General features: G+C 31.9%; 5 protein-coding genes across 6 annotated transcripts; 3 read left to right on the top strand and 2 right to left on the bottom strand.

Annotated features, from left to right (window-relative positions):
* Positions 1 to 2259: 2259 nt before the first annotated feature.
* Positions 2260 to 7901, top strand: LOC127250221 (malate dehydrogenase, cytoplasmic-like). Its single transcript, XM_051273382.1, has 7 exons — positions 2260 to 2484; positions 3547 to 3705; positions 5361 to 5536; positions 6141 to 6418; positions 6902 to 7037; positions 7259 to 7370; positions 7686 to 7901. Exons 1-7 carry the CDS (start codon positions 2325 to 2327, stop codon positions 7778 to 7780), a joined length of 1116 nt encoding a protein of 371 aa, XP_051129339.1. The 5' UTR covers positions 2260 to 2324; the 3' UTR covers positions 7781 to 7901.
* A 41746-nt stretch (positions 7902 to 49647) lies between these two features.
* Positions 49648 to 58658, bottom strand: LOC127250458 (uncharacterized). The gene is made up of 6 exons (XM_051273759.1): positions 58549 to 58658; positions 53503 to 54192; positions 52496 to 53253; positions 51342 to 51953; positions 51088 to 51242; positions 49648 to 50817 (listed from the first exon to the last, which is right to left on the bottom strand). The coding sequence occupies exons 1-6, from the start codon at positions 58656 to 58658 to the stop codon at positions 49648 to 49650; spliced, it is 3495 nt and encodes a 1164-aa protein (XP_051129716.1).
* A 35158-nt stretch (positions 58659 to 93816) lies between these two features.
* On the top strand, positions 93817 to 95194 carry LOC127250575 (squamosa promoter-binding-like protein 8). The gene is made up of 3 exons (XM_051273932.1): positions 93817 to 94457; positions 94749 to 94900; positions 94984 to 95194. Exons 1-3 carry the CDS (start codon positions 93889 to 93891, stop codon positions 95136 to 95138), a joined length of 876 nt encoding a protein of 291 aa, XP_051129889.1. The 5' UTR covers positions 93817 to 93888; the 3' UTR covers positions 95139 to 95194.
* Positions 95195 to 110321: 15127 nt separating this feature from the next.
* Positions 110322 to 118269, top strand: LOC127250596 (T-complex protein 1 subunit alpha). The gene is made up of 17 exons (XM_051273958.1): positions 110322 to 110560; positions 110686 to 110750; positions 111392 to 111481; positions 111572 to 111658; positions 111746 to 111805; positions 111879 to 111929; positions 112229 to 112324; positions 112462 to 112527; positions 113273 to 113490; positions 113718 to 113814; positions 114219 to 114305; positions 114957 to 115091; positions 115745 to 115849; positions 116616 to 116744; positions 116839 to 116942; positions 117669 to 117759; positions 117859 to 118269. Exons 1-17 carry the CDS (start codon positions 110488 to 110490, stop codon positions 117940 to 117942), a joined length of 1638 nt encoding a protein of 545 aa, XP_051129915.1. The 5' UTR covers positions 110322 to 110487; the 3' UTR covers positions 117943 to 118269.
* A 3432-nt stretch (positions 118270 to 121701) lies between these two features.
* Positions 121702 to 124624, bottom strand: LOC127250657 (F-box protein At5g51370-like). Of its 2 annotated transcripts, XM_051274039.1 has the most exons (3): positions 123264 to 124624; positions 121964 to 122270; positions 121702 to 121843 (listed from the first exon to the last, which is right to left on the bottom strand). In XM_051274039.1, the coding sequence occupies exons 1-2, from the start codon at positions 124511 to 124513 to the stop codon at positions 122003 to 122005; spliced, it is 1518 nt and encodes a 505-aa protein (XP_051129996.1). In that variant the 5' UTR covers positions 124514 to 124624; the 3' UTR covers positions 121702 to 121843; positions 121964 to 122002. The 2 variants fall into 2 exon arrangements, with proteins under 2 accessions (XP_051129996.1, XP_051129995.1); XM_051274038.1 differs by having other exon boundaries at positions 121702 to 122270.
* Positions 124625 to 144179: the final 19555 nt, after the last annotated feature.

Here is a 144179-nt window from a genome sequence, read left to right as displayed (position 1 = left end):
ATTTCGTAAAAGAATTTTTTTTTTAATTGAAAATTTCTCAAAAATCAGAATGAAAATTTTTTCAAACCCAGGATCGAATTTTAATTAAGAAAATATGGCAAGAAGAAAATTCAAAGCAAGGCCGAGGCAGAATCGCTCTAATACCAAATGTTAGAAATAATTATTAAATCAAATATGTTAGTGGAAGCGAATACGAAAATTAAACAAGCCTCTAGTCATTCCTAAAATTAAATATATCGTTCAGATCTTAAAAGTAATTAATAGGTTGGAACCCTATGAAATGTTGCCAAACTTGGGAACCCTAAAAAGATGTTACCAAACCCTTGCTCCCAAATAGCAATGGTGTATTCTAATTTTTTAAGAGTAAGTTTAGTAATTCGTATGTGAGAGTATTTATAATTAAAAAGAAAAACCGTCCATCGCGATTATTTTAGTAAGTTTAGTAAATCGTATGTGAGAGTATTTATAATTAAAAAGAAAAATCGTCCATCGCAATTTTTTTGTCACTTCTCACGTATATTTCAATATGATGAACTTAATGGAAGAAAAATGTTGGTACAATTTATGGTTAGTTTAATTAGATAAGATAATCCAAAATAATCAAATTAATATATATCGGATTAAATTTCAAAATTAAATATGATTAATTAATTAATTAATTAAACTAACAGAATAGTTTAAACGGATTAAATCCTTCAATCTTAGCTCGATCCGTTTATTACAGTGTCGGATTCGTGTTGACCTGTATACATAATTGAGTCAAAATTCTTAATTCAAATCCGATTATTTTTTGTTCGATTTTTGTGTTATATTAATTTTTATTTGTTCTAGTGTAATATGCACAATGAATCACGATAAATTATTTAAAATTGTGTGTAGGTTAAATATCAAATTAGAATTATTGTATATATAATAAATATATTAATTAATATTAATAAATTATAATCGGATTGTAGGGTGTCAGATTCGAGTTGAAAGTCTCAATTATAACTCGATCCATTTATTATCGTGTCGAGTGCATGTCAATTCAGATATATAATCGAATTGAAATTATTGACTAATCCAATTATTTCGTATGGAATTCATATTGAATTATCGTATCATGTCAGTTTTTGTCACTCTTATAGAAATACTAAAATATAAAAAATACCAAAATTATATATCATTGTCGTATCAAATAAATTTAATATAGTATCAGGCCTTATCAAATTTTCATTGTTTTCAATACAATATTTATATGACGTACACAATATTTCAATATTTCGTTTTTCCCACCCTTCACAACCCAAACAATATTGTGTGTATGTTTAAATGACTTTACCATATTTATATTATTTATAAAAAAAATAAAAAATATCATAAAAAATACTCAATTTTAATTTATTATATTATATTAAAAATAAATTTAAAATTTAAAATCGTCACATCAACTCATATTTATATAATATTAAACAATTATTTAAATTTAAATTTATATTTTACTACTTTATCTGTCCAATAAGAAAAGTATCATTTTCTATTTTTCTTTATTCTAAAACAAGGATGTAGTTTCATAATTTAATAATTGTACTACTTATCTAATATAATAAATATCTTTACAATTTATAATATATTATACAATACTATTATTATTTTTATATTACACAATATTAATATAATATTTTTTATTTTTTTTATTACAAACTAATATAATATTAATATTCTAAAATCTACGTATTAAAAATAAATCATATTTTTTTTCAGAACGAAAATAATACTCATCCCATAACAAATATCTATTTTTTTTATTTTAATCCGTCTCATTACAAATTATCGATTTTTTATTTTTTTTTAGTAATTGTACTATCTATCTAATTTTACAAATACTCTTACAACTTACAATATATTACACAAATATCATAACTTTTATATCACACAGTACTAATAAAGTTATTTTAGTCATTTCTATTTTATTCTTACTATATCCTAATATAATATTAATATTTTTAAAATTTCGTGTAAAAAACAAATGAATACATAATTATGGGAGGAGGGAGTATTCAAAATTGAAATCCAAAATCTAAAACAAACACACAAGATTCGAGAGAGAATATTCGTTTCTTGGGAAGATAACAGTGATATACCATCCCATGTCTTGCATACCATGCCTTCATTATTTATCACGTGCCTTCACGTGACAGCAAACTATGTCCTAATTAATTAATTTATTTAATGATTGATGAGATTTTCATACCCATATATATATACACACAATAATTTTCTAGCAGAATTATTGCATAGAGATATCCTCAAAATTAAAATTGCAAGAAAAAATAGAATATATAATGGACAGTAATAATAATAATAATGATCTGATTTCAATAGGAAAAGCCATAGGTGTTTTGGGAGCTTTGATGTTGTCATGGAAGATTGTGAAGCACATGAGGAGCTTATTGCTGCATTTTGACAAGGAACCTCTCACTGTTCTTGTCACAGGGGCTGCAGGCATGTCTATATATATATATATATATATATAATTCATCATTTTACTTTTTTTCTTTTTTTTTTTTTTTTTTTCGGATACCTATTTTATTTATTAAATTTGTTAAAATTATTTTGTTTGATTGTGGTTTGAAATTAATTTTAAATAAAATGTTGATTTAGTTTTTAATTTAAATAGTATTTTGACGTAATGATTTATAAAAAAATAATAATAATATATTTTTATTAAAAATTATATTGAATAAATAGTATTTATTTGAATTTAAAATAGTAAAAAAAAAATCCTTATATATAGATATATTTTAATATGTTTTGAAATTTTAAAATTTTGCAAAATAAAATAGAATGAAATCTAGACATTCGAAGTGATATAAATAGATCTTTTATATAATATTTTGTTTAGAATATATAAAAATTATTGATAAAAATTGTTAAATAAATATTAATAGTACTAAAAAGTTTATGTAATATATTAATTAATAAGGGAGCGTGTTGGTTAACTCCCGTATATAGATAAATTAATTATACATATTCCTACGAGCTTAAATTTTTAAGTAAGACGATCCTCTAACAGTCATAGATGTAATAACTTGTATGAATATATAAAAATATTTTTATGAGAATTATATGTTTGTATAATTAAAAAAAAATGATTAAAAGATAACAAAGTCAGAATTTCTCAAAAATTTATAGAAGTAAACACAACTTAATAAGAAAAAGATAAAATTGATAATAAAATACTCCTTCCATCGAGAGTAAACTTTTCATTTTACTATTTTAGTTTGTACAAATCAAAACTTCTCATTTCTATTTTGTTTATAAAAATAATTCTCAACTAAATACCAAAATACCTTTATTTTTTTACTTTTCATATTACTTTTACTTTAATATCAAGGTAAAATAGACATTATATTATTTTATTTCACTATATATCTATACAATATTGATTTACTTTAATCTACGTGTAAAAGTCAAATGAAAAGCTTACTGGTGGACAAATAGAGTATAAGATTAAAATACATCTCTTGATTGACTTGAGGTTTATGGTTTATTTTGAATATATAGGTCAAATAGGATATTCCATCATTCCGATGATAGCAAGAGGAGAAATGCTTGGATTCGACCAACCTGTCGTCATCCACATGCTTGATATCGAGCCCGCCTCCGAGGCTCTCAATGCTCTCAAGATGGAACTCATCGATTCTGCTTTTCCTCTTCTTACAAGTAAAATTTTATGCGCATACGCGAAATTTTGATTATGTGTATAGAATCATATTTTTAGCGTAAACTTATAACACATTGTTGCGATATGTTTTTACCATGAGATAGCTAAGAGTTATTAGAAAATTAAATGGCGTGAAAGTGAATGATCCATTGGTAGCTAGTTAAACACAAAAATTACAATTTGAAATAAAATTTGAAATCAACTTGTTGATTGTTCAAAATTTGAAGATGAAACTGTAATGATGGTTAGTGATTAACTAGGGATACGCTGGTAGAAAAATATAACGATGTATATTTAGTTGTGCTTTGATATTTCGACTTTTTGGTTGTTTAAAAAATAATAAAAATTTTAATCGAAGATATAAACTTTGTTCATCCAAATAATTTTTTTGTTGATATGATTTTTTATGTATATATATAATATTATACTCTCTCCTAAAAAGTAAAAATTCAATATAAAATATTATATTTTATATTAATCAGACAATTTTCTTACCTCACATAAAATATAATTTAAATTTTAAAACACTAAAGAAAAGACATCCATATTTTATATATAGTATTTTTTTTTAAAAAAAATACTTTTTAAACGAAATATCACTAATGTTAAATATGCGTTCATTGTATTTACTTTATGTTTTTTATGAACGTGTTTTTACGATAGATATAAAAATTAATATTGGTAATATAAAAAAAATTAATAATTATTGACTTTTTGTGAGTTGATAGAGTATATATATTATATTAATGTATATATATTGTAATTTGAGTAACATTCATATAAAAAAAAAAAAAAAAATATTCGTGCAATCCAAAAAGATAAAATATTTTTTTTATGTTAATGTTAATATTTATTGTAAGAAAAGAATGAAATAGATTCACTAATTTATATGATATATATTCGACTAAAAAAAGAATACATGTGTCTGTATATATTGTGAGATTATAGAAAATTAAATGAATCATTTTAGATAATTAATTTTTATTCAAAAAACATAACAAAGATAAAATATGTTGTACTAATTATTTTTGTTAAAAATATTAGGATATACTTATTATATGTTTTGAATTTAAAATTTCTTTTTATTTATATATTAGGTACGAGAAAGTCTAATCGTTAATTGATATAAAAAATAATATTTTATTTTACATTTTTACTTGTATTTTTAATTGATAAAGTATATATAATATATTGTTTTAACATATGTATACATTGTATTTTTATAATATTTATAGATAAATATGTCAAAAAAACATAAAAAAAAAACACAAAAGGAGTCGCAAACCAAACACACACAAATTCAAATGAAAAAAACTTCTTCTCTTTTCTTTTTTTAAAAATATCCTTTTGAAAATATATTCATTCTACCATTATTAATAAATCCGACATTTTTTCTCCCGACAAGCTTAATAGAATGATCAAACTTAAGCAAAAAGTTAAATAAGACATTTTTTTTTTTTTTTTTGTGTGTGGATATAAAACGTTGACATAGGAAGAAACTAACAAGATAAAATTGATTAAGATAAAAAAAATAGTAAAAAAAAAAAAGATAAACAATATCAACCATTATTTTTAACTAAAAAGTATATAATTATGCAAAAAAGAACGAAGAAAAATATATTACACAAACTAATCATATTGTTATGGTCATTAGGCATTGTGGCTACGACGGATGTTGCCGAAGCTTGTAGTGGTGTAGATATCGCGATTATGTTGGGAGGATTCCCCCGAAAGGAAGGGATGGAGAGGAAGGACGTCATGTCGAAGAATGTTGCTATTTTTAAGAATCAAGCATCGGCTCTAGAGAAGTATGCTTCCTCGGACTGTAAAGTAAGACTTTGTTTATATACATATTTTTTTATAAATTTTTTTAGTATTCTCTCTATTCATTACTAAATTTTTCGTTTTTTATTTTAGTTTGTTCAAATTAAAAATTTTGATTTTTTTTTTTTTTAGAAAAAATAGCTATCAACTAAATATCAAAATACTTTACTTTTTACTTTTTACTTTTTACATTACTTTTCAAAGGTAAAATGGATATTACATTACTTTATTACATTGCATATCTATAAAATACTAATTTACCTTAATCCGCGTGAAAAATCAAACAAAAATTTTACCACCAGACATAGGGAATATTATTTATCAATAATATATTTTTTTTTTAAAAAAAATATTCTGTGAAATACTTATTTTTTCTCACCATATATCTTATTAAATATCCAACTTTTTATTATTCCCAAAATTTTCTAAAACTTCAAGTTTTCGTATCTAAATGAAGCCTAAGTTTCTATGTACGCCAATGTTTATGTTTCAGTTAACTTATCCATTCTTGTTTTCTACGCAAATTTTTATCTAATTACGAGAATTCAATGGAGACCTTGATATAGTAAATTCGGTTTGGCAAGTTATGAGCATCCATGTCCAATTGTAGGTCTTGGTGGTTGCCAATCCGGCCAACACCAATGCCCTAATTTTGAAAGAGTTTGCTCCTTCGATTCCAGAGAAGAATATCACTTGCCTCACGCGGCTCGATCATAATAGAGCCTTAGGACAAATATCCGAGAGGCTAAATGTTCATGTAAGTGATGTTAAGAACGTAATCGTATGGGGGAACCATTCCTCGACTCAATATCCTGACGTGAATCATGCAACGGTCAAAACGTGCAATGGCCCAAAACCCGTAAGAGAACTTATTGGGGATGACAAATGGTGAGTATTTTTAACTCATATTTTAAATTATACGAGAGAATTATGCTTTTATTTTGTAAATTATAGAAGTATAATATATTTTACTTTTTATATTTTTATACTCCCTCCGTCCCACATAATTTGTCCATATTTTCTATTTTCGTCTATTCCACATAATTTGTCCTTTTTTTTTTGAAAAATGATTATATACTTTAATTATATTTAAAATTTTAAGTTTTATAATTTTTTTAATCTTATTTAAACTATTTTAGTTATTTTAATCTTAATCTATAACTATTTTTACTATACAATAATTATTTTTACTAATACAATTTTTAATTACTTACTAATTATACTTTACCTAAATTCATGTATATACAGTAACACGCTCATATTAAACGGAGGAAGTAGTATTTTAAAATTCTAAAAGAAAAAATTCTTTAAATTTTATTTTATCGCATCACAAGAAAATGTTATCATTCGATCCATATAAATATATATTAGGTTAAATACGGAATTCATAACGACCGTGCAACAAAGGGGTGCGGCAATAATCAAAGCAAGGAAGCTCTCGAGTGCATTATCGGCCGCAAGCGCCGCATGTGACCATATGCGCGATTGGATCCTCGGAACACCAAAGGTTCGTAAATCTCTCTCTCTCTCTCTCTATATAAACTTATATACGTGGGTGTTTTTTGTTCAAGAATTTTAACCAAATTTTACTATTTATTAATATTTTTTTAAAAAACATCAAATTAAATATCTAATTTTATTTTTTTATATTATACTAAAAAATTAATTTTATATTTAAAATATCACAATACCTATATATATTATGAATGACATTGTGTGTTTAATTAGGGAAGTTGGGTGTCAATGGGAGTGTGTTCTGATGGATCATATGGGATTCAACCTGGCCTCATTTACTCATTTCCAGTTACATGCGACAAGGGAACATGGTCCATTGTGCAAGGTTAATAATTTAACTTCTGTTTACATATATATATATATATATATATATATTTACAATTTTGATATAATTTATCAATAATAATTTTTTTTAAATAAAAAAAGAAAGAAAATCATATCATATGCATAAATTTCAATTAAAATGTCACATTCAATATATATATTTAGAATCGTATTAAATAATTGATTTTTTTATTGTACTAAAAAATTTTCAAATATCTAAAATTTTCAAAATGCATATCTAAACCGAGCTTCATTTATATGTACTCTTCTTAATTTAAACTCATTTATTTAATTAGACATTAATTAAATCGAATAGGGCTGAAGATTGACGAGTTTTCCAGAGAAAAAATGGATGCAAGTGCCTCGGAGTTGAAGGACGAAAAAGCCCTTGCTTATTCGTGCCTTCATTAGAAACAGATAATTGGAGCTGAGAGTTCTCCGCTCCAAAAAAAAATAATAATAAGGGTCGAGGATCCGAACACATGTTTACGTAATTTTATATCAATATTAATTAACTTATCAAAATAATAAATTATAATTGTGTTTGTTTCCGTTTTCTCCAATTCTCAATAACCATTTTCACTCATAGTTCAAAAAATATATATATACATATATGTTACAAAAAATTGGCATGGAATCACTATTAGACAAACTCAAGCCAATTTTACAGGAACAAACCAAGCAAATTAAATATAATCTAAAAAAAGCATTTTAATATTATGCAAATAAAGAAGAACTAGCTATAATATTGTACTAAAGCCCAATAAGTAATGGGCCAGTCCATTTTTAAGCTTAATTATTGGATTTTGCAATAATTATATTAATATCAAATACCCTCTCCATTTGATAACTTTTCTTAATTTTATTTAGGATTATTTTAGTAAATTTATTTACTTAAATATATCTAACAAATATAAATTAATTTAATTAAATTTTTAACATCTTACGCATAAAATTCAGTCAAAACACTTTTATTTATATATCTTTTCGATAAATAAGTACTTTTATCTAAAATTATTACTCTCTATTTTTTTAATAAAAATATTTTAAGTTAATTATAAATAAATATATACTCCTACATTTTTTTAATTTATTTGTATTATATAGAGTTATTATTTATAAAATAATATTCATATTGTATACTTCATCATATCTATTTTAAAGGTCATTTGGAGTTTTGTATTAGATTAAAAAAATAATAGTAGTATTTTATTGATTTTGACATTTTTGTCATTTAACTTTACGTATAAAGTAATTGTATGTTTGTAATTTAAGTAAAAGCTAAGAGTATTTTAGTATTATTGTCCGATATTTTTTTATAAAATTTAAAAGGGATATTTTGAAGTGGGACGGACAAAAAATGGTAAAAATGATACTTTGAAATGAGACAGAGAGTGTATATTTTATTGACATATAATGCTAAAAATAGAGTAAAAATCATTTTTGATCTCATTCAATATCATAATTATCATTTTTGGTCTCATTGAAATCTTTTATCAATTTTGATCTCACTCAATGATTTTTAATGAAACCAAAATTGATAATTATGACATTGAATGAGACCAAAATAATTTTTACTCCTAAAAATATGTAAACACATTCTAAAAGTTTTTTACTCATAAATATTAATTCATGTTGGCCCTGAAAAATGATTAACTCAAGCACAAACACAAAAATTTCTTAGCACAGACTGGTTGTTCGTTGGACGATCGAACTGCGAGTGAACATACTGATGATGAAGAACAATAAATACACAACGAAATGATAACCTAGTTCGACTGCACTAGCCTACATCGGGGGTTCCAACCTAGTGGAAACTCACTATAGAAGCACAGGATGTGTGGATACAATCGAGCTACACATTCAAGAATTCTATCTACTCATTTCTTGATGATTTTCCGTACTCAACTTGTCCCGCTAACTCCCCACCTTCAATATTTGATTTTTCTCACTTCATTCTCTACTAGAAACTCCATAATGTTCCCTTAACAATATAATTTGCCCAACTATCAAATTAGTTGGTTACAACAAATTTAGATTCTCTCTAATGACGCTTCATCAATCTGTTACATGTCTCGATTTTGGGTTCACAATCATCACAAATAGACTTATGGGGCAATAACAATGTGAGTCTTAATAAACTTTAGGTTCAGATCGTATAGGCCCAATTTTTTGCTGCAGCCTATTCAATGTCTAGATAGCTCTCAAACATCAACCAAAATCCAATAAATAAAAACTAATAACTGACAAATCATATTATTAAAATAACAACAATAACATTTATATAAAAATAATAAAATAATATTATAATACACAATATATATAATATTCATCAGTTTTTTAAATAAGTATTCATTTACTTTTTACGTATTGAATTTTTTTATATTAATATTATATTCATGGTTAAACTGTTTTTTTAGTCCCGTAACTGGAACTCCTTATCATTTTAGTCCCGTAAGTGGAGCCTGTCGCAAACTAGTCCCATAAGTGGAAAATTTTCTTTGTTTTAGTCCTCCGGCGCCGGAGATGCTCGCGTGGCTCGCCAGAAGCCATGTGTCCACCATGTGTCCCGCCAGGTCAGCGACACTTGGCGGACACGTGGATTTTATTTTATTTTTTTCATTTTTTTTAATTTTTTTAATTTTTTTTTCATTTTTTTTAATTGGACGAAATAAATAAAATTAAAAAAATAAAAAATAATAAAAAATAAAATCCACGTGTCCGCCAGGTGTTGCTGACCTGGCGGACACGTGGCCTCCGGCGAGCCACGCGGGCGTCTCCGGCGCTGGAGGACCAAAACAATGAAAAATTTTCACTTATGGGACTAGTTTGCGACATGTTCCACTTACGGAACTAAAATGATAAAAAGGAGATAAAAAAAAATGTATTGGTGTTGGTATAATAAAAATGTAATAATATTTGTATAAAATATTATATAAATATAAATGTATTTTCAATATTAAGTATAATGACGTAAAAAATAAATAAATAGAGATAGTATATATTTTATTCACTCACACAATATAAGCAATTTAAAACAAAATATTATTTTTTATATTATCCATTTAATTTTTTATATTAATATAAAATATATATTCATCCAAAAAATTCCCTTCGTTTTACAATAACGTGCCCAATTTATCTTTCCCTATTATTGTTGTAACCATCAATTATTGCCCCTTAAACTATTGTCTTTCCACATTTCATATTATTATTATTATTATTATTATTATTATTATTATTATTATTATGTAAATGTTGTTTTATTTTTATTGCTAAAATTTTGAATTTCTAATGTATTTAGTTAGTGATTTTGAGTTTGTTTGCACGATATTCTTTTTTACACAATTGTTAATATATTTATTTTCGTCCGGCTCTAAGAGTCTAATTTACTTTTTGCGTATTGATCTTTAAATATTAATTATTATATGAAAACGTAATACAAATTAAGAAAAAATAAGGACAAAAATATTTTTATCAGTGTTTTATAATGCTATTACAATGATATTTGTGCAAAAAATTATACAAATATAATAATACTATTTTTAATGTTAAGTACAATGACGCAAAAGATAAATAAAACCGACGGATGAAATATATTTTATCTTTTTAAAAAAATTAAATTTTTTAATAAAAAACATTGTTTTTTATATAATCAAAACAATCCTCTATATTTTATAATAAAAAAATAAATAAAAAAAATAAACAAACAAATTCTTGTTTATTTATTTATTATTTTTAATAGTAGTGGTTACCTAATATTATATAAAATATATATTTTTTAAAAAGTAAAATTTTCTCTCGTTCATCTACTAACAAACTCATATACACTCTTGTTTATCATTTTTTGTCAGTCTTAAAATAATAGTTTTATTTTCATAAATAACCATATCACTATAAATTACTATTACTTTTTTATTATTATTACACAATTATCACTACTTTTTACACTAATACACTCACAAGGGCAAAAAAGTCTTTTACCCGGACTTTTTATCCACTACCGATATAATATCAATATTCTATAAATTCCGTGCCGAACACAACCCAAACTATAATTTTGGGAAGAAGAAAGTAGTATTTTCTTTAAATAAAAAATAATCTTATTCATCTTACATTATTTTTTACAAAAATTTACTATTTTGTTTTACAAAATATTATATCAAAATATTGTTTAATTAAAATTTTAAATAAATACATAATTTCAAATCAAAATTAAACGAACAAATATCATCTTTGGTAAATAAAGTACTACTATTAGTTATCAAGACATCATTTTGGTAGAAATGACTCATTATATTAGTAAAAGTTCTTGAATTTGGATTTTGAAAATAAATAAATATATATTGTAACTATTTTTCTTTTGTATTTAAAAGGAAGGATATTTTTATTACTCGCTCTGTCATATAAAATACTCATTTTTTTTTATTTATATGTCATAAATCGATATATTTATTTTTTAAAGTAAAAAATCATACTTCCTCCGTCATATAAATTTATTTAATAATTTTTTATTTTTTATTATAAAAGGCGAAAAATATACATTATATTAAAATTTATATCCAAATCAAATAAATATATTTTACATGATCGGGGAAGTATTATTTTACATTAATATATTTAAAATTGATTCATTGTACAAAATTATAAACATAAATAGTTAACAAAGCAATAGGCAAACAGACAACAATATTTAGTTGATAATAGTTTTTGAATTTTTTAATTTTGTTTAAGTTATAAATTACATGCTCCCAAAATCCTAGGTAATTTGGCAACAGAGTTTTAGGTATTATGTACTTAGTAAACAATAAAAAAGTGTATTAGTAAATATAATTATAAATTAAAATTAAAATTAAAATGACTAAATAGTTTAAATAAAATTATAAATTATGAATTTTAAAATATGATTAAAGTATACAATTATATTTTCAAAAAAAAAGAACAAATTATGTAAGATAAACCGAAATAGTAAGAGTAGACAAATTATGTGGATGGAGAGAATATAATACTTCCTCGGTCTTATACTAGTTGATATATTAATTTTTAATAAATTTATTAATTTTAAATATATTTAACAAATATATATATTTAATTAAATTTTTTACTACATGTTTTTACTATTCAAATTCTTTTTTTTCAAAATATCATATCAAATAGTTACTTTTTTTATATTATACTACAAATTTATTTTACATTTAAAACATCACATCAACCTCTATCTTTTATCACATCAACCTCTATCTTTTATCATATCAAACAACTATTTAAATTCAACTTTTTTACTATTAAAAATGTATAATTATTACTCCCTCCGTCCCAGAAAATATGGGACTATTACCGTAGATATGAGAATTTAAGTAAAGTATAATTAGTAAATAATTAAGAAGTGTATTAGTAAAAATAAGTATTATTTAGTAAAAATAATTATAGATTAAGATTAAGATAAGTAAATAGTTTAATTAAAGTTAAGAAAATTATAAAATTTAAAATTTAAAATGCGATTAAAGTGCATAATTATATTTCCAAAAATAGAAAGGCCAAGTTAGAAAATAGGGATAAATTATGTGGGACGGAGGGAGTAATAATTAAAAAATATATTAGTAAAAATAATTATAAATTAAAATTAAGATAATTAAATAGTTTAATTAAGATTAAAAAAATTAAATTTTAAATTTTAAAATATAATTAAAGTTGTTACGTATAAAATTTAGAATTAGGTTAAAAAGCCCAAAGTAAAAAGAAAAAATGGGCCTAACAATTGAGATGATCGAACTGGTCGAGGGGCATTGCGGGGAACTCAGGTAAAGTAGATGTATTTCTAAGGAAATAGCGGGTCGGAAGGTCCGCAGGTCGAAAGGTCTCCAGGTCGGAAGGTCCGCAGGTCGGAAAGTCCGTAGGTCGGAAGGTCTGCAAGTCGGAAAGTCCGCAGGTCGGAAGGTCCGCAGGTCGGAAAGTCCGCAGGTCGGAAGGTCCGTGAGTCGGACGATGTGTAAGTCGGATGGTCTGTAAGTCGGGAGGTTTGCGGCTGGACGAGCAAGTCAGATGGTCTGTAAGTCGGGAGGTTTGCGGCTGGACCAACAAGTCGGATGATCTGTAAGTCGGGAGGTTCGCGGCTGGACCAAACAAGTCGGGTGGTCTGCAAGTCGGGAAGTTTGCAGTCGGACCAACAAGGCGTAAGGTCTACGGTCAGTCCAAAAAGGCGGAAGGTTTGCAGTCGGGCCAATAAGGCGTGAGGACTGCAGTCGGTCCAAAAAGTACGGAAGATTTGCGGTCGGACCAACAGTGCGGAAGAGTTGCGTTCGGGCCAAAAGGGCGGAAAGTCTGCAGTTGGTCCAAAGAGTTGGATACTGTTGAGAGTGAGTGAGAATGATAATTCGATCGGCTAAGGGCATGTGTCAGCAGGAGAAGGGTTAGCAGACGGTTGAAAAAGAGGCGTTGTAACTGTTCAGGCGACGGTTTCCAATACCATTTCTGAAGAGTATTTAAGGATTAAAATTTGCAACTGATAGGGTATCTTCAATCAACTTCAAACGACGACAAAGTCAGTGATTCGGGGATCATCATTTAAATTTTCAGCATTTTAATTTCCAGTTAATTTTCTGTACCGTAAAGTGTTTAGAGATTTCTAATCTCAGATGCTAAATATATCAAGTTCGAGAATAATTTCCTATTTTCGGATTTTACTTTTTGTTTGTTGAAAAAATACATCAAAAAAAGTGTATAATCAATTTTTCAAAAAAAAAAAGACAAATTATGTGAGACATACAAAAATAGAAAATAATGACAATTTATGTGGGACGGAAGGAGTATTATTCTCCCGTAATTCAAATATATGTTTATTTTCCTTTTATCCGATCAAATAAGCATATATTTGCATGATGAAAAAAATATTATTTTTTAGTTTATTACTCTTTTTGTCTCAGCTAATTTGTCTCTGTCGACTTAGGCACAGAGTTTTAGGTACGGTATAATTAGTAAGTAATTAATAAGTGTATTATTAAAAATAATTATAATTTAATAAAAAAATTATAAATTAAGATTAATATAACTAAATAGTTTAATTTAAATAAAAAAACTATAATTATAAATTTTAAAATATAATTAAAGTATATAATAATATTTTAAAAATAAGACAAATTATGTATGACAAATAAAAATAAAAATAATTGACAAATTAAATAAGACAAAAGAAATACTATAAAATTTCAAAATAAGTACTCCCACCGTCCCACCAAATTAGTCTACTTTTTTTTTTCTTTAACTGTCCCACCAAATTAGTCTACTTTCACATTATAGTAATAATTAATAACTAATACTTATAATTAAAAAACTTAATCATATTCTATTAATTACTACTTCATACCTTTAGTTTTATTATTTATTTAGTTGTAAATTTAAAAATTAGACTAGAATTTTAAATAATAAAAATAAAATAAATATTTAATATAATATAAATAGATAAACATGAATTGTTTAAAATTTTTAATGTAATATAAAAAAAATAAAATTGATGTTTAATTTAAAATTTTATAATTGGAAAATTAATTAAAAAGAAATTTGATTTTTAATTATTTTCTTTGTTCATGTAATTATTTGATTTTTAATTTTAAATTTTTCTATTGGGCCGCTAAGCATTATATTCTAATATTCTATATATGCAATTCACTTATAGATGATTTGACAGTATACAAAAAAATATGGAATTATATTGTATACCATATTAATTTTTTTAATTTATTAAAAAAATATCGTTATTGTATCGAATATTCGGTATATACAAACTTATCGAAAAGAAATTATTTTCTATATATACTGAAAATATTTAACTATATATCATTATCATACAAAAAAATGTCATATCGTACTGAAAATTTGAAATTTTTTCGATAGTTTTTTTGTATGAGTAAACACATTATTTCCATAATTTGGTATTTTTTTATCCATAAATTTAATATACCAAAATATTTGTACGGTATCGATACGGTAAAATATCATATCAAAAATTTTGGTACCGTATATGATGTGGTATTAAATTTGGTATGTCACAACAAACTATTTTTAATCCACAACAAAATTCTGAAAAAATTATGCATTGTTTATATAAACATTTTATTATTATACTTTTTTTTATTGTATTAATTATATTTAAATAATTAATTTTTTTTATCTAATTGTATATATTGATTTTATTATTATTATTTAAATAATTTTGCTAAATAAAAAATTCAATATTTAAAAATAAAAAAAAATATATTTTAACTTTTAATTTAATATTTTTATGAAATAAGAATATTTAAAATAATATTTCATTACATCAATTAATTAAATAAACTAATTATATAACATAATATTTTTTAAATAACGTGCCTAAAAAAAGGTAAACTAATTCCACGAGGCCGAGGGAACAGTATGCTACTCCCTTCGTCCCATGTAATATGGGTGTATTACTGTAGAGACGAGAATTTAGGTAAAATATAATTAGTAAGTAATTAAAAAGTGTATTAGTAAAAATAATTATTATTTAGTAAAAATAATTATAGATTAAGATTAAGATAAGTAAATAGTTTAATTAAAATTAAGAAAATTATAAAATTTAAAATTTAAATGTGATTAAAGTGTATAATTATATTTCCAAAAATAGAAATGACAAGTTATGTGGGACGGACGAAAATAGAAAATAGGGACAAATTATGTGGGATGGAGGGAATAGAATAAGACGAAAGTAGTAAAAAAAAGGGTAAATTGTTTTTTTAGTCCCGTAACTGGACCCCTTTATCATTTTAGTCCCGTAAGTGGAGCCTGTCGCAAACTAGTACCATAAGTGAAAAATTTTCGTTGTTTTAGTCCTCCGGCGCCAGAGATGTCTGCGTGGCTCGCCGGAGGTGACGTGTCCGCCAGGTGTCACTGACGTGGCGGACACGTGAATTTCTTTTTTTTTTTTTCATTTTTTTTAAAGCGTATTTTTAATTTATTTTAAATTTTATTTGTATTTTTTTATTTTTTTATTTTATCCAATTAAAAAAATAAAAAAATTTAAAAAAATAAAAAAATAAATATATCCACGCGTCCGCCATGTATCGCTGACCTGGCGGACATGTCACCTCCAGCGAGTCATGCGGGCGTCTCCGGCGTAGGACTAAAACAACGAAAATTTTTCACTTATGAGACTAGTTTGCGACAGGCTCTACTTATAGGACTAAAATAATAAAGAAGTCCAGTTACGGAACTAAAAAAACAGTTTACCCTTAAAAAAAATATATATATATATATATATAATGAGCACAATCAAATTCGATTTACATCAAATCAAATGATGATAACGATGCATGAATGGCTCCTATTTAGAGGCAGTGAGTAAAATAATTGAAACTAATCACGAGAGTAGGGCCCACTCTGCTTACCTATAAATGTCCAATTTGTTTTATTTATGATTTCTTTTATCACGCATGTCTTTTATTTTATTTTATTTATTTATTCTCTCTACTCAAATTAATCACGCCCACGTATTCATTATCCCCGTAACTTCTTATTGCTTATCAGGGGCATTATATGTAATTGGTTTAAATAATTATATAACACACCTAATTGTATTTTAATAAAAATGTACAAAATATTATATATTTTATTTATTTTGTAAAAATTTTTTAAGTTAATGTAAAATTTACATAAAATATTCTCTTTGTCTAGAATTAATATTTAATTCTAAATAAATACTTAAATTACTTAAATTTTAAAAAATTAAAATATCTCAAATAACTTTTTGAATAAATAAATAATTGGTCAAACATTTATTTTTATAATCTTTTATAAAAATCAGATAATAATTGTATAAAAAAAATTATAAAATGAAGGATTAATTAATTTATTTTATTCAAATAAATTATTTAAGATATTTAACAATTTTTATTTGTATAAAAATGACGTAATTTAAGTTTTTATTTAGAATCAAATATCAGTTTTAAGGTGTTTCGTGCAAATTATACATTAACACAATGGGGCTTCACGCAATAAATAAAACACAGGGTCTTTTGTGCATTTTTACTAAAATACAATGGGGTGTTACATAATTTACCCTGTGTAATTTGAGGATGTTTGTTTGGTTTATTTCTCAAATTCCTGTTGGTATAATGTTTCCAATTTTTTTTTTCAATTATTGGGAATTTTATTTTACTATTTTAAACCAAAATCAATACTATTCACTTAGTACAATCTTTAATAAAAATATACTCTTTCAACCTCACTTAATTTGTCTATTTTTTCTATTATCTGTTCCACAAATTATACAATTTAATCACATTTTAAAATTCATAATTTGTATTTTTTAATTTTAATTAAACTATTTAATCTATAATTATTTTTATTAAAATATAATTATTTTACACTTTTTAATTTATTACTAATTAAACAATATCTAAAACTCTGTGTCTAAACTAAACTAGCCAAATTAAAGAGATAGAAGGAGCATTATTTTTTTCAAAAAAATATTATATCAAAATATATATTTAAACAAAAATTCAAATATAATACTTCATTTCCCCTCAAATTCAAATTACAATCAAACAAATTCGTGACATCTATGAGATTCAATCAAAATAATTATTTTTATATTTTTTTAATAAATAAATATATTTATATGTATTTTTAACTTCATATAAAATTGATTTATTTTAGGATATTGCTAAAGAAGAAGAATCTGTCCCGACCGAAAGTAATAATTTATTACTCTAGAGATCTTTACATTTATCTTTTACCTCATTGTATTTTAATATTAAAAATATCCTTATATTTGTATAGTATAAATATTCTTCTATTAGTATTATAAAATATTAATGAAAGTATTTTTTGCAATTTTTTTTTAATTTGTACAATATTTTGATATAATAATTAATATTCAAATATCAACACACATAAAATAAATAAGACCTTTAGAGCCGAACGCTGGTAGTATATATATATATATATTAATATTAGTAATTAGTACTCCCTTCGTCCCGGCTATCGTATCCTGTTTACTGTAAACACAAGAATTTATGAGAGGTATAATTACTAAATAATTAAGAATGTATTAGTAATAATAATCATCCTATAATAAAAATAATTTTAAATTAAAATTAAGATAATCAATTAGTCTGATTAAAATTTCAAAATTATAAATTATAAATTAAAAAATTTAATATGTAATTAAAGTGTATAATTTTTTTTTTTAAAAAAGTGACATAATAAGTTAAACAACGAAAATGAAAATATGTACATAATAAGTTGGACGGATGGAGTAATTTTTATACCCCTAATCAAATTTGACTATATTTTCAATAGCATTATAATTTATACTGCATTACACATTTTTATATTTATGAATTTTAATTCTTATTTATAGTATAAAAGAATTTTTGGATTTAAGTATTAATAAATACATGGATGAACTGTTTTTCTAATGGATGTTATTATAATTTTAGTTTTGTAATCGGAGACTGTTTTAAAATAGTCTTGTAAATGAAATTTTTTTGCACATTTAGTTATCGATACCTATGTGGCACTTACGTAGCATACCAGTGGACACATGTCAGATCAGCGTCACCTGGCCGGTGGACACGCTATGTAGATAATAATAATAATAATAATAATTTTATTTTAAAAATAAAAATTAAAAAATATAAAAAATAAAATTAAAAATATAAAATAAAATAAGATACTATAAAAATAAAAATATAAAAATTAAAACTAAAATTTTAAAATAAAATAAGATATAAAATATAAAAAAAATAAAAAATAAAAAATATACGCAAAAATAAAAAAAATAAAATTATAAAATTAAAAAAAAATAAAATAAAAAATATTCACATATCCACGGCATGTTAGTACCACATGGCCGATATGTGGATAACTTTTTTTTAGGATAAACTATTTTTTTAGTCCCGTAATTGGACCCTCTTATCATTTTAGTGTGGAGTCTGTCGCAAACTAGTCCTATACGTGAAAAATCTTTGCTGTTTTAGTCCTTCGACGTTGGAGACGCCCGCGTGACTCGTTGGAGGCCACGTGTCCGCCAGGTCAGCGACACCTGAAGGACACGTGGATTCTATTTTTTTAATTTTTTTTTATTTCTTTTTTAATTTATTTTTTTTAAATTTGGTTCAATAGAAAAAAAATAAAAATAAAAATAAAATAAAAAATCCACGTGTCCGCCAAGTGTCGCTGATGTGGCGGCTGGCGGGACACCTGGCGGACACGTGGCTTCCAGCGAGCCACGCAGGTGTCTCTGACGCCAGATGACTAAAACAACGAAAATTTTCCACTTATGAGACTAGTTTGCGACATGCTACACTTACGAGACTAAAATAATATGGAGGTTTAGTTACTGGACTAAAAAAACAGTTTACTTTTTTTTTATATTAAAAAATAAAAATAAAATAAAATAATATACTAATAGAAAAATTATTAAATGCTAGGTAGCGCTGACTTAATGAAAATATGTATAATTTTTAATTTTAATTTTATTTACTTTTTAATTTTTATATCTTATATTTATATTTTATATTTTAGGGTAAACTGTTTTTTTAGCCCCGTAACTGGATCCCCTTATCATTTTAGTCCCGTAACTGGAGCCTACTGCAAACTAGTCTGATAAGTGGAAAATTTTCGTTGTTTTAGTTCTCCGGCGCCGGAGACGCCATCGTAGCTCATCGGAAGCCACGTGTCCGCCAGGTGGATTTTTTTTTTCATTTTTTTTAATTTTTTTGATTGGACCAAATAAAATTAATAATAAATTAAAAGTAAGTTTTAAAAAAAATTTTAAAAAATGAAAAAAAAAATTCACGTGTCCGCCAAGTGTCGCTGACTTGGCGGACACGTGGCCTCCGGCGAGCCATGTGGGCGTCTCCGGCGCCGGAGGACTAAAACAACGAAAATTTTTCACTTATGTTACTAGTTTGCGACATGCTCCACATAGGGGACTAAAATGATAAGGAGGTCCAGTTACGGAACTAAAAAAACAGTTTATCCAATATTTTATATTTGTAGTTTTTTATATTTTAAAAAAAAATTAAAAACTTAAAAATTATCCACGTGGCACACGTCTGCCACGTGGTGCTGACCTGGCCAACATGTGTCCGATGGCATGCCATGCAGGTGCCATATAGACATCGAAGACTAAACATGTAAAAAAATTTCACTTACGAAATTATTTTAAGACAACGTCTAGTTACGGGACTAAAATGATAAATGGATCCACTTACGGAACTAAAAACATAGTTTATCCTTAAGTGTATAAACAACTAATAATATGTTTGTTTTGTAACTAAAGTGCACATTCATATTATATTTCAATTTTTTTAATTTTAATTATTTTTTTATATTTTTAAAGTAAAATAATGTGATATAATATTTTGTGAAAAAACAAGCAGGTGATGTTTATTTAAAAAAATAATTTATTATTAGCTACGAAATTTTATTATTATTATTATTATTATTATTATTATTATTTATTGTTGTTGTTGTAGTATTTTAAAATCACCATATATAATTTCAACATAATAAATCATTACTACTTAAAACTAATGTTATAACTAAATTGAATAATTAAGACCAAAGTAATCTTACATTATTTCACATAAAATGGAGGTTTATATACACACGAAAAGCCTTCAATTCATAAATATATCTCATATATATCCCCAAATTATTTATTCCACTATCTATAAATCTGTCCTAATTGTTATCTCTAATTATTTTTTGAATAACTAGCTTATATTATATATGCCTTATAATAAAATTTCTATTTAAGGAATGCTATAATGGTGTAGCCTATCCATCACATTCTTACCACTTTTGATGATCGAAAAAGACAAGAAGAAGTTTCCTTGTATGAAGCAACTAAACTCCATTATTTATTGAAAATGAAAACACCTTTAAAGCAAAATATTTGAGACAAGTGCTTTCATAGTAGGTTTAATTGTTTTCGTGATTCAATGTTACAATAATGTTGTTATAATAATAAGTGCCGGGACCAGATTTTGAATACTGGGGGCAAAATATCGGCTTACTTTTATGAGTAAATTGTTTTTTTTTTTTTTAGTTTCGTAAATGAATTTTTTATCATTTTAGTTCTGTAAGTGGAGCATGTCGCAAACTAGTTTCATAAGTGAAAATTTTCGTTGTTTTAGTTCTCCGGCGCCGGAGACGCCCGCGTGGCTCGCCGGAAGCCATGTGTCCGCTAGGTCAGCGGCACCTGATGGACACGTGGATTTTATTTTATTTTATTTTAATTTTTTTTTTTCAATTAGACCAAATAAAAAAAATTTAAAAAGGCAAATAAAATTAAAAATCAATTTAAAATCAATTTTTAAAAAAATTAAAAAAAATAAAAAAAATAATAAAATCCACGTGTCCGCCAGGTCAGCGACACCTGGCGGACACGTAGTCTCCGACGAGCCACGCGGGCATCTCCGGCGCCGGATGACTAAAACAGCAAAATTTTTTCACTTATGTGACTATTTTGCGACAGACTCCACTTATGAGACTAAAATGATAAGGGGGTCCAATTACGAGACTAAAAAAACAGTTTATCTTAGTTTTATTGATCCAACCAAGCCTTCTTTAATTTCTCTTGTACAACACTAGCGAAATTAAAAAAAAAAAAGAGGCAGAATAATTTATAGCAATATATAAACGACAAAATTATCCATAACTTCTTTATAGTTTCGAAATTCCGCATAAATTTTTCATATATTCTAAAAATTGTATGACATTCTCTTGTATTTTCCAAAGGATAAATTATTTTTTAAGTTCTATATCTGATCCTTTTATCATTTTAGGACTTTAAGTGAACCTTATCTGAAAAGAGTCCGTAAGTATAAAATTTTTGCTAAAATAGTCCTTCGGTGCCGGATTCGCTACGTTGGCAGCTGTTGCTAATGTGGCGCTGACGCGGTTGACATGTCATCGCCATATAGATGCCACGTCGGAGGACTATTTCAGCAAAAAAGTTTTACTTGCAGGACTATTTTGAGACAAAGTCTATTTAAATGTCCCTAAAGATGATAAAAAAAGGTCATATACGAGACTAAAAAAATATTTTACCAAGACATTTTGTAAAATACAAAAAACAAGAAAAAAAAGTCCACGTGTCGCTTACGTGGCATCTACGTGGCGATGACATATTAATCACGTCAGCGCCACGTCAGTAACGGCAGGCCAACGTGGCGAGTTCGGCACCGGATGACCATTTTAGCGAAATTTTTTTACTTACAAGACTATTTTCAGACATGGTCCACTTAAAGTTCTAAAATAATAAAGGAGATCAGATATGAGACTAACAAAATAGTTTACCCTTTTCAAAAACATTGTATGAATCCCCCTCTCCATGCAAAAAATATAGATGTAAAATCATCTCCTCATCACAAAAAAAAAAAAAAATGTAAAATTGAGTTTTATGCAACGCTTTTTAAAATATAAGAGAACATTACACAATTTTTAAAGTACATGAGGACTTACGCTGAGTTTTGAAACCACAGGAAAATTCTGAACAATTTTATCTATATAAATTGAAATTTAGAGAGAGAAAAGAGAAGAAGAAAGCCAATTTAGTATAAATATAAAAAATTCTGAATTTTTGCAGCTGCCCCAAGCCCCTTAATACATATGCCCCTAATAATACTGTAAAACATGATAGTTATAGCTAATTAGCATCAATCAGTATATTGTAATAATATACAAAACACATACTTTGTAATAAATAAGAGTATATTTTGTGTATATCATTAAGATATATTGAGTTAGGGTGTTATTTGGTCAAATCAGTACTTTGTTGATTTGATTTGATAAGTACTTGAATGTGTTTATTTAATGAGATTAAGGTGTATAATTAAAAATTCGTTATAATTATACTAATTTATAGAATTATTAATACAATCTAACCATATAGTATTCTTTAATCCTACATACTAAATTATCTAAATTATTCTTATATTTAAACACTTAGAAATATTTTATCTAAATATAATAACAATATTTTTGTTCAAAATATTTTAATTTCATTTGAAATGTAAGTTTTATATATCTTGTTAAATTTTAATGAATAGTATAAAGTGATAAAAATACTATAAAATATGTTACTCCCTCCGTCTCATTAGAAGGGTGACATTTGTTTTTTGCACGTAAATTTTTGAATATTAGTATTATATTGGATTGTAGTAAAAAGATAAAAATACCCCTATAAGTATGATGTAATATAAAAGTAATGAAATTTGTATAATATATTGTAAGTTGAAAGGGTATTTATTATGTTAGGTAGGTAGTACAATTACTAAATTAGGAAATGATAACCTTGTTTTGGGACGGACGAAAATAGAAAATGGTAACCTTTGAATTGGACTGAGGGAGTATTAAAATTTAATTTATAATTTTGATGACAAAATTAAATATTTTAATGAATAATAAAAATATATCAAAAAATATATACATATTATGTCATGACAATAAATCAATTAAATTTTAATATTGTTCTATATTATATCGCTATAATTATAAAGAAAAAAACTATATAAAATAATTTGAATTACAATAGTTTATAATAACATTATTAAAGATATTTTGGGTAAGAAAAAATAATCATATCATATAATCAAACAAAGTAAACATAATATAATTTTATCTAATATTTAATCATGCAAAATAAACGTTATATTAATTAATCCATTGATTATATAATTCATTGAAATAATTTAGGCATTATATATAATCATTGAAAATAAACGCAACCTAAAACTGAATTCTGTGCAGTTATACTGTGTTGTGTATATATATGTTTATTATGCTAAAAAAACAATAATATGATGTGTTGTATATTGTATTATCCTGTTCTGTTAGAATATCTATTGTATATTGTATTATCATACGTTAAAAATTATGTGTTGTCTATCTGTAACGACGTAATTTGATTTAATTAGCACATAGATCAGATATATTGTATATTGTATTATCTTACATTAGAATTCATGTGTTGTCTATCTGTATCAACGTAATTTGACCCAATTAACACCTAAATCGGATATAACATATGTTGTGTGGTTCTACCATGTTTTGTCGGCACAATAAATTTAAATTATACAAAATTATATCAAAACTAAGTGCTTTATATAATATTTTAAATATAAAATAAATTTGCAATGTAATACCATAAATTAACAAATAAAATTTTGATATGATATCATTTAGATAAAGATTTTTTTTTTTTTTTTTTTAACTATATATAACTATCATGATTTTATGTAAAAATATTCTTTTTCATTAAACGTTATATCTAAACCCTTATTTAAGCCAAAATAAAAAATTATAATAATGATGATGAATAAAATGGAACTTCAAAAGGACATACTCGTGTATTTACTTGATATTTTTTTATTTATTTCTTTACTTAAATCATGAATTGGATGTTACATTTTCTTTTTATATAGAAAATAATATATTTTCAAATGAATCATAATACTACATAACAAAGAAATCGAAAATAAAAATCTCAAATAAACAAAGCTCCTTTGGATAATTCTATATTTCTATTTACGTTTTAAGTTTATACATAAATAAATTTGAACTATGATCTTATTTTAATTTTTTTTTTCTTAATTCAAGGCGTATTGGGCATACGTCGGAATTATCATAAATACATAATTATTGATCATTATGAAATTTAATAAATTTAATGATGGACAACTCAGAAAATTGCATTTTTTGTTGTTGTTTGTAGAGCTGGCAAATGTACCATATATATTATGTCAAGTTGAACTTTTAGACCGTTCAAGTTAAATATTCAATTCGAAATCAATCTGTTTATTTAAACGGATTAGAAAATCCGATATGAATTTGATCCGCTCAAATCCGACTAACTAAAAAATGACGTGTTTGCCCGTTTAATCATTTTCTAACCAAGATAGAAAAATCCAACACAAATTCAACTCGTTCAAATCTGACGCAATTAACACGAAATTGACCCGTTTACTTATTTAAAAATTTTTAATATAAAAAATCCACAAATTAAACAATAATGATAGGCAAGTAACTGTAATTCAAGAAACACCTATGAACAACAAATTGATCTAACAAGATTAGTAGGCACTTGTCCCGTAAGGGATGACCTCCGACGCCTCAGGTCACCTGCCATACATGGTTCGCCGGGGTTTACCCAGTGCGCATTTTATATCTGGTAAAATTTACTAATTTAAAATATACTTGACAAATATAAATTAACTTAATTAATTTTATAACATACACTATATTGAACCTACTCAAAACTCCTTTATTTTTATCTCTTTGTTCGATAAATAAATATTTTTATCTATATTTAATACTCTTTATTTTTATAAAATTAGTTTATACTGACTATAAATAAATAATTTCTTATTGATTTGCATTATATAAAATTTTATTATAATATATTTTTTAAATTCCTTTTGTTGAGATATACCTAGAGGCGTCGGAAACTCATGACTTCACGAGTCACGAATCCATCCAACACCACCAGACCACCTTTAAGGAATCATAATTTACAATTATTAATTATTAAATATTGTATCCATAATAAAATATATCATTTTAATTTGATGAATGACGTATAATTTAAGAACTCAATTTTAAGTAATTTCAAACTAAATTCTCATAAGTTTTCAAAAAATAAATTCAATTATTTTAAGTAAATTCAATTATGATATATATTAGGAATTGTGTAAGGTAGAAAACTAGTTGGGCGGATTACTTAAAATAATTGAATTTAATTGTTTTAAAACTTATGTGAATTCAGTTTTTTCACTCAGCACGAATCCTAATATATATTCTAATGTTTCACAAAAAATTAACATTAAGCAAAAAAAATACTTCATCTTGGAAGGTTACCATTTTCTATTTTAGTCCGTCTAAAAACAAGTTACCATTTCCTAATTTAGTAATTGTACTACCTACCTAACATAATAAATACCCTTTCAACTTACATTATATTACACAAATGCCATTACTTTTATATTACACCATACTAATAGGGGTATTTTTGTCTTTTTTTACTACAATCTAATATAATACTGATTTCAAAAATCTACGTGTAAAAAACAAATGTCACCCTTCTTAGAGGAAGTATTATTTTATATATTATTAATACAATTTTATATATCTTATATAAAATAAAAATACCTCTAAACAAAATACTAAACAAACAAAGCTATTGTCTTTCATTCAAAGAGGTACCAATGAATTAAAAAAATTATCACTATATTTTCAAATTATTGTTTACACCATTTATTTATAGTAATTTTATTCTAAAATATTATTGCATTAAATAATTATTTATCTTACAATATACTACATAAAATATTATTTTTTACTCTTCAGAACTTTTCAAAACTCCAAGTGTATGTTTCTTTCTAAGTTTTTATTATTCAAAAAAAAATTAAATATCAAAAATTAAATAATTAAATTATATATTTATATTACGATAAAAATTAGTTTATTACATTAATATTTATTTATATGATATTAAATAATTATTTTAATTTAAAATTAAATAAAAAATATATTTAAATCATCCTATAAAATTTTATTCTAAAATTAATTCACATATCTGTCAAATTTATTTTCACTTTTCTCTTTAGTCCGTTTGCTAAATTTATCAAATTACTAATTTTAACAAAATCATCAAATCAATATTTAATTATTATCTTCCATTCAACTTTTATTTATAATAAATACCACAAATTTTATTATATTCTTTCTCTTTATTTATTTAACTAAATTTATAAAAATATCTTTAACTACCTATTACATTTTTAATAAAATATATATATATTTTTTTTATTTGTGTCGAATCCAAATAAATTAATTTTAATTTTAATTTTAATGGACGGAGGAGTACATAATAATTGGGACACGATATTGAGTTGCAATGAAATAATTAATTAAGAGATGGATGGATGGTACTGTGTATGTATGTATGTATGTATGTGGATCCTATGATGTGTCATTTTCTTGCATGGCCAAAGCTTAGAATAATTGGACCAACATTTCATATTTAGCCCCACATTAAAAGCTGCAAAATAAGTTCAAATAATTGTACTTTATTAATTTGTCTACTCCTAAGAACTTTCATTTAGTGTTTTTTTTTTTTTTGTCTTTTAGTTAGTCTTTTTTGTTTAAAACTTAAAATCTTTTGGTTTGATCGATATTATATATATATTATTGAAAAAAAATATAATATACATTAACACATACATTATATATTATATAGTACTCCTTCCGTCCAATATACCGTTTCCGTCCAATATACCGTGTCTGCTACACTGTACACACGGTATTTTAGGAGGGGTGTGATTAGTAGATAATTAAGAATGTATTAGTGAAAATAAGTATTCTATAATATAAATAATTATAAATTAAAATTAAAACAACTAATTAGTTTAATTAAAATTGAAAAAAATAAATTAAAAAGTTTAAAATGAGATTAAAGTGTGTAATCATTTTCCAAAAAAAAAAAAATGACATGGAATGTGGGACGAACAGAAACGACAACGTTAACATGGTATGTGGGACGGAGGGAGTATTATTTATTTATTTATAAAAAAAGATCGATATTTTAGTACACAATATTATTGTTTATGCTAGTAATATAATTTTCCATATATAACATATAAAATCATCAATTTAAAAACAGATAATTGGGTTTAAATTCTTTTCTACATAATAATTTTTTTTTTTTTAATTCAGTCCCTATTTTAAATCCCTTACACTGCACTCCCTTCTTTATCGTGTTGTTTACTCTTTTCTCCCTATCTCATCCAAACTGCTGCAATATCTCGAAATTCATCGCTTTCTTCGCGCAAAATCGGAGAGAAAAAAAACGACAACTGCAAAATCGAACTGGCCATTTTCTTGCCCATGATTTGCCGATCTTGAAGACCCACCAATTCTCCAGTTGCAGATCTCTCTCTTCCCTTCGAAATCGATGTTGCCATCCAGTCAGTTGCGCTATGTATCTGGCAAGAATCGACACACGTTAGAGTTTTTTAAGGTTAGTAATATATCTGGAATGTGCTGTGCTAACGCAGATATTTCAGTCCTATTGTTAACAAAGAAGCACGCTCAAATCTTGAAGAAGAAGAAAATCGGTGGAAAAGAGTAAGCTATTAGATTTTTCGATAAAAATCATGTTTTATGTTAGGATACTGTCGGGATTTAAACAACGCAAAATCCAATCTTACAGATTGTAGCTTCAGCAGCGCCTCCAACAAGGTTTTCTTCTACTATCTTTTTGTTTTCCTTTGTTTTTTATATAACTCCGTGGAGCTTCCATCGGGCTTTTGATGCAATTGGTTGAAGGCGATTGAAGGTACTCTATCATTTTGGATTGAATAGTTATATGTCGAATCAATGTAGACCAACTCTCCCTAAAACAAAACTCAATTTTATTCGAACTCATTACCTGTAATAAAACTTTATTAACATATAATGTGTATCTTTATGAATCTTAAATTTGTTCTAAAAGTGTTGGTGGCCACTTGTTTTGGTGCACATGTTACACTAAATTCATTTTGAGTTTGTTCTTTCTCTATGGATCACCGTCACCAACGAGAGAAACCAAAATGCAGCGCATATTTATCCTCCACCATTCCCGAGTTCCAATATTCATTGCCAAAGAAGAATCCATATTTACTTCCGGTCTTGCAGGCTTTGCTTATTTACTTTGTAGTTGAACTTCTTTGTTTCGATTAAGTAAGTTGTTATCTTCTGCTATGTGTCTGAAGTGGTTTCAGCTTGGATATTGAATTCTTGCGTTCAATTATAACAAATGTGATTTGATCGATGTCTGCCAGATGTTTTGTCAATGTGTATTTACTCGTTGTTCTTCGTTTATTTAGCTTCTACTTGTTGTTGTCGTGGTGGCGGTGGTTGTTTTAACTTGAAGTATGGAGGAGATGGTGCGCCCCCCACGCTCTTTCCTTCTATTTTTAGCTATAATTTTTAATGATTATATTTGAAATTAAAGTGCAATATTCGTAACAGAATGCAGTTGCTCGCAGATAAAGATCTTACTAGCTTGAGTTATTGGTTGAATTGGAGAGTGTTGTTCTGTGTAGTATGGGTCATCATGCCTATGATTATAGCAGTACTGCTTATTTCACTACAAAAAAATAATCTATTTGTAATAGAATTCCTTCCTTAAAGTTCATGTAGCTAACGTAATTCCATTCCTAATTCCGTCTCTAATGTCATTAGTAACGGAAAAAGTAGATTTAGAGACAAAAAAGTTTTGTTACAAAAATGATTTTTTCTTGTAGTGTTTGGAAATATGAACATTCAGAAGATGTACTAGGTATCTTATATGTTTTATACAATGTAACAAATGTTGTTACTAAAAGACGACACAATTGGTGTAAGTTTGATTGCACACATAAATCCATGCATTTATTTTTGTTTTATATATAGACCTTTGCTTTTTTCAATTGTTAGTTAATCATCATTGGCCAAGCAAGACCCTATTTTGCTATGAATATATGATTCGTAATTGAAGCATTGTAGATAAGCTCTGTCATTGTAACATATATGATCATCTCGGTAACATTATCATAATGAATTCATCTATGGTTATTGACAACAAGTGAATATTTTGAATCGAAAATGGTCGGTTTCCCAAGCACAGGTTACCATGGCATGTGTACACTTTATAGAAGTATATGACACTATTATTATAAGTTTGTAAGATCTGTGTTAGGGTATGTCGGTATTTGATGCAGGTATATAAGTAGGTGCTTTGGGTACAAACACTGACATTCAAGGTATAAATGATGGTTGCTTAGGTATTATCTGTGTAATAGCATATATCCTTGAGTGTGGTCGATTTCAGACAATCCCCTGACGGAGAAGACAATTACCAGATTAGTGATTTTATCTATTAGCCCCGCTGGAAATTGGTTAAAGCCAGACGCGATTGTTGTAGAGGTGTAATTTTATATTTTTATAGGATGTTCGTCAATCATTTCATTATAATTATTTTTGATGTGCTAGACATAATGTAATATTGTATATAAATATACAACAATAAGAGTGTTGCATTGATGTTATTTTTAAAATTTGATGTAATGTGGTAGATGAATGAGAATTACGGGTATGTGATGATGATCTTTTATATATGACTCATTGACGATAGATATTTCTTAAAATGTAACGCAGGTACACAAATTGTGGGTCAGTATTTTGTTTATTTTGAAGAATATATAGTTGGTGTCACGAAACACATGGGTCTGTAGCGTATTATCCATTTAAAAATTAGAGTAAATTTATGTTAATTAATTTTCTAAATGGCAAAAAGTAAGTAGTATATTGTGTTGCAATCGTTAGACCCATACTAAAAGGGTTATGAATTCTTGTTCTAATCGAAATCTATCGAGCTCACTTTATGTCATTGAGTACAGTGAAGCGAGCATTCATTTAAAGTATGCAGATACATAATTACCCACCTATGTCATATATTATATTTTTTCTTTACATGAAAGCAGAGTCCGGGTACATAATTTGATTAGAATTGGTACATTAAAATCAATAGGGGGTACATCGAAGCCATGCTGAAGTACTTACAAACTCAACCAAGTTATACTTCTTTGAAATGTTTCTGGCTAATTGATATTGAGTTTATAAGTGTGCAGTAGTTTGGATTATTATGTCATGGGTCAAAATATTTTAGATAAGATGTGTTTGTCCTATTACGCAAAAAACATTTGAAGTCCTAATAGTAGATTACGACTAGCGTGTTCACTTGAATATTGTTGTGTGTGCTACGATGTAGATTACTATGTAATAAGTCTAAAGATTTTCGATTCGTGACAGAAATAATATATTCTAACAACTAATATAATTTAACTTAGTCATTTATAACTTGTTTAGCCATCTACAAGTGGAGGTTAGAGTATAATTCTACATATATCATACAATATAATTAAGTCATTTTTTTACTTGTTTAGTCATCTATAGTAAATATGTTGTTTATTTCCTTATATAATTCAGAGTGTTATGGAAATACTATTACAATGAATTCATCCCTGATTACCGACAATAAGTGAATATTTTGAACCGAAAATGGTTGGTTACCTAAGCACAAGTTACCAGGGTATATATACCTGATATTGAAGCATGTGATACCAACTTTATCGGTACGTAAGATCTGTGCTAGGGCATATCGATATTTGATGTAGGTATGTTAGTATGTGCTCCGGGTACAAACACCGACATTTAAGGTATAAATAATGGTTGCTTAGGTATTATCTGTGTAGTAGCAAGTATCCATGAATGTGTTTGATTGCAATTGATCCTCTTATGGAAGGGCCAATTCACGAACTCGGTGTGAGTACTTCTTCTCCCAACCCCGATGGAAAAATTTGGGCATAGTACGTTTACATTCGACAGCACATGCCCACACTTTTCAATAACAAGACAATAAAGCATGTACAAGTGACAACCAACATAGTTTAACTAAGTCCTTTATGACTTGTTCAGTCATCTACGGTAAATATGTATTGTTTAGCTTTACGTAGATTTCTGGGATTCACGGGAATACTATAATGATACATTCATCCCTTATTACCGACAATAATTGAATGTTTCAAACAAAGAACGGTCGGTTTCTGAAACACAAGTTACCAGGGCATATATACTTGGTGGAAAGGTTTGGGCATGATACATTTACATTCAACAGCTTATGCCATATTTTTCAATAGCGTGATTACAAAGCATATAACGTTATTCAATGGGTGTAATATAATTACTTTATGCGTCAATAGGATATAACCGGTTGGATCTGCTGGTATATTTTATTGTAGTAAGTGGTATGTAACTCTATTACACAAGTATATAATGAAATAGTAGAGGTTTGTAAATATATTCTGCACGTATATTAACAATGTACTGAGGTATTTGATGATGCAACTCTGTAAGAACGAATGATAAATATAATATCATGTTATTTCCACGGTATTTGAATTATATTATTGGGTAATCATTTGGAATTCTAATAGTTGATTAAAACCCGTTGTTGTTGCTAAGTACCACGATTACCTATATAGCACAACTAAACACAAAATTTCCACATGCCACACAACTACATTGCTATTATAAAGTTATATACGTAATATTACATGTATATATATGTATTCTGCAAGCATGTTGGTAATGGAATGAGCTATCTGGTGATGCTAACATGTGGGAACAAATGGTAAATATAATATCATGTTGTTTCCATAATGTCAGCTCCGATGTTGAATGACGTGGGCTCCGGGCTAAAGTTATTAATCAAGGCAAGTAGGCTGTGCCACTATAACCTCATCTTTGGGCAGTCCAGAAAATGGCCGAATTGAGTCATTTTGATAGCTCTAATATGTTCATCCAATATGTGTTTCTTCATTTTCTCCACCTCGTTATGAAAACATGGTACTGCAAATCGGATGATAACCTATTTGTATTCTTTCCCCGGTTTGTAAATAAATACCACAAGTTCACATTACCCGAACAATAAAAAAAACTAAAATATGCAACTTCGGGTAACTAAACAAAATGTACATCTACAAAATTAACAAAAATAAAAAATTAAATAAATAAAATAATCCAAAATTGGTGCCAAAATGAAACACCCAACTCGGTGTATCTGGGCAAATCTACGAACGATTTCAAATCCGATTAACAAATAAAACTACACCAATCACTTAGGGCTTCTCAACACCAAACCAATGCATACAAACACGGGACCAAGACTTACACCTCAAATAATCGAACAAACTACGGTATAATATCAAGGTCAACAAATCAAAACTTGAAAAAGGTCCAACCTGGCACTTACTTCTTCGAGCTTGTCTTGGGGGATGGGAGCGGTCAGCTGTTTTCTTCACATTTTTGCACAAAATCGGTTGTTACTTAATTGCCGGAGGTTCGAGAGCATCGGTTTTCCGAGAGATTGAAGAAAAAGGGTTTAAAATCGGTGTGAGGGGAGTTATGAGACGTTTCCTGCCTTTACCCTTATTAAATCGTGAATTAATTGTTTTTTTTTTTAAATTCACAAAAACAAAAGGTACGCGATTTCTAACTAGAAGTATATAAGGTTACAGTAGAGGTAGAACGGGAAGTAATATAGGTATATATTACAAAATTTGAAGTATTGATCAACCTATTTCGAGTACATGTTGCGTATACAACGGTGATTGAGAGAAAAATACATATTGGGGAGCTATAACAAACCTAATTCATAAAGTAGAGACTGCAGACTAACTAATTTCTAATAGGAACTGAATTGCAAGTATATTTATCTGACAGACATTTTAATCCAAGTTTCCCATTTAAAAATACAAGATGAACAAATTTAAAAATATTTAAATATGATATTTTTTAAAAAAATAATTTGTGTGATCAATTTTGGTTTCAAACTTAAATCTCTACAATTTAGTTCGGACGGTTTTAATAAAAAGTACTTTGTTTTAAATCATATATAATGACATATTAAAATATTATTTAAATTAAAATTTTATATATCACATAAATTTTTATTTTTTTTCAACAATTTTATAAACACAAACACACCATGGTAAGGAATAATAAATATAAAAAAAATACACACTGGCAAAAAAATAAAAATAAAAGTGTTTATTTAATTAATTAAAGTCGCAGGCAGCTCTCCAAGTTTGTGTTTTTTAGCAAACAAAAATCGTACGGACAGTCGGTCAACGTCTGTGTTAGTCAGTCAGACAACTTTTTCTTACTTCTTTACGCAACCTTAGCCAACTTTTCTTATCACCTTTTACGCTTGCTTGCATAATTATTTTATTTACCACATAAATTAAATTTAAATATACTTCCTCCTTAATAAAATACTCTCTGGGTTCCCGGTCAACTGATTTTTTGGTTAGTAATAAAGTATAATTAAATAGTTTAATTATATGGACAATTGGATTAAAATCTCTACTCCTATTTTTATCTTTAAATTCAGTTCTTACCTATACTTTTCACACACTGCACTCTCCATTTTTTATTAATTATTAGCATTAACTTCCCACCTCAATATCAATTACAATATTACATTTTCTTTCTCTCTCCAAAATCTAATTTATCATTCTAGATATTCTTCTCTCGTCGATAGCTTATTTCTGCGCGAAAGAACTTCAACCCAGACTTCTATTTTATTTGTGAGTGATCGATGGTGATGCCAAATCCATATTTTTATATTTAGGTTTATTTTGCATGAGGAAAACACTAGTAAGAGGAAGTTTTGATTTCGAATATTCTTTTGTTGTGATAATTTTTTTGGTTGATTATAGTGATATATTAGGGCTCACGACCGATCCTCCTTACGTTCCACTGAAGACGAAGATCAGAACTCCGGTATGATCGATAATTTTCACTATTATTTCACAAATCCTTTGGTGATTGTGCCATGTTCGAGAAATTGCGCAATAGTTGATAATTTTTTACAGTCATGGTGACCCATCGTATAGGACAGTATGTATAGGAGAAACAAATTTGAAGGGGTGGTTGCGATTTTATGGTAGTAAACGTGGGCATTTTCACCAAAAATATTTATTTGGTAGAGTATACCTATAGTTATTAATCTTATATCCTTGTTGTATGATATTATATGTTTTATTTATTTGAAGATACTCTGGTTTGGTTGATATGTAATACGAGTACTCATGTACGAACCTTGGTATATATTTCATATGCTAGTAGATTGGATGTTCATAAAATCTTGTTTCTATGTAGTCGTGTCTGTCGAAAATGATGAAAATTGAGAATTATTTTGTTGGAGCTGAAGGTCTGTTTTTCGCATTGATGGTCAGTATAATTGGAAGAAAATAATTTTTTTTACATAGACGCTCGGAATTTCTAAAATCTATTCCCGCCATATTTTCTGAAGCCTAGTGGACAACTTTTGCACACATGTATGTGCAGACTATATATTTAATTTATTATGATATGTGCAACAGGGTAATTATATTTTGTATAGGTAATGCAGAGATATTTGATGCACAACAAGAAATGATGGACGTCCGTTTTAAACAAAGCTACTTATGCATCCCTATGGAAGGATTTTGAGCAGCATATAACGTTTGTGTGGAGGCTATATCACTTGCTCAAAACTTTATTGCGTAATCGCAGCCATCCAAGAAACGATAGATGTGACGCAGAACAACCCGCGGGTAAGATAATTTCTCATACAATATCTGTCCAACTAGGCCGACCAAAAAAAGATAGTTTGAATCACAACAGGTGAAACATTTTAATAATATGATCATTGTGGTCGCCTAAGATATAACTCACAAAGTTGCAAAGAGGTTTTATCTGAGGTATTTCTGGTTTCTCATCATATGACTGAAATTTCCTTTTATTTTTGGATGATTGTGCATTGAACGAAGATCTTTGTATGAGACCACTATTGAATGATTTCAAAATTAGTGAGATTTCCCTTATATTCCTCGGCATACACAACTAATATGTGAGAGTATGTATCATTACACATTAATTGCAAATTAGTTATATTTAGGGGTATATGAATTCACAATAAAAGTACATTAAAAATTATTGTAGTTGTATAAAATATGATCAGTGATAACAATTATCAACGACGACAATACACTATATATAAAGCTTGGCTTATTAACGTCAGCGTAATACCTGAGGTCCTTTGTATCCCCGAAGTACTCCTTACTGTATAACATGACTTATAATGTGTTTCCATTATGTATCACAAATTACATTAACATTAAATTACGTGTAGGTATTTAATTTTTTGAATGGAGTTGTTATAGTGACAATACGGGTATTCTATGATGTTTAAAAAGTATATTCATTAATACCATAGGTACACATAGTACGAGTAAGCGGGTGCATATTTGTGTATGAAAGCATTTATATTTGTGCGCGGGTATTATTAATGTGAACACGGGTATTTAACCAACAGGGCCATAATTTATCAATGATTGTTGTTGGATCAAACAACTACGAGTTAATTATATCATATTCATTTTATGGGCAGTGAGTGTGTAACAATGAATACTTCGAGATGACATACAAAAGAACCTATCCATACATTCAATGGTGGATGAAAAATGTCACTTACAATAAATATGGAATAAAATATATTGAAGTGACCCATGGTAATAGATATATTGAAGTCACTGCATCACTGATGCCCTAACACGTTTTATGTAATGTAATTGCCCGTCCAAGCATTTCTGAGAGTGAGAAGTAATACCCAACGAGAGTAAATAAACTAGAAGGGATAGAAAATATTAGTACTAACACATATTGGACTTTCTCATACTCTAAGAAACATATTAGTCATTAATGTGGATTTGTCCTTGGTCCATCGGTGCTTTCAGAACAATTTGGTGAATACACATCTTCTCACTATACATTGATTTTGGGTAAAGTTACTTACAGAGGTATATAAATTCGAAAAGAAGGTACAAATATCACCATGGGGGGTATATGGTCTCGGCCTAAGGTTTTGTCGACATCCAATCACGAAATATATCAAGATGGAGTATATTATTTAATTTTGTGGGTATGTGTTCTCCTTTAGTACATCTACGCATGTGATTTGGGTGTCCGAGTAACATACAAAGGTATATTAGAAAATTTGGATTACCTATCATGTATACAGACGCATACATGACCATAATACAAGTACATATAAACAACTTCTTAAAATATCATGCGTTAGTTGAAAATATAACATCAACGGCTAAGTACCCATACCTAACCATAAATATAAGCTATTCATCAATTCGATTGTAACAAATCACATCCCAAACATTCATATTGGATTAGACAGACCCTTCGGAGCCTATGCTAAAATTCTTGCAGCAATTTTAGTTCAACAAGCTTTGACATCATTGAATTCGGACGGCCAGCCGCCTAGTGAATGACGGTCTTTATCGTCTAAACCGTAACTTTCAGCGTATATGCATATAAGTAACCCACAGTCAAGACTCTCACATTGACATCTGTAATGGTCTTTTCAATCCAGCATCAATAAAACTCCTCCACATATCCAACCAGTGTAAGTTGCAAAGCTTTTAGTTGTTTGTCGTTCATCCTAACTTTAAGTTTAGTCATCTTTGTATAGAAGAAATGTATAGAGAATTTGGATAAAACCCTTTGTATTCTTTTTTGGATATGCCATCATTTCAAATAAAAACATGTGTTCATGAGTATACCCAAGACAAACTCAAATTTATGGCATAACTACAAAGGTAAGTAATATTCTATTTGAGGCATATTAATTAACAATCAAGACACTCCAAAGACAATGGGAAACACTCGTAAACAATATAAAGAACAAACAAAATTTTTACTAATCGATAAAAATAGATACATCTATAACCAACCCCATGACAGAGACATCGTCCAACACCTTTGTACTTAAAAAATCATCCGACAAGAAACAATTTGCCTACGGTATTTGATAAAAACAAGAAGCCCATCCGCCTCACATCTCAATTATTTTACTATAGACTGGATCCTAAAAAAATCATAAATTTTAACTTACATTTCAAACTTTATTTGGGGAGGAGGTTTTTTTGGCATCTCGAACAAGACGAAGCTCTAGCTGACGAGTGGAGACTTCTGACGGTGACGAAAGTTTCTGCAAGAATGATCGATAGTGATTATTTCAGCGAGAGGTTTCGATTGAGAGTGGAAGCGTGGTAGAGGACGAATTCCGAAGATATAACCAAGCCACAATTCGAATGATGGGTTTTATTAGAGTTATGTTTTATTTTTGGGTTTAATTTACTGTAACTCATTTCAGTACATAAATAAAAATTTTAGGCACATGACTTTACAGTTTCTTTGTACAGACGGATAATTGTAGAGTATATAATTAAATAGTGTAGGTTTATATAAAAATAATGGAAGTACAAACAGTATTCATTACATTATATAGTGATTTTAAAGGTAAAATAAATATTAGGGAGTCAAGTGTAAATGAAAATAAAAAGTAGGGAGTTCGGTGGACATTCAAAATAAAGAGAGACTGAATATAAATATGTTTTTAGGTTAGAGGGATTTAAGTCCAAATCCCCTTAATTATAATAATTATAATACTATTATTTTATTATCTTTTATATAAGTAATATTATTATTTTTAAAATTAAATTAATATACAATTAAAATTTTTAGAATAGATATTTAAAATATTTTAAAAATTATATATCTAAATAAAATAAGAGTACTATAATATGGAATATTATTATGTATAAAATAAAATTTTATATAATATAAATAAATAAATAATTTACCTATAATATATAATATATATTTACATATATTTACCTAACATAATTTTATAAAAATACAAAAATTTTAAATATAGATAAAAAGTAGTTATTTATTGAACAAAGATAGAAATAAAAGAATTTTGAACGAAGGTAAAAGATTTCTAGTTTAATTAAATTGATTTATATTATTAAATTTGTTTAAGATTATTATGTTTTTCAAAATAGAAATGACTGATCTTATATGGGACAAATTAAAAAAAAAAAGTCACTTGTGGCGTGACGGAGAAAGTATTTATTTATTATTTTTTTTGTTCTATAATAAAATATCTATTTTTTTTCAATAATTGTATTATCTATCTAAAATTCAAATTATCATTACAATTTACAATATATTATACAAATATCATTATTCTTATATCATACAATATTAATAAAATTATTATTGCTATTTTTTTCTTAATTTGTTTTACATATCAATATTATATTAATATTAAAAATATATGCATAAAAAATAATCGGATACATATTTAAGGACGGAAGGAGTGTTATTTTAGATAAATGCTACTCACAAGATGTCCAGTCCATAACTCTATTTTTCAAAAGATAGAGTATATTTTTCTATTTTTGAAGCTCCTACTACTTCTACATTAACTAATTTCCGACTATATCTTCAATTTTTGCGGATAAAGAAACACATTCAATCTGTTCATTCAACATTTTTGGAGAAATTAATTTTTTTTTTTGGTATGGAGAACTGTGTTGTTAATATAAATAATAATATTTTGTATTGAATGGTTACCTTTTTATAAGTGAATAATATACTCTCTCCGTCCTTTAACAATCTATCTATTTTTTCTATTTTGGTCTGTCCCATGACAAAGTATCCATTTTATTTTTAGTAACTGTACTGTCTATTTAACCTTATAAATACTCTTCCAATTTACAATATATTCCACAAATGTCATTACCTTTATATCATGCAATACTAATTATTTATATTACATCACAATATAATACTAATATTTCTAAAACTCCGTGCAAAAAATAAATTGATAGATAAATATGGAACGGAGGGAGTATATATAATATTAATGTATATGCATAAAAAATGGGTAAATAAACTTTTAATTTATATTAATAAATCAAATTTATGTTGTTAAATTAAATTTATCATCTTTTTATTATTTAATCGTAAAAATAATATAAAACCTTAAAATTTTCAACTTAAATTTCAATATTATTAAATAATATTGATATGAAATATAAATAAAAATATGCAATTTAGTATAATTATACATAATTGACTAACTATATATACTCTCTTCGTCCCACTTGTTTACAATTTTTGTTCGTCTCAAAACAATCGTTTTATTTTCATATATAACAATATCACCATAAAACTACCTCTACTTTTTCATTTTTATTACACAATTGCCACTACTTTTTACACTAATATACTTACGAGGGCAAAAAAGTCTTTTATCAATATTTTTTACCAACTACGAATATAATATTAATATTCCTTAAATCTCGTATCCAACCCAATTAAAACTATAGTTCTGGGACGGAGGGAGTATATTAATAAAAAAATTAAAGAAACTATTGTTGAACACAAAAATGATGTTAGAGTTTAACCAATGAAGGATGAATGGATGAGTCCAGTGGAGATCCAGTGGAGGGCCAAAGTAATTCGGTTGGATAGTTGTTGGGGCCAGACTGGTCAGGCGGTTGTCCCTACGAACAGTTTTTTTATTCGAATTTGGGTCTTGGGACGGCTACAAAGGTTACCGACGTATGAACTGTTTTGGTGGGACACCTGGTCGGTTGGTCATAAAGGTTACCGACTAGGAATCGAGTTCGGACGGTATATCGAGTTCAGACGGTATATCGAGTTCAGACAGTTGAGGTCGGTAACCGACGAGGAAGCGAATTCAGACGGTTCAAAGGTAACCTATGTGGAAACAGTTTTCAAAGGTTACCGCTATAGAACCAGTTATGAACGGGTTTGATACGTATTTAAGCAACCTCAGCGATTGAGGAAGACGATCTTCAGTGAGACAAAATTACAAGAGAATCTTATTGGGGATCACCACTTTATTTTCCAGTTATCCTTTTTGTTATTTTGCTTTTTTCCTTCAACTCTTTGTCTATCGCTTGAAAATTTATAGTTCTGAGCTTTATTGTTCATGTTTGAAATATTATTTCGAATTTTACTTTGTTTTTTTAGATTTCTCAAGCCAACAAATTTGCGACTACAGTGGGAGAAAGACAAAATTGTTGATCCTACGTCTAAAAAAAAATTCATACAACTCCGATTTGGTCGAGCCGTTGCAAGGAACTTCATGGCAGGTTCTCAATTTCAATCTCAAGGCCTCAGCACAACGATTGGGGCCACCACGGCAACGCCACCATCAATCCCCACTAAGGGGATCGTCTCCCAAATACCAGCCGAATAGTTAAATCATGTTCAACAAATGAACAATCAGAAAACGGAAACCCTGCAGATAATGTTGATGCAAAATATGCTTGATCAAGCCCTGTCAAGAGTTTTGCTTTTGTCCGGGCCTTCACCTCCTGGAATGTCTCCGTCACGCCTTCAAGCAAACATTGCATGACTATCGTTCGTGAATAGCACAATTCCAAGTGCTACAGCCCCTAGTAGGCGGGAGAGAGGAAAAACTCCCCTCACTTTTTTAAATAATATCACTCTGGGGACTTGGCCTGAACCGTTTCAACAGAAGGATGACCGACCTGGACAGAGGGATGACCGACTTGGAGGTCCTCATGAACCCATTCCAATTCTGGATCATCATCCGGACAGATTGGACCCAGACGGTGTCACGCACATCCTGAGGGTCCATTTTGGTATAACTTCACAGGTTACCAATAGGCCCGCATATCAACGGTCATTCCCTGAGTGGATCATCAATGAACATCCTCTTCCCATGAATTATCGGCCACCCGACTTTCATGCATTCACAGGAGAGGATGTGTTTTTTACTATTGAGCATGTGGGATGCTTCATGGCCCAGTTGGGTGAAATCGGTAACAACCCATTTCATAAATTGCAATTGTTCGGTCTGTCACTGACCAAGATGGTTTTTTCTTGGCTTTTTAATCTGCCACATGGGCCAATACACACATGGGAAGGATTGGAGACAACCTTTCACACCAGATTCTTCAATCCCGTTCCAATGGTGTCTTTAACTGATTTATTGGAAATGAGACAGATTCTAGAAAAATATGCTGCGCAGTTTATAGAAAGGATTCGATGAAGGGTAGATGTCTGACTGTGGTAGAAGAGAAGAAAATGACCAATGTTGTGGTCCAAAACATGCATGGACGGCTACGGGAGGCACTAACCGCCAACAATGTCGAGGATCTCGCCAGTCTGGAATCTAAAGTTGAACGTTTGGAATCGTTGTTAAGGAAAAAAGATCAAAATTTTCAGCGCTACAATGGTCAACAGATGACTAGCATGGAAGCATACACATACACAACAGAGACCAATCCAATGGTCGAAGTAGAAGAGATGACGACATAGATAGTCAGTGGGAAGCCGTATGTGTGCCCGAGGATGAAACCAATTCCAGGAGCCGAAGGAATGGATCAACCAACGTTTGACAGTACCAAAGCAGACGATATTTTTGATATTCTCCTGGCAGATGTGCGAATTCGGTTTCCTGAAGGCCAACATCTAGCCACGAAAGTAGAAATCAAAGCAAGACCTTACTGCAAGTGGCATAATTCCTTCACCCACAATACAAGTCAGTGTACACATTTCAGGAAGGAGATTCAAAGGGCTATCAAAGCTGGACGCTTCAAATATGTCACCCTGGGTGTCGAACGACATCCGTTTCCCAAGGTGACAATGGCTACAATCGGAGTTGCTTCAAATAAAGAATTACCAAATAAGGAAGGCCTGAAGAGAAAATTGAAGAAAGATTTTAAAATATGTGAAGATCGGGTAGCAGAAACATGGGATCGTCCAGACGGGACATATGAATTGGAGTTTAAAGACCAGGTTTTGGTACGAAATTAGCCAACGAGAAAGCCATATTAAGTCGATGGTAAATGGAGTCGAACCAGGAAGCCATTTCCGGTCGACATCGATCCTCGATTGCTAGTCGTAGAGGAGATCGAAGAAAATGGCCAAGGAATTCGGTTTGGGTCTTTCTCACCAATTGAGGTTCAGAAACTTATGGAAGAACAAACATATAAAGCCATCGAACGGTCCCCTTTTGAGGTCAGGATGCCAGGATGCCAGGATTGCGTTGGAACCAAGATGAGCCGACCCGAAAGGAGCCAACACTAGGGAAAGTCGGTTGGCCTCACATAAGAAGGATTGGAGACAACTGTCAAAAGGGAAGTCGGTTAGCTTCAGGATATGTCTGCCAGAATCCTCTCCAACGGGAAGTCGGTTGGCATCAGAAGAGTCCCCCGCTGGTTGGCTGGCTTCGGAAGGGCCAGCCGCTGAGGGACCCAAAGACGGGAGCCCAACCACCGGAGGATTTGTGGCTGGAGGGTCGGTTGTTGACAGGTCGTTTAGTAGTTGCTCAGAATAAGCCGGTAGTGAAGTCAGGCAAGAGAGCAAAGAATACCTTGTCGGCAACCGAATTGATGCGCAAGAACATGGGGTTGATAGTTGAAAACTCTCAATAGTTGTTACAGACTTGTCACTTCTTGCGCCAATCGAGAGTGACATTCGGGAGTCAGAGGAGGAGAAGACAAGTTGTTGAGTACAAAAAATGAGGTTAGAGTTTAAGCCTAGGAAGGATGAATGGATGGGCCCAGTGGCGATCCAGTGGAGGGCCAGAGTCATTCGGTCGGATGGTTGTTAGGGCCAGGCCGGTCGGATGGTTGCCTCTACGAACAGTTTTTTATCTGAATTTGGGCCTTGGAACAACTACAAAGGTTACCGACGTAGGAACTATATTTTTTTTTGATCAGAGACGTAGCAATTGTTTTGGTAGGACATATTGTCAGTTGGTCACAAAGGTTACCGACTAGGAATCGAGTTCGGACAGTATAACGAGTTCGGACGATTTAGGTCGGTAACCGACTAGGAAGCAATTTCGGACGGTTCAAAGGTAACCGACGTGGAAGCAATTTTCAAGGGTGATCGCCATGGAACCGGTTCTGAACGGGTTGGTTTGATACGTAAGTAAGCAGCCTCAGCGATTGAGGGAGAGGATCTTCGATCTGACAAAATTCCAAGAGAATCTTATTGTGGATCACCACTTTATTTTCCCGTTAGCATTTTCGTTATTTTGCTTTTTTCCTTCAAATCTTTGTCTGTCGCTTGAGAACTTATAGTTCCAAGCTTTATCGTTCAAATTCGAAATATTATTTTGGATTTTAATTTGTTTTGTTGGATTTCTCAAGCCAATAATAATTATACACTTTAATCATATTTTAAAATTTAAAATTTAAAATATTTTTATTTTAATTATAATAGTTAATCGTCTTAATTTTAATCTATAATTATTTTTATTATATTATAATTATTTTTGTTAATACACTTTCAATTACTTAGTAATTACATAATCTTTGTGTCCCAGCTTAAGTAGACGAATTAGCTTAGAAAAAGAGAGTATAAAGAATTTCTATTAAAATCTCATATATTAAAAATCCTTACAAAAAAGTTTTGAGAATAAAATTAAAAGATTGAAAAAATAAAAAAGTAAAATTTACAGAATAATAATAATAATAATAAATAGAGAACAAAGATAATTTTTTAATTAATTTATAATGAAAAAAATAAAAAAAAAGGGTAAAATATGCAAACATATATTGGGTGAGTTACAGCGATTATTTCGCTCAAGATCCTGCAAGATGTATTTTAAGTTAGAAATTGGATTAAAATTAATTAATTTAAATAATATTTAATTTATAATGTAATATATAGAGTTAAAAAGAATAAAAGTATATGATTAAACATTTAAAATACTACTATATTTTCATAAAAGAAATACTACATCAGTCCAAACTCTAAAGATCTCATTGACTTTCTGTGGGTTAATATTTGAATATTAATTATTATATCAAAACGTAATAAAAATTAAAAAAAAATTGCAAAAATACTTTCATTAGTGTCTTATAATACTAATAGAAGGACATTTGTACAAAAATATATATATATATAAAATATATTTTTAATGTTAAGTATAATGACGCCAAATGTAAATGTGATTCTTAGAGACTGACGGAGAGAATATATAATATAAATATTATTTTATCGAAAATAAAATTCTATATAATACGAATAAATAAATAAATAAAATATTTATTTATAATTAACATAAAATAAATTTATAAATATATGAAATTTTTTTAATATATATAAATATATTCTTTTCGTCCAATTCTAAATTTCATATTTTTATTTTCTGTTTGTTCAATTCAAATATATACATCTTTCCTATTTACTAATCATCAATGATACCACAAATTACAATAATCCTACTTTTATACTCCATAAATCCCAAAAGTATAGTCTTATTGTGTTGGATACGGAATTTAAAGAATATTGATATTATTAGTTGGTAAAAAATAATAATAAATGATTTTTTTTGCCCTTGTGAGTATATTAGTATAAAAAATAGTGGCAATTGTGTAATAATAATAAAGTATGAATAGTTTTATGGTGATATGATTATTTATGGACATGAGACTATTATTTTGAGACGGACAAAAATGGTAAACAAGACTAGACCTGTCAAAACGAGTTAGTGGGGCGGATTGACCGACAACCCACCCTAACCCGCAAATACGCGGGTTATTTGCGGACCAACCCGCGGCGGGGCGGATCAAAATTTCAACAGCTCAACCCAACCCACCGACCGGTGGCGAGCTAAGCGGGCTAGCCCACGGATTTTTTAAAAATATTAAAAGAATATTAAAATTATAAATAAATTTGTAATTAATATTTAAAAATAGTTAAAAATAGTTTTATTGTAGAATTTAAATAATAAAAATTTTAAAATAAATAACAAATATAAATATTCTCAATTCTAAATATTATTAATTGGTGTACTTAAAAAAATTAATAATAAAAAATACTTCATTTTAAAATAAATCATAATTAATTTTATGAATTTGTAAAATTATAAAATAATAAAATGGAAGACGAATAAAACAAATGATGAAAAATCAAAACAAATAACAATGTCATGAATAACATAGTTAGAGAAAAAAATAACGTGTAGACACTATTGATAATTTATTTAAGCTAATGATAATATAAATTTTATTTTGTTCGTCTTAACTTATTTATAATGGTATGTTTGTAATTTATAAAAAATTAAAATATATTCTTATATTAATATTTGATTAGTTTTATTATATTTTTTTAATATGGAAGTAAAAAATGGTAAAAAAATATATTTAGTTAGACGAGTGAATACTAATTATTATATTTACTTGACCTGCGGGCTAACTCATCCTCAACCCGCGGCCCATGTGGGTTGGTCCATTTAGGCCCGCATTTTAACGGACTTAAAAAATTACAACCCAACCCTCCTTAAAAGAAGGTGGGGCAGGCCAACCCGACAGACTCAACTCATTTTGATGACTTTAAACAATACTATTATATTAATACGGATGGAGTATTTATTTATAGTTACAATTATGTCATCATTTGGCATTACTTTTTAATAAAACTAATTTTGTCATTACTAATTTGCTTATTAAAAAAATAAAAATGATAAAAAATTTAAAATACAGTGTCAATCAAATTTAGAATAGTAACCAAACACAAATGTTTCTGTATAAATTTCTTTTCTTATCTTTTAATCTGAAAATACTTAAAAATTTGTGCAACTTTCTTTAATTTAGGATGGGGGAGAGGATAATGGGTTTGCTGGTTTTGGTTCCAAAAAATCGGATTAGATTTGAATTTTCACTTTTAACAGTAGTTTGATATACTTTTTATATTTCAACTTAATTTATTATTTTGATAAATTATATAATTCTTATTGGGTTTCAGTAAAAATGTTCAAAATGTGTTTTATTTATTACGTAAAATTCTTTTATGTTAATGTAAAATTTGCACGAAGCATCTTCCTTATTCAAAACTGATATTTGATTCTAAATAAAAAATTAAATTACGTAAATTTGATACCAATAAAAAATACAAAATATCTTAAATAATTTTTTTGAATAAATAAATAAATAAATAATTGATTAATCCTTTATTTTATAGTTTTGAAATAAATTGTTATATAATTTTTATAAAAATTATAAAAATAAATGATTGATCAATTATTTATTTATTTATTTTATTCAAAAAAATTATTTAAAATATTTTATGTTTTTATTTGTATAAAACTTGAGTAATTTAAATATTTATTTAGAACCAAATATCGGGTTTGGATAAAGAGAGTATTTTGTGCAAGAGGTTACAAACAATAAATACAACACATGGGGGGTGTTTGGCAAAAAGCTAATTTAGGTGTTTGGTAAATTAGCTTTTTGGAATAGCTTTTTGGACCTAAAAAGCTAATTTCTGAAAAGCTAACTTACCCCGCGTTTTGAAATAGTTTTTTCTGTAAAAAATTTTTTATTCCTTATATGTAACACCCCCAGTTGGCTCATACTGGAAATGCTACCACCACACTGCGTCATGAGGTCGTCATCATCTACTTTGGGCCCCACAATACAGTGTTAAGGCTAAAATTAACAATAAAAACGCATTATTATATAACAGAATCTGATTCATAAATATTTACAAAACACACCCCTTAACAAGAGGTTTTTCCGGTTAAAAAATTACATATAATACAATAGACGTAAGTTCACTCACTCAGCCCGTCTTTCTATATCCCGAGACGTCCCCTGTCTCGGATGTGTCATGCATACCTGAAACAAATATTTTCTTAAAAACAGTCTAGAATTAAATCCATTTTAAGAACTAACGTGAAATATGTCATTTCATACCTTTTTAAAATAAAGTCTAATTCCCGTTAATCATAAAATACGTGTCATGTCATGCCAATAGTGAAATGATGCAATACAGATATCAGACTCGACAACAATGCACATCCACATATATACATATATACATCCGCCGAAGTGAGCAGCCGGAATACCCTCGGCTCCATAATCATAGGCTCACTACATTTGTCTAAGAGAGCAGCCGGAATACCTTCGGCCCCATAATAACAAGCTCACTAGACCATCATCAATAAATAGCCGGAAAATCCTCGGCTCAGGGAAGGCCCATAAAAATATAACAGTCATCCGATCACTCCCATATACCCACCATACGACTCCCACAATCACTACATGGATAGCCGAAAGTTGTCGCCATTAACCACAAGACGCCCCATAGTCTGTGATAGCGAAGATAGGACCTCCACTGACTAGCCCTATCCCATGTAATGTAGTAGAATCCGTGCAACCTGGAATCACCCAAGGGAAACCCGGAAACTCTACTCCTACTCGTGCGCCCTAACGGGATCACGTTTGGAGTTTGGCATATGATCCTAAACTACCGGTAGACCTCACTAGTAGCTACTCCAATGAGTGGAACAACACCGAACACGAATGATTAGACCGAATACGTCTCAACTACAATGGGTCTAATCCATGAATGACCGTGCGACTAAGTCACCCAGTTGTCTGACTACTATCGTCCACTATCGCCAAAGTGTTACGGTACATCGTGGTCGAATATCCTAACCCCAGATGATGCCCTCGTCTTGCACTACCGCACACAACGACTAGACGATAGATGCATAAAATATATCCGATAAATCGTGCAATATGTGTGCAACATGCCAAATAAGTGAATTTACCGAAAAGGGCTGGTGAGACAGCTCACCTATCCTCATTTTCATAAATTCACCAACGCGATCAAATACGTATATCAAATACCATAAACCGTGAAGTCTCCCACATGCATATGCACACACATATATATAAATATATACATGCACTGAAAAAATGATTCACATAATATCACATTAGCATATTAATCAGAATCGCATGCAACATGCATACCTAATTTTCTTAAAATTAGATTTAATTCCTTACTGCTTACCTCTTATCGACATTCCCTAGCTTTCGCAATTTCACCCAAATCTCTTCCAACGTACACCTGCCCCATTATTTACTCAAATCAGCTGAGCTATATGCTTATTTATAGAAGTTACCTGCTTATTCAAAAGCTAATTTCTATAATTAGCTCGTTGGGTTTCAAACTTTTATATTTAGTAGAATACGATATTCTAGCTATAAAACTCTTATAACTCATAATATTTATATCGTCCGATTATTAAATAAAAATACTTAAAGATATGAATAAACAGGCAGGTGCAGTACACTTCCGTTTCGACTCGGATCGATACGAAATTCTCAGAGTATAATGGTAGGACTACGAATAGGCTATTAGCTAAAGAAATTCGTCGATTAAATAGCCAAATAGCCAGTTATGAATTTTTGAAGAATTTCTAATTTAATATTCTCAATATCGAAATTCATATTAAAATCCATAATTAAATTCTACGTATAACAAGGAATACAATAACGAAGTCGGAATCAAAATCGAACGGCTAAATCTTTTTTTTTTTCTTTTCTCTTCTCCTTTCTCCCTGCGGAGGTCTACTTCTATTCCTTCGAGCATGGGTTTACTTATTTGTTTTATATATACATATATATAATTATATTATTATATATTATTATTATTATTATTATTATTATTGTATCTTCTTCATCATCATCTTCAATATTATTATATATATTATATTTTATATTTATCCTTATCGATATTTATTCGTTTAACAGTTTTTTTAATCATAATTAATATATAAAATAGGAATAAAATTTATTCCAAAATATTAATTTCTTGATCCCAAAATATTATAAAAAATATTTATTTGCTATAATATTATTATTTCATACACTCCAAAATCAGGGCATTACAATTCACTCCCCTTTAAAAAATTTCGTCCCCGAAATCTAAACTCAAACGCATAACAACACTACTTAATTAAACAAATGTGGGTATGCTTTGAACATCTCTTGTTCTACTTCCCACGTGGCCTCTTCTGCTCCATACTGGAACCACATTACCTTCATCATACGAATATCTCGGTTCCTCGTAGTTTGAACCTTTGTGTCCATGATCCAAATAGGCATTTCCTCATACAAAAGATCCTCATTTAACTCTAACTCATCCGGAGATAAAATATGAGAAGGATCTGCGACATACCTACGAAGCTGTGATACATGGAACACATTATGAATTCGTTCCATGGAATTAGAAAGTACTAACTGATAAGCCCAATTCCCAACTCGATCGAGGATTTCATAGGGTCCAACAAAGCGCGGACTTAATTTTCCTTTAATTCCAAACCTTCTAATACCTTTCATAGATACTTTTACCAGGACGAAATCTCCACTTTGAAATTGACCTTCACGTCGGGCTTTATCGGTATAACTTTTTTGGCGATCTTGAGCTATCTTCATCTTCTCCCTGATAACTCGAATCTTATTTTTTGATTCTTCGATCATTTCTGGACCTAATATCAGTCGATCACTCATGTCATCCCAACTTAAAGGAGTCCTGCATCTTCGTCCATAAAGAGCTTCAAAAGGAGCCATTACAATACTTGTTTGATAACTATTATTATATGAGAATTCCACTAAATCCAAGTGGTCCTCCCAACTTCCTTGAAATTTTATTGCATAAGCTCTTAGCATATCTTCCAGAATACGGATAGTTCGCGCTGATTGACCATCATTCATTAGATGGAATGCAGTACTCATATGCAACTGAGTACCAAAGGCTTCTTTCAATTTTTGCCAAAATCGAGATTGAAAACATGGATCACGATCCGATATGATTACCTCAGGAATACCGTGTCGTTTAACCACATTATGAACATATAATTTGGCCAACTTCTGCATGCTCCAAGTCATACGTACTGGGATGAACACTGCTGACTTAGTCAATCTATCTATAATCACCCAAATTGCATATGTTCCCGACTTCGCCCTTGGAAGTCCTGTCACAAAATCCATTGCAATAGAATCCCATTTCCAGAGCAGAACTTCTAAAGGTTGTAACAACCCCATTGGTCTATGATATTCTGCTTTCACCTTTTGGCAGTTTAAACATTGTGCAACAAATTTGGCTACATCCTTCTTCATGTCCTTCCACAAAAAATGTTGACGTAAGTCTTGATACATTTTAATCCCTCCTGGATGCACTGAATATGGTGTATTATGAGCCTCACTCATAATTTTCTCCTTCAAATCGCTTCGGTCCCTTGGGATACACCACCTCCCATAGAATTGAAGACTCTCATCCGAAGGAATATTAAAGTTTTGAGTCTGACCGCACTGAACTTTTATAGCCAACTCGACCATCTTATTATCTTCCATTTGAGCCGCTCTAATATGATCATAAATTTCAGGCTCAACTTGCATCATTTGCAAATATCCCCGCGTCATGCCCCGTCCAAGTACTTCAATTTCCATCCGTGCTAAATCTTGACACAGTTCATCGGCAACTGACACAGAGCCCAACTTATGCCTTGGTTTTCGACTCAAGGCATCAGCTACAACATTTGCTTTGCCTTCATGATATACAATTTCGAGATCATAATCCTTCACCAATTCTAACCATCTTCTTTGTCTTAAATTTAATTCTCTTTGGGTGAAGATATATTTCAGACTCTGATGGTCAATAAACATTTTACAATGGGCACCATAAAGATAGTGCCTCCAAATCTTCAAAGCAAACACAACTGCTGCCATCTCCAAGTCATGTGTAGGATAATTCTCTTCATGAGGTTTTAGTTGTCGTGACACATAAGCAATAACTCTTTGATTCTGCATTAAGACGCATCCCAATCCCCTTTTCGAAGCATCACTATAAACTTCAAAATCCTCACCCTCTACTGGTAAAGCCAAGACTGGTGCTGAAGTTAATCGATGTTTCAATTCTATGAAAGAGGACTCACACTCACGATCCCAATTAATCATTGTGTTCTTCTTCAGCAAATTAGTTAATGGCTTCGCAACCTTCAAAAAATCAAGAACGAATCTTCGGTAATATCCTGCCAAACCCAAAAAGCTTCTTATTTCTGATAGATTGGTAGGTCTTGGCCAATCCGAGATTGTCTCAAATTTAGAAGGATCTACTGAGATACCCTTACCAGAAACTACATGCCCCAAGAAAGCAACCTTTTTCAACCAAAACTCACATTTGGATAACTTGGCATATAACTTCCTCGCACGCAATGTATTTAGTGTCACACGCAAATGTTTTGCATATGTCTTTTTATCTGGAGAATATACCAAGATATCATCGATAAATATCACCACAAACTGATCGAGGTATGGTTGAAAAATTTGATTCATTAGTTCCATAAACACAGCCGGGGCGTTGATCAAGCCAAAGGACATAACCATAAATTCATAATGACCGTATCTAGTGCAAAAAGCTGTCTTAGGAATATCATGCTCTGCAACCCTTAGTTGATAATATCTAGAACTCAAGTCAATCTTGGAGAATACACTTGCACCTCTCAGTTGATCAAATAGATTATCAATTCTCGGAAGATGATATTTGTTCTTTACCGTTACTTTATTAAGCCCACGGTAGTCAATGCACAACCTCAAGCTTCCATTTTTTTTTTCACAAATAAAACTGGAGCTCCCCAAGGCGACGTACTAGGACGAATGTAACCTATATCCAGTAATTCCTGTACTTACAATTTAAGTTCAGCGAGTTCTAACGGTGCCATGCGATATGGAGCTCTCGATACTGGCTCGGCGCCTGACACAATATCAATAGTAAAATCTACCTCACGAGCTTATGGCATACCAGGAATATCATCAGGAAATACATCAGGAAAATCTCGAATCACAGGAATATTTTTCAATCGCTGCACTCCTTGCTTCAAATCTCTTACCTCACACAGATACACTGGATACCCCTTTCGAATAAGTGCTTGAAATGATAGGGATGAAATTACCTTTATAGAAGGTTGTCTTGCAGATCCTGCATAGTTCACTTGTTCACCCATCGCTCCAACCAACAAAATTGATCTTTTTCGACAATCAAATTGAGCTTGATATGCCATTAACCAATCCATCCCCAATATCACATCGAACTTGGATAACTTCATACTCAACAAGTTAGTAGCAAAATCAACTCCCCCAATACTAACCGGAATTTGCATATAGAGTTCTCGGCACTCCAGTATTTCTCCTGATGGAAGTAAAATTTCCACTACCACTTCTACCGATGAATTCAGACCCAATCTTTTAACCAAATGTTTAGATATGAACGAGAACGTTGCACCCGAATCAAATAACACAAGAGCTGACAAATCGCAAACAAGAAATCTACCCGTTAGAACCTCACCTGGGTGATGATCAGCCTCTGTTTGGGTAACAACATTTATTCTGCCACGCTGGTCAGGTCCTCTGCCTGGCTGCCTAGATGACAGACGTGACTGATTTCGACCACCTTGCCATGATGGTCCTAATCCTCTCCCCTGTGACTGTGAAGATGGCTGCTGCCATGGCCTAAATCTCAGTTCTGGAAACTCCCTTGCAGTTACCACACTTGCGCATAGCCTGGCAATATGACCACTACCACCACACTTAAAACATGTTAATGGAACTTTATCACAACGGGTACCTGAATGACTTGTTCCACAACGTCGACAAAAAACCCCCGATTTTTGAAACCTCTCTTGACTCGGTTCTTTAATTGAAATCCCCTTATATGATGGCCCATACCTGAATACTTGCCACCATTTATTTTTACCCTTTGGTTCTTCCTTCACCTTAGCTTTTCCTTTATCTCAAAACTGATGTTGATACCCCATTTCCTTCTCACTGTCTTTCTGCCTGACTTCCCGCTTCTGATAGAATCGAGAAGCACGCTCGTAAGCCTCATACAACGAACTGATATCCAACACAACTAAAGCTTCTTGAATCCTCTGCTGCAACCCATCTACAAAATGATCAACTCTATCTCGCTCACAGGAAAAGTAGTCAAGGAACATATTCTCTAGCTCATTGAACTTTACAAAATAGTCCTCGACTGACATCGAACCCTGCTTCAAGTCCAACAGCTCTTGCTTCTTTGCTTTTCGAACATGAGACGGTATACACCTAGCTTTTAATTTTGCTTTGAACTCATTCCAAGTCATATCCACTTGGTCCACTCCCGCAGCTTCCTCACCTAACCACCACCGATTTGCTCGACCTTCCAAAAAATAAGCCCCGATATTGGCTCGTTGATCTGGTGGAACCTGAACAACACGAAATATTTTTTCCATCTTCTCAACCCAGAACTTTAGAACTCTAGGCTCTACGGAACCAGAATATGTTGGCAGGTTATGCCGCATCACAACATCAATAAAACTCCTCTGTTGAGGCATCATTGCAGCCATAAACTGGCGGAAGAAATCCTGACTAGGTGCCTGTATTGGTACATGCTCTAGCACAGGATATTGTGACTCATCAGACGAAGGATCTAGCTCTGGGCCTCGAATAGCACTATGTAAACTATCACCTCAAGAATTCGATGTACTGCCCCCAAGGGAAACCCGGAAACTCTACTCCTCCTCGCGCGCCCTAACGGGATCACGTTTGGAGTTTGGCATATGATCCTAAACTACCGGTAGACCTCACTAATAGCTACTCCAATGAGTGGAATAACACCGAACACGAATGATTAGACCGAATACGTCTCAACTACAATAGGTCTAATCCCTGAATGACCGTGCGACTAAGTCACCCAGTTGTCCGACTACTATCGTCCACTATCGCCAAAGTGTTACGGTACATCGGTGTCGAATATCCTAACCCCAAATGATGCCCTCGCCTAGCACTACCGCACACAACGACTAGACGATAGATCCATAAAACATATCCGATAAATCATGCAATATGTGTGCAATATGCCAAATAAGTGAATTTATCGAAAAGGGCTGGTGAGACAGCTCACCTATCCTCCTTTTCATAAATTCACCAACGCGATCAAATACGTATATCAAATACCATAAACCGTGAAGTCTCCCACATGCATACACACACATATATATATAAATATATACATGCACTGACAAAATGATTCACATAATATCACATTAGCATATTAATCAGAATCGCATGCAACATGCGTACCTAATTTTCTTAAAATTAGATTTAATTCCTTACTGTTTACCTCTTATCGACACCCTCTAACTTTCAAAATTTCACCCAAATCTCTTCCAACGTACACCTGCCCCATTATTTACTCAAATCAGCTGAGCTATATGCTTATTTATAGGAGCTACCTGCTTATTCAAAAGCTAATTTCTATAATTAACTCGTTGGGTTTCAAACTTTAATATTTATTAGAATACGATATTCTATCTATAAAACTCTTATACCTCATAATATTTATATCGTCCGATTATTAAATAAAAATACTTAAAGATATGAATAAACAGACAGGTGCAGTACACTGCCGTTTTTAATTCGGCTCGGATCGATACAAAATTCTCAGAATATAATGGTAAGACTACGAATAGGCTATTAGCTAAAGAAATTTGTCGATTAAATAGCCAAATAGCCAGTTATGAATTTTTGAAGAATTTCTAATTTAATATTCCCAATATCGAAATTCATATTAAAATCCATAATTAAATTATACGTATAACAAGGAATACAATACCGAAGTCGAAATCGAAATCGGACGACTAAATCTTTTTCTTTCTTCTTTTCTCTTCTCCTTTCTCCCTTCTCTTTCTCCTTGCGTTTGCTTCTATTCCTTCGAATATGGGTTTGCTTGTTTGTTATATATATATATATATATATAATTATATCATTATTATTATTATTATTATTATTATTATTATTATATCTTCTTCTTCATCATCTTCAATATTATTATTATATTATTATATATATTATATTTTATATTTATCTTTATCGATATTTTATCTGTTTGACAGTCTTTGTTATCATAATTAATATATAAAATAAAAATAAAATTTATTCTAAAATATTAATTTCTTAATCGCAAAATATTATAAAAAAAAATATTTATTTGCTATAATATTATTATTTTATACACTCCAAAATCAGGACATTACATTATATGTCCTTGAAAATTTATTATGTATTTTACACAAATAAATATATTTTAATTATTTATTAATTATATTAGAATATTTTATTATAGTTTACTTTTTATAAATTTAAAATAATTAATTTTTATATAAAAATTATTTTAATTGTAAAATATATAAATTTATTAAAATCAATATAAAATAGAAAATATAAATATTAATAATTTATTTTTATATTAAAATTACATTATATAAAATTTATACTAAAAATAAATTAAATAAATTAAATTTATTAAAAATTATAAATATAATGAACTAATCGATAACTAACATAATAAATATATACACGAAAAATTTATTATTTTATATTTTACATCATTTTCAATAGAAAAAACTATTTATATATTTTAATAAAAATATATTATATTTTAAAAATAACTGTAATAAAAATAAATACTTTTATAACACTTTTATAATTTTCAATAACTAATAACAAAATATTTTAAACATTGTAAACTAAAAAAAACATAATTGAATATATTATAAACAAAAATAAAATAGAAATGTCCTCAATTGTCATTTTACGTATAAACAGCTAATATCAAACAGTTGTTTTACCAAACATTTTAATACAAACAGCTAATCGAATCAGCTAGTCAAACCAACTAATTGAATTAGCTAACAGCTATCAGCTAATTGAATCAGCTAACAGCTATCAACTAATTGTCAAACACGTCTATGGTGTTTTGTACATTTTTACTAAAATACAAGAGGATATTATATAATTCACCCTTATTATTTTTACTATTTTATGTGTCTCATTCAAAAGTGTTATTTATCTTTTTTATTTTAATAAAAGTAATCATATATTAATACAAAAATATCTTTAATTTTTACCTAAATTACAAATATATCATTACATATATAATTAATTTTATACATTAAGTAAATGACAAAAATATCAAAATATCTTACATATTTTTACTCACTAATAAAATATTATTATTTTTTAATCTACTACAAAATTCCAAATAACCCTTGTGAGACGGATGGAGTAATATTTTTTTTAAAAAATAATTTATTTTTATTAAAATCATACCGACTGTACAGTTGTAATTTTGATTTCTTATATGAACCATCCACACCCGGTATATTACTTCATTTCTACTTAAATAAAAAATATTCCTACATTATGCATAATATTATAAATGCCATAAAAAAAATAATAAATAACAACAAATAAGTTTAGAGTTAAAATAAAGATTTGTTTATCCTTCTATTACAGTAGTACTATTTATGTATAGAATATTAGTAATATTCTAAAATTTATTTGAAAGAACAAACAAATAAATAAATAATAGAGAGATGGGGCATTATTTTAGAAATAATAATAATAATAATAATAATAATAATATTTCATTCGTTTCAAATATAATATCAAGATTACTGTATACATATAAATTGAAAACGAGTGTAATTAGTAAATAATTAAAAATATTGATAAAATTAATTAAAAAAATATATTAGTAAAATCAATTACAAGATAATATAAATAATGGTCGACTAAGATTTAGATGATTAATTATTCTAATTAAAATTATAAAAAATAAAAAATATAAAAGTATACAATCTCTTTTGAAAAAGAAAATTGATATGAAATATAGGACGGACAAAGATAAAAAATATGACATTATATGTAAGATGGAGAAGTAATAAATAGCTAGTCTTTGATGTAAATGGGTATTAGATGTGTGTAAGCATGGAAAAAAATACCGAAAATATCGTATTTTTGAGATGTCGTAAATTTTTGTACGATACGATACTATACTATTGATTTTCGGTACGATAACAGTATAAATTGACAGGGAATTGACAATAGACAAATAGAAATGTTTTAAATCTTTTTTGTACTCTATTTTCATTTATCTTTCGTATTAAAAAAAATATTGAGAGAAATGATATTGAACTATATATAAATATTTTAAATCTTTTTGTACTATTTACTTTTTTATAAATTTTTAAATTATATTATTTCAATTTTACAAAAATCACATTTAGTTTATTATTCAAGCGTTTAATTTTTACGATTTTTTAAAAAATTGTACTAAAATATAATCTTGCAAAACATCATTTATAATTTATATTTTTTTTAAAAAAAAGTCATCAAAAATATTATTTCATAAATTCTTACTCGTTAAAACTCTTTTTTATCCGATTAATCAATTTGGATAGCTGGATTTTATTTTATTTTTTACATTTCTCAACTCTATTTTACTAAATAAGGAAATTAATTTTCATTCAGGTCAATTCATTTTCTTTTCAATTCTATTCTCTATTTTCATTTCTCTGCAATTTTATTCTTTATACCAAAAGCCCTAATTTAGATCTAGTAACTATTATTAGTCCTTGATCTTTAATTTTTTTTTTTTTTTTCACTATACAGACTGTTTAAATAGGAGTTTGTTCATTTTGTATTTTTAGGCTATATAATTTTTATAAATATTTTAAAAAATATATAATATATACACATATATATTAATATAATATATATTTTTTGAATTTATAATAAGTTAATAATTTAATACAAAATAGTTTTATTTTATATTATTGACATAATTTCTTATATTTTGTTAGATATAGGTATTTCTTTAATATTATTTTGTTAGATTTAGATATTTTCTTGATATTATTTTGTTAGTTTAGGCCTGAGTTCACTATAAATTCTTACTTTTGAGAAATACAATTTCATTATTTTCTCTCCAAATTTCTAACATGGTATTAGAGCCCGATTTTTCAAATACGAAACCTTAGCCACCGCCATAGCTGTTCTCCGTTCTCCGTCGATTTCCGGTCGACACCGCCACCACCATCTACTGTTTTCCGGCCGTCACCTCCTGTCTTTGTTCCCTGTGTCATGGTGTGGTTGGTTTTGTCATCGGAGTTGATTTTATTTTTGTGTTGTTGCTAGCATGGCTTCCTCAGTCCAGAATCTTGTGACTCTTTTGCACCAAGTTCTTGCTTCCAATTCCCCTTCTGGTATGAAAAATTCGTGGTATTTTGATTCTAGTTGCTGCCATTATGACACCTCCACTTGGCCTCTAGATTGATGTGCATCTTGTGTCTTCTTTATTGCCTATACATACTGCTAATGAGAGTCGCATGGATATCACTCATTCAGGATCTGTATCTCTACCATTTATATCTTTTCGTGATACTTACAACATTATTCAATTGACTTTAAATCTTGTATCAGTTGGCCAATTAGTTGAGCAAGGACTTACTGTTACATTTTTTTCTTCTTGTGTGCAGGTTCAGGATCCACGTATGGGTCAAATTCTTGGGACAAATCGAAAAATGGGTCAACTATTTGAGGTACAATCTTTGAAAATTCCTCCAAGTAATGTCTCTGTTGCTATTACTCATACCCCTTTTAATACATTTCCTTCCCCTAGTCTTCAATGGCACTTTCATCTTGGTCATGCGTCTTACTCTAAAATTCAGTCTCTCGTGAATAAGGGTCATTTGGATCCTATTCGTTTTGAGTAATTTGATTGCTTACACTGTTATTTGGGAAAACAACCAGCCTTATATTTTTCAAAAAATATGTCGGTCGCAAGTAAACCGTTTTCCTTGGTTCATTTTGATATTTGGGGTCCTTCCCGTGTTCCCTCTATGAGTGGGTGTCATTATTATGTTATTTTCATGGATGATTACTCTCATTTTATATGGATATATTTTTTTGAAACATCGTTCAGAATTACCTCAAACATACATTCAATTTGCTCAAATGGTTCGAACTCAAATTTTTTTGTCCCATACAGACCCTCCGTACTGATAATGCCCTTGAGTATATAGATTCTACTTATTAAGTTTTCTCTCTGCTCAAGGTACATTGATTCAACATTTTTGTCCATTAACCTCTCAACATAATGGTCGCGTTGAGCGCAAAAATCGTCACATTCTAGATACTATTCGTGCATCTGTTTTGTCTGCCTCTTGTCATGATAGGGTCTGGGAGGAAGCCGCCCTCACTGTTGTCTATACCATAAATCGTATTCCATCATCTGTCCTCCATAAAAACACCTATTTGAGCGTCTATATGGTCAGCCACCCGATTATAGTACCCTTTGTCCCTTCGGTTGTGTCGATTTTGTCGTTATCCCTCCGCATGAACGTTCCAAATTGGAACCTCGTGCGCGTGTATGTTGTCTTCTTGGTTATGGGTCAGAGCATAAAAGTTATAGGCTTTGGGATCCTGTTTCTAAACGATTGCGTATATCTCGTCTTGGTACATTTTGGGAGAGTATCATGTTTTCCACCATGTCTAAATTTCATGTCTCATCTATTCCTGGTTCACCTTCCTTCTTGTCCGCATGTCCTCCCTTGTTTCCTAATCTTGATGCTATGGCTCCATCACCGCCTCCGGATCCTGTTTCAGTTGAAGCTTCTAATCCACCTCCAGTTGAGGCTTCTGATCCACCACCGACCTTGTCTCCAGATGTTGATCCGTCTGCGGTCGCTGGACCTGTCATACCTCATCGATCACATAGAGTGAGTCAACCTCGCGTGATAATCATTGTTACTATGCCATATTATTTCCTCATGAGCCTAGGTCATTTTGTGAGGCGAGTGTTGATCCATTATGGAAGCAACCTATGACTGAGGAATTGAAGGCTATGGCAAAGACTCACACTTGAAATTTAGTGGATTTGCCCACTGGAAAGACATCTATTGGGTAAAAGTGAATTTTCAAAATCAAGACTAATTTTATGGTGGCTCCATTGAGCGCTACAAAGTTCGTCTGATGGCCAAAAATTATTCCCAGGAGTATGGAGTTGACTATAAGGAGACTTTTGCTCATGTCGCTTACGTCGCGCTTTATATGGATTGAAGCAGGCTCCTCGGGCTTGGTATGCCATATTTAGTGTTGCACTATTGGAGTTTAATTTTACCACATGTGCTTACGACTCTGGTCTATTTCTTCGTCGTTCTTCAACTGAGATAGTTATACTCTTACTTTATGTTGATGATATGATTATCACATGAGATGATGTGTCTGGTATTTCTGATCTACATACATATCTTAGCCAACAGTTTCAGATGAAGAGCTTGGGTCCCCTTCGTTACTTCTTGGAGCTTGAAGTCTCTGATTCTCTTGATGATTTCTTTCTGTCCCGGGCTAAGTATGCCTCTGATCTTCTTGCTCGAACTGGTCTCATAAAACTGTCAGGTAGCCTCCACACCAATTGCCTACGGTGTTCGACTTATCCCTCATGATGGCTTTTTTCTTGATGATCCTATCCTCTACCATTAGCTTGTTGGAAGCTTGATATATTTGACTGTCACTCGACCATATATCGCTCATGCAGTCCATATTGTGAGTCAGTTCATGGTCGCTCCGAGGACCTTTCACCACTCTGCCGTCTTACATATTCTTCTTTATGTAAAAGGTACTCTTCTGCATGGTTTACACTTCTCCCTCTCACTCATCCTTGACTCTCAGCGATTACTCTAATGCTGATTGGGCTGATGATCCCACAAATCGTCGTTCGACCACTGGTTTCTACTTCTTTCTGGGTAATTCTCTCATTTCTTGGCGCAGCAAGAAGTAGACTTTAGTTTCCCGCTCAAGTGTCAAGTCATAGTATCATGCTCTTGTTGAGTCTACTTCAGAACTCTTATGGCTTCGACGACTACCCACTGATCTTGGTGCCCCTTAGCCATCTTCTACGACTCTTCACTACGATAGCCAGAGTGCTGTGAAGATGACCCATAATGATACCTTCCACGAGCGCACTAAGCATATTGAGCTTGACTGTCACTTCATTCGATAACATGTTGTAAATGGGGGAGTTCATCTCGTTCCGGTATCCTCTGCAGATCAAATAACATATATCTTTACCAAGTCTCTTCTTCTAAGCCGCTTTCGATTACTCTTGGACAAACTCAACTTGGTCTCTACTACCCCATCTTGAGTTTGAGGGGGGATGCTAGACATAGATATTTCTTTGATATTTTTTGGTTAGATTTAGATATTTTTTTTATATTATTTTGTTAGTTTAGGCCTGAGTCCACTACTATATATATCTTGTAAACTCTTAATTTTGAGAAATATAATTTCATTATTATTCTCCAAAATTTCTAATATATTTAATATAAAAAATACATTTTCCCACAAACTCAAATTGAACGCACTTTAATTTGTATTTGAATTTGAGTCCTTTGATTGAATTTTAATGTAGATAGTATTTTAATATAATATTCATTTCGACAAAGTGAAAGCTATCCTTTGATTTTTGGATATATTAATATTTGTGTATGAATCCCATGCTAATTCGGTTATATCATGGTGTTGATTTGACCGAACAGCATATATTATATATATAAATATCATATATTATACATATTTATAGCACACCGTAGCATATGCTATGTTATAACACAATATATAATATCCTATCGCCGCATATGATGGACAATATATAAATATATATTGTTATCTTTATGACATGTGTTGATCCGGTCAAATCAGCATGAAATATGCGCCAATATGTTATAAATATGTAGTTTAATAGAGAAATGCAAAATCTATTTTACCCTTGATTAATGAGATTAAAAGAAATGGTATGAAAAATAGAGATATTTTGGTGTTTAATTTCAAACAGAAAATATCTCATTTTTTATTTATTGTGTGAAATCTACTCATGTTAAATTAAACTATGTGCAAAACACCTTTTTCGTCTGAAATTTGATATTTAGTTGTAAATATAAACTTAATTATGTAACTTTTATAAAAGTAAAAGAGGTAAAATATCTTAAATAGACTTATTTGAATAACATAAATAAATGAATAAATAAATAATCCTTTATTTTATATATATTTTAAAAATTAAATAACAATATGTCTTAAAAAAATCATTAAACGAATAATTGATAAATTATTTATTTTATTTAAAATTATTTTAAGATATTTTTCTCATTTTAATTTGATAAAATTTGCATAATTAGATGTGTTTTTATAACTGAATAGAAATTTTGAATAAAACGAATGTTGTATGTTTTTGTTTCATTTAATAAATAAAATATAAGCTATTTTGAATATATTTAATTAAAAGGAAAGTACGTTATATTATATGATTTACCCTATTTAAATTAAAATACTAAACTAAAATAAATTTACATTTACGAATATACATATGTATAATGTAATGGGTTTGTTCACCTTTAATTTTTTTTAATAATGTATTTCTTTTTATATCAAACATTAGAAATTGTATTAATAATATAAAAAAAGTAAGAATACTATGTTGAATATTTCAAATCAATATGGCTGAATTTAATCAAAATTATTGATTACTAAATTATTTATTTAACTAAAAAATTAAATTTAAAATTAAAGATGGAGATTAAATTCAGCATATACTGATGTCATTTGCAAATTTGAATAAATATTATTTTATTTTGAATCATTGAATTTTGTAAATAAATAAAATATAATATATATATTGTATTAATATATTCATATTATATTTTAAAATAACACTTGTGTAGAAAATTGTGCCACTTAAAAATTATTGACTGAATAATCAATTATTCTCCCTATCCACTGTTAATACATATTTATTTTAGCATTTAAAGTTATCTACAATTAATATACTCCTCCGTCTTATAACTAAATATTCATTTACTTTTTACACAGTTTTTATTTATATTAGTATTATATTGACATATAGTATGAATAAAATAGAAAAAACTAAAATAATCCTATTAGTATTGTATGATATAAATGTAATGACATTTGTGTAATATATTGTAAATTGTAGGAGTATTTTTAATGTTAGCTAGATATTATAGATACTAAAAAGGAAAATTGATATTTTGTTATGAGACAAACTAAAATAAAAAAAAATAGATAATTTATTAAGGGGCAGAGGACGTACTAATTTTTTTAATTAATTAATTTAATTAATAAATATGGTCATGACATATTAATAAAATATTTTTACATTTTATTCAAAATTATAATTATATCATTTTACATCTTTATACTTTCAAAAGGAATTAATATATAGAATATTATTCTCCCTATCCATTATTTTATCAAGTCAGGATCATGCCAAGTCCAACCATCGCCACAAGAGAAAAGTGTATGCAGTCAATAATACTCCAATAAATCAAGAGACTAATTATCGCTCGACTTACGTAATGAAAAGTGATTAGTGCATAGGTTTGCATAAAAATCAAGTCTTCATCGATTATTATAATAATTAAATGTAAAAACCAAATGGTCGTTTTAAGGATTGTAATGGAGCTTTTGGTTGAGATAAGAAAAACGGATAAAACGGCTAAGTATCAACAATACATTTAAATTCATCGTATATCATATGCATTTTCGATTTTGTATTCAAAATGAAACGCCTCAATCTAAACCAAAAACTAGGGTTTCAATGAAATACAAACACTTCCCAAACATCAAACAATCTATTTTGTTATTATATATATATATATATATTTACTATTATTATTATTATTTTGTTTTTTTCTGGGTGCACTTTTTTTTTTTGCACTATTTTTTTGCACCTTTATATATATATATATATATATATTTACCAATCAACCGATATAATTTATACCAACAAGCAAAACAAATTTGATTTTTAACATTTCTTTATTTCCTTCAACCTTCATAATGTCTAATAGCAATAACTATAAGCGATGAACTCAAAATGCATTATCGCAACAGGCTCAAATAATCAGCTATATAAGAAAAGGGTCGTAGGCGATATGAGGTTAAATATTTTATCAACAAAAAAGGGGTTAAAGGCTCAAAAGGTTCACTAAGTGATAGATGAGAGGTAGGAAATATACAGGCCAAGTGGGGTAATCCTAATGCACCCTTATCATTTTAATCGCATCGACTATTTGAAATTATGTTCAACATGCATAACTAGGCAAGTTCTAGCAATCAAATCCAAAAGCAATATTAACACCATCAAAGAATAAAAAGCAACTGAATGCTCATATAGGCTCAAAACTCACATGGGTATTCAAACTAATCGAACTTGGAACAATCTAAATCTAAATTCATAGGCAAATCAATGCAAATTTCAGCGCAAGCAATAATGCACATAAAAGTTTATCTACGCATAAGGCATCATGCAATGGTATCAAAATGCAAAACGCCCCCCACACCTAAACTAGACATTGTCCTTAATGTAAAACAAAGACAAAAATAAAGTACATAAAAGGAGGGGGAAAGATACTACCCTGAATCATGATAACTCCAAATAGGAGCATATTCTTAGCTTGACAAAACTGTGTATTACTCGAATTTCTGTATAAAAACCATCACAATGAATCATCAATGGCATACATTATAGATATATATCGCTTGGCATGATCCAGAAGTCGTTGTTGAGATTATTATCGATTTTTGCCTTTTTAAGCGGTAGTCTGGTGTCAGAAAAGCTAAGGCAGACGCCACAAGCGACAGCCACCTTCGCTTGCAAGCGCCCAGAATACATCCTGAAAATACTAAGGCATGAGAGGCAAACGGCAGCCTTCACCGCCCGTAAGCGACAGCCTCTCCCGCTTGCAAGCGACAACCCAGACACCCACCGCTGCAGACTATTACCAGATTCCAACTAAGTGTTCCAACTGCAGCGGTACAACCATTCTATTTCCAGCTAGCACAAGCGAGCCTAGTTGCGCTGATGCCCTCCAGCCCTTCGGCAAGCGAGGAAGATCTGCGCCCCTACAGTTCAAGGCAATCAAAGCAAGCGCCCTGAGAGTTATGGCCAGCAACTGCCTCAACAGAATAACTACCAGCAACCGCCTAACTGCCCAGCGGTTGGAACTACCCAACAACTGATTGCAACTGTCCCGTTTCACCTGCTATAAATAGGGCCAGATATCTTTATATAAAAAAGAATCGATACTTCGATTTAAAACACTTTTAGCAAGTATTCAACAGCAATTTCTTCTTCCTGTCTTTGAGAGCTCCAACCCTGTAAGGGAGTTCTCCACAGGAATGGCTAAGAGAGTAGGAGTTCTCCTTCTCCCTTGGCCAAGTCTTTACAGCTTTCTTTGATTATATTACTGTTTTTGTTTTACAGCTTTGTAGCGTTAATCTTTTCATACTTTCATAGTAGATAATGAAATATCATTCAGTTCTTCATCATAAATTCTTCCACCATTTTTACACACTTACATAGAGTTTGAATTTAGAGAATTCCATTTCACTGGTTTAGAGCTACAGAAGAATTGATTATTTGAGCCTTGTTATGCGCCAAAAGCGGTCTCGAGGTAGTTTAATGTAGTTAAGCACGTGGGAGCCTTGTCGACCTACTTAATTGCTATTTTGAATTCAATTTTGATTAAAAAGAGGTAACAGAAGGGTAAAGCCACTAATGAGGCAGATTTCGGGAAAATTAATTGGACATAGGCGGTGGTCTATTAGGTCACAGAGATTCCTAGTGACAGTAGGGTTTCTTTCTTATAATATCTTGAATCTGGGTGTCATTGAAGTCTTGTTGTAAATCACTTAAGGTCAAAAATTCTAGTGTTATGAATTCTTTATATTCAGTTTATATAATTACACTACTTCCTTCTCACCGCCTCCGTAAATACATATAATTCCGATAACACAATTTGATCGCTCGCTCATTACCTCCAGGGACATCTAGCTATTTAGTAACGCACAGTTCAGATACAACACCTCTCCTTCACTCTCGGTCGCTCATTTATATATATATATATATGTATACATATAATGTGCCGCTCGCTCATGTCCCGTTCACTCGGTAACCGCCACTCACGCATGTCCCATTCATCTGGTCCCCGCTTCCGCTCATGTCCCGATCATCTGGTTACCGCTGGCACATCATCTTCCGCCTTCGCTTCGCTCACTCCTGCTCATTCCATCTTTATCGCTTTTCTTACCGCTTTTTATAGTCTAGTTATTGGATCCGCTGTAAGCGGATCCTTTTCCCGCATTCTCATCGCTTTTTCAAGATCCTCACTGTAGAAATTCATGACTTAAAATCCTTGTGTTCGACCTGGAAACTCACCAGTAAAAAGAGTATAAATAATTGTGATGACTACTCAGGGTCTACAACCACAAAAATTACTATATTTGATCGTTTTCTATAAATTCCCACTCACTGATTTTTCAATTATAAATTCCCTGTGAATTGTGTAAAAACAAAACACATTTTCACCATCACCATAATTTGGCGCCGTTGCCGGGGATTTTAAACTCATAAAAAGTATTCTAGTTGAGGATCTTTTGAAGCGCCATAAATTATGTTTAAATTCTTTGTAATGATTTTTGCATTTTTTTTACTAATTTTGCTAACTTTTTCCTTGATGTGGCTATCATTATGTAGGGGTCCGAAACGTTTTCAGCGTCCCACAAGTCCTACTCCTTCCGCTCGATCATAGAGACGTCTGTTTAGAGAGCAAGTTCGAGAACAACTTATGGTGAACCAAGGAAATGCTGCCACTCCTTCTACTGTCGTCCCCGTTTTCCAGACTGTTGCTGGGACATCTTTCAACTCTGTCACATCCGCATCTTCGCAGGAGGCACCGCTCCACATCCCCACTGTGGTCCCTACTGCCGTACCCCATGTGCTCACACCGACTGAGGAGCAACTAATGAGAGCCCTCAGTAGCATCCAACAGGGAATGGCGGGGCTGCAAGCGCACCTCGCTCAGGTAGAGCAAGCTCAAGCTGCGCAGGGAGCGTTTATCGCTTCCCAAGCGGCACAAGCTGCCAACACCGCTGCGATACCCGCTACCATCACTCCTCCACCACCTACTGCTGAGCCTTACCAGAGGGCTGAGGGACACAGGGCTGCTGAACGCCCGCTTGCTGAAGTCCCCATGGATGTTCATTACCAGTCCCTTCTGGATCATACCTTAATTACAAGTTCTGCGCCCAGAGGCTCTGGCCACTATGAGGTGAAACCAGCGCTCGTCAGTCTGGCGAGCTAGAGCCAATTTCATGGGCTGCTTAACGAAAGCCCTTATAAGCATCTACAGAACTTTAACAGGATCGCTGCCACCTCCAAATCTCACGGCATCACGGAGGACGCTGCAAAATTGATACTGTTTCCATTTTCACTATCTGGAGAAGCCAGGAAATGGTTTGATAACCTTTATCCCATTTCTGGCTCTTTCAAGGAAGCAGCGCAGGCCTTCGTGAGTAAATATCATCCTGTATCGAAGACCATTCGCCAGACGAATAAAATACTCACTTTCAAGATGGCGAGTGATGAGACCCTTCCAAAAGCCTTGAGCAGATTCAAACAATTGCTCCGCAACTGCCTTCATCATGAGATTCCGGACTTCATGGAGCTTCAAATTTTCTACTCAGGAATCACTCCTGAATTAAGAATGTCCTTGGATGCAGCTGCAAGAAGCTCGCTAATGAGGCGTTGTGCCTTAAAAGCGAGGGCTTTGATCGAGAAAATGGCGGCCAATCAGTCAAGTTGGCCAGAGTCCAACAGGCCCGAGCCATCGAGGGTTCTATACCAGGTTCCCGCTTCCGTTTCTCACGATGCAAGGATCGACAGTCTGTCGATCCAAGTCAAGGAGTTGTCTAAGCTAATGAAGCAGGACCTGCGTAATAAAGGAAAACAGGCGCTGCACGAGGCCGCGGAATGTGAGGAAAGAGCTTTTGATGACCAAAAAGGTCCGCAAGTTGCTAAGTGCTCAGCTGAAGAGGCTCAGAACCCAACGGAGGTCTACTATATGGCTGGCAGAAATGCCCCTAATTCCAGCAGTTCCAAAAGGGGCAGGCTCAAGGCCCCGCTGGACCGCGTCCTCAGCAACAATTTCAGAGGCCACTACAGTTCGCTGCGCAACAATATCATCAAAGAGGATATTATCCACATCAACAGCAATACTTTCAAGCCCCCTACTTTCCGCAGTAGGCACCTGCATTCGCTCAACCTCCCACAGCGGGCCAAGCACCGCTGAGTCTGGAGAAGCTTTGGAGGAACACAGAGCGATCGAATCAGGAGTTCCAAAGGAATACTTCTACCTCGATCAAAATGCTGGAAATACAAGTCGGGCAGATAGCTGAAGCTATGAAGCTGAAGCAGAAAGGAACGTTGCCTAGGACAGTCGAGACTGTCCTGAACCAAGCGAAGGCCATCGAAACAAGGGGAGGGAAGCGGACACAATCACCACCGCTGCCAGACAGAGGTATTAATCATTCTCCTAACGCTTTTGTTGCTAACGCGCCTATACAGGATGAAGATGTACATATTCCGACTGGGGAGGAAGGTCCATCCCAACCTCGAGCGATACCAGCCACTCGGGTGCCTGAACCGAAGAAAAAGGGTCCCGCTCAGCCTTTGGCTCGAGCCCTCTTTCCCACATGACCTGGGAAGAAGGACAACTCCAAGGAATTCGATAAGTTTGTGCACACTTTTCGTAGTCTTCAAATTACTATACCGTTTGCTGATGCTTTGTCAAAGATGCCACATTACGCTAAGTTCATCAAAGATATAATCAACCGAAAGCAGGCATTCCCTGACGAAGCGGCAGCGTTGCAGCTGGAGAGTGTGTGCAGCGCCGTATTTAAGGAGGACCTCCTAAAGAAATTAAGCGATCCTGGGAGTTTTATTATTATTTGTGCTATAGGAAATTTAGAGCCGATTAGGGCATTATGTGATCTAGGTGCAAGTATCAATCTTATGTCTTTCTCGCTTTTCTCTAAAGTAGGGCTTTATGAATTAGAAGCATGCAGAACTGTAATTCAGCTTGCTGATAAATCAATAAGATTACCTAAAGGAATCATTCGTGATGTACTCGTGCAAGTAAACAAATTTATTTTCCCTGCAGATTTCATTATAATGGAAATGAGCGAGGATCGCGAAATATCAATAATATTAGGGAGACCTTTCCTTGCCACCGCTCAAGCCACGATCAATGTCGCCGAAGGCGAAATCTCATTGAGCTTCGGTGGAGATAAAGTCACATTTTCAATGAACTCGGCATTGCGTCAACCTCAGGAAGAAAATTGTAATTTTGTCAATGAGTTAAATGAAATAATAACTTTTGAGAACCTTATTACACTTGAAAATCTGGAAGGAATTTCAGATAACGGGTCGCTTGAGCTAGAAGCTGCGGAGGATTCAGCTGGGACGAGCAGTGACACACCAGCGCCCACTGAATCCATTGAACGAGAGAAGAGGGAACCAGCCAGCGACACCAACATAAAGGATGAGCTGAAGAAATAACCTGAACACCTCAAATATATATTCCTTGGCCCGAAGGAGAGTTACCCACTGATAATCTCCGCCTCACTGTTGCCGGACCAAGAGGCTCAGCTCATCTCACTTCTCAAAAGAAGAAAAGTGGCGTTTGCATGGAAGATTACAGATATTAAAGGGATCAGCCCAGCAGTGTGCATGCACCATATAAGGCTGGATGCTGATGCTAAGCCATGCAGACAGCCTCAGCGGCGACTAAATGAAAATATGCAAGGGGTAGTCAAGAAGGAGGTGATCAAGCTGTTCGATGCAGGAATCATATACCCTATCAGTGACAGCCAGTGGCTCAGCCCAACCCAGGTGGTTCCCAAGAAATGAGGCTTTGTCGAACAGACAAGCGACGACGGGGAGGTCATCATGACAAGACCTGTCATTGGATGGAGGCTTTACATCGACTACAGACGATTGAATTCCGCCACGAAGAAGGATCATTTCCTCGATCAATGCCTTGAGAAGCTTGCAGGTCACGAATACTACTGTTTCCTCGATGGCTACTCAGGCTACCATCAAATTCCCATCAAACCGGAGGACTGTGAGAAGACTACATTCACTTGTCCATATAGGACTTTCGTTTACAGAAGGATGCCGTTCGGGCTTTGCAATGCTCCGGCCACCTTACAGCGATGCATGTACTATATCTTCAGTGATCTCCTAGACTCCTGTATAGAAGTATTCATGGATGACTTCTCGGTATATAGCAAGACATTTTCCAGATGCCTGAACAATTTGGAAAAAGTACTTCTCCGCTGCATTAAGACTGATCTCGTTTTGAACTGGGAGAAGTGTCATCTCATGGTAAATGAAGGAATTGTCTTAGGCCACAAGATCTCATCTGCTGGTATTGAGGTGGATAGATCAAAAGTTAGTGTAATTGAAAAAATGCCAGCGCCCTCGAATGAGAAAGGAGTGCGAAGTATCCTTAGACACGCGGGGTTCTACCGCCGTTTCATCAAGGGCTTTAGTCAAATCACGCAACCACTTACATCACTATTGTGCAAGGATTCTCAGTTTCACTGGTCAAGCGAGTGTGATGAGGCTTTCCGAATACTGAAGGAGAAGTTGACCTCCGCTCATATTATTACAGCACCAGTGTGGAGTGAGCCATTCGAGCTGATGACGGATGCAAGCGACTATTTCGTCGGCGCTGTACCCGGACAAATGGTGGAATCTAAATTGAACGTCATTTATTATGCAAGCAAATCACTGGATTCCGCTCAAAAGAATTACACTACAACCGAGAAGGAGCTGTTAACTATCGTCTTCACTTTCGAGAAATTTCGACAATATCTTATCGGGCGCAAGACCATTGTTCACACCGACCATAAAGCTATTAAATATTTGATGGAGAAGAATAAGACAAAGGCCCGCTTGATCAGATGGGTTCTGTTGCTCCAAGAATTTGACATAGAGATCAGGGATAAGAGGGGGAAAGAGAACCATGTGCCAGATCATCTCAGTAGGTTAAGGCAAGAAGAGGACGTATCTCTTGGAATCAATGAACAATTCCCAGATGAGAAGCTGTTCCTGGTGCAAGCGAAGGAGCCATGGTTTGCAGACCTGGCCAATTTCTTAACTACAGGACAGTTTCCAGCGCATACCATACAAAGGGAAAAGAGGAGATTGCTCAGTTTGGCAAATGACTATTTTTTGGATGAACCGTTTTTGTTCAACATCGGCGCAGATGGGATAATCCGTCGCTGTGTAGCGGAATCTGAGATCCCGCTGATCTTGAATGAATGTCATGGGTCCCATGTAGGAGGGCATTTCGCTGGCCTGCGCACAGGGGCCAAAGTTTTGCAGTCGGTTTTCTTTTGGCCTACCCTACAGAAAGATGCTGATGCCTTTGCCAAATCTTGCGACAAGTGTCAAAGATTGGGATCTATCTTAAAGAGAGATGAGATGCCCCAAACTGGAGTCTTGTTTGTGGACATATTTGATGTATGGGGGATAGACTTTATGGGTCCCTTTCCGCCTTCCAATGGGAAATTATACATTCTGGTGGCGGTGGATTACGTAAGCAAATGGATTGAAGCGCAAGCGCTCACCACTAATGATGCTCGATCAGTGATCCGCTTCCTAAAATATACCATATTCCTAAGGTTTGGGGTCCCCAGAACTATAATAAGCGATGAAGGCACCCACTTTGTGAATAAGGCGCTGCAATCTTGCCTTCAACAATATGGTGTCCGCCAGCATATAACTACCCCCTATCATCCGCAAGCGAGCGGTCAGGTGGAAGTTTCAAATAGAGAAATCAAACACATCCTCCAGACCACAGTAAATAAAAGTCGCAAGAATTGGGCAGAGAAATTGGATGATGCGTTGTGGGCATACAGAACAGCCTTCAAAACTCCAATTGGAATGTCCCTTTATCGGCTTGTATATGGAAAAGCCTGCCACCTACCTCTGGAACTTGAGCATCGTGCGTATTGGGCCATCAAGTATCTCAACTTTAATCTTCTCCCAGCACAGGAAAAGCGCGCCAAAAGATTGCTCGATCTGACTGAGTTCCGTTATCTTGCATATGAAAGTGCTAAACTCTATAAGGAAATGATGAAATTCTATCATGACAAGAAGTTGAAGAATAAGGAATTCACTGTGGGATCCAAGGTTCTTCTATACGACACTAGGCTCCACTTATTCCCAGGGAAATTGAAGTCACGGTGGACTGGCCGTATATCGTCAAACAAGTGCTGCCAAATGGAGCCATAAGGATCAACAATCTGGAAACCTCAGGAGAAAGAAACTTCTTCTTGGTGAATGGAGCGAGGTTGAAACCATATATCGAAGGGCCTGTATTGCAGCAGGCCAGTGCAGATATTAATCTGATAGAGGTTCAGAAGCTCGTTCGATGATAGAATTTTGTGAAGAGAATCCAGAAGCCTAATCTTATATCCGCCAATTTTACAGCTTTCTTTTATCGCTTTCCTAGTTAGAATTTATCGCTTTCATAGATAGATTTCATAATTCTTATCGCTTTCATAGATAGATTTCATAATTCTTATCGCTTTCATAGTATAGGTTTACAGTTTTGTTATCGCTTTCATTAGAACATGATTATCGCTTTATATGAGTAGTTTAATGTTAGCATTTTAACTTCTAACCTAAGCCTGACCCAAGCCATCTATCGCTTCGCTTGTCTCACCCTGATATTCACTGGGGGAGCAATATCGCTCACCCAGTACCGCTTCCACCACCGCTTGCGTGTCATTCTTAGATAAATAGAAGTATTGCTTTACTCGTTCACCCGCCCTGAAAACCCTCCCTTATACCTTTATAAGTAAGTATAATGGACTAGGCAACGCTCCGCTTGCCCTCCAGATGAGCACTGGAAAACCCTATAAATACCTCAGTCACCAGTCATTTTTCACTTTTACCCTACAGTACCTTCCTCCAGACGCTTTAGTAGCCGCCACTCTCCAAGCCAAAATTTTTTCAAAATCTCGAAATTTCAACCAATAATAGCTTCATCTAAGGTAAGATCTACGTTGACCTTAGCTCATAAACTCGATTTTACGGTTGATTTTCCCTGATTTAACGTTCAAAAATACAGAATCCCAAATTATTTTCGCGATAACTATCTGTTCGTCATTTTTGCAAAACTTTTTATATGTTTGATTTCTGTGAATCTAGGTCTATTATATGTTGGATTTAGATACAATAACTGATTTACTTGCTTCCTATGGTTCAATTTTGCAATAATCTGTATGTTTTGTTATGTTCTGTGATTTCTCTCTTTTTCACAACGTAACACTCACAGTAGTGTTCTGTTTCGTTGTGAGGGGGAGGATCTAGGGTTAAAATCACTGAAATTGTGAAAATGATTGCCTGTACATTAATGTTGATAGCATTTTAAAGCAGTAAGGCAGGATTCATAAATTTCGTTTATTAAACAATAACTCTGGAAACCCTAGGTTCAGGACAGACTTAACAAAAAAGAATCCAGTCAAGCGAGAAGTGTTGAAGAAGGAGTTCGAGAAGGTTGAGAAGAGAATAGAAAAGAGAGTCCAAAGGATCAAATCCACGGACGGACGTCAGGTGGTGATAACAACCTCAGGGGCATTCTCATTGCTTTTTCAAGATCCTCACCGTAGAAATTCATGACTTAATATCCTTGTGTTCGACTTGGAAACTCACAAGTAAAAAGAGTATAAATAATTGTGATGACTACTCAGGGTCTACAACCCCAAAAATTACTATATCTGATCGTTTTCTATAAATTCCCACTCACTGATTTTTCAATTATAAATTCCCTGTGAATTTTGTAAGAACAAAACACATTTTTAGCATCATCAAATCACGATGCAGGATGATACACGTTTTTAATGAGGAGATTAGTGGGATATGGACATCAAATCAAGTTCAAGGTCATGTCGTAAGTCTCTAAGTTCAGCCTCCATAGGGTCAAGACGGACATAAACATCGCAATCATGCGAGGATTCCAAGTGAATAGGAGGTTCGAGCACTGGAAATATTTTCATCCTCTGTAAAGCAGCCGTATCCAAAGGCTCCATCTCACAAGAAACCTTTTCAAGCACAAGATGAAATATCCATTTTGGGGATGCAATCTCTTCTAGAATGCATTGAACGGGAGTGCGTAAAGGCTTCTTTGAATTCGGAGCCCTATTTGGAGCTTTCTTCTTCGTCATCCTGTAGTAAGAAAATTCAAGAAATCACTTGACCAAGAACACCGCGAACTCGAAATAGAAATAAGAGCATAGAAGAAGGATGGTGCTAGCGAGATGTGTCGGGCGCGATGGTGGCAGACTCGATGGCGGCTGATTCGGCGAGGGCGACTGCAGCTGGTGGGCTGAGCAGCAGACTAGAAGAAATGGGGATTGTGCGCGGTCCGGTCCGGTCGAGATGAATCGTGAGTGAGAGGAGGGCTGTATGGCTTAAGGAGTGAGGAAGACATTATTTTGAAATATTATGGTTTATAATCTATAAATTGCTCTTTCACCGCCCCAAAAGTTGTTAAATTATAATTTACCCTATTTTTAAGCATGAAAACAAGCACGGATATGCTCAAATTAATGTTAGCTTGTGGAATTTAGTATGCTTATGCTTAAATTAAAGCCAATTTTTGAAATGTTCTCATTAATCTCATCCAAAACCACTCTGTGCATGCTCAAATCAAGAACATCTTCTGAAATCAAGCAAATTAAATTATTAGACACAAAAATAAACACAAAATACATATAAATAAAAATAAAATTAATAAAGCAGGAAAGAAATTTGGGTTGCCTCTCAATAACGTCTTTCTTTAATGTCTTTGGTTAGACATTATTACGTCAATTTTTATTTTTATTTTTAACTTGCACATGATTTTCAAGGACAATCCACACAACCACCTTGGGTTGAAATCCATCCAAATATGGCTTCAAACAATGGCCACTGACAATAATTTTTTTTTTTTTTTCTGAAATCAAACTTTGGATTTTCATTGCGCCAAAAGAAAAAATATTATAAACAAAAAATAGACCAATCCAACGAGAACGCAACTTACCTGAAAAGAGTTTAAGCTTGGAATGGAAGAAAACAACTTTCTGACCAACTTCAAAATTTTTCCTAGAGATATGCCAATCATGAAAAGCCTTCGTCTTTTCCTTGTATATCATTGAGCTTTCATATGCTTCATTCCAAATTTTCTTAAATTCCTGCAACTGCAACTTTATATGGGCTCCCACCTAATCAAAATTCATATTGTATTCTTTAACAGCCAAAACGCTTGATGCTCGAATTCAATAGGTAAATGACAAGGCTTACCAAAAACTAACATGTATGTCGACATACCAATGGGTGTTTTGTAGGTAGTACGGTATGCCCATAACGCATCTGGTAGTCTTAGACTCCAATCCTTCCTATCAGGTCGAACAGTCTTCTCCAGAATTGATTTGATCTCTCTATTCGACACCTCAGTTTGACCTTTCATTTGCAGATGGTAGGATGTAGACACTTTGTGTAGTACACCGTACTTCTTGAATAATGTCGCTATCATCTTATTACAAAAATGGGTGCTTCTGTTGCTCACGATGGCTCTCAGCATTCCAAAACAAGTAAAAATATTACTCCTTATGAAATCTACAACCACTTTTGAGTTATTAGTTCGGGTGGCTTTTGATTTCACCCACTTCGAGACATAATCAACAAGTATAGTATATAGAAATTCATGAAAAAATGGAAAAAGACCCATAAAATCAATATCCCACACATCAGATATCTCACAAAAATAATCAGTACTTGGGGCATTTCTGCTCGAGAAGATAAATTACCCACACGTTGGCGTTTGTCGCATGACTTACATAATAAATGGGCATTTTTATACAACGTAGGCTAGTAGAATCCACTACCCAACACCTTTCTTGCAGTTCTTTGAGCTCCAAAATGTCCTCCACACGTTAGTGTATGACAGAATGTAAGGATCGAGTGGAACTCACTTTCCTCAATGCATTGTCTTATGACTTGATGTGCACATCGTCTTCAAAGATAGGGTTCATCCCACATGTAGTATTTTTCATTGCTCTATAACTTGTCCTTCTTTGTTTTAGGCCAACCTGCAGGAAACTGATTAATAACAAGATAGTTCACTAAATGAGCATAACAAGGAATATAAACACTAAAAGCATGTAATTATTCATCATAAGATATCTCATTCAATGGAAAGTTGTTATCACAGTGATTGGGATTCGACTCAACTGGTCTGCTACCAAGTTCTTGGATCATTTCTTTTCTCGGATTTTTAGATCAAACTCTTGAAGAAGTAACAACCATTGAATCAATCTCGGTTTAGTTTCCTTCTTGGTCATCAAATGCCGTAGCTACATGATCATAAAAGACAATAACTTTAGAACTGAAAAGATAAGACCGAAACTTTTCTAAAGAAAATACGACGGCAAGTAATACTTTCTCAATCATAGTATAATTCTACTGAGCTCTTTTCAACGCGTTTGATGCATAGTAAATAATATAAGGTGTTTCTCCATCTCGTTGACCCAAAACAGCTCCCACTATCATATCGCTTGCATCACACATCATTTCAAATGAAAAATTCCAATTTGGAGGTTGCACAACTGGTCGGGTGATCAAATATTTTTTAAACTGATCGAAGGCTTGCTTACATGGCTCACTAAGTTCAAATGAAACTTCCTTCTGAAGCAACTCGACCATGGTGATGTATTCTTTGAAAAATCATTTATGAACCTCATGTAAAAACTTGCATGACCCAAAAATGAGTGCACTTCTCGAACAAAAGTGGGGTGAGGCAGAGTAGGAAAAAAGATCAACCTTTGCTTTATCTACTTCTATGCCCTTAGAAGAAACAACGTGACCTAAAACCACACCTTGATTTACCATAAATTGACACTTCTTCTAATTTAATACCAAATTAACCTCACAATATATTTTCAAAATTCAAGCCAAGTTATCAAGACAATTTTCAACTCTATCACCATAAACACTGAAATCATCCATATATACCTCTATGATTTTCTCAATATACTCAGAGAAAATACTCAGCATACATCTTTGGAAGGTTGCAGGGGCATTGCATAATCAGAATTACATCATCTTGTACATGATCATACCCAAAGGACGTGTGAATGTCGTTTTCTCCTGATCCTCTAGTGCTACTGCAATCTACAAATATCTTGAAAATCCATCTAAAAAATAATACTACCTCCGTCCCATAAATATAGTCTTGATTGGGTTGGGCACGGGATTTAAGGAATATTGATATTATATTGGTAGTTGGTAAAAAGTATGGTAAAAGACTTTTTTGCCCTTGTGAGTGTATTACAGTAAAAAGTAGTGGCAATTGTGTAATAAAAATGAAAAAGTAGGGGTAGTTTTATGGGATATGGTTATTTATAGAAATAAGATTATTGTTTTGTGACGGACAAAAATGATAAACAAGACTATTGTATTGGGACGGAGGGAGTAGTAAGCACGGCCAGCTAACCTTTCGGTCATCTGGTCAATAGAATGAATAGAAAAATGATCCTTATTTTTTTTTTGTTACAGCATTAAGTCTACGATAATCAACACATTTCCGCCATCCTGTTTGGTTGCTAACGGGAACCATCTCACCATCTTGATTCCTTCATGGTTATCCCTGCTTTCTTTGGCACGGCAGCACCACTTGGATAGGACTCACCCATTGGCTATCAACAATCGGATAGATTATCCCAGCATCCCGAAACTTTATGACTTCTTTATTCACCACTTCAGTCATTATTGGATTGAGCTTTATTTGTGCTTTTCGGACTGGTTTTACTCATTCATCAAGAGTAATCTTGTGAGTACAAAACAATGGACTTATACCTTTGATGTCTGCAATCGTTCATCCTAGAGCCTCGTTGTGATTCTTCAGAAGTTAAATCAACTTGAGCTCTTGGTCGGATGTAAAATGTGATGATATAATCACGAACAAAGTCTTTTTTTTCGCCTAAGTAGGCATACTTAAAGTGGTCTGAAAATTACTCCAATTTTCACTCTGGTGTCTGCACAATAAATGGTAACAAACACTAATTAGTTTTAGGTAACAATAATGGAGCGAGCTCATACCTTTGTGGACGGCTCCTAAGGCATGCATCATCCTTTGCAATCTAGCATCTATCATGCTATCAATAGCCTCATGAAGACCTAGATGATTAGCTAACGCCACTTCCAACGCATCAAAGGCTCTCAGCTGAAGACTACCCTGCACATCAGGCTCAATAACATCTATAGAATACAACGAGTGAGTATTTGCAAGATATTTCATGGCATAAAAAATGTTTAGATTAATATTTTCTCATAAAAAGCCATCTTGAAAGTTCTTTACTTCACATCAATCTTAACATCAGTTGTACAAATAAAAAGGCCTTCCTAAGAGCAAGGGTGAAGAGTTTGGTGAATTCTCATCTTTCATATCCAACACATAGAAGTCGATAGGAAATATTAATTCTTTTACTTGAACTAAAACATCTTCTATAAGTCCTTTAGGGTATGTATTAGTCATATTAGCCAACTGAATCACAATGCTTGTTTTCTTTAAAAGTGCTAGGTTCAAGGGGTTATAAATTGATTTAGACATCACATTTATCGCAGCTCCTAAATTTAGCAAGGCTCTTCTTATTTCTAAATTTCCTATCTTACAAGAAATTGAAAACATACCCGGATCACCACACTTCGGTGGAATTTTTCTTTGTAAGACTGTATAAATGTTTTCGTTGGCGATAATGCACACGTCTCCCTTCATCCTTCTTTTGATATTGCACAGGTCCTTAAAGAATTTTGCATATTTGGGGATTTGGAGAACCGCATCTAACAATGGTATGTTGAGCTCAACCTTTCTGAAAACCTTCAAAATTTCATTATCCTTACTTGGTTTCTTTGGCTTCACCAACCTAGAAGGAAATGGTGTTTCGTTAGACTTTGTATTGAAATGGGGTTCAAAATGTACCTCATCAACTTTTTATGTCTTCTTGTTCAATCTTCTTCTCAAAGGTTTCTTCATGGTTGTCCTTTGGAACCACTACTTGTGGATTTTCCACTACCTTACCGGTTTGAAGAGTTATCGCGCTCATATTTTTTGGATTCTTTTTAGCTTGGAATGGTCATTTTCCTTGTACACGCCCATTCAATTGGAGTACCTCAGTAGCTAGTTGCTCCACTTTCGCATCTAAATTGTGTATGTTAGTCTTCATATACTGTTGAAATTGTAAAGTGGTAGCAGCCATGGTTTTAAGCATATCCTCTAAAGACATACCTGATGATACAGCAGGTTAAAGTGGTGGGTGTGATACACCTGTTACGTTGGCGTTTGTGCTTGGAACCCTCGTGGCTTATTCCCATACCGAAAATTGTGATGATCTTTCCATCCATTATTATATGTATTAGAGAAGGGGTTGTACTGCCTGTAGGGTGCTTGCGCAATGCCGGATGCATTCAGTTCTACAGAGTTTCCTTCTTGAAGTTTAGGGCATACATCAGTAGGATGTTCTATACTCGTGTAGATGCCACACACCCTCACTTGTTGAGTCTGACCAACCACCAATTGGCGTACAATCATAGTTAGCTCAGATAGCTGTTGTCGAACAAGATCGGAGTTAGAGCAATCGACTACTCCACTATCTCGAGTACCAAATTATTGTGTATTCGTTGCCATTCGAGAGATCAGATCCCATTTATTTGTATGAGTTTTTTCAGATAATCCACCTTGACTCGTAAGATCAATGTTGCTTTGATCTGTCCAACTGAGGCCTTAATAAAAGTAATGGATAAACAACTGCTCAGATATTTGATGTTGAGGACACCTTGCAAGCGGTTGAATCACTCCTAGTACTCATGTAATGTCTCGCCTGGTTGTTGTTTGATCCCACTTATTTGATTCCTCAATGTTGTAGCTCGAGACGCCGGGAAGTACTACTCTAAAAATTTTCTTTGTATGTCAGCCCATTAAGTTGTGCTTTATGGATAAAAGGTCTTGCACTGCATCCTTTATGAAAAAAGGGAACGCTCACAACTTGATTTGTTCCTCAGTGACTCATGCTAGTTTCATGCTTGAGCAGACAATTTTGAATTCACGCATATGTTTATGGGGCTCCTTACCTGCAAGACCATAGAAAGATGGAAGTAAGTGTATCAATCAAAATTTTAGTTAAAATCTAATGGTATCATCAATGACAATAAAGGTAATGCAGAGGGGCTGTAAAGTTAAATTCGAAGCTGCCAACGCCTTGAGTGTCCAGTATCTTCTCTAGCTATGATAGGATCACAATCCTCGTCAGAAGTGTAAGAACTACTTGATTGTGTGCTGGAGCTCATGTCGGATTCCAGTTTCTTTCTAGCTTCTTTCTTAAAATTTCTTGCTAGCCTTTTGATCTCAGAGTCGTATATCAAATTTTCTGTTCAAGAAGATCGAGGCATAAACCAGAATCAAGAATAAAGAGAATAGTGTAACAAGAAATAATAAATAGATCAAACAAAAGTAACAATGATCAAACCAGTTCCAGGAAACGGAGCAAAAAATTGACAGACGTGAATTGTCAATCAACTAATTACTTGTTTCTTAAGAAGTTGTAGAATAATGAAAATAGGGTCGATCCTCAGAGACTGTGATTATGTTTCTTTGGTTGTCTATTTAATTAAAATATGGGGAATTTAATCAAGAATTAAAATATCTCTGATAGGAAAATTCATTTAAATCAAATAAAACCAAACAAGGAAATAAATAAGAACAGATTTATCAAAAAGTAGAACTCTCTAGTCCAATGATTGGATGAAAAGTTAGATAGTAAATTTGATCATCGAATTAAATAATTTAATCAAACAATTGATAAATTTGTTATAGGTGTTCGATATGATCGAACATCCAATTTTTTCTAACTTTATCGGTGGCAACGGTACAACCAATTGACTACTCTTTAATTGAAAGAACTAAACTAGACACGACTATAGTAAAAATTCTCCAATTGAATTTAACTCAAGAAAAAAAACCCAATTCGAATAATAAATCAATTACGAAAGATTTCTTATTCGATCATGCAATTCCTAGGCTAAGCACGTTAACCTAATTACTATTTTATCAAATAAATACACAATTACGGATGCAACTATTCAATTAAAAAATAATCAATATACAGACTTAAAACCTGATCACAATAATAAATCACATTTAATGACTGTAGACACGATATGCAAAAATTGCACAATATCAATTAATCAAAAGATTCAATTGTCACAGATCTATAATCCGAAAATTCAATCCAACCTTAGACTAGAATAAAAATTTAGCTACTAAACATGACTAGAAATCGAAAACAAATAAATTTTACTTGCAGCCGTCTTGATTGCACAAGCCATCACACGACATTCTTGCTGTTGAATTTTGGCCAAGGTCTGACCCGTCTGGCGATGACCTGACCCGCGGCCCAATTTCCCCCAATCAGATCCTAGCCGTCCATCCTAGGGTTCTAATCCTAGCCGTCCGTTACAGTGATATATATATTGCTGCCGCTCTCATTTGCAGCGCAGCTGCTGATATTCCTTCTCTCCTCAAAAAGGGTCTTTGTCACGATCGTTCTTCCTCTTCTCTGGTGTATCTCAAAGGTGTATTTTCCGGTGATATTCACAGCGATTTAGTTAGGCTATTGTTCTGTGGGACATGGAAAAGTGTTTGGCGAGGTTTATACGGTCCGATTCATCCAAACCGTATTGTTCTATTTCAAGGGTTTGGGTTTATTTTTTTTGGGTAGGAGATAGGCTCACTGGGTGTCCGTTGGCCGTCGTCAGAGCAGCTCTTCCTTCCTATCGGTTTCTTTGTTCGATAAAGTTAACCGATTTTAAATCTAAGCCACATTAGTGTGTTGTTTGTGTTCCATTTGTGTTACGCTTTGTTTGTGTTCTTTAATAAAGTTCTTTTTGTTTTTTTCAAACTTGTTTTTCGTTTTAGTATTTTTTATCCTAAAACTAACAGTAGTATCAGAGCTATTAGTTTAAAAAAAAAAAATCTGAAAACGTAAGTTCTTAGGTGTTCCTTCGCTGTTCTTCAAAAGAGTTAATGTGCTTTGTTATTTCTTAATCAGGCCTTGAGAGATTTTTTTTTTTCTTCGACGAAAGTTATTGTTTTTAGATTCAGCTCATATTATAATTTTTGTTCTATTTTTGTTCTGTCATTGAATTTTTTTGCAGCAAACAGTTTTTTCTTATTAAACATGTTATACATTAGTTCTGCCCAGTTCTGAAAATGGGTTTTTAAAATTTGTTACGAACAAATTTTTGTTTAAATAATATGTTATGTTCTTTTTTTAAAAGAAATGTGTTTTAGAAAGCGAATGAATTATTTGAAAAAAAAAAGAACAAATATTTGTTCTATGTATTAAACTAACATTTTTTGTGGTTTTTTCAGAGCACGACTTAGACAGGCCTCAAAGAATCGGCACTGCGTGTGAACTTATTGGTAGTTCACATAAGGTTTTTTATAATTTTGAAAAACCTATTGGTAAAAATCTTAACCCTTCCATTTTATGTGATATCTGTGTTTTTTATATGAATTTGAAACCCCGTGTAATTTAGTCACTGCTGATTGCAGTTTTAGGAATCTTGATTGATATTTTGATTCCTGTTATTTACTTTAGTGCAATAGTGGACTGCTGACTGTAGCCATAGGTTGATTGCTGTGTGAATATCCCTATTTGTGACTTGTTTGATGTGGTTTTAAATTGTTTTGGGAAAAATAGTTTGTCTTGTGTTTTTTGTGCAGTGATTATTGTGTATGATATTGCTTGTTCGTTTTTTGCTGCTTGTTGTCTTAATTGTTCTTGGGTGTAAGGATTTTGAAAAAATTGTCTATTTGTATTTTTCTTTGTTTTTACAAAATCTGAATATTTTTTTAAAATAAAATATGTCTTTTCAAAATGTCTCAAAATCATCTTCTAAGTTTGATTCACTTTTATGGAAAAACAGATTTTTTTATATGGAAATAGAAAATGAAAGGTTTTTTTTATTATTCAAAAAGTTTTTAAGGCAGTTGATGAAAATTATGTTGCAATTGTTTATGATGAACGCAAAGCATAAATAGATGAGCAAGCACATTCATTTATAATCATGAAACTTGTTAATTCTGTGATTAGAAAAGTTGGAATTGTTAAAACTGCAAAAGAATTTGTAGGAAATATTAGACCAATTATATATTGAAACTTCTTTTCCAAGTAAATTGTATTTTTTGGAAAGATTTTTTAGCTTTAAACTTGATTTGCAAAAGAGCATTGATGAAAATTTAGACATTTATCATAAATTAATACAAGACATAAAATTGACTGGGGATACTACTTTGATATCTACAGTTCTATTGTCTTGTTAAATTCTATACCTAATTCTTATTCAGACGTAAAATCTGCTATTAGATATGGTAGAGACAATATAGCTTTGGATGTTGTCATAAATGGTTTGAAAAGTAAATAATTGGATTTAGCTATTAATAAAATCATAAGTCTACATCCAGTGAAGTCATGTATACTAGAGGTTGATTTCCTCATAGGAAAGGTAATGCAAATCGAAAGGGTAGTAATAAGAATTTCCAAAAAAATAATAATAATAATAAAGGGAAGAAAACTTATAGAGGTAAGTCTAGGTCTAAGTCTAGAAACCCCGAAAAAAAAGTATTTTGGTTATGGAGAAGTTAGACATTATGTGAAACAATGTACTAAAATAGTTGGGTCTAGTAACAAACAACAATCTAATGAGCATGTTAATTACACTTCTGATTTTCAGAACTTTGGTGATGTGTATATGGTAAAATCTGATTGTTGTAATGCGAATTCGGTGTGTATGAATTAGATGTTACATGATTCAGCTTGTACTTATCACATGGCACCTTTAAGAAAAGTTTTTCCAAACTACAAGACACTAAATAATTGCACGGTTTCTATGGAAAATGATAAAATTTGTAGAGTCGAAGGTGTTAGCACTGTTCGTCTTAAATTTGAAACCAGTTTTGTGTTAGTTTTAAATAATATGAGACATGTGCCCGATTTGTCCAATAATTTGTTGTCTTGTGTGAGTTTAGAGGATATAGGGTTGGAAGGCAAATGTGGAAATGGTTTTATGAAAGTTTTAAAATGTTCTTTAGTTGTTTTCAAAGCTGAAAGAAAAAATAACTTGTATGTTACTAAAGTGGAGCCTGTTTTAGATTCTAATTTTTCAAATAAAGTATGTGATGATAAAACTGAATTATGGCGCAAAAGGCTTGGGCATATAAGTGCTAAAGGTTTAGAAATTTTACACAAAAATGGTTATTTTGGAAAAGATAAAATTTCTTCTTCACTTTTTTTTGTGATGAATGCGTGTATAGAAAATAACATAGAGTCCAATTTCCTAACGGTTTAGCTCCTAAATTGATTAAATCATCTCATATATTGGAATATATATATATGTTGATGTGTGGAGCTCTTCGAATGAGTCCACACATGGTGGTAGTAGGTACTTTCTTTCTATTATTGATAACTTTTCAAGAAAAGTTTGGGTATTTTTTATGAAGAAAAAATCTGATGTTTTCAAGATATTCAAAGAATGGAAAGTTTTGATTGAAAATCAAACTGGACAGAAAATAAAGTTTTTAAGGACTGATAATGGCCTTGAATTTTGTAATCAATGGTTAGATTCTATTGTTAGGCACAAAACAGTCCCTTACACACCCTAACAAAATGAGGTGGCTGAGAGGATGAATAGAACTCTTTTAGAAAGAGTTAGAAGCATGTTGGCTTCCTTGGGTTTGCCTAATATGTTTTGGGGAGAGACTGTTATAACAGCAGCCTATTTAGTGAATAGGTCCCCATCGGTTCCCTTCAATAGGAATTGTCCTGAATCCATATGGTTAGGAAAGCCTATTGATTTGTCAAATTTAAGGGTGTTTGGTTGTGCTGCATTTGCTCAAATTCTAACTGATAAATTAGAACCTAGGGCAGATAAATGGGTTTTTCTTGGTTATCCCAAAGGTGTTAAAGACTATAGGTTATGGATTAAAAACAGTTCTGGTTTTAAAATAAATGTAAGTCGTGATGTTACATTTAATGAGCTTGAAATGCCTTGTTTGATGAATGTGTTACCTGTTTCAACTTCTGAAATTGATAGTATTCAAAATAAGGTGGAGTTTGATGGTTTTTCATTGAAATATGGTGAAAAAGACAATTCTGAAAATTTTGAAACGAAGTTAAATCAATCTGAATCTGAAACAGCTTTTCAATCTGAAAATATGGGTTCCTGTTCTAATCATGTTATGTTTGATACCAATGTGCTGATTTTCAACAAGAAAATGTGTGTGATCCTTTAAGTGATAATTTGAGTCAAAGTATTTCGAATAGACCCAAAAGAACTATTAAACAACCTGTTAGATTTAATGATTTTGATTTGACTTCATATGCTTTTAGTGTGTTTGATACACTTGATGGTAATGAACCAAAGCCATATGAAGAAGCAATCAATTCAAAATATAAAAATGAGTGGATTAAAGCAATGAATGATGAAATAAAGTTCTTACATGATAATAACACTTTGGTTTTGGTAACAAACCTGAAAGTTGTTCATTGGTGGATTGTTAATGGATTTTTAAAGTGAAAAAAAAAAAAAAAAGAAAATAACATTAACATGTTAATCACCATGATTTATATGAAACAACCCGATGGTTTTATTGACAAAAATAAACCTGATTTTGTGTGTTTGTTAAAGAAAATTCTTTATAGCCTAAAACAATCAATGGAATTTAAAGTTTGGTAATTGTATGAAATCTTTAAATTTTAATATAAGTTAATTTGATCATTATTTGTACTTTAAATGATAAATCTGTTTTTTTGTTGATTTATGTTGATGATATGCTCTTAATCAGTTCTGATGTGACTGTCATAAATCAAATTAATAAATGTTTGAGTGATCAATTTGATATGAAATTTTTATGTGATGCAAAAGTTATTTTATGCATGCACATAGAGAGAAATAGGAAAAAAATTTGTTTTGTTTTTAAATCAGTCATCTTATGTGAAAAAGGTAATTAAGCGGTTTAATATGACTAATTGCAAATCTGTTAGTGTGACATTAGCTTCACATTTTTCTTTAAGTAAAAGTCAGTTACGTAAAACACAAGCCGATTTAGAATATAAAAATGTGTCATATTCAAATGCAATAGGTTCGGTCATGTACCTTATGGTTAGTACTAGGCCTGATATTGCTTATGTTATGAGTTGTTTAAGTCGATTTATGTCAAATTCCGGTGTGGAACATTGGTGTGCTTTAAAGTGACTTTTGAAATATTTGTGTGGCACAATGAATTTGGGTTTAAAATACTCTAAATTTGATTGTGGTGTGATTTTGAAAGGTTATGTTGATTCAAATTATGCGAATGATAAAGATAGTAGAAAATCGACTACTTCTTATGTGTTTACTTTGTGTGGATTTGTTATTAGTTGGAAATCACAATTACAACACATTGTTGCATTATCTACGACTGAATCTGAATATATTGCTATTACTAAAGCCTTGAAAGACACATTAGTTAAAGGGGCTGCTATCTGAAATTGGTGTGTTATCGGGTGATATTGTAGTATATTCGAATAGTCAATCGGGCATTCAACTTTGCAAGAATCCTTTTTTTCACGATCGAACAAAACAATAGATGTTAGGTTTCATTTTATTCGTGATATAGTTGGTAAAGGTCTCGTAAATTTGGAGAAGATTCTTTCGGAATTCAATCCGACTGCTATGGATACCAAATCGCTGCCTGTTTCTAAATTTGAGTCATGTTTAAATATTATGAACTTTGATACTTTTGATTAGTTTTTCAAATTCTATTTTTTAAATGTGTACTTACAGTATAGTTGAGTAATATGTGTGGCTGTGATGATCTTTATCCATGTGAATCTCGACCAAAATGATGGAGAAATGTTGAATTTTGGCCAAGATCTGACCCGTCTGGCGATGACCCGACCCGCGGTCCAATTTTCCCCAATCAGATCCCAGTCGTCCATCCTAGGGTTCTAATCCTAGTCGTCTGTTGCAGTAACATATATTGCTGCCTCTCACATTTGCAGCACAGCTACTGATATCCTTTCTCTCTCAAAAAGGGTCTATGTCGCGATTGTTCTTCCTCTTCTCTGGTGTATCTCCGACATGTGTTTTCCGGCAATATTCACTGCGATTTAGTTATGCCTTTGTTCTATGGGACATTGGGAAGTGTTTGGTGAGGTTTATACGGTCCGATTCATCCAAATCATGTTTTTCTATTTCGAGGGTTTGTGTTTCTTCCTTTTGGGTAGGAGATAGGTTCGCCGGGTGTCCGTTGGCCGTCACCGGAGTAGCTCTTCTTTCCTATAAGTTTCTTTGTTCGATAAAGTTAACCAATTTTAAATTTGAGCCACATTAGTGTATTGTTTGTTTTCCATTTGTGTTACGCTTTATTTGTGTTCTTTAATAAAGTTTTTTTTGTTTTTTTCAAACTTGTTTTTTATTTTAGTATTTTTTATCCTAAAACTAACACTTACTTTCTTGCCCAGATGATTTTTTTTTAATTCTTGCTCTCCTTAGTATCAAAACCGCGGTGCAGCCCTATGAGGTATGAATGTAAAAAAAATTTTGCTTCATAATTTTCTTCTTGGTGCAAAATCTCAATTTTATCCTTAAGTTTTGACTTATCAAAACTTTCTGTATAATGAACATGCTTAAATCAAAGTAATAATATGAAATTTTTGCAAATTTTTTCAATTTCTTTTTTTTCTAATATAAAATCAAATTCAACTGATAATTAGTAAAAATTATGCAAACTTATAGTCAATATGCGCAATTAACTTAAAAAAATTAGACGAATAATAAGTTCATCAAATACAATGCATGACATAATAATACAAATCCAGTAAGTCTTTTTTTTTTCTTCTTTTGTTTAACCGTACTATACATATTTAATTTATTTATATAAAAAATTTACAATATTTTATAAAATTACCGCAATCAAATTTAATTTCATTATATTTTTTTTATACAAATAGATACATAAATTAAAGCTAGCGTCACTAAAATATATTTAAAAATAATCATATTTGAAATATTTTAAATTTTAAATTTAGTTAACCAATTAAAAAAATATTACTCGTGAATTAATACATGCTATTTATTACTCCCTTCATCTCAAAATTATAGTTTGGGTTGTGTTTGATACGAGATTTAAGGAATATTGATATTATATTGGTAGTGGGTAAAAGGTTGGGTAAAAGATTTTTTTGCCCTGTAAGTGTATTAGTGTAAAAAGTAGTGGCAATTGTGTAATAATAATGAAAAAGTAAAGGTAGTTTTATAGTGATATGATTATTTATAAAAATGAGACTATTGTTTTAGAGCGGATAAAAATGGTAAATAAGACTATTGTATTGAGACGGATGATTAGTATTTTATTATATTATTAGTATTAGGTAAAATTGCTTATAACTCCCATGTGGTTTCGAAATTCAGCGTAAAATTTCCCTATACTTTAAAAATTGCATGGTACCCCTTATAGTTTAAAAAACGTTGCATGAAACCCCACCACCATGAAACTTTTCTCGTGTGATAAGAAGATGATTTCCTATCTATATGTTTTGCATGGCAGGGGATTTTATGCAATATTTTTTAAAGTATAAGTGAACGTCATGCAATTTTTTAAAGTAAAATGGAGATTTATGCTGAGTTTCGAAACCACAAAGTGGTTTCATGCAATATTTTTTAAAATATAAGGGGACGTCATGCAATTTTTAAAGTATAGGGGGAATTTACGCTAATTTCAAAATAACAAGGGAGTTATGAACAATTTTGCCTTAATATTATTTAAAAATAGAGAAATACGGGAAGGACCATTCAGATAATATTTTATTTATATATTTATATTAAATCAATTTTATTGAGTACACAACATTGATATACGGCAAGTTCAAATGTCGACACGTGTCCTATAATTAAAAGTGTCTTTTATATATATCCTGAGAAAGGCATTGAGAATGCAGGAGGTCCTATGGCAGATCAAGCCTTTGACCGAGTGGGGCCCACGCATAATCAATGGTACATCTTATAATGGGACCGCTGGTCCCGGGACCTTAATTTCTCGTGAACCCATTAATCAATGAACCCTTATAAATATCTATCAATAAGTCAAAATAATTTCATTACAATTATTAATTAACACTGCCAAAATTTTCCAAGTCTGAGTTTGGTAAAACAGTACCAGCCTTTAAGCACCACAAAATAGGAAATTAAAATAAAACATAAAGAAATAATAAAAAAAAAAAACCTTTTTAAATTCCTTAAATAAATAATGCAAAAGGAAAATTTAAAACCATTGACATATTGGGTGTATTTGTGTGTGAGTTTTAGTTTTGGGGTTTGAATTTTTGAATAGTTGTTTGATGCAATATAAATAAATGTTGATGTCATGAAGGTAAAATAAATTTGTAATATAATATATATAAAAAAAGTAATTATTTGATATGATATTTTTAGAGAAAAAAAAATTAAATAGTAAAAACATCTGATAAAATTCACAAAAGAAAGTTTTTCTTTTATTTAATTAAATATTATTCACTTTGCACCCCATAAAGAATAATCTCAAGGGAGTAGGAATAAATTTGTGATCATAAAGTGCCTATTATGCATGGTTCATCTAGGGCCTTGCCATCCTAGTTTTTGCGGATTTTTATGTTATAAAAAATACTACTTTCATCTCGTGTAAGGGTCTCATTTACTTTTTTCGTATTAATATTTTAATATTAATTATTATATAAAAATATAGTACAAATTAAAGGAAAATGACTAAAATAATTCTATTAGTATCTTGTAATACTATTCTAATGATATTTTTGCAAAAAAAATATATATATAAATATAATGATATTTTTAATATTAAGTACAATGACTCAAAAAGTAAATGAGATCCTTAGAGCCAGACGGAGGGAGTACTTCATTCGTCCCCAATATTTAGTTCATTTGGGGTCGACACAAAAATTTAAAGAAAATAAGTATTTTATTTGTTGTGTTTTTATATACGTAATCAGTCAAGCAACAAAGAAAACATCAACTAGAATGTGTCCAACAAAATTGAAATCAAAAGACACCAGACTTTCTGAAAATCAATTTAAGAACACAATCGACAAAAATCAGGATCCAAAATTGGACAAGGCAGAACTTGAACTTCCCTCTTTCGATAGACAGCAGCTCCGGCGACTTCCTCATCTTCCGGCGATTTCCAAGCAATTTGACAAACGATAGGGGAATCTATTTTTACAGCTCAGTTTACAACCTAATGACTCACACTTAGGGACTAACCCAACCGCCTCCAAACAAAACCCCAAACCAACGGACTCGATCAACCCTAAACTCTAATAAACCGATTTCCCCCGAAACCTCACAAAGAACACCCAGATGAACAACTTATCAAAGGAATCGAACTAGAGCGACTGCAATTTCGGCGAAGAAGAAACCCCAACCTTACCGAGAAGAATGCGAATAAGATGAACCAGTGGGAGATAAAAAAAAACCAGACTAATTAATCACGCAATACACTCTGTCCCAAATGAGAAAGGGGAAGGGGGAGTTATAAGGGTGCGGGTCGGTTCGGGTCAGGTCGGGTTAAAGGGTTTTGGATTACGGGTTGGGCTTGGTATTGGGTTGGACCAAAATATATCTAATATTCTCTGCCTTTTTGGCCAAGTTATTTACCGATGGTTGCTCCTGTAGGGATGCATCACAGCCTAGTAATTAAATCTAATTCCTTGCTTTTTAAACCATTTATTACTATATCTAATATAATGTTATTATTAAAAATGAAAAAAATAAAAAGGTTGTTGGATATTTTTTTAGAAATTTAGTTAGTAATTAAAGAGATTAAAAAGAGAGAATATAATAAATTTAATGATATTTGTTGTAAATTTGTTATAAATAAATGTTGAATGAATTATAATAATTAAATATTAACTCCTCTGACTTTTCCAAATAAAATAATAAAATAATTTAACGGACAAAAAACAAATTAAAAAAATTTTGACAAAAAAAAAATATATTGCATTAAAATATTATTTAAATAAAAATTCAAATTAATAGTACATTTCAAACAACAACAAAAATAAGCCGACATATTTCTAATAGTTTTGTCATTATTAATTAATATTTATTAAAAATTTAAAACATCACATTTATTATTTATTTAGGTCACATTAATTATTAAAATTTTTAATATTTTAAAAACTCTTCAAAATTCTAAAATTTGGAAGTTTGATTTATTTAAGGATGACTCGTACTATTCATAAAATTATTTATAAAAAATCATAAAGTTAAGCATATACTAACTTTTATTTATATATTATAAAAAAATAATAATTTTACATTTAAAATATTATACTTTTTTGTCCAACTTAAATAATTTTATTTTTCATTTATGATTGTATCACCTAAATAATATATTTTTCATTTATAATTTGTGGTCTCATTCACTTATCAATTTACTATTATTTTTTTTTTATTTACTTAAATATCGTCGTACAATATACATAAACATAAGTATATTATTGATACTTTTTTTTTACACAAACTCACTCGTCAATATAATATTATTTTTTTAATTTATTATAAATTTCTTGGAAGACTATTCAAGTACAGTGAAAAGTAATATGAAATATATACTTGTATCATACTTTCTCAATCCGCCTTAAAGGGTTACATTTACCTTTACTTTTTGTGTTATTGTATTTGATATTAAAAATATCATTATATTTGTATAATTTTTTATACAAATTTCTTTCTAGTGGTATTATAAGACATTAATTAAAATATTTTTGTAATTTTTTGTTAATTTATACTACGTTTTAATATAATAATTAATATTTAAATATCAACACGTAAAAACTAAATGAGATTTTTAGAGCTAGCAGATATAATATTAAATAATCTTTTGATTTAATTGTTTATTATTTTGAAATCTAAAACTCAAATCTAAAATTTAAAAGAAGACAAATTGAGTGTGTTTACTTGAAGATTTTGATTTTACCTTATGGTTCTTAATACTAAACTTTTGAATTGAAATACTTATTTGATGTGATATTTATAATATAAAATTTAATTTTAATATAATATAATAAATTAAAAAATAAGTGTCTGATTTGATATTTTATATAAAAAAAATATATTAAAATAGTAAAATCGAAAATAAAATCTCACAGGTAAACACACCCATTATTTTATCTCACCAAAACCTAACTTGAAAGTATTTTGATATTTTGAGTTAATTTGATGACAGTACACTAAAAAAACAAATTCCTTGATTGTGATGTTTTATGTGATAAAATAATTATTATTTATAAAGAATCACAATGGTTGAATAATAAATTCAATAAAAATATTAAAATCAAATTCTAAAAGAATATATATTTTAAGTAATTTTTACTATTATATATATTAAAAAAAGAAGCAAACATATATAGATATTTTTTTTTTGCAAAATAAAAATATATGAAGGTCGAATGATATTATATAAATATTTAAGGTTTTGTTTACTCGTAAGATTTTATTATTGATTTTACTATTTTAATTTTTTTTTTCTAAAACATCAAATTAAATATATATTATTTATTTATTTTATTACATTAAAATCAAATTTTACATTCAAAATATAATATTAATATATATTTATGACACATCAAATGCCTATTCTAATTCAAAACTTTAATGTTAAAAATCAAAGTACAAAACCAATACTTCACAAGTAAATGTACAATACTTTTATACTTAACCTTAATATAACATAATAAAATCAAACAATGGCACCAATAAATTATCATCACTCCTAACAAAAATTGGGAAGACACAACAAAAGTATATTCGTTAAGTTGGAAGCTCCCGCCCTACCAACACCACCAGAACTCCCCAACCTTACAACGGTGGAGATCCATCTGGACTTGAAGTCCATGGACTCGGCAACAACAGCCACTCTCAATTATTGCTTTTTTGTAAATTCTGTCCCTTGTAAGAAGCACATGCTCCCCAAATCCCCCCAAACCCGACATGCTCCCCAAATCCCCACTCAAGTGCCATTTTCACCAACTCCTGGGACTCCAGCACCCATCACCATCCGCACCCAAATAAACGCTGCAGATGACTTAGGACCTCCGATCCAAGGACTCCCCGAGAAAACAACCGTACTCGCAACCTTTCTACGGTGCAAAATCTTCTCCCCCCTTTAAAGCTGACAGATTCTTTTCTCTCTCATTTCCCATAAAGCCTTCTCTCTCTCTTTCTCTAACGCTTTCTCTCTCTACGTCTGTTGTCTGATCGCAGCAGTTCAGTTTTTTTCTTTCTTTCTTTCTCTGTGATCATCAGAAACAATGTTGGACTACGAATGGGGAAGCCCTTCTTCCATGGTGCTCACAAGCGACCATCTTCAAGAACCGAACCGCCCGGTTTTACACCCCTACGCCCAAACCGGTTACGCCTTCAGCCCGGTCGAGGCGCACTTCGCCGCCGCCGCCGCCGGTCAGGATCTGCAGATGAACCAGAACGTCAACGTACAGCATTTCGCCGGTTTTCCTGGACCGGCGTCGTCGTACTACCCGCAACCGGCCTCGATGCTGTCCCTCGAACCGGCCGGTTTTGTAATGGCGCCGAAGACCGAGCCGGGGTTTGAGTTTAACGGCCGGATCGGACTGGACTTGGGCGGGAGGACTTACTTCGCCTCGTCGGCGGATGGGGAGTTTGTGAACCGGGTTTACCTCCGGTCGAGAGGGGTTGAACCCGGTTCGGTTAATGTTCCCCGGTGCCAGGTGGAGGGCTGCTCCGCCGACCTCAGCCACGCCAAGCACTACCACCGGCGGCATAAGGTCTGCGAGTTCCACTCCAAAGCCGCCACCGTCGTCGCCGCCGGTCTGACCCAGCGGTTCTGCCAGCAGTGCAGCAGGTTGTGAAATTACTTAATGCCCCCCTTTGTGAAAAGCCGGTAATGCCCTTCTTGGGGTTTGTGGCGAAACCAATGATTGGGGGCGATCCCGAGGGCACTTATGTCCCTGTAATTTTCAGATTTTTTGAGACTCAAGTGTTCTTCACTTCCTATTAAATCTAAACCGACCACGTGTCGATCGTGGAAGTACATATTCACCAGGAGTTGAACTCCCGGAACTTCTTGAAACAACTTTTCTTTTTTCACATCTCACAAATTAATTTTCTCTTTTTTTTTTTTTTTTTTTTTCAGATTCCATCTCCTGTCGGAATTCGACAACGGGAAGAGGAGCTGCCGGAGAAGACTCGCCGACCACAACCGCCGGCGCCGGAAATCGCACCAAACAAATCAAGACACGATCAAATCTCAAATTATCAGCAACAGTCCCGCCGAAGCAACACAAAGTACAAAATATTTTTCTTACCAAATTTTGAAAAGATACACTTTTTCCTCTAACCCTAACTGACTTTAAAAATCTGCTCAACAGGGCCGCCGCCGCCGCTTGCGCCGCCGACGGCGGCGGCGCCGTTCACCGGGTCGTCTATTGTGACGGTGGCGATTTCGCCGGCGAGATCTTCAGCGGAGTGCTCTTACAACGGCGGCTGCAGCTCCGGGGAGCCGACAAGTTCGCTTTTTTATTAAGTTATTATTAATAATTAAATCAAATCAAAATTAAATTAAATTAAATTAAATAGGGATATGATGTGTTGTCTGGATGATGATGATGATGATGATGATGACGACCTTATTACATAACTACTTACTTACATCAATTGTACGTGCTGGATGATCGATGAGTTATTAGTTAATTAATTAATTAGATAATGTGATTATATAATGAGATTGTCGTCACTCTCACTCTGAAATATCAAATTCTCGATCGATCAGTTTGTTGTTGTACGAGTAACAAGAAATGGATATATTGATCGAAAAATAAATAAATATATATATATATATATATATATATTTATGTGCATTCGATTCCATGGAGGATGTAACAATAATAAGTGTTAGTTTGTTGCATGCAAAGGGTAAGAGCAAGAGTGTTGGGTGTTGAATGGCGATTGGTGAGATTAATTGGTGAAATGATTCATGGCTTTTGCATTCTATTTTTGGTTCTTGCATTATTCTCTTTTGTCTTTTCTCCCGCTCTTTCTCTCTAGTGGTTAGTGTGCTGATTAAGCGACGACGTCTAGCCGATAAAATTATGTAGATTTGATTGGACATAAGGATTAAGAAAAAAAAAAAAAAAGAAAAAAATTTAGACGGCAATATCTGTTTTTATTAGCGTATAGCTAAAATGAAAAATAATACTTCTTTCGTCATTGAATTTCTATAAAATTTGTAGAATTTTTATACGATTTTTTTTTTTTTTATAGTAAACAATGAATAAAATGATAAAAGGTTGTATGAATTTTTTCTAGAAAAGAAAACAAAAACCTAATTATTTATATGAAAGACAAAAAAGAAATGTGAATTTATATATTTTTCCGACGACAGATGAAGTATGTGTTTTGTGGATTACTACAGCTTGCTATCACTTCATACTCGTCGTCATAGCTCTAGAACAATACATGAAAGGAAATCTCTACCATTGTAGAGTTGACTAAATTGTGTATTTTTCATACGAAAAAATATTCTTTTGACTTAAAAAAATCGATATGTTTGCATGTTCAAATGTCACCGGCATCTTGGTATGACTATGGAAGCATTAGAAGCGTGATATGTGATCGTTAATGACCTTGAGCTACTTAATTAGACGTAGATTTTGGGTGTGTTTGTTTGGAGGATTTTTCCCAAACTTTACTATTTATTCCAGAAATATTAAATCAAACACCTATTTTTTATTTTTTATATTATACTAAAAATTAATTTTACATTCAAAACATCACATCAAAAAGTATTTTGTGTTCTTTCAAACGATTCGCTCAACTCTTCATGTATAAAAGATGCTCTAAATTTTTTAATGTGAGTAGAAAGTATACGTGACAAAAAAGAGATACGAGGTCCAACAAAAAAAAATAACCAAGATGTAAGTCAATTCATTGTATAATGTGTTGTAAAAAAGAAGATCTGAAAGGATAGTTCTTGCGGATATTTGTTGGTGTTTACTGTTGGGTATTTAATTAAATAAGTGAAAGAGGAATAAATTATATGTCCCACATTTTATTTGATTAATTTATTTTATTTGAAAAATAAATAAATAAATAAATAATCAAATAAATAATTTATTGCAATTGAATGCAACGTGCTGGACAATTTTTTTTTTCTCTACACGTGATTAAATACAAAATAATCTAAAAAAATATAATATATATTATATTTTCCTCTTTTTTTTTAAAAAAAAATATATACCGAAAACCTCTTCCTTCTAAATTTTTAGATAATTCTCAGCAAATTTGCTTCCAAAAGTTCTCTATTTCGGTTGCGGAATCTGTCATTCCGTTATAATTCGTTCTATCCTAGGAGGTGATCGGTGGAGAGCCGAATTCGCTTCAAGGAAATCGCGTGCTATGCGAAGCTCGAATTTAATTTCGCATCTGTTTGATTTTGTATTTTCGAATTTAATTTCGCATCTATTTGATTTTGTATTTTCGAATTTAGCCGTATCTCATATTTCACGAAAGTATTTTCCAACATTTACTTCATATATAATGTGGTGATAGGTTTGTAGTGAATATTTCCTAAATTTCTTTCAAATGTAAGTTTTATACTTGTCAACAAACAAAGTGTGTCTTTTGTAGTTTACTCTATTGTTTGTGTATATTTTGTTGGCATAGTGTTTTTATAACCACAAAACAAGAACAGATTAAAATTATGTTCATCTATTTTTCTTTCATAAATTTATGTTTTTCAATCATAGGAGATAATCAAAATGTAAGTTAGTTCTTTGTATAATTGTTGTAAAAGATAATGTCTGAAAGAATAGTTCTTGTTAAATATTAGAGGGTATTTAGTTCATGTGTAACGTGATGATAAGTAGGAGTAGGTACGGTTCGGATATTTGCAAACATGCAGGTATTTGATATCTGAACCGAATCGAACAAATACCCGAAATTGTGAACCATATTCGAACCGAAAATTTCGGTTAACCGAAAATATTTGCAAATAATTCGAACCGAACCGAAATTAAAAAATAATATATTAAAAATAATTAAAATTCTAATTAAATCAAAATATTTGCAAATACTTCAAATATCCGAACCGAAACCGAATCGAATATAATTATTAATATAAATTTTAAATTATAATAACATAAATATATTCGATTCGGTTAACCGAACCGAAAAAAATATAAAAAACCGAAACCGAACTGAACCGGGCAAATATCAAATATGCAGTATTTGTTTTCAAATCGAATTTGCTCGGTTAACCGAAAATTCGATTCAATTTGATTCGGTTTAATGGTTTGACGGTTCGATTCGATTTTTTTGCCCACCCCTAATGATAAGTTTGTAGTGAACATTTCCTAAATTAAAAATATTCCAAATGTAGGTTTTATATTAGTCAACAAACATAATGTGTATTTTATTGTTTACTATATTGTTTGTGTATACTTGGTTGATATACTATTTTTATAACCATATAACAACCATTCATCTATTGTGCTTTCATAAATTTGTGATTTTCAACCGTAGAAGATAATCAAGATGCAAGTTAGTTCATGTTAGATAATCGGTTATTTAATCGGTAGAATTTAATATTAAAAAATGAAATTCTTAATTTACGCAACCGATTAATCGGTGAGTGAAAATACGACGGGCCGGTGAACCGAATGAATTGGATTAATTTGGATGATATAATAAATATTATTTATTTATTATATATGAGACTTCGTTAATATTTTAGCTATTTTGCCTATCTCGAGACAAATTAAATTGTGTAGCTCTAAGTTAAACTCATGTATATGACCTAAGTCACAATATTATAAAATCTTATCCGTTTGATGAATTTATTATAATCTCAAACAGAATGATTGAAATTAGAATAAACTATATATAATAGTTTCAAACGGAATGTTTGAAATTATAATAAATTACGATCATCTAAAATGGAAGAATTGAAATTATAATCAATTACGACCAACTCAAACGGAAGATTTGAAATTAGAATACATTACATTGGTAATTAAGGTCATAATTACGATCGTAATTAATCCTCTGTCATTTTGGCATAGTGGAAACATACCAACAACATCATCTCCTTATCTTCTCCTCTCTTTTAGCTTTTTGGCAATCTCTCTAGCTCAGTTCCTCCATCCTATTTGTTCACCGGAGCTCCGAAGATCTGAGGTGTCACTCTCATTTGAGATGAAAACTATTTTATCATTGGGGTTAGAATACCTGCCACCGGAGGCACTATCGGGGCATATCTAATTTTTGAAAAGAGGATTGATCGTTGACCCAATTTCATGATACATTTATTTCTTTCAATGCCAATTTTAATAACAATTCCTTGTATAATTGTTGTAAAAGAGAATGTCTGAAATGATAGTTCTTGCTAAATATTTGTTAGTGTTTAGTTCATATACAACGTGTTGAGAGGTTTGTAGTGAACATTTTCTAAATTGAAATCTTTCAAATGCAGGTTGTATACCAGTCAAAAAACATTGTGTGTCTTTTATTGTTTATGTTGAGATATTTTAGATATTCAATTTAGATTTGAATTTGGTTTATCTATAGATTATGTTGTTTAGATTTGAATTTTTCGAGTCTATATGTCATACTTATTTATAGGCCTCTATTTTGATTATGAATAATAATGCAATTTTTTAGTTTCCGTAAGACACTCTTACATTGTATCAGAGCCTAATTTTCTTTTGGAGTAGATACAATATACTAAGTCTTATTTTTTCGGGTACGTTCAATCTGGAATGTACCCGGAGGTCTTCAAAAAATGAGATTTTGTCTTCAGTTGTTAATCTTTCCGTTTAGAATCTTTGTTTTCGTCTGCGTTTATATTTGAGAGTTTTGTATGCTTATCTGTCTACGATTCATCTATGAACCGTCTGTCATGTTTCTCCATAACTATGGTCCAAGTAGATTGATAGTCCCATTGATGTTAATCTATTGTGCTTTCTTAAATCTACTCGTAAAATTTTTGGAGGAGTTTGTTTCTTCCCGTGACATATTTTTCAACTAAGCCATGTATTTGTGTTATGTTAACATACACATTATATTGAGATCAATTATGATATATATTGTGTGAACTATTACATATATTGACTATGTCTGATTAGCTATATTTAACATCTTAACCGTTACACCTCCGGCTCCTAGAGTCTGTTTGGTTTGAGGAATTTGGAGGGAAATGGAGTGGACCGGAGGAAAAAAAATTACAATTATTTCGTTTGGTTCAATTTTTTTTAAAGGAGATGGGAAGGGAAGGAATAAAGGAGAGGGAATATAAAATGAACTTATTTTATTTTCCTTCAAAATTGGGAAAATTTGGATGAGAGTGAAAGATGTTTGTGTTTTTTTAATTTATAAAATTACTATTATATTCTTTAGTATTATATATTACTTTATCTGCATTTTATTATACATAAACTATATTATACGTATTTTATACTTAAAAATTAGTTATGATATTTTTAAATTTTATAATTTAATTCAATTATAAAATTTTTTTTATATAAATTAAATTAAATTAATCCCTTAAAGATTAGGTTTTAATTAATAAAATAAATTTATATTTATTATATTTTAATTTAACACTATAAATAATATTTATCTTGTAATTTATTCTAGATAAATAAAATTTTTGTTAGAATGATTATTTTGTTATTAAATGATTCAATTTTCTTATATATAATTTTATTTTTATTTATATTTTATTTAAATGATATAAGTATATATATACTTATTTTAAAATAAACTACGTCACATTATTTGTTATTCTTATATCAAAATTGATGTTTTATCAATAAAATTAATAAAATTTTATTAAATATTTTTATTTTTCTTTATTTATACATTATAGGAATAAAATAGTAAAATTATTATATTTTCATTACCCTTCCTTGCTTAACCAAATACAAAAATACTATTTTCACTCACCTTCCCTCCATTTTCTTCCATATGAATCAAACTTACAATTTTAATATTATCTTCCCAACCCTTCGCCCTCTCTTCCATTAAAGTCCCTCCTTTAGGTATTTTTTTTTGTTTAATTATTAGCTAATTAAATACTTTTACACCATCTAAAAATAAATTTTATTTATTTTTTTACATTAGTTTTAATATGATGTATATTTTTTTGTTATTTTATAACTCTTATAATAACAATAATAAAAGTAAAAGTGATATAAAAGTTAAAAAAAATGTTATGCTTACTTTAAAAAAAAAAAGGAAATATTTATTTTTATGACCAACAAACAAAATGTCCATATCTTTTTAATGACAAAAAACTCTTACCGTCATCCAAATGTATGTTCATTTGATCGGACATAAATTTTAACAAAATTGAATAATAATTGTTACTTTTTCTTTTATAATAAAAAAGTACAAAAGTGTAATAATTTATTACTTAAAAAGAAAACGAGAATATTTTTTTATAATAATTCAAAAAAATATGTATACATATAATTTGAATCACGGAAGGTAGTAATATTTTTGAAAGTCCATCAAAGCAAAATTAGAAGGGCGGAATAATTTATGAAATAGCAAGAAGAAGACCAGCGAGAAGACGATAGACAACGCTAAAGAAGGGGGAAGAGAAGGAGGAGTCACCACTTTGCGAATTTATTTGTGAAATAATTTTTGATATTTTGATTTATAAACGATATTATATAATTTTTTTCGATCAGTTTATCAAGATCAATTTATTAATTATTTTCTCTTTGGAGCTGAATTTGTACTTATGGAATAGATTGATATGCTTATAGAGCATGGTGATTAAGAACAATAATTTTAAATTAGAGGAAAAATTATTGTACTCCATAATTCAAACTAAGGTTTTGTTCAATCAAACAATTTTTATATTGATACAATTTTCAAAATATATAATTTATATTTTATTCTTTCAAAAAAATTAACATTTAATTTAAAATATTAGTATTTTTTAAATTATCGATACGGTTTTTCATATCTTACGTAAAAAAAAAAAAAACAAAACCAATTGCACTATCTTCTCTCAACACTAATTCTCAATTGCGATTCTCAAAAAAAAAAAAAAAAAAACTTTTTACAAAAATAAAAAAGTCAAAAAACTTCTAATATTTATTATAAAAAATTAAATATTCAACTTAAAATAATATATTTTATATTTTTTCTACAATTTTTCATTCTACGCATAAAATATCAATCTATCTAAAAACGTTTGGTTTTGTGAACAGAAATGTATCCATTAGCTAAACACTCTATTTTGGCTATTGAATCAATAAAGAAAAATTGAATGTCATGTCCTCCCTTTCGTTCCGGATGAGATGACCATTTTGGCTAGGGACACGATATTTTAGGTAATGTAAATTAGTAAATTATTAATAATAAGGTATAATATTATTTTATTATTTTTTATATGAATAGTGTTGTTGGTATTTTAAATATTTTTAATAGTATATCTCAATAAAATATATACAATATAGATATTATTTTGTATAGAATAAAATTTTATATAATACAAATAAATAAATAAATATATTTATTCATCATTACTATAAATTAATTTTATAAAAAAAAATTGAAGAGTTTTAAAGATATATAAAAAATACTTGTTAATTAAGGAGATAGATAAAAATAAAAGGATTTTGAGTGGATCTTATAGGTAATGGGTAAGATATAAGAAATTTAATTAAATTAATTTATAATCTATCTATATGTAATTTTGGTTTAATATCCAAAATTCAAATTCATTGTAGATTTGTTGAGTGGGCGATTGTTTTATTCTAATTTTCAGTGAGCACTAGAACCTTAATTTATTTTTTTCCTTAAATATTGTTCTAATGATTGTTATAATATAATATTTTATCTTTATATATAGGTGGATACTATACAAGTAGAACTAAAGTTGCTCGATTGCGATAGAGGAAACAACTCCATTTGAAGCAATATAGGCATCGGCCAGTCCAAAACTTGGATTTGATAATAGAGAAGGATGCTTTATTATTATTATTATTATTATTATTATTATTATTATTATTATTACTTTATAAAATTATTGAAATAATTACTCAATAAGATCATTTCAATCAATTTTATTCTTAATCTTAATTTGATTTGGTATATTATTTCAAATAATGTCATTCATATTACTCTTATTTTAATTATTACTAATATGATGTCATTTTTAAAATATTCTTAAGATGATGCGGTTATAGTATCTTCGAGTTCTGAGAGTGACCAACGTGATGTGAATTTTTTTCATCAATAAATAATACTACAGATGAATGTAACATTATATTATTTACTTTGGTATTTTACATGCTTTCAATTCGATTTATTAAGTTTTAGGAGATGTTAGACCCCAAGTCCAAGTGACTCAAATTACGGAAAACACCCAACCGCCGAAATTTCATCTCAAAGTGATTCTTCTATACATTCAAACGTCGCCCCTTCCAGCAGGCTGAAGGCAACAACTTCCATTGGGTTGCGGTGCTTCCACAGAGCAAGAGAATGTAGCTTCCACAGGCCCTTAAACACTAACTTCCATCGGCCCTAGGTCGGTAACTTCGTAACATCTATGGAACACCCCGGCACATACATATTCTATGTGAAAGGCTCCATGAGTCAAGCCGAAAGAAAGAAGAAGGATGATTCCATGTAACTCGAGGCTATTGGGGACATATCCCCGTGGACCGGCTAGGAGTATGATAGAAGCATGTTAAGGTAAGCGGCAGGTCTGTTCCAGAGACAATGAAAGAAGTTCAGAGCGAATAGAACCCGGTCCAGAAGCAATGGAAGATGTTCAGAACGAGTGGAACCCGGTCCAGAAGCAATGAAAGATGTTTAGAACGAGTGGAACCCGGTCCAGAGGCAATGGAAACGGTTGAGAGCTGATGGAAGAAGGTTACCAGGTGGTTGGGTGTGGTGGAAGACATAATTGAAAATGCTCCTTTTAATGGAAGAGGCGGTTACTCTATCTTAGGATTAAAGCTAGGGAAAACACATATCACATACACGCACAATAAGAACAACTTGTATATTTCTCTATTTCTTTTCATGTTTTTAGTTTATGTTTATGCATTTTAATTCGAATTACATGATTTTATGTCTTTTGCAATTTGTTTTACTTGATTTCTATAGATTATCTTAGTTTAGTTCCATCAATCACGTGAGATCTCAGTGACCTGACAACGGATTGACTCTTTGGAGTAAGGGCGGATGGTGAGGGTTAGGACTCTCGAAGAAACAAATGGTGTGTCTGGGTCGGAGCCATTGAAAGGAATGACAGGGACATATTGGTTGGCCATTGGAGCAATGTGAGGGATCGAAAGGAGATTTTTACAATAAGGAAGATGAAGGGAATTGAGGGTAGAGGAAATTTTGCAAGTGATGAAGAAAAAATGATTTGTTTGGCAAATAGGGTTTTAGTAAACCCTGTGATTTGACTTAAAACGGCGTGATGATTACACTATTGTGAGTCACATACTTCCAACCGTCACATCTTATGGCGATCGAGGTTTGACGATTGAAATTCAGGAGGAAGGGAGACAAGTTGTTGAGTATAGAAATTTCAAAATTAGGGTTTGGGCCTAGGATGAGGAAGAGAGTGGGGCTAGTGATGAGCCCGGTAGAATATTCGAACCGGATGCTAGTCGGGTAGAGTGATGGGGCCTAGATAGGTTATCAAAATAGGTTGGTCGGTTCATTGTTTGAAAAGCTCATTTGATTGGAATTTCTTGGTTGTTTAGGAACCGAATGAAGCTGCCGAATTCGTCGTTAACAGTCATAACCGGCCACGTTCTGACATGGGATACAAAGGTTATAACCGAAAGCGGTTCGGCACACGATCTGGTAACCGACCAAGGGACGGTTCTATGCGGTTCGGATGGATGTGTATATCAACGGTTCTGATAAGAGGATAGGGGCATCTTCAATCAACGAAGATTTCATAAAAATTTCATTAGGGATCATCATTTTATATTTTTAGTTACCTTTTTTATTTCAATTTCTAGTTTTAATATGCACCTGTTTGGGATTTGTAATCTCAGACAATTTTCAGTTCAAATTCGAAGTATATTTTTAAATTTTACTTTTGTTGAAAATACACACATCTAACATGACTAAATTGAAAATGCTTTTTTTGGTGTTTTTAATAACACACCCATTTGTGTAATCAAATTCGGAACCTTGTCATATGTTGGAGATGTTAACCACGATATCTATAAAATTTTAACTTAAATTTAAATAAGTTACAGAAATAATTTGTGATGAAATTTTTATTTTTATTTTTATTTTTTGTTAAATAATTTTTAATATAGGTTAAATTGTATAACACTTCCCTATATTTTAGTAAAAATATCCAAAATACGTTGTCTATTATTTATTGTGTGAAATCCCATTGTGTTAATGTAAAGTTGCACGAAACACCCTCCTTGTCCAAAACTGATATTTGGTTCTAAATAAAGACCTAAATTATGCAAGTTTTGTACAAATAAAAAACGTAAAATATTTTAAATAATTTTTTTAATAAAATAATTAAATACATAATTGATCAATTATTTATTTTTATAATTTTTGTAAAAATTAGATAACAATGTTACCTAAAAAAACTATAAAATGAAATATTAATCAATTATTTATTTATTTATTTATTTTATTCAAAAAAATTATTTAAGATATTTTACGTTTTTTATTTGTATAAACTTACGTAATTTAGATCTTTATTTAGAACTAAATATCAGTTTTGAACAAGGAGAATGTTTCGTGCAAATTTTATATTAACACAAGGGAGTTTCACGCTTTAAATAAAAAAAATAATATTTTGTGCATTTTTACTAAAATACAAAAGAGTGTTATATAATTTACCCTTTTAATATATAATATTCCATCAAAATAAATAGCATACTGCTATTAATAGTCGTACATATTGAATAATAAATAATAAAATTAATTGTGATCTAAAAACTATTTATTATTTACATATTATATTTTTAAAATTTAAGCACTATTTATTCTTTAAAAATATTATATTAAATACTTTTATTTCATAGAAAGTATTATATCAAATATTATTTTTATTTTTTATTATTATTTCTAAATTTTTGAATCCAAAACTTTCTTATGTAAACGGAATTATTTGCTGAACTACAATTAGGTTCAAATGTCTCCCACTTGGAAGCCAACCACAATTTCAACCATTTGCTTTAATGTCATTTGCTTTTAGTAATGCATAGTAATATTAATCTTTTTTTTTTTTTTTTTGTGACGTGGGAATCCGTAGCCGCTACTGAAAGTGCGCACCAGTAAACCCTAAACCCTAAATCCTCGGCCGAACTTAATACCTACAAACTAGATCTGACAAGCAAGTCACTAAGCGAACCACAATAATATTCATCTTGATATATATAAGTTCTGTTGTGTTTTGTTATTATTTTTTAAAAAAATGTATAAAATCAAATACAATTTTTAATATAAAATATTATATCAAATCAGGATTTCACCTCAAAAAAATTTCAAAACAAAAATAAAAACACAAAAGATCATACTAATAATGCTAGGAAAGAAGGATATTCATTCATAGTTAACAAAATTTGCAAAAAATAAACAAAGTGCGTATTTTCGTGTAGCGGCTGCGAGTTCCCACGTGATAAAAAATAAAATAAAATTTGCAAAAGATAAATTAAATGGTATGGACAAAATAGGAAGATCAACTATAAATATTATTTTTGTAACAAATTATATAAATGCAATAATGTTAATAGTGAATTTTGTGACTAGATTTCTTATTAAATATAGGCATTGATAATTAATGTCCCACAGTACTCTCCCTTTTTGACCTAATAAGCTTTAATAGTTCTATTTCTACATTTGACTTACATATTTTTTATTGTAACATTTTACATCAGCATAATTCATAAATAAATTTTTCTACAACTATTTTTTTTTATCCATTTCAAATGCCATAAGTGATCTTGATGTAAATTCGAAAGTATTTGAACCCATAGTTTTACGGTCATGACTCCAACGTTAAAGACAATTAGACCATAAGAATTTTTTCTTTTGAAAGATTTAATTTAAGATTTGTAGTTAAATAATATTTTATCCGAGGAATTTTTTTTTTCGAAAAATATAGAATTTAAATACTAAATTTTGAAAAAATTGGGATAAAGAAACACACTCTTGTGGTTCGAAATTTTTATTTGAAATGGGTATTGCTTAAAATTTTTGTTTAAATAGTATCTTGATGTGATATTTTATTAAAAAAAATAATACTACATATTTTTTTTTTACAAAAATTAATACTCCCTCCGTCCCTTAACAATCTATCCATTTTTTCATTTTAGTCCATCCCATAACAAAGTATCCATTTTCTTTTTTTAGTAATTGTACCGTCTACCTAACATTATAATTACCCTTTCAATTTATAATATATTACACAAATGTCATCACTTTTATATCATACAATACTAATAGGGTTAATTTAGTCTTTTATCTCTATTTCTACTTTATCCCAATATAATACTAATATTTCTAAAACTCTGTGCAAAAAGCAAATTGATATATATAGATATGAGACGAATGGAGTAATAAATAATATTAACAAATAGGTGTGAACATTAGGATTTTTTGTTTGAATTTTGCCAAATTCAAACTAATCCGAAATTTTGATTTTTTTTTTTTAACAAAACCAATCCGAACCGAGCATAAATAACTGAAATTCAAAAATTTGAAACCGAATTAAAACATTCAAACCAAATTGAAATAACCCAAAATTCTAACTTTTGAATTATTTTTTAAATTTTAAATTTTATTTTAAATTTTTATAATTTTTTTATAATATTAAATGTATATAAGATACAAAAAATTAAGTTTACTAAAATGTAATTGGTAATTTTGAGTTTTTATTTTTATTAAAATATAGTACTAATATTTTAATAAAATAGTAAATATATAAAATAAAATATATTAAAATGTTATATTTCGAATTTCAAATTAGTTCAAATTTATAGTATCACAACCTAAAAATCCAAAATTTATCAAACATTAAATTTGAATCAATTGAAAAATTTTAAAAATCCAAATTAAATTTTAATTTAGTTCTAATCAAAATTTCGAAGTTTAGATATTTTGATAACCCCTTTAACTACAAGTTCAAATATTCTTCCTTTAAAAGTCATATTAAACACATAATTTAATATTCACATTCAAGATATTACATTTTCATTTAGGGTGTGTTTGTTTGGGGGTTTGAATTTTGAGTTGGAATTTGAATAGTAAAAATTTTGAATTTGAATAGTTGTATGATGTGATATAAATAGGTGATGATGTGATGTTTTGAATGTAAAATTGATTTTTAGTATAATATAAAAAATAAAAAATACGTGTTTGATTTGATGTTTTTGGGGAAAATTTTTTGGATGAATAGTGGGATTTTGACAAAATCCATCAAACGAACACACCCTAATATTCAATTTCATACATATTTTAAGTTCAAATATCATCCTTAATACTCAGCGTCCCAAAAGTAAATATCTATTTGTTTTTTGCACGTAATTTTAAAAATATTAGTATTATATTAAGATATAGTAGGAATAAAGTAGAAATCACTAAAATAACCTTATTAGTATGTGTGATATAAAGATAATGACATTTGTGTAATATATTGTAAGTTGTAAGGGTATTTGTAATGTTAGGTAGATAGTACAGTTACTAAATAAAAAAATAAAATGGATACTTTGTCAGAGGACGGACTAAAATGGAGAAATAGATACTTTGTTATGGGACGGTGGGAGTATTTATTTTAAATTTAAATTTATATTATTTTGAAAACAATTCACAACACATAAAATAATAGTATTAACAAATACACAAGTTCTGGGTGTGTTTGTTTTGTGAAACAATATTTTGTGTATGAATAATATAAAAATGATAATAAAATAATATAAAAATAATGAATATGTACGATATATTAATTATTTTGAAAAAAAATATTTGTATTTTTTGGCTAAAATAATACACTCTCTGTCTATATTTTTTTTCCCACATCATTTCTCACTATTCTATACATTATAAAAATTATTGTCAATAAATTTCAATTCAATACTAACATTTTATATGAATTGATGTGTTGACTCGATACTTTTTTATATATATTTCTTTTATTGAATATTTATAATTCTTTATAAAAATATATTGTTTATCCTAAAAATAAGCATCTAAAATACTATTAAAAAACTATCAATTAAATACATCCTTTCTAACTGATAATTCATATTTCAAAAGTTTTTAAATTTAAAATAACCAAAAATACCCCTAAGCATAAGTAAATATATCAAAAAAAAAAAAAAATTGTCTAGAAAAAAAATTTTTGATAGTGTGGGTAAACTTGTGAGTTGTGACTATAAAAAGTTAAAGTAAAAACCAACATATTTTTTTTTTTTAAAAAAATAGCATATTATACCTATTTATTATTTTTATAAAAAAAATATTTTTTTGAATCATTTTACAATATAAACACAAAGCTAAAAAAATCCAAGAAATAATAGTGATAGTGTTCTATTTATTTTAAGTTTTTTTTTTAATAATTATGTTTTTTTATATTATTTTTTAATAATTACAAAACACCACATCATATTTATTGTTTAAATAACAATAAAAAACTAAAGAGTGTGCTTGTCTTTTATTTAGAATAAAAAATTCTATTGTTTAATTCCAACTATTTCAAATAAAAATATACTCCTTCCGTCCTAAATACCGTGTCTGCTACACCGTAGACACCGTATTTTAGGAGGAGTGTAATTAGTAGATAATTAAAAATGTACTAGTGAAAATAATTATCCTATAATATAAATAATTATAAATTAAGATTAAGATAACTAATTAGTTTAATTAAAATTAAAAAAAATTAAAAATTTAAAATGAAATTAAGGTGTGTAATCATTTTAAAAAAAAAAAGAAAGTGACATGGTATCTGAAAACCAAGGGAGTATTATTTTATCTTACAATTCATATAATTAAAATACTTTTTAACTAAATTGCTAATAAAAAAATTTACATTTCAATTCAAAACAAAACAAATCCAAAACATTTTGTTAATGGATTTTTAGAGGGCTTAGCTATGTGTTTTAAATTATTCATTATTTTTTTCTTCTAAATTTTTAAATTTTATTTATATTATATTAAATTATAATTCTATATTCTTAAATATCATATCAAATAATTATTCAAATTCAAATATTTAATTATTAAAAACAAAAACTCCAAACAAACACCCTCCTAAGTATATGCACACGCCAATAATATTTAAACTTAAGATTCAATGACAGATAATAATACTGGCTTCGTCCCACATAATTTGTCCCTATTTTATATTTTCGTCCGTCCTACATAATTTTTCCTTTCATTTTCTGAAAAATTGATTATACACTTTAATCATATTTTAAAATTTAAAATTTAAATTTTTTATAAAATTAAACAATTTAATTATCTTAATTTTAATTTATAATTATTTTTAATATATAATCATTATTTTTACTAATACACTTCTTAATTATTTACTAATTATATTTTATTTAAATTCTCGAATCTATCTATATTACATTGGGAGCATTAAATATATTTGGGCCGCAGAAGGAGCGGCCCACTTAGCGTATAAATGGGCCTGAATTATGTCCTAATTGAGCCCAAATGTTATAAACGAAGCGTACGACGTCGTATTCCCAAACCCTCCCTCCCAAACCTCTCCTCTTCTGCTTCTGCTGAGGTCTCCTTCCTTTTTCACTAGTCCCTTCGCTGCTCTCTCGGCGCTCAACTCGTCAGAAAACTTTCACCGCCACTTCCACTCTCAATCTCTCGATCGAGCTAAGCGATCCGGACTCGGATACTTTCACATGGCGATTATTTCTCAGACTCCTGATATTTCCGGCGAGCGCCAGTCCGGCCAGGATGTTCGCACTCAAAATGGTGTGTGCTCCTCATTTTTGTTCGCAATATGCATCGGTTTATGTACAAATGTGTTTTGTGTGTTTGAGAATGTTGCTTCCTGTTGATATGATTTTGGATTTATTTTGTTTCCGGGAAATGTGCAGTGGTGGCGTGCCAGGCGGTTGCGAACATTGTTAAATCTTCGCTCGGTCCTGTTGGCCTTGATAAGGTGATTTTTTTTGGTGTATTCTGTCATTTTCGTACTTGCCATTGATGTTGTGTTAATGTCTAGGTTGAGTTGGTTGCTTGTGGTGCTTGTGTTTAAACTATGGAGGATATTGAGTTTTGGATCCGGAAGTTTTGTGCTAATGTAGCTCTAGAATTTTGGAATGTTTTTAGCGCGTTTTGTGGATTTAAACACTGTCGAACATTGCATCTTATGAGTATGAAATTATTTGAATTTGAATTTGATTGGAGGGTAGGTAATGATAAGCTATTGAATTCTTGAATTTTCATAGTTATGTACATAAAAGAAAATCTTGATTTTGTGAGTGTTTTTGTTTAGTGAATTGAGTGTTTCGACATTTTTGTATTAGGAGGATACATTCTGACCTAGAAACTAAGTTTGTAGGGCAATGTTAGCTCTGAAGATTCATAGAAAGTAGCTTCTGTTTTCAGTAGCTGTGTGGGCAGTGAGCCTTTGAGAGTAACTATGGATTGTGTGAACATAAAGCATGCTAATACTTGTTAGATGGCAATGCTTGCTTGTTTAGTTAGCAGTCATCTAGTGTTGAATCTCTTTCTATTATGTTCTCACTTGAAGTGAAATCAGGATTATATTTACTCACTCCAACTTTTTGTACTGCCCAGATGCTTGTAGACGATATTGGTGATGTGACAATCACTAATGATGGTGCCACAATACTAAAAATGCTGGAGGTGGAGCACCCAGCAGCCAAGGTGCGTAGTTTATTATAAATTTCCTAGAGTTCTCTAATTGTAAATTAATTTATTCTTATCTTTGTTGTTTTGATCTAATTGTGGTAATAGGTCCTAGTTGAGTTAGCAGAACTACAAGACCGAGAAGTTGGTGATGGGACAACTTCTGTTGTTATTATTGCTGCTGAGCTGCTCAAGGTAGCTTTGCTATATCCCTGTCTGAAATTCTTTAAGTTACCCTTTGGTATGCCTTTTGAGTATTTAGTTTTCTTGTGTTTTCTGCAGAGAGCAAATGATTTGGTGAGAAATAAGATACATCCAACATCAATAATCAGTGGATACAGAGTGAGTATGATTATTTTCATCTGGTTTACAATGGATGCTGCTTTCTGTAATTGTCTAAACATCTCCTTGACAGCTTGCTATGAGGGAAGCGTGCAAGTATGTTGATGAAAAGCTTGCTGTTAAGGTACATTAGCCTGGCTATTTGTTGCCCCAAATGCGATATTTTTGTTTTCTTACAGTTCGCGTGTTGTTTCTCTATTTTCCAAGTTTATGAATAGGAAATAATGTTAGTTCTAAACCCTTGAAAAATCTAGTGGTACAATGAGTTACTTGTAAACATATAGGTTATGAATTCTGGATAAAAGAATTAATGTTGTGGTAAGATTTAGTTGGCTTACAATTTTGGCATGATATGCTGTCTTTCTTTCTCTCTCTCTCTTTTAAAATTGGAATTGGCATGATATTCTATTTTATGTATGCTAGGTGGAAAAGCTGGGGAAAGATTCTCTTGTAAACTCTGCCAAGACTAGCATGTCCTCAAAGTTGATAGGCGGTGACAGTGACTTCTTTGCAAATCTGGTAAATGGTTGAATGGGTTGACATTCAATCTGAATGATAATCTTTTGGCTCCTGCCATTCTGAATATTTGTGGTATTTGGTATAAGCTCTTTAACTTCTGCTCATGAAGAACCTGATTCAACTTATTCAATTTTCAGGTTGTGGAGGCTGTGCAAGCAGTGAAGATGACTAATGCAAGAGGTGAAGTTAAATACCCAATCAAGGTTCGTACACAGTGTTTACTTATTTCTTGATAATACTTCAATCTTGAGATCAGTATGAGCCTGTTCCATAGGGCGCTTTTCACTATTCTATTACCCTTTTTCATTTTCATTTTTTTCATCTTCTTCTGCAAAGATCTATTTCCTGTGTTAACTTCATTTCAGTCAAACAAAAATATAGGCAAGTACATTGCATGAACACGTTACCTCTTATATATGTACGTGGGGAATAGTTCAAAGTGCTACACGTTATTTTCTTTTATGGGATGTATTGATGTAAGGGGATTTGGGAATGATTAATCACGTTATGTAGAATGCAGGGTGTGCTTGCTTGTGTGTATGTGTGTGCACATTTTTTACCTTAATGTTTTGAGATGAAGATAATTGTTGGATTTGATGTTTTGAATAATAATGGGTGTTGAATTTGATGTTTTGAAAGGAAAAATAGTAGAATGAATAGTTTTTTAAAATAAGGTGGAAAACTGATTGTGAATAGACCTGTAATTGTGCGAAACATTTATTAATCTTTTATTTTTTTTCCTATTTTTTTTTCACTCAATATCAGAAGTACTTAATTTTATGTGCATGCTGGTTCGGTGAATTTGAAGTTCCTTTTAACTCACTTTTTTGATTCCATGTGAAATTTTCAATTATCAGATTTCAGATCTAGTAAATGAATTCAGAATAGATGAGCGCATGCTATGAATTGTTTTGTAGCTGTAATTCACATAATCTTCTTGATGCTCAGGGAATCAACATACTAAAAGCCCATGGAAAAAGTGCTAGAGACAGCTATTTACTTAAAGGATATGCACTCAACACTGGACGTGCTGCACAAGGGATGCCTCTGAGGGTTGCACCGGCCAAAATTGCTTGTCTTGATTTCAATCTTCAAAAGACAAAGATGCAAATGGGTATCCAAGTTCTGGTCACCGATCCTAGGGAGTTGGAAAAGATTCGCCAAAGGTGATTATCTCTTTTCATCTTTTATAAATTGTTATGTTTCAGTGTAATTGTTTTTACTCTCCAGTCTAGACTAGATTTAGTTCATTGATCTGTTTAGTTTTGCTTAACTACTATTCGGTATTGGTTATATCCTTCAAATAATGTATTCCAGTGCAGCCTCAATAATTTGCCCATCAATTTCTGTTTGGCTAGGGTATTGTGGTAATTATGCAACTTATTTCTTGCAGAGAAGCTGACATGACAAAAGAACGCATTGAGAAGCTTTTTAAGGCAGGAGCAAATGTCGTGCTAACCACAAAAGGGATAGATGATATGGCACTTAAGGCAAGTTTTTTCTGTAATGCTGTGTTTTGTTAATACCTCTAATTTTCCTTGATCCTGGTAATAAATACCAGTAGTAAGAGCATCTATGCTTCCTATTTCCACATGCTATGTGGACAACACATCAAAGATGTTGATTCTATGTCTAGTTTGTTTTCTTTAAAAAGAACTATCTTACCAGAAGTTCGAGGCTTGTTAGGCCTTAGCTTTCATTTTTGGAATGCTTCAATATTAGAATTATTTTCTTGTTTGCATGTAAGAAAATGTTGTGGATTTACATTAATTATTGAAATCATATGCAATTTATCATTTTTATTTTCTTTATTCTGTTTAAGGAATGTAAGTTAAATTGTCCTTTGTATTCTGTTCGTTGATTAGTGTTAAATCTGGTCTTATTGTTTCGACAGTACTTTGTGGAGGCTGGTGCAATTGCTGTGAGACGTGTCCGCAAAGAAGATCTACGCCATGTTGCCAAGGCAACTGGTGCAACTGCGGTATATGCTTCTCATTATCAAATGATGCATATGCTTTCTATATAATGTGCACCTGTTTCCTTCCAATATTATAATACTTTATAACAAATAAATTCAGGTTAACATGGAGTTTGAAACCAGTCATATAAAATTGACAGCTACTTTTTGACATTTCAAGTGTCAGTAACTGTAATTTACTAGGATCTAAAAAAGTTCAATTTTGCGCTCCAGTTTTTGTTAAAGGATGAAATGAAGCTGTCTCTTCAGTTGCATATTCTGACAATGTTTATTCTCTTATCTTCTGCCTTCGATGAGAAAAAAAAACATTAATAAAGTTGTTTCATGCTGTGGAGTAGCAATTCATCCTAATTACTTTCTCAACCAAACAATGTTTGTAGTGAATTTCCCTAATAATATTCTTCCAGATTCTATGAAGTTTCATATCTAAAAATAATTTGTAGGAATACATTCTTTAGTCCAACAGACATGGGTGTTATTTGTGCATATGAAATTTTGACTGATGAGCCATTAGGATGTTTGCCTTCACATTAAGATAGTATGTTATTGTAGATAACATAATGAAGCAGCGGGGCTTAAAATGGTTAATGTGGTAATTCCTTTGGCCATTGTCCTTGAGTGACTCCTACCTATCCCACTCATTTTTCTGTGCAGGTTTCAACATTTGCAGATATGGAAGGGGAAGAAACATTTGATTCCTCATTTCTAGGATATGCTGATGAAGTTGTTGAGGAACGCATTGCTGATGATGATGTGATTATGATAAAAGGGACAAAAACATCAAATGCGGTATGAGTTTTAATTTTGTAGTGCAGTAACAGTATAGCACTATGACTTTTTTCTTTTTTTTTTTTTTTTTTTTGCAATTTGAGCATGTTGGATAAAGGCATCTATGTTTCGATGCCTTCTTGAAAAATGAAAAGAGAAGTGAAACTCAATCTGCCAAACACACTTTACAAAATAATATTTTACCCTGATCATGCAAGTAAAGCATTTCAAATAATTGACTATTAGTTGGTTGTTACGTTTTATGATCACAATTGCAAAATCCTGTATCCTACACCTGATAATTATAACTGCTATATATTATATCTGATTACATTATAATTATGTTATAATACTTATCCAATCAACCTTATAAATTAAGTGTTGTTTGTTGATTTGAACTGTAATTTAAAAACTTTCCATTACAGTTCAAATCAACAAACAACACTTAATTTATAAGGTTAAAAGTTAAAACACTCACAAGAAATTTAGAATAAATATCCAGACATATATGACTGGTTTCTTCTTTCTAAACTGTTGGTATCGAAATATTTCTTCATTTGTTTGAACCCCGGCTTATTTATTTGGTAAATTACCCTATGTGAGCTATGCATAGATTTTAGATCTATGCAGAATTGCTGGATTCATATTATTAATCTGATATGTGTTTTCTGCAGGTTTCATTAATACTTAGAGGTGCGAATGATTTCATGCTTGATGAGATGGACAGGGCATTGCATGATGCCCTTTGCATTGTCAAAAGGACTCTAGAATCAAATACTGTAAGAATCTTGCTCATAACTTGTATCCCTGTAGGAATGTCTTTGTTTCAACTTTATTTTGGTCTGAGCATTAAGTTTACCCATTTCAAGGAATTTTAACTTTGTGCTGTTACATTGGCGTTGTTTCTTTAGGATTTGCTGTTAACATTACTTCCAATATAAAGATATTGGCTTTATTTAAAATTTAAATATATTTTTGGTCTGAAATAAATGTGTTCTCTTGAGTAGAATAGCAATAAATATTAAAATAACTTAGTATATCTTATATTAAATATATACATATATACTTGTGTTATATATTGATGTGATTGTAAAATTGATAGGTATATATAGAAGTCTGGAATATAGGCTTCATGTGTGCGAATCAATTTGAAGTTAATTAGGATTAAAGATTTCATAATTTTGTATATATATATAGCAGAAATTAAATATAATAATTCATGAAGAGATTTTCCAGATTGGCATCTGATGCACATTCTTATTAGTCATCTTTGGCCTTTTTTTGTAGAATGATCAAATGAATTGTAAAAAATGGGTTGAAAAATACATGTAAACAAACCTATTATCTCCATAGGTCATATATGCTCCACTGTTATTTTTTTCATTTTGTTCGAAGCTAGGCAGTTCGTAGATTATATTCAGTCTTGATTTTCTTTTAAGTATTAAGATGTGTTAATGTGTCAATGTTACCTTGGGGCTCATCTAAAAACTGATGCTACTATATATACATACTCGTTATTATACTGAGGAATTTATGGAATTATAGGTTGTTGCTGGTGGAGGCGCAGCTGAGGCGGCATTATCAGTATATCTGGAAAATTTGGCCACAACCCTAGGATCCAGGGAGCAGCTGGCTATTGCAGAGTTTGCCGAATCTTTACTTATCATACCAAAGGTCCAACGGGTTTCCTGAATCATTAGTGTCAAATCTCAGGTCCTCTCTTGATTATTATTACAAAGTGAAGCAATTTGGGAATATTTCATTTTAGGTACTTGCTGTCAATGCGGCCAAAGATGCTACTGAACTTGTCGCTAAACTACGAGCTTACCACCACACTGCACAAACTAAGGCAGATAAGAGGCACTTGTCAAGGTTTGTATTCCCTGTTTGCTGCCTTGTCAGTTTACTGATTATTTGATGTCATTTTTTTATCATGAAAAATTTATGGAAATTTGAAATTAAATTCTCCGTAAGTATTGATTCATCTATTTTAGAGTTTGCCATGTGCCAGGACTAGTTCTCCCTCTTGCACATTATTATTTTTCATGAATAAATGAATCACTAGTGTTTGGATTGGGCTTGGGGCTATTCCTGAATCTTTCTCCTCCAAAATCATCAAATTAAATAATTATTTTATTTAATATACCACATCAAAATTCAAATTTTCATTCAAAATATCACATCAAATTATGAATTTAATTTTTTACTATTCAAACCCCCGAACCAAATCCAAACACCTAGTTTCCTTTTTCTTTTTCGTGGTGTCTTGTCGATTTTAGTAATGCCTCATACATCCAAGATATAAGCCTGATATGAATTGTCTGGAAACATGATAGACAGAACGAAAAGCAAAAAGATTCAATATAGTGAAAGGGAAGAGTTCAAAAGTAGACAGAAATGGTTGTATGGATTTATCATTCTTCTCGTCGATTCTTCCTATTTCCCCATTCATTTTATTACGACTTAAATCTTCATTATAATTCTAACTCCTTTCTCTGCACACCATGTGGCCGAAGTATTCTGCGTTACGAATTGTCTTTGGTGCTTATAGAAGTATTTGAATGAAAAATGCTAATTACCCTTTTTATATTGTTGCAGCATGGGTCTCGACCTAGTGAAAGGCACAGTTCGCAACAATTTGGAAGCCGGAGTAATCGAGCCAGCCATGAGCAAAGTAAAAATAATCCAGGTTAGAGAAAGCACCCGACATCCCATCAACGTTTGGAATTCTCTATTATGCAAAATTTTGTTTTAACTTTAATTCTCTCCAAAACATCTTTTTTCACAGTTTGCCACCGAAGCTGCTATTACCATTCTTCGAATCGATGACATGATTAAGCTTGCAAAAGATGAAAGCCAGGATGGGGAGTAGTAAAATAGTCTTCGGCGTGGAAGAGCTTCGTCATCCATGGTAAAAAAAAAAAAATGTGTTATTTTTTTTTTTTTTATCGTTCCTGGTTATTTGTGTTCGAAATCTGCCTATTTTATGCGTTAACTATTTATTTGTGATCATGAGAATATGCATTAGCGAGTTATGGTAGCTTATCTGTTACGGATTGCGCGAAAGATATGTTACGCTTGTTTTTGATGGATTTTGTCTGATTTGTCGCAATGTGATCTTGATTTCAATGTGGATGTGTCACGATATGTATCGTAATTTTTGTGTTCGAGTAGCTGAGGATAGTGAAATTTCATGCTCTTTTGGAGTTCGATTTTGTTTTTTGGTTTTCGGTTTTAGTTCGATTGTTGTTTGAGCGATATTTTGTCAGAGAAAATAATTATATTTTTACATTAGGGAAAAAAAAAATTGAAATTAAACTTCAAATGATCAGAACCTGTGTTTGTGATGTTTTCTTATGTTTAACATTTCTTTCTTGCCTTATCAAAGATCTTTGTTTTGTTAATGTAAATAGTTGGATATAAGAATTGCTTAATTGTGTTTGTGTTATGAAAATGGTAAAAACATTTAATTGAAATTAGCTTGATATGGTATAAATATATAGTTTATATTATGAAATTGAATCTTATATTTAATATATAAATAAAAATAATATATAATGGGATTTAGAATTAATTAATTAATTAAATGACTAGTGTATTAAAAGTGGGATATATGATATTTTAAATAAAAGAATAGATACTAAATGGTGTTATATTTTTCAGAAGAAAATTTTGGTCAATATGAAAGAAAAAAAAAAGTTTAATATATATAATAGAACATATTTGGACCAAAATACTCCATTCCTCCGTTCCGGAATTAAATATCTATCTGTTTTTTGTACGTAGTTTTATAACTATTAGTATTATATTGGATATAGTAGGAATAAAGTAGAAATGGTTAAAATAACTTTATTAGTATGTGATATAAAAGTAATGTATTGTAAGTTGTAAGGGTATTTGTAATGTTAGGTAGATAGTACAATTACTAAAAAAGGAAATGACTACTTTGTTATGGGACGGACTAAAATGGAAAAATGAATATTTTGTTATGGGACGGAGGGAGTATAAATTTAAATAATATTGCTCCCTCCGTCCCATAAATAAATATTTATTTATTTTTTGTACGTAGTTTTAGAATTATTAGTATTATATTGGAATATAGTAAAAATAATGTATAAATGACTAAAATAACCGTACATGTAATATAAAAGTAATAATATTTGTGTAATATATTGTAAGTTGTAAAGATATTTGTAATGTTAATAGATAGTACAGTTACTCTTAAAAAAAATGGATAATTTTTTATGGGACGGACTAAAATGGAAAAATAGATACTTTGTTATGGGACGGAGGGATTATTTTTTATGAATCTGAAATTGAATTGTTCCTATAGTGTTTTATAAAATTATTAAGGTTAGTGTTTTTATGACCAACTTGAGATGTTATTTATTCCTTCATTTCATTAAATTAGCTAATGAATAATAGTGTATATTAATTTATTTTACAAAATTACAATTATATTACTTTCTATTTTATAAAATTATGTTGAATTTGAATTTTTATAGAATTAGTAATATAATTTTTAAATTAAAGTAAAATAATTCGTAAGAAATATGTGGAACAATGATGTAAATAGATGAAAAAATAATGAATAAAATTTAAAGAAAAAATATACTTCCTATTAAATATGATATGCGTATATTTTTATAAGACAGAGAAAAGTATATAATGTGATAAATGTATTTAGTATTTATCTAATTAAACTACCTGTTTCAGTAAAGTGATTAACTAAAATCACATTAATTAATTATGACTATTTGTTTGGAATTTGATTTTTAATAATTTTTTATTATTATATAAAGTTTTATACTCTCTCTGTCTCGTATTTATATATCAATTTGCTACGAAATTTTAGAAATATTAGTATTATATTAGAATAAAGTAGAAATAAAGGTAAAAATACTAAATTAGAAATATTATTATTATATTGGAATAAAATAGAAATAAAGGCAAAAAGACTAAATTAGAAATATTAGTATTATATTGGAATAAAGTAGAAATAAAGGCAAAAAAACTAAATTAACACTGCTAGTATTGTATGATATAAAGGTAATTACATTTGTGTAATATATTGTAAATTAGAAGGATATTTGTAATGTTAGGTAGATACTACAATTACTATAAAGAAGGAAATGAATACTTTGTTAAGGGATGAATCAAAATGAAAAAATGGATAGATTGTTAAGGGACGAAGGGAGTATTTCCTATAAAAATATAGTATTTTCTCGTCTCTAAGGTCACATTTACCTTTTACATTATTGTACTTAAACGTTAAAATATTCATATATTTGTATAATATTTTGTACAAATGTTATTCTATTAGTATTATAAGATACTGATTGAAGTATTTTTTGCAATTTTTTCTTAATTTGTACTATATTTTGATATAATAATTAATATTTAAATATTAACGCGGAAAAAGTAAATGATATCCTTGAAGTTTGACGGAGGTAGTAGTATTTTATTTTTATAACATATTTTTTCCAAACATCCATTCAAACTATTATAATATGAAACAAAACTTCAAACAAACAAATCAAAGTTTGTAAAACATCAAAATCACAGTTGATGTAATTTCAAGCTGTGTTTTGGGATTGCAAATTATTGGCTTTTTTGGTAGATTAATTAATTAGATAGATTTCATAAATGAACAATAAATTGCATTTATAATATCGTAACTACTCGTAACATATTCATAGCTTTGTCATTAAACATTGTTAAATAAAAAGTTGATCACACTTTAAATATCTATACTTCCTCCGTCTTAAAAAAAAAAAAAAATAATAATAATAATATTATATAAAAAATTAGTATAAAATAGATAGTAAAAAACTAAGATATCATTGCGACCGTATTTGTGTAAAGAATAATGATATATGTAATAATAATGAAAAAATAGAAGTGATTTTATGGTTATATGATTATTTATAAAAATAAAATTATTGTTACAAAAATAAAAAAAATTATTCTTTTGAAACTAAATGAGTAGTATTCTTCAACAAATGGTAAAAAAATATCATCCATCTCGCGATATTATTTCCTTTACTATTTTGTATTGTCTCATTTATAATTTAAAACCTAAGAGTACTTTAATCTTTTCTATCATTAATGTGAGATAGAAGTAGGATGCCAATGGGTACGGATAGATTCGAGATTCGACTTGAATCCTACTCATTTATTTAGTGTCCAAGGGTTTAATAGCAAATGCTACCCGACCCGGACTCCGACCCAATTAATTAAATAATAAATATTATTATTGTTATTAGTGTTGGTGGCGGCAGCGAAGACGAATGAAAATTTGTGTTTATCATATATATATATATATATTTAATTTATTTAAAAAATAAATAGATAATTTGTAGATAAATCGGGTCGAATCAAGCTTGTTGAAATTTTTTAATTTGACAGATCCGGCGGATACAAAGTGAAATTTTTGCGGATTCGCAACAAAGTAATTGCTAGACAAGCTATTGTAATCTTCACAACTTTCTTTCGATGTAAAAATTTCATCGAATTTGAGATAAGCTTTTCTTACTCTTCTTTGCTATAACACCTTTGGCGAAATCATTTATATACGAGCATGCCAGCTAAAAAATGAAAGCCAATAATCTCTCCTACAAAATCTCCGATAAAACGGACATCGAAAAGCGACTAAAATGAGAATAGCCCGTACGTAAAGTCCAATTCTCCCCGACAAAACAAACATATACCTCGAAGTTTCGACCAAGTAATAAGGCCGGAAGAATAGATCTTCTAACATCAAAGAAGAGGACCTAATTCGACACAAAATTAATTTTTTTTTTTTTTAACGTACCTGAAAATGGTAAGAAAGAAATGAAAGAATACAAGCACTTCGTATTTGTGTTAGCTTAGAAGATATATGAGATTCTTACCGGTGGGATATCATTTTTCGATATAGATTTGTTTTAGTTTCACTTGCTCCTCAAAGATCGGCCCCCTTTTTGTCTTATTCCCGTCCCGGCAAGACTAGCTGATAGAAGTGACCGGGAATCGGGTCGCCACTTCAATTCTTTGAGGACGGAGAATAGAGTGGCAAGATCCGCCGTCATTTCGCTGTCCTTTATGTTATTACAAGAGACTACTCGAAGCCTTTCTAGATCCTTCCAAGACTGGATCACCGATTCTAATCCTTGCGTCGACAGCAACGAGCACCCCTCTAGCGAGAGAGATCTGATTGCCCTACGATCAAATTAAGCACACGGGAATATAATTGTCATGTATAAATGAAGACATAAAAGATTCTAAGTGGATAAAGAATCGCCGATACAAAGATGATAGTTTATTTCAATTCTTATCTGGTTTTAGGCTCTAATGAAATTTAATTACAATCCCATACCTAATCATCACATAGAAGTCAAATTCGAAGGCATTCGATATTTGAACTTACACATGATAGATCGGCAACTAAAACACTTTCCCAAATTATCATAAATAAACGAAACTCTATGGAATATCTACGCAGAAACCACAAAAAGATTTAAAATTCTATAAAAGCGCACCAAAGCCACTTCATAAGATAGCATCGTAAATTTAACTCGTAGCAACGTCTCCTATTCCATCATTTCAAGAAACTCCCAAACTTTCAACTATGGTTATTTCTTCCCTATTTTCACTATTTTGGACTCTGAATTTCTCGAAAAATATATACTCACTCACTCAGTCAATCAAATTTATTCTCACTTTTTTTTAGTTGTCATGTAAATTTATTCTCGTTTTCGTTTTAGTAAAAAAATACTACTTTTCCTACTTTTTCTTTATTCTAAAAAGGTAAAAGTTTCTATTTTTATCTATTTCTTAAAACATGTGTCCGATCAAATGAGCACACAATTGGATGACAAAGAGAGTATATTTTTTCTTCTCACAAAATTTCACATCAAATATATTATCTAAATACAAAATTTAAACCAAATATTCCCAATCCAAACCTAAAGAAACACACATCTACCACCCGAATGCAAAACCAAATGGAATTCCTAAAAAAGATCACAAACTAGCAAACACCAAAAGATATCCAATCTACATCGAAAATGCCTAAGATAATCATGCCAATGCGACAACTAAATCAACGACGACGGAGCAATTAAACATCTAAAACCACGCAAACAACAATCACAATATTAGAACAATCGTAAATAAACTTCTACCAACAAAACGCCCAAATTAAATGTATACCTAAAAACAGCCGCGGCAGCAAACACACTATCATCCAACCCCCAACAATCCTCTACCACTAACTCCTTAACGTCCCGACACACCGAAAACAACGCCGACACACCCTTCTCGTCGCGCATCAAGCACCGCTGCAGCCACAACTCCTCGAGCATCGCACAAGACCCCAAATGCTCGACCGGGCCGGGACTCACATCAATGTTAGCACACGATTCGATCCTCAAAGTCTTCAAATTCGTACAATACGACAAACCCGACAACCACCCCCCTTCCATCCTATGACTAATCACCGACAACTCCTCTAGCATCGGGCAGCACTGCCCGATCGCCTTAATCCCGTCATAACTCCCGTCGCAACCCACCAATTCGAGCTTCACCAATCTCCGGCAGCCCTGTGCCAAGAAGGTCATCCCAATGTCAGAAACTACCGAGGCGTAGATTGCCGGAATGCTCGGGATTAGCTTCAGTATTTGCAGGTTTCGAAAACTGCCGATCGATTTCAATGCTGAATCGTTGCAATAATGCAATTCCATCTCCTGTAGAAGCTCGCATTCCTTCCCTAAGTAACCTAATCCTTCTTCACCAACGTTCATCAGCGATACTTTCCTTAGATTCTTGCAACCCTCAGCTAAAATCCTTACGCCTTCATCGATTCTTATGGAATCGATCATGTCCTCGTTCCTGACGAAGAATCCCTCGTTTTCCAACAATCCGGAAGTCAATCGAATTTCTACCAATTTATTGCTTAAAAGTGTGCCCAAATTCCTCTCCGATTTCACGCACGCACGGACTAAATCAATTTCGATTAAATTGGGGAAACGATAGCTCAACCTACCGGATTCCAGAAATTCCCAATCCAACAGCCGAATCGACCGGAGAAGCTTCCCGCAGAGCGCGCACCACCGCCGGCAAACCAGCGAATTCGAAATATGCTGCCTCGCGTCGGGTAATTTGCCGAAAACCCTAAGTAAGAGCTCGTCGGACAACGAGGAGGTGCAGTCGAGTGAGGCGGCGCTAGGGTTGGCGGCATCGGAGGAGTCGGTTTCGGATTCCGAGTATGGAGTGGTGGAGCCGGAGTGCGAAACCGGCCGGTGGCGGCGGGCCATGAGGATTGCATGCTTCAACGCCTCTTCCGGGTCGACCCGCCGCCGAGGAAACGGGTCGGGCCAGCCCGGGTGGTGCTTGTCCCTGGTTTCTTCACCGGAGTCCAAATTTGAGGCGGAAATGGATTTTCCGGCGGACGGAGAGAGCATTCTTTAGGAGGAAAGGGAGGATTAACTCCTCGCCGTGGATTCGGCGGGGGATTGAAGATTGAAGAGCAAGAGTTGTTGCACAGGAAATTTTTCAAAATGATAAAAAAAAATAAACTGTACACATGATTATATATATATATATATTTATATTTATATTTATATAATATTATTATGTATATTTATTTTGGTGTAGTTTCCTCTCCATCTCTTTGTGTGAAATCATCAATTCAGCGGTTAGGGAATTGTGCGCCTTTTTGTGTGTATGATTTTTTATTTTTTATTTTTTTTATATATATATATTTTTTAAGAATAATGATATTTTTTTGTCTTTATATTTGAACGTGTTTACTTGACTGAGCTTTTGGGTGGGTTTGTGGATGGTGTTTTGGGAATTACTTCCTCCGTCGTACGTAACATAGTATTACTATAGAGACGGAAATTTAGTTAAAATATAATTAGTAAATAATTAAAAAATATATTAGTAAAAATAATTATTATTTAGTAAAAATAATTATAAATTAAAATTAAAATAGGTAAATAGTTTAATTAAAATTAAAAAAATTATAAAATTTAAAATGCTATTAAAGTGCATAATTATATTTCAAAAAATAGAAAGGACAAGTTATGTGGGACGGACGAAAATAAAAAATAGAGACAAATTATGTGGGACGGAGATAGTAAATTAGTAGTGAGTGTTAGTTTTTACTTTGTTTATTTGGATTTCGTTTGAATAAAACGATATTTTATAAAATATATATATATATTATTTGAAAAACTCAAAATCAAATTAGTAAAATTTTAAAAAAATTGTTAAAAGAAATACACCATTAATAATATTTTTGTCCCTAAATTTCATTCCCAAGTTAGAAAGTATATATTTATTTGTGATACTCCGGAGTTGAATCGTTTGCTTGGTCAAGTCATGTGTGTAGATAAGTCATGTGTGTAGATAAGTCGGTGTTAGACCAAAGTTGATTAGAAATTAAATGAATTGATAGACTACTATGTCAAAGAATGTGCACATTCTTTTTCAGGAGTCTTATTGATATAAATATATAATGTGATATTTTGAATGTAAAATTGAATTTTAGTATAATAAAATAAATTTTTTTAAAAAAAATTGAGTGTTTGATTTGATGTTTTTTGAGGAAAAAAATTTTGAGATATAAAGTAAAAGATAAAAATCTCATAAGTAATAAAATACTATTAATTTTAAAATGTCAAAATTTTTTACATATTTCCCTTAATTAATAAAATATTAGTATTTTTTAATTTATTATAAAATAAAAAAAAAAATAATGTTTGATTTTGGACTGATGAAGTATTAATTTTAAAATAAGAAATAAAAGAATGGATCAACTTATCTTATTGCATATTTTAGTTTCAAATGTTTTATTTTATATATAATACTATGTAATATACAACTAAAGTATCTATAGAAGACAATGAATTTTTATAATAATATATAAATAGATAATATGGTAGATAAATATACGAATATGTGATATATAGTGTGCTTGTTTGGGGGATTGAATTTTAAATATGTTATTTATTTCATTTTTTCTCTAAAAAAATATCAAATTAAACACCTATTTTTTATTTTTTATATTATACTAAAAATCAATTTTACATTCAAAATATCACATCAACACCTATTTATATCACATCATACCATTATTCAAATTCAAAATTTTTACTATTTAAATTCCAACTCAAAATCCAAAACCCTAAAAATTTTACTATTCTACCATGATTTTATCTGTTAATTTCTTCTTTTCTCAAAAACCCTACCATCCATTCTTCTTGTGTTTGAGAAGAAATTGCCACCTTCATCTTTATCTCCTACACATATTCCTCTCGTTTTCGATGTGCAGTTGCCGTTTTCCGTTTCTTCATCCATAGCTCTCGTTTTCGATGTGCAGTTGCCGTTTTCCGTTTCTTCATCCATAGCTCTCGTATTCGATGTAGTGGCCGCCTAAATGCTTCCGATGAGGCGGAGTCGATCTTTGTTGTCTAACAAAAAGAATCAATTTTCCTATGCTCATTTGGTTTTGATTTTTGGGTTGTTTTTTTATTATTATTATTGTGTATTTTTTTAAGTTCTCTTCCAACTTTTTGGTTTTTTTTTGTCCAATTCAACGTAGACTCATGGTCATGATTCCATTTATATCGCAATACTTAATGGGATCTTAAATATTTGCCCAATATTTTACTTGACCGTCATGTGTGGGTCTGAATGTTCGTTGTCGCAAGGTACACTCAGCCTCGTCACAAAACTTGTGCTTTATGTATGTGTCTAAGACTATTGTTTTGTGGATAGTCGCGATGGCATTGGATATCAATCCTTTTTGTTTATAGGTTTATGCTTGAATTGAAGTCGGGGTAATTTGGTTTTTCTATAGTAACAAAATTTGTTCAAATTTCTTCCTTTTTTTTCTTTTTTTTTTTTGGTTGTAAAACACGATTATACTCTTCAGATTTACTATTTTCTTCTCGTCTATGTTTTTTTTAAGAGAATGTAGCAGTATTTTGATTTTTTGGATTTATTTATTTATTTGGGTTTTTTTTTAGTGCTTTCTTATTTCTTTCAAGCTTAAAATAGATTAAATGGTACTGAGATCTCGTATTATTTGCCAATTTTTGTTTGTATAATATATACATGAAATATAAATATAATATTAATTAATATATGTATTTGCAAATATATGTTATTATAAATAGAAAGAGAAAGTTTGAAAAGGGAGAGAGAAGAATGTGTATTATTATTATTATTATTTAATACACTAATAGGCTTTTGGAAATTTAATTAGTCATTAAATATGTCATTTGGCATTACAAAATTAAAACATCTCATACATGTATTGACATCTATTTTGGTGTATCATATCATTTTTTTTTTAATGTATTATTAATCTCAATGAATACATTTTATTAAAATTTTTATTAAAAAAAATAAAATTCAATGGAACAAAAGTCTCATTGAAGGAAAAATAATACATCATTTATGCATTTAAATTACTCCTCATCATCTCGTAGCCGACATATTTTATTGTTTTTCACCAGTAAATTATTGGTCAATAAATTTGCTAAATTATTATTTGATCGAATATTCTGCATATCTATTTCACCATTTTCTGAAGATCATGAGCAAAGAAAAGTTTCGATGAAATATATTTCGTTCTATCTCTCTTGATATATCATTTTTTAAGTGAACTATACGAGTTGCATTATCTTTATATAAAATAATAAGAGGATTATCATTTTCAGATTTTAAACCACAATTCTTTAAAATGTGGTGAGTCATTGATCTCAATTATACACATTTTCGACTAGCCTCATAAATTGCTATTATCTCAACATGATTTGAAGATGTCACGGTCAATGTTTGTTTAATAAAAATCTAAAATACTACAATGCCACCACAAGCAAATATATAGTCAGTCTAAGACTTGACTTTATGTGGGTTAGAAACATCCACATATTCAATCAATTTATAATCAATTTATATCTGACATATCTTTAAATGTAATAAACCATAATCAATAGTTGTTTATAAATAACAAAAAATATGTTCAACACATTTCTAATGTTGTTTTACTGTACTAAATATTGTTAATAAGTTTGCAGCAAATGCTATATCCGACCTCTTGCTATTAGCCAGATACATTAGTGTGCCAATAGTACTTAAGTATGGTATTTCAAGATCAAGTTTTTCTTCATTCTTTTTTTTGGGGGGGGGGGGGGGGGGGGGTTTCTAAAAAATCCTTAATAGGATTAAGAGTTGTAACGATCATTGAAGTTCTTAATGAATGTGTTTTATTCATTGCAAATCGTTTAATACCTTCTAGATATATACAAATTGATGAATGAAATTTTCATTTTGCAAATATTCAATTTGTATACCAAGAAAGAATTCTTTTTCCCAAAATCCTTGATTTCAAATTCCATTTTCAAGTATTCAATAGCTTATTAGACCTCTTCATGTGTTCCAATTAAATTCAAATTGTGTACATATACAAATATGGTTACAAATTTTCTCATATTTTTCTTTATAAAAACACATGGAGCAATAAAGTCATTAGTATATCTCTCTTTCAATAATATTCACTGAGACGATTATACTACATCTAACCAGGTTGCTTGAGTCTATATAAAGAATTTTATAATTTGATTGACTAACATTTTTTTTTAAAATTTTGATTTGTACGCAACAAACATACTGAATCATTCAAAAAATTTTATATAAATTCAGAGAATCTAAAACCCTTTCATAGCTAAAAATGGATGCAATTGTAAAGGTAAGTCTAAAAATTAAAGATCCATACACCAAAATGGCAAAATGCAAACCTAAACACTGGACACAAAATCAAGCCGAATTTCAAAACTAAAGCAATATTCTTCAAACTAAGCACTTCTAATGAAAAATAGAAATCGAAAATCCTCACAAAAATTGAAATCCAACATCCGCATAAAAATGCAATATGAAATTGAAATTCGGGTAGCAAAAAAAGATGGGGGGGGGGGGAATTGAACAACAGTGCGCAGTCAAGGTACATGCCTTTAGGAACATAGACATTGCACTTCAAATAGTAAATATAAAAACATCATAAGAAACCGGATATATAAGGTAGAGCAAGGTGCCGCCAATGTAGTTTCGGAGCCAGCCTTGGTAGAATTGAGAGAGTTACGACTATTAACTCTACTCTACCCTATAGTACAGCGAGAGAGAGTCCAATTCTTTCTCTAATCATATATATCAATCACTCATCTACTAATTAGATAATGATATCTATATGAAAATTTTTTAAGGATTCAGTATGTTTGTTGCATACACCTATTGTGCTAGAGAGTAACTATGATAGTTTGTCGGTTTTAATCTTATTATAACTATTAATCTTATTTTGAGTATGTATATACGGTACATGATGCGATTTGAAAATTGTGCTCGTAATTTAATTATTTGAGCAAGAAATCTCGTTAATGCCAAATTGTAGTTGGATAATAAACATATGTGCGACCATCGAGTAGCTTCATCGATATGTACCATTAAATATCTAAATGGTCCGCATGGTAGATCTACATGATCTACATACCTACCTATACCGCTATAAATTCATTTAAAAAATATAGGAGATCCAATTCTCATTTTCCTTGTGATAATCTTGTTATTAACTACTCATTTTGAGCAAGCAATACATTTCAACTCATTTATATTCAATATCATTTGAATTTTCAGAGTATGGTCATGAGTATTTTTAATAATTTGTCTCGTCATAATATTGCCCGGATGTTCAAGTTGATTATGCCGAATAATAAAATCAGTAGACTTTGTTCTATAAGATAAGTTTTAATTGCACTCAACATTGTGTAATATAAGCCGAAAGGCACTAGGGCAATTTCTCTATTATATATTTATTTCCACCAATAAAATTTGTAAGTTACATTTATTCATTATTTGTCTCATTTGATGTCTCAATATGATATTTATTTATACGAATATCATTAAAATTTAGTAAATTTATTTGAGATTTTCTAGAAAATAATGCATTTGAAATATCAAGTTTTAGTCATTCGATGAAAATTATTGTTATTTTGGAGTCTTCAATTAATTTTGCACAACAACTTAAAGTATTAACGTGCAATTTTACCAACTTCAAGCTAAAATATTTTTTATATTTTAAAATAGTGTATGTTGATGCATTATTCATGAGAAATAAATTGTCTTTGGCATTATTGTTTATGACACGTTCAACATTCATATTTATTTCTTTTAAAAGAAATATTACAAAATAAATATATTATTAATTTGAGAAAATTCATAGTTGTTATATTAATAATGTATAAGGGCTACAAATGTATATATACGGGGAGAAAGTATGAAAAGTGAGAGAAGATTGGGCATTATTATTTTTTCTTTAATACACTTGCTACACCATGACCCGTAAGTCATGCAGATCGGACGTGTCAGAATTAGACTGGCTTTACAAATCAATATAAGTTCTTCCATCTCAAATTATTCTAGGGTAAATATGTTTAACTCTATAGTTTTTTCAGAAAAGCTCCCGAAAAGAAAAATGCACATTTTTGACATGAATAGTTTATTCAATCAACTTAATCATTATTCAATCTCGAATGGTCTAGCTCCAGCTCATCCATATACGGGAGTTGACCAAGTACGGACCTAACTCCAAAGGTATCACAACATTGCGCAGTCTATTTAGGCTTTTTGGAAATTTAGTGTTTCTTTGACAAAACTTTTTCAAATTTTACTATTTGTATCCAGCATTTTTCAAAAAATATTTTTTTTACTTACAAAATATCTTATTAAAATAATTTTAATACCAAACAAAAATCAATTTTTCTCAAACCAAATCCAAAAAACACAGTAGGCACTTAACATTACAAAATTAAAACACCACATGCATGTAATGACACCTATTTTGATGTGTCATACTAACATATAACTTATTATTATTATTATATACAAAATATTACATTTAATTACTATTTCACACAATAATCAAAATAGCAAAAAAAAAAAAAAAAACCCTTACATTCAGCTTAAGCATTACTCTTCCTATTACACTAGTATGATATTGAAAGATTTTTATAGTAAATTAATAAAAAATAATAGTATTATATTGATAACTGAACTTATGTAAAATGAAAATATTTAAAATATTCTAAAGTTTAATGGATTTAAAATATATAGTGCATAATGATATTTTGATAAATATGCGTAGACGTGAAGTTAAACTAATAATTGATTGAAAACTACATAAACTATAAATAAAAATAAACTATTTAAGTGAAACAATCCCAAATATAAGTGAAACAATGAAAGTAAAATGTTTAAGTGAAACAATTCAAAATTTGGTAAAATTTACTTTACCAAATTTCTACTATTTATAAAAATAATAAAAAAAAATTATTTAAAAATAGGCAAAATTGTCCATAACTTTCTTGTGGTTTCGAAACTCAGCGTAAATCCTCCATTTACTTTAAAAATTGCATGGCGTCTCTTTATACTTTAAAATATATTATATGAAACCACACTGTGGTTTTAAAACTCAGCGTAAATCTTTACTTTATTTTTAAAAATTGCATGATACCCTCTTATACTTTCAAAAATATTGCATGGAACCTCCCGCCATGCAAAACATACATATAGGAAATCATCTTCCCATCATATAAAGAAGTTTCATGGTAGTGGGATTTCATGTAATGTTTTTAAAAGTATAAGGGAATGCTATGCGATTTTTAAAATACAGAGAGATTTTACGCTGAATTTCGAAATCACATGAGAATTACGAACAATTTTACCCTAAAAATATCAAATTAAACATCTATTTTTCACTTTTCATATTATACTTAAAATCAATTTTATATTCAAAATATCATATCAATATATATTTATATCACATCATACAACTATTTTAATTGAGAATATCCACCATTCAAATCTCAAATCAAAATTCAAACCTTCAAACAAACACCCATTGGTGTTCCTCGTTTACTTATTTATTTTTTTTACTTAAAATAATAGAATAATATATTTTAATAGTAATCGATGAAATTCTTTATTTATAACAACAATAGAATAATATATTTTAATAGTAATCGATGAAATTCTTTATTTATAACAACTATTTTATTTTTATATTTTAACTTTATATAATAAAAATTAATATAAACAAGTATAAATTGAAAGTATATGTATGACCATCCTCCTCCTTCACTTAAAAAGGTGGAGCAACTATAAAGAAATTGCAATTGATTTATTGTAATTTTATTCAACCACAACCTAAAATTTCTACTCAAAAAAGTATGCGTGTGTTTGATTTTTATTTGTGTTGTCGTCAAAAAATCGCCACCGACGGCTTAATCGGAAAAGCCTGTCGGAATTGATTATAATCGTAGGGTTCCCCGGCCTTCTCAAGAAAGGATCCGGGCTATCTTGCGATAACCGAAAAATTAATGAAAAAAGAAGGTAGATTAAACAAGAACGAAGCTGAAAATTAAATTGAAATTAATCGAATAAAGCTGTAAAAATTCTGAAAATACTGCGGAAATTAAATTGCAAAGAAAAAATTAATGTTGAAGAAGATGAGATGCCTTCTCACGGCGTCTTCTTTTTCCTTTTATTCCCTAAACCTTGTTCGGATAAGGTTCTCATTCCTTATTTTTCTCCAACCTCCCCCAAATTCTTCTCACTTTCAAATTATGCTTTATTCGTTTCTCCTTTGACCAAGTATCTTACTGATTTGGGCCTTCTTGTGGGCCGTGTTCTCCCTAGGTCGGCCTCCCAATATGAATTGGGCCTCTGGTTGAGTTTTGGAGTGTACAAAATCTGTTGTCGTCAAAAAATCGCCACCAACGGCTTAATCGGAAAAGCCTGTCGGAATTGATTTAATCGTAGGGTTCCCCAGCCTCCTCAAGAAAGGATCCGGGCTATCTTGCGATAACCGAAAAATTAATGAAAAAAGAAGATAGATTAAACAAGAACGAAGCTGAAAATTAAATTGAAATTAATCAAAGAAAGCTGTAAAAATCCTGAAAATACTGCGGAAATTAAATTGCAAAGAAAAAATTAATGTTGAAGAAGATGAGATGCCTTCTCACGGCGGCTTCTTTTTCCTTTTATTCCCTAAACCTTGTTCAGATAAGGTTTTCATTCCTTATTTTTCTCCAACCTCCCCGAAATTCTTCTCACTTTCAAATTATATTTTATCCGTTTCTCCTTTGACCAAGTATCTTACTGATTTGGGCCTTCTTGTGGGCCGTGTTCTCCTTAGGTCGGGCTCCCAATATGGATTGGGCCTTTGGTTGAGTTTTGGAGTGTACAAATGCCCCCCACAAAACTATATTAGGTAAAAATTAATTTGGACTCCGGATAGTTTTGTAACCTCCTGAATCTTGGTTCGTGCGTATTGTCCCATCTTCTTGGTATCGCCCCATAAACTTTACTCTTCACTTTCTCTCCCTCTCTTCTTGCTCGCGAAAGAAACCTTTGTCCTTCGAGCTCTTCCCTTCGTCTTTCACCGGCGAGTTCTTCCTACTTCTCACGGTGACCCTTGGTCCTCCTCTGACGACGCTACCGGACGGCATTCTCAGTAGTTTTGGTGACCGGCGGGCATTATTATCAATTTGAAGATTCCGATTTCTCCGGGGCAACGGAAAGCTGGATCTTTTTTTTTTTCTTCACTACTTGAACAATGTTGGAAATCCACTCCGGGTACTATGTTCCTTGTAACCCCGGCATCTCATGGTAATCCTATGCGAAGCAATCTTTGAATGCTCATATCAAAGCAATCATTCGCTCTTTCCTCTCGACATTCAACAAGGCGCTGACCCGTGTCGCCCGAGGGGTTGCCTCATCCCCCAAGTTAATATCCTTCAATTGGTCCAGCGCTTCGAAAGGTGGAGCAGCTCTTCGAATCGGCGAATGAACATCCTCTTCGTCTTGATCGTAATTAGGCGGCTGGGAGGATGTCCCTGTCTGCCCGTCAAGAGGTTGAGCGGCATGATTTTCAGCCCATATAAATGTACAGTCGGACCTGTCTGCTCTCACCTCCAAATCCTATAAAATTAGGATGTCAGACATGATAAATACCTGAGTTATTAGGCCGTGCGTCGGCCTCGAATTTTATTTCGAACCCCTTCATGGTTAGATCGCATTTTTTCCTCATTCCAGCGTCCTTCGGCATCATGGACAGTGGGTATACATCGAGGGAAATATAAACAGCCTTTGTGAAATGCACCTCCATAGCTGGATCAGCCTTGGCCTCTACCGTCTTGACTTGGTCTCTGTTCCAAAACATAATTTTTTGGTGCAATGTCGAAAGGACACACTGGGTAGTGTGGATCCAATCCCTCCCGAGGGTGACTGAATAAGTTGGCTTTCTTTCGTTGATGAAATAAGCCATTTGGTTCGTCATTGTTTCGACCGTCACTTTCTCCACCAACACATCTGCTGTCGTATGCGCATTTCCGGTGAAGTCGGTCGTTCGCATGGTTGTCCAGACGAGATCATTTCTGCTTTTTCTTATTTTCCTCAAAGTGGGCAAGGTCATGATATTGACTGATGCTCCCCCATCCACCATGACTTTGCTGACCGTTTTTCCATCGAGGTGAATGGTAAGGAATAGTGGTTTAAGGTGCCGTGTATTCTCATCAGACAATTTCTGGAAAATGACTGGATCCGGAATTCTTTCCAAAACATTCTACTCTTGTTCTGGCCAATACAACGGGCCGATTTCTTCCAGTAAGATATTCCCCTGGAAAAATCAGGTTGGGACGAAGGCGCTTTGAATCCCCAAGGTAATACGCCCATTGTCCCAATCTCGAGGTTGGTTTTGTGCTGTCCCAAGTCTCCGTCGTCGGCGATAATATCTACAGCCATTTCTGAGGCCTCTTCACACATGAGGGCGTCAATCTTAGGTTCGTCTTCAGGAATTGGACTTCCCCCAATCGTCACCGTGAAATTCGTCTCCTGGCGGAAACTCGACCCTTAAGAAAACTCCTTTTGGCCTCCATTCTTTTCCAGTTTGGATACGATGGCGCAAGTCCTGACGACCCAGATCCAATCTTTCTGTGTTATTCCCTCTAGATTGTTGGTGCTTGATGACTCCAAATATGAGCATATTCTTAGCTTGACAAAAATGTGTGTTACTTGAATTTTTGCATAAGAACCATCAAAATAATTCGTAATCGGCATACAATATTGATTTATATCACCAGGCATGACCCAGAATTCGTTGTTGAGATTATTAACGATTTTTGCCCTCTTAAGCGGTATTCTGGAGCCAGAAAAGTTAAGGCAGACGCCGCAAGCGACAGCCGCCTTCGCTCGCAAGCGCCCAAGACACACCTTGAAAACACTAAGGCACGAGAGGCAAGCGGCCACCTTCATAGCCGCAAGCGATAGCCCCTCCCGCTTGCAAGCGACAGTCCAGATACCCACCGCTGCAGACTATCACCAAATTTCAACTAAGTACTTCAAATGCAGCGGTACAGCTATTCCAATTCCAGCTAGCTCAAGCGAGCCGTGCTACGCTGATGCCCTCCTGCTCTCCAGCAAGCGAGGAAGATCTGTGCCATCAACGCAAGCGAAGCGGACACCCTGGGAGTTATGGCCAGCAACTGCTTCAACAGAATAACCACCTGCAACCGCCTAACTGCCCAGCGGTTGGAACTACCCAACAGCTTCTTGCAACCGTCCTGTTACAGCTGCTATAAATAGGGCCAGATATCTGTATGTAAAAATATAGGAGATCGAATTCTTGGATAATTCTTCAGAATACACACAGCGTTCGTCGTCTTCCTGTTTCCGAGAGCTCCAACCCTGTAAGGGAGTTCTCCACAGGAAAGGCCAAGGGAGTGGGCGTATTCCCCCTCCCTTGGCCACGTCTTTAATGCTTTCTTAGACTAGCTTACTGCTTTCATTTACAGCTTTGTAGTCTAATCCTTTTCGCAGTTTTCATAGTATATAAAGAAATATCATTCTCTTCTTCAATTTAAATCCTTCCACAATTTTCCATACTTATATAAATCAATTTAGAGAATTTCATATCACTGGTATAGAGCGAGAGACGAATTAATTAATTAAGCCTTGTGATGCGCCAAAAGCGGTCTCAAGGTAGTTCAACGTAGTTAAGTACGCGGGAGCCTTGTCGACCTACTTAATTACTGTGCTGAATTTGATTCTGATAAAAGAGTACCAACATCAGGGGGTAAAGCCACTAATGAGGCAGAAATTGGGAAAATTAACGGGACATAGACGGGGGTCTATTAGGTCGCAGAAATTCCTAGTGACAGTAGGGTTTCTTTCTTATAATGTCTTAATTCTGGGTGTCATTGAAGTCTTGTTGTAAATCCCCCCCAGGCCAAAATACCAGTGTGATGAGTTCTTTATAATCGAGTTTATATAATTACAACATCTTTCTATCATCATTTTCGTAATATACATATATACTTCCGATAACACAATTACGTCACTCGCTCGCTGCATCCAGGGAATTCTACCCATTTCGTAACGCACAGTTCAGACACAACACCTCTTTTCCACTCTAATTCGCTCACATACATATACATATAATATGCCGCTCACTCACATCCCAATCATATCGCTTTCGCTTCGCTCGCCCCCGTTCATCTTTTACTGCTTTATTTACCGCTTTCAGTAGTAGAAAATTTAGGCCCGCTCCAAGCGGACCCAAGCGGACCCTTTTTTTTGTCTCTTCGTCGCTTCTCCAAGATTTTTACCTTTGAAATTCATGACTTTAAATCCCTGTGTTCGACCTGGAAACTCACCAGTAAAAAGAGTATAAATAATTGTGATAACTATCCAGGGTCTACAACCACACAATTGCTATATCTGACCATTCTTCTATAAAAACTCTACTAATTGATTTTTGAATAAAATTCCCTGCGAATTAATATACAATAACAAATATATCTTTCGGTTATCATATTTTGGCGCCGTTGCCGGGGATTTGAAACTCATGAAAAGTATCTGTTGGAAATCTTTTGAAGCGCCATAATTTACTTTTAATTTGTTGTAATCATGCTTTTTGTATTCAATTAAAATTCTTCTAACTTTAAATTTTTGTATGTGGCTGCCATTTTGTAGGGGTCCGAAGCGTTTTCAGCGTCCCACGAGTCCTACTCCCTCCGCTCGTTCACAGAGACGTCTGTTCCGAGAGCAAGTGCGAGAACAACTCATGGCGAATCAAGGAAATGCCACCGCTCCTCCTACTGTCATCCCAGCTTTCCAGACTGCCGCTGGGACATCTTCAAATTCCGCCACATCTGCATCTTCGCAGGAGGTGCCGCTCCACGTCCCCACTGTGGCACCCACTGTCATTCCTCCTGCACTTTCACAGACTGAGGAGCAGCTATTGAGAGCCCTCAGTAGCATTCAACAAGGAATGGCGGGGCTGCAAGCGCACCTCGCTCAGGTGGAACAAACTCAAGCTGCGCAGGGAGCATTTATTGCTTCCCAAGCGGCACAAGCTGCCACCACCGCTGCGATACCCACAACCATCATTCCACCACCACCTACTGTTGAGCCTTACCAGAGGGCTGAGGGTCATAGGGCTGCTGATCGCCCACTTGCTGAAGTCCCCATGGATGTTCACTACCAGACCCTTCTGGATCACACTTTGATTACAAGTTCTGCGCCCAGAGGCTCTGGCCATTATGAGGTGAAACCAGCGCTCGTCAGCCTGGCGAGCCAGAGCCAATTTCATGGGCTACTCAATGAAAGCCCTTACGAACACTTACAGAACTTTAATAGGATCGCTGCCACCTCCAAATTGCACGGCATCACGGAGGACGCTGCCAAACTGATTTTGTTTCCATTTTCCTTAACAGGAGAGGCCAGGAAATGGTTTGATAACCTTTATCCGATCCCTGGCTCATTCAAGGAAGCAGCGCAGGCCTTCGTGAGCAAATACCATCCTGTATCAAAGACCATTCGCCAGAGGAATGAAATACTTACTTTCAAGATGGCGAGTGATGAGACCCTTCCAAAAGCCTGGAGCCGATTCAAACAACTACTCCGCAACTGCCCTCATCACGAAATACCGGACTTCATGGAACTTCAGATTTTCTACTCAGGAATTACTCCTGAACTCAGAATGTCCTTAGATGCAGCGGCAGGAAGCTCGCTTATGGGGCGTTGTGCCTCTGAAGCGAGGGCTTTGATTGAGAAGATGGCGGCCAATCAGTCAAGTTGGCCAGAGTCCAATAGGCCCGAGCCATCGAGGGGTCTGTACCAGGTCCCTACTTCCGTATCTCACGATGCAAGGATCGACAGTTTGTCAATCCAAGTGAAGGAGCTGTCTAAGCTTATGAAGCAGGACCTGCGTAATAAAGGAAAACAAGCACTACATGAGGCCGCGGAATGCGAGGAGAAAGCTTATGACGACCAAAAATGTCCGCAGGTTGCTGAGTATTCAAATGAGGAAGCTCAGAACCCGGCGGAGGTCTTCTATATGGCTGGCAGAAATGCCCCTCAATTCCAGCAGTTCCAAAAAGGGCAAGTTCAAGGCCCCGCTGGACCGCGTCCTCAGCAACAATTTCAGAGGCCACAACAGTTCGCTGCACAACAATATATTCAAGGGGAATATCACCCACATCATCAACAATACAATCAAACCCCCCATTTCCCGCAGCAGGCACATGCATTCGCTCAACCTCCCACAGCGGCACAAGTCCCGTTGAGTCTGGAGGAACTCTGGAGGAACACAGAGCGAGCGAATCAGGAGTTCCAAAGAAACACATCTGCTTCGATCAAAATGCTGGAAGTACAAGTCGGGCAGATTGCTGAAGCGCTGAAGCTGAAGCAGAAAGGAACGTTGCCTGGGACAGTCGAGACTGTCCCGAACCAAGCAAAGGCCATCGAAACTAGAGGAGGAAAAAGGACGCAATCGCCACCACTGCCAGACAGAGGTATGAATCAATCTTCTTCCCCTATTGTTGCTAATATGCCTGTGCAGGATGAAATTACACAGATTCCATCTAAGGAGCAAGGCCCATCCCAACCTCGAGCAATACCAGCCGCTCAGGAGTCTGACCCGAAGGAAAAGGATATTGCTCAGCCTTTGGTTCGAGCTCCCTTTCCCGCACGATTTGGGAAGAAGGACAACTCCAAGGAGTTTGATAAGTTTGTACATACTTTCCGTAGTCTTCAAATTACTATACCGTTTGCTGATGCTTTGTCTCAGATGCCACATTACGCTAAGTTTATCAAGGATATAATCAATCGGAAGCGGGCATTTCCTGATGAAGTGGCAGCGGTGCAGCTGGAAAGTGTGTGCAGCGCCGTATTTAAGGAGGACCTCCCAAAGAAACTCAGCGATCCTGGGAGTTTTATCATTAGTTGTATAATAGGAAATTTAGAGCCGATTAGGGCATTATGTGATTTAGGTGCAAGTATCAATCTTATGCCCTTCTCGCTTTTCTCTAAATTAGGGCTTTATGAATTAGAAGCATGCAGAACTGTAATTCAGCTTGCCGATAAATCAATAAGATTGCCTAAAGGAATCATTCGTGATGTACTCGTGCAAGTAAACAAATTTATTTTCCCTGCAGATTTCATTATTATGGAAATGAGCGAAGACCGCGACATTCCAATTATATTAGGGAGACCTTTCCTAGCCACCGCTCAAGCTACAATAAATGTTGCTGAAGGAAAAATATCCTTGAGTTTTGGTGGTGATAAAGTCACATTTTCCATGAACTCAGCACTGCGCCAACCTCAGGAAGAAAATTGTGATTTTATCAATGAGTTAAATGAAATAATAACTTTTGAGAACCATGTTACACTTGATAGCCTGGAAGGAATTTCAGGTAATGGATCGCTCGAACTGGAAGATAAAAAGAATTCAGCTGAGGCAAGCGACGACATTCAAGCGCCCACTGAATCCATTGAACAAGCGAATAGGGAACCAGCGAGCGAGACCAACAATAAGGATGAGCTGAAGAAATTACCTGAACACCTCAAATATATATTCCTTGGGCCGGAGGAGAGTTACCCGCTGATAATCTCCGCCTTATTACTGCCGGACCAAGAGGCTCAGCTCATCTCACTTCTCAGAAGAAATCAAGCGGCGTTTGCATGGAAAATCTCAGACATTAAAGGAATCAGCCCAGCGGTGTGTATGCACCATATAAGGCTGGACGCTGATGCAAAACCATGTAGACAGCCTCAGCGGCGTTTGAACGAAAATATGCAAGAAGTAGTCAAGAAAGAGGTGATCAAATTGTTCGATGCAGGAATCATATACCCTATCAGTGACAGTCAGTGGGTTAGCCCAGGTGGTTCCCAAGAAAGGAGGATTTGTTGAACAGACAAGCGAGGATGGGGAGGTCTTCATGACAAGACCTGTCACGGGATGGAGGGTTTGCATCGATTACAGAAAACTGAATTCAGCCACAAAGAAGGATCATTTCCCACTTCCCTTCCTTGATCAATGCCTTGAGAAGCTCGCAGGTCACGAATACTACTGTTTCCTCGATGGCTACTCAGGCTATCATCAAATTCCCATCAAACCGGAGGACTGTGAGAAGACCACATTCACTTGTCCATATGGGACTTTCGCTTACAGGAGGATGCCGTTCGGGCTGTGCAACGCTCCGGCCACCTTCCAGCGATGCATGTACCATATTTTCAGTGATCTCCTGAACTCCTGTATCGAAGTTTTTATGGATGATTTCTCGGTGTATGGCAAGACATTTTCCAGATGCCTGAATAATCTGGAAAAAGTACTCCTCCGATGCATAGAGACTGATCTCGTGCTGAACTAGGAAAAATGTCACCTTATGGTGAATGAAGGAATTGTCTTGGGCCATAAGATCTCGTCTGCCGGTATAGAGGTAGATAGATCAAAAATTAGTGTAATCGAAAAAATGCCAGCGCCCTCGAATGAGAAAGGAGTGCGAAGCTTTCTGGGTCACGCAGGGTTTTACCGTCGTTTTATCAGAGGTTTCAGTCAAATCACACAACTACTCACATCACTACTGTGCAAGGATACTCAATTCCGCTGGTCAAGCGAGTGTGAGGAGGCTTTTCAAATATTGAAGGATAAGCTGACCTCTGCTCCTATAATTTCAGCACCAGTGTGGAGTGAGCCATTCGAGTTAATGACGGATGCAAGCGATTATGCCGTCGGCGCTGTACTAGGACAAAGGGTGGAGTCTAAACTTAACGTCATTTACTATGCAAGTAAAGCGCTGGACTCCGCTCAAAAGAATTACACTACCACCGAGAAAGAGCTGCTAGCTATTGTCTTCGCTTTTGAGAAATTCAGGCAGTATCTTATTGGAAGCAAGACTATTGTTCACACTGACCATGCAGCTATTAAATATTTGATGGAGAAAAAGGAGACAAAATCCCGCTTGATTAGATGGGTTTTGTTGCTCCAGGAATTCGATATAGAAATCAAAGATAAGAAGGGAAAGGAAAATCATGTGGCAGATCACCTCAGTAGGTTGCAACAAGAGGAGGACAAATCTCCTGGAATCAATGAACAATTCCCAGATGAGAAACTGTTCCTGGTGCAAGCGAAAGAGCCATGGTTCGCTGACTTGGCCAACTTTTTAACTACAGGACAGTTTCCAGCACACACTGTACAAAGGGAAAAGAAGAGATTGCTCAGTTTGGCAAAGGATTATTTTTGGGATGAACCTTACTTGTTCAACATCGGCTCAGATGGGATATTCCGTCGCTGTGTAGCGGAGTCTGAGATCCCGCTGATCTTGAACAAATGTCACGGGTCCCATGTAGGAGGGCATTTCGCTGGCATGCGCACAGCGGCCAAAGTTTTGCAGTCAGGTTTCTTTTGGCCTACCCTACAAAGAGATGCAGATGCCTTTGCCAAAGCTTGCGACAAATGTCAAAGACTGGGGTCCATTTCGAAGAAAGATGAGATGCCCCAAACTGGAGTCTTGTTTGTGGACATATTTGATGTATGGGGGATAGATTTTATGGGTCCCTTTCCACCTTCTAATGGGAAACAATACATTCTGGTGGCGGTGGATTACGTGAGTAAGTGGGTTGAAGCGCAAGCGCTCACCACAAATGATGCTCGATCAGTGATCCGCTTCCTAAAATATACCATATTTCCAAGGTTTGGGGTCCCTAGAACAATAATAAGCGACGGAGGCACCCATTTTGTGAATAAGGCACTACAATCTAGCCTACAGCAATATGGTGTGCGCCAGCATCTAACTACCCCCTATCATCCACAAGCGAGCGGTCAAGTGGAAGTTTCAAATAGAGAGATCAAACACATCCTCCAGACCACAGTAAATAAGAGTCGCAAGAATTGGGCAGAAAAATTGGATGATGCGCTGTGGGCCTATAGAACAGCCTTCAAGACTCCAATTGGAATGTCCCCTTATCGGCTTGTATATGGAAAAGCCTGCCACCTACCACTGGAACTAGAGCATCGTGCGTACTGGGCTATCAAGTATCTCAATTTTGATCTTCTCCCAGCGCAGGAGAGGCGCACGAAAAGATTGCTCGATCTAACCGAGTTCCGATACCTTGCATATGAAAGCGCAAAGATCTATAAGGAAAGGATGAAATTCTATCATGACAAGAAGTTGAAAAAGAAAGAGTTTGCGGTGGGATCCAAAGTTCTTTTATATGACACTAGGCTCCACTTATTCCCAGGGAAATTGAAGTCACGGTGGACTGGGCCGTATATTGTCAGACAAGTGCTGCCAAGTGGAGCCATAAGGATTAACAATGTGGAGACCCCCGGAGAGAAAGATTCCTTCTTGGTGAATGGAGCGAGGCTGAAACCGTATATTGAAGGGCCTGTGTTGCAACAGGCCAATGCAGAGATTAATCTGATTGAGGTTCAGAAGCTCAAGCGATGATAGAATTTCGTGAAAAGAATCCAGAAGCCCAATCTTATATCCGCCAATTTACAGCTTTCTTTTATTGCTTTTCTAGTTAAAACTTATCGCTTTCATAGTTAAAATTTACAAGCTTTCCTTTACCGCTTTCATAAATAGATTTCATAATTTTATCGCTTTCATTAGAATAGGATTATCGCTTTATAGGAATAGTTTAGTGTTAGCATTTTAACTTCCAACCTAAGCCTGACCCAAGTCAACCACCGCTTCGCTTGTTTCACCCTGATATTCACTGGGGAAGCAGTATCGCTCATCCAGCACCGCTTTCATCTTCGCTTTTGTGTCAGTCTTAGGTGTATAGAAGTGTTGCTTTAACCGCTCGCCCGCCCTGAAATACCCTCCCCTATACCTTTATACGTATTTACAGTGGACTTGGCATCGCTCCACTTGTCCTCCAGAGAGTCTTGAGAAAATCTATAAATACCCCAGTCCACAGTCCTTTTTCCACTTTTGCCCTACAGTAACTTCCTCCCGAAGCTTTAGTAACCGCCACTCTCAGAGCGAAATTTTTTTTCAAAATCTCACCATTTCAACCAATAATAGCTTCATCTAAGGTAAGATCTAGGTTAACCTTAGTACATAAACTCTATTTTACGGTTGATTCTCGCCGATTTAACGTTTAAAAACACAGAATCGCAAATTATTTTCCCGATATTTCACTGTTCTTCATTTTTGCGAAAATGTTTGCCTGTTAGATTTCTGTGAATCTAAGTCTGTCATATGCTAGATTTAGATACAATAACTAATATACTTGCTTTCTACGGATGAATTTCACTCTAATCTGTAGGTTAGGTTTTGTTTTGTGATTTTCTCCCTTTTTCACAACGTAACGTTTACAGTAGTGTTCTGTTTCGTTGTGAGGGGGAGAATTTAGGGTTAAAATCACCGGAACTTTGAATGTGATTGCCTTATATGGATGTTATTTACATTTAAATATAATGAGGCAGGATTCATAATGTTCGTATGACAAACAATAATTCTGGAAACCCTAGTTTCAGGACAAGCTTAGCAAAATAGATCCAGCAAAGCAAGAAACGTTGAAGAAGGAGTTTGAGAAAGTTGAGGAGAGGATCGAACGAAGAGTCCAAAGAATCAAATCCACAGACGGACGTAAGGTGGTGACAACAACCTCAGGGGCAGAATTAGTAGAGCCAGCGCCACCTGAGGCATACTACAAGAGGAGGAGAGTATTGGAGCTAACAGAAGACTGGGGGAAGCTCAGGCAGCTTAAGTCACT

This window comes from Andrographis paniculata, unplaced genomic scaffold (assembly GCF_009805555.1).
Source record: "Andrographis paniculata isolate CXL003 unplaced genomic scaffold, ASM980555v1 Contig37END, whole genome shotgun sequence".
NCBI lineage: Eukaryota > Viridiplantae > Streptophyta > Magnoliopsida > Lamiales > Acanthaceae > Andrographis > Andrographis paniculata.
Note: the sequence above shows the minus strand (reverse complement) of the source record. Positions and strands in the feature narration are given on the sequence as shown.

Bases quoted from the DNA above. Each gene is read 5' to 3' on its own strand.
- LOC127250221 (XM_051273382.1), top strand. From the start codon at position 2,325: ATGGACAGTAATAATAATAATAATGATCTGATTTCAATAGGAAAAGCC. The intron at 2,485-3,546 runs GCATGTCTATAT...TTGAATATATAG, and splicing joins TCTTGTCACAGGGGCTGCAG to GTCAAATAGGATATTCCATC. The intron at 3,706-5,360 runs GTAAAATTTTAT...TATGGTCATTAG, and splicing joins TGCTTTTCCTCTTCTTACAA to GCATTGTGGCTACGACGGAT.
- LOC127250458 (XM_051273759.1), bottom strand. From the start codon at position 58,658: ATGACACAGGGAACAAAGACAGGAGGTGACGGCCGGAAAACAGTAGAT. The intron at 51,954-52,495 runs GTATGCCATAAG...TATATTCTCCAG, and splicing joins ATTTCCTGATGATATTCCTG to ATAAAAAGACATATGCAAAA. The intron at 50,818-51,087 runs GTTGAGCCTGAA...TTTTTGTGGAAG, and splicing joins GATATTTGCAAATGATGCAA to GACATGAAGAAGGATGTAGC.
- LOC127250575 (XM_051273932.1), top strand. From the start codon at position 93,889: ATGTTGGACTACGAATGGGGAAGCCCTTCTTCCATGGTGCTCACAAGC. The intron at 94,458-94,748 runs GTTGTGAAATTA...TTTTTTTTTCAG, and splicing joins TTCTGCCAGCAGTGCAGCAG to ATTCCATCTCCTGTCGGAAT. The intron at 94,901-94,983 runs GTACAAAATATT...TCTGCTCAACAG, and splicing joins TCCCGCCGAAGCAACACAAA to GGCCGCCGCCGCCGCTTGCG.
- LOC127250596 (XM_051273958.1), top strand. From the start codon at position 110,488: ATGGCGATTATTTCTCAGACTCCTGATATTTCCGGCGAGCGCCAGTCC. The intron at 111,659-111,745 runs GTAGCTTTGCTA...TGTTTTCTGCAG, and splicing joins TTGCTGCTGAGCTGCTCAAG to AGAGCAAATGATTTGGTGAG. The intron at 111,806-111,878 runs GTGAGTATGATT...TCTCCTTGACAG, and splicing joins CAATAATCAGTGGATACAGA to CTTGCTATGAGGGAAGCGTG.
- LOC127250657 (XM_051274038.1), bottom strand. From the start codon at position 124,513: ATGCTCTCTCCGTCCGCCGGAAAATCCATTTCCGCCTCAAATTTGGAC. The intron at 122,271-123,263 runs GTATACATTTAA...ATTTGATCGTAG, and splicing joins GCTGCCGCGGCTGTTTTTAG to GGCAATCAGATCTCTCTCGC.